At 45.1% G+C, this 144179-nt stretch overlaps 1 protein-coding gene across 1 annotated transcript; it reads right to left on the bottom strand.

The window, feature by feature from the left end:
• Window positions 1–38983: 38983 nt before the first annotated feature.
• Window positions 38984–123255, bottom strand: ADAMTS16 (ADAM metallopeptidase with thrombospondin type 1 motif 16). Its single transcript, XM_079983933.1, has 23 exons — window positions 122869–123255; window positions 122469–122565; window positions 116645–116970; window positions 110434–110710; window positions 108475–108674; window positions 106037–106120; window positions 103241–103400; window positions 101411–101516; window positions 100758–100895; window positions 93630–93783; window positions 92113–92208; window positions 80857–81005; window positions 76501–76673; window positions 75737–75867; window positions 72975–73098; window positions 71234–71478; window positions 68572–68710; window positions 60105–60231; window positions 52697–52898; window positions 51311–51505; window positions 47798–48016; window positions 44523–44670; window positions 38984–39357 (listed from the first exon to the last, which is right to left on the bottom strand). Exons 1-23 carry the CDS (start codon window positions 123028–123030, stop codon window positions 39242–39244), a joined length of 3768 nt encoding a protein of 1255 aa, XP_079840059.1. The 5' UTR covers window positions 123031–123255; the 3' UTR covers window positions 38984–39241.
• Window positions 123256–144179: the final 20924 nt, after the last annotated feature.

Below are 144179 nucleotides of genomic sequence, written 5' to 3'. Positions count from 1 at the left end.
TGATTTCTTTTCCTGTGAGGAAAAGCCTTCTGCTTAGACCGCCAAACCTTTCAGAGGAGCCTTTGCAAGTTTTTGGCATCATTTTTGCGTCAATTGCCGACAGTCATAGTTTTGATGAAATTGTGACCCCGGGGCTTAGGGATTTTTTCAAAAAAATATTTTTCTGCCGGTTAAGTTGTGGAGGGCTGATTTCTTTTCCTGTGATAAAAAGGCTTCTGTTTCGACCGCCAAACCTTTCAGGGGAGCATTGGCATCATTTTTGAGTCAATTGCCGAAAGTCAGAGTTTTGATGACATTGTGACCCTGGGGCTTAGGGATTTTTTCAAAAAAATCTTTTTCTGCCGGTTAAGTTGTGGAGGGAGATTTCTTTTCCCGTGAGGAAAAGCCTTCTGCTTAGACCGCCAAACCTTTCAGAGGAGCCTTTGCAAGTGTTTGGCACCATTTTTGAGTCAATTGCCGAAAGTCAGAGTTTTGATGAAATTGTGACCCCGGGGCTTAGGGATTTTTTCAAAAAAATCTTTTTTGGCCGGTGAAGTTGTCGAGGGCTGATTTCTTTTCCTGTGAGGAAAAGCCTTCTGCTTAGACCGCCAAACCTTTCAGGGGAGCCTTTGCAAGTGTTCGGCACCATTTTTGAGTCAATTGCCGAAAGTCAGAGTTTTGATGAAATTGTGACCCCGAGGCTTAGGGATTTTTTCAAAAAAATATTTTTCTGCCGGTTAAGTTGTGGAGGGCAGATTTCTTTTCCTGTGATAAAAAGGCTTCTGTTTCCACCGCAAAACCTTTCCGGGGAGCATTGGCATCATTTTTGAGTCAATTGCCGAAAGTCAGAATTTTGATGACATTGTGACCCCGGGGCTTAGGGATTTTTTCAAAAAAATATTTTTCTGCCGGTTAAGTTGTGGAGCGCTGATTTCTTTTCCTGTGATGAAAAGCATTCTGTTTCGACCGCCAAACCTTTCAGGGGAGCATTTGCAAAGGTTTGGCACCATTTTTGAGTCAATTGCCGAAAGTCAGAGTTTTGATGAAATTGTGACCCCGGGGCTTAGGGATTTTTTCAAAAAAATCTTTTTTTGCCGGTGAAGTTTTCGACGGCTGATTTCTTTTCCTGTGATAAAAAGCCTTCTCTTTCGACCGCCAAACCTTTCAGGGGAGCATTTGCAACCGTTTGGCACCATTTTTGAGTCAATTGGAGAAAGTAATATTTTTTATGAAACTGTGACCCCGGGGCTTAGGGATTTTTTCAAAAAAATCTTTTTTTGCCGGTGAAGTTGTCGAGGGCTGATTTCTTTTCCTGTGAGGAAAAGCCTTCTGCTTAGACCGCCAAACTTTTCAGAGGAGCCTTTGCAAGTGTTTGGCACTATTTTTGAGTCAATTGCCGAAAGTCAGAGTTTTGATGAAATTGTGACCCCGGGGCTTAGGCATTTTTTGAAAAAAATCTTTTTCTGCCGGTTAAGTTGTGGAGGTCTGATTTCTTTTCCTGTGATAAAAAGGCTTCTGTTTCGACCGCCAAACCTTTCAGGGGAGCATTGGCATCATTTTTGAGTCAACGGCCGAAAGTCAGAGTTTTGATGACATTGTGACCCTGGGGCTTACGGATTTTTTCAAAAAAATCTTTTTCTGCCGGTTAAGTTGTGGAGGGAGATTTCTTTTCCCGTGAGGAAAAGCCTTCTGCTTAGACCGTCAAACCTTTCAGAGGAGCCTTTGCAAGTGTTTGGCACCATTTTTGAGTCAATTGCCGAAAGTCAGAGTTTTGATGAAATTGTGAGGCCGGGGCTTAGGGATTTGTTTCAAAAAAATATTTTTCTGCCGGTTAAGTTGTGGAGCGCTGATTTCTTTTCCTGTGATGAAAAGCATTCTGTTTCGACCGCCAAACCTTTCAGGGGAGCATTTGCAAAGGTTTGGCACCATTTTTGAGTCAATTGCCGAAAGTCAGAGTTTTGATGAAATTGTGACCCCGGGGCTTAGGGATTTTTTCAAAAAAATCTTTTTTTGCCGGTGAAGTTTTCGACGGCTGATTTCTTTTCCTGTGATAAAAAGCCTTCTCTTTCGACCGCCAAACCTTTCAGGGGAGCATTTGCAACCGTTTGGCACCATTTTTGAGTCAATTGGAGAAAGTAATATTTTTTATGAAACTGTGACCCCGGGGCTTAGGGATTTTTTCAAAAAAATCTTTTTTTGCCGGTGAAGTTGTCGAGGGCTGATTTCTTTTCCTGTGAGGAAAAGCCTTCTGCTTAGACCGCCAAACTTTTCAGAGGAGCCTTTGCAAGTGTTTGGCACTATTTTTGAGTCAATTGCCGAAAGTCAGAGTTTTGATGAAATTGTGACCCCGGGGCTTAGGCATTTTTTGAAAAAAATCTTTTTCTGCCGGTTAAGTTGTGGAGGTCTGATTTCTTTTCCTGTGATAAAAAGGCTTCTGTTTCGACCGCCAAACCTTTCAGGGGAGCATTTGCAACCGTTTGGCACCATTTTTGAGTCAATTGTAGAAATTCATATTTTTGCTGAAATTGTGACCCCGGGGCTTAGGGATTTTTTCAAAAAAATATTTTTCTGCCGGTTAAGTTGTGGAGCGCTGATTTCTTTTCCTGTGATGAAAAGCATTCTGTTTCGACCGCCAAACCTTTCAGGGGAGCATTTGCAACGGTTTGGCACCATTTTTGAGTCACTTGCCGAAAGTCAGAGTTTTGATGAAATTGTGACCCCGGGGCTTAGGGATTTTTTCAAAAAAATCTTTTTTTGCCGGTGAAGTTGTCGAGGGCTGATTTCTTTTCCTGTGAGGAAAAGCCTTCTGCTTAGACCGCCAAACCTTTCAGAGGAGCCTTTGCAAGTGTTTGGCACTATTTTTGAGTCAATTGCCGAAAGTCAGAGTTTTGATGAAATTGTGACCCCGGGGCTTAGGCATTTTTTGAAAAAAATCTTTTTCTGCCGGTTAAGTTGTGGAGGTCTGATTTCTTTTCCTGTGATAAAAAGGCTTCTGTTTCGACCGCCAAACCTTTCAGGGGAGCATTGGCATCATTTTTGAGTCAACGGCCGAAAGTCAGAGTTTTGATGACATTGTGACCCTGGGGCTTACGGATTTTTTCAAAAAAATCTTTTTCTGCCGGTTAAGTTGTGGAGGGAGATTTCTTTTCCCGTGAGGAAAAGCCTTCTGCTTAGACCGTCAAACCTTTCAGAGGAGCCTTTGCAAGTGTTTGGCACCATTTTTGAGTCAATTGCCGAAAGTCAGAGTTTTGATGAAATTGTGAGGCCGGGGCTTAGGGATTTGTTTCAAAAAAATATTTTTCTGCCGGTTAAGTTGTGGAGCGCTGATTTCTTTTCCTGTGATGGAAAGCATTCTGTTTCGAGCGCCAAACCTTTCAGGGGAGCATTTGCAACCGTTTGGCACCATTTTTGAGTGAATTGCCGAAAGTCAGAGTTTTGATGAAATTGTGACCCCGGGGCTTAGGGATTTTTTCAAAAAAACATTTTTATACCAGTTAAGTTGTGGAGCGCTGATTTCTTTTCCTGTGATGAAAAGCATTCTGTTTCGACCGCCAAATCTTTCAGGGGAGCATTTGGAACCGTTTGGGACCATTTTTCAGTCAATTGCTGAAAGTCAGAGTTTAGATGAAATTGTGACCCCGGGGCTTAGGGATTTTATTTAAAAAACCTATTTCTGCCGGTTAAGTTGTTGAGGGCTGATTTTCTGTCCTGTGATAAAAAGCCTTCTGTTTCGACCGCTAAACCTTTCAGGGGAGCATTGGCATCATTTCTGAGTGAATTGCAGAAAGTCAGAGTTTTGATGAAATTGTGACCCCAGGGCTTCGGGATTTTTTCAAAAATTTTTTTTTCTGCCGGTTAAGTTTTCGAGGGCTGATTTCTTTTCCTGTGATGAAAAGCCTTCTGTTTCGACCGCCAAACCTTTCAGGGGAGCATTTGCAACCGTTTGGCACCATTTTTGAGTGAATTGCCGAAATTCAGAGTTTTGATGAAATTGTGACCCCGGGGCTTAGGGATTTTTTCAAAAAAACATTTTTATACGAGTTAAGTTGCTGAGGGCTGATTTCTTTTCCTGTGATGAAAAGCCTTCTCCTTCGGCCGCCAAACCTTTCAGGGGAGCATTTGAAACCGTTTGGGACCATTTTTCAGTCAATTGCCGAAAGTCAGATTTTTGAAGAAATTGTGACCCCGGGGCTTAGGCTTTTTTTCAAAAAAAATCTTTTTCTGCCGGTTAAGTTGTTGAGGGCTGATTTTCTGTCCTGTGATAAAAAGCCTTCTGTTTCGACCGCTAAACCTTTCAGGGGAGCATTGGCATCATTTTTGAGTGAATTGCAGAAAGTCAGAGTTTTGATGAAATTGTGACCCCGGGGCTTAGGGATTATTTCAAAAAAATATTTCTCTACAGGTTAAGTTGTTGAGGGCTGATTTCTTTTCCTGTGATGAAAAGCCTTCTGTTTCGACCGCCAAACCTTTCAGATGAGCATTTGCAACCGTTTGGCACCATTTTTGAATCAATTGCCGAAAGTCAGATTTATATGAAATTGTGACCCCGGGGCTTAGGGATTTTTTCAAAAAAATATTTTTCTGCCGGTTATGTTTTTGATGGCTGATTTCTTTTCCTGTGATGAAAAGTCTTCTGTTTCAACCGCCAAACCTTTCAGGTGAGTATTTGCAACCGTTTGGCACCATTTTTGAGTCAATTGCAGAAAGTCAGAGTTTTGATGAAATTGTGACCCCGGGGCTTAGGGGCTTTTTCAAAAAAATATTTTTCTCCCGGTTAAGTTGTCGAAGGCTGATTTCTTTTCCTGTGAGGAAAAGCCTTCTGCTTAGACCGCCAAACCTTTCAGAGGAGCCTTTGCAAGTTTTTGGCATCATTTTTGAGTCCATTGCCGAAAGTCAGAGTTTTGATGAAATTGTGACCCCGGGGCTTAGGGATTTTTTCAAAAAAATCTTTTTCTGCCAGTTAAGTTGTCGACGGCTTATTTCTTTTCCTGTGATAAAAAGCTTTCTCTTTCGGCCGCCAAACCTTTCAGGGGAGTATTTGCAACCATTTGGCAGCATTTTTGAGTGAATTTCCGAAAGTCAGAGTTTTGATGAAATTGTGACCCCGGGGCTTAGGCATTTTTTGAAAAAAATCTTTTTCTGCCGGTTAAGTTGTGGAGGTCTGATTTCTTTTCCTGTGAGGAAAAGCCTTCTCTTTCGACCGCCAAACCTTTCAGGGGAGCATTTGCAACCGTTTGGCACCATTTTTGAGTGAATTGCTGAAAGTCGGATTTTTGATGAAATTGTGACCCCGGGGCTTAGGGATTTTTTCAAAAAAATCTTTTTCTGCCAGTTAAGTTGTCGACGGCTTATTTCTTTTCCTGTGATAAAAAGCTTTCTCTTTCGGCCGCCAAACCTTTCAGGGGAGTATTTGCAACCATTTGGCAGCATTTTTGAGTGAATTTCCGAAAGTCAGAGTTTTGATGAAATTGTGACCCCGGGGCTTAGGCATTTTTTGAAAAAAATCTTTTTCTGCCGGTTAAGTTGTGGAGGTCTGATTTCTTTTCCTGTGAGGAAAAGCCTTCTCTTTCGACCGCCAAACCTTTCAGGGGAGCATTTGCAACCGTTTGGCACCATTTTTGAGTGAATTGCTGAAAGTCGGATTTTTGATGAAATTGTGACCCCGGGGCTTAGGGATTTTTCATATTCATGTGTTCCATGATCACTGCAGATGGTGACAGCAGTCACAAAATTAAAAGACACCTGCTTCTTGGAAGAAAAGCAATGACAAACCTAGACAGCATCTTAGAAAGCAGAGACATCTCCTTGCTGACAAAGGTCCGTATAGTTAAAGCTATGGTTTTCCCAGTAGTGATGTATGGAAGTGAAAGCTGGAGCATAAAGAAGGCTGATCACTGAAGAATTGATGCTTATGAATTATGGTGCTGGAGGAGACTCTTGAGAATCCCATGGACTGCAAGAAGATCAAACGTATCCATTCTGAAGAAAATCAGCCCTGAGTGCTCACTGGAAGGACAGATCCTGAAGCTGAGGCTCCAATACTTTGGCCACCTCATGAGAAGAGAAGACTCCCTGGAAAAGACCCTGCTTTGGGAAAAATTGAGGGCACAAGGAGAAGGGGACGACAGCGGACGAGATGGATGGGCAGTGTTCTTGAAGCTACCAGCCTGAGTCTGACCAAACTGCGGGAGGCAGTGGAAGGCAGGAGTGCCTGGCATGCTCTTTTCCATGGGGTCACGAAGAGTCAGACACGGCTAAACAACAACAACAAATCTGCAAGAAGTTGGACTGATGCCACGATGCTTGGCCCTTAAGAAAGGAAAGAAAAGGATGCACAAAGGCAATCAACTCAAAGGTGCCATTATTTTGAGAAACAGCATGTGAAAATCTCACAGTGCTGATTAAGGGTACAGAACTTTGCAAATACAAGGAGCGATCAATACAGCTTTGTTTTCTTTTTCTGTGGCAGCTGTTTTATAAAACCTGCCTTTCCAGCTAAAGTACTCCAGATGGCAGCAAAGATTACCCAGGAAAGATTTCTACTTCAGTACAATATTACATTTCAATAACAAATGTAGAGCAGCACAGTGAAGAAATACTTGAGACAAACTGATAAACCATACAAGGGAAATTTGATCCCAATATTCCCCATGTCACCTTTCACTTGTTTTGTTTTGTTTTTTTAAAGTCAAAAGGAATTTCCACCCAATGGCCATACAAATCAAATCCAACATTTGAAGCAGGGTGACTTAGTCCATTCCACCTTTTCTCATAAATACTTACTTAATGCCCATTATATCTCTACCAATTTTACCTTAATGCCTTGTAATTCTCCAGCATACACCTTTAAGACAAGGCAGCTCCGGAGTGTTGAGAACAACAAATTTGTCTATTTAAAATTAAATGGAAAAAGAAAGAAAGAACTTACTACACAGAGGGCATTTTTTTTAAAAAAAAAGAATTTTGGATTAAGAGGAAAGGCAAAGATATATTAACAAGACTGGCTAAACAGATTGGGTTATTAAATTGTAAGCTTGTCAATTACAGACACTTTATGAATAATAGTAAATGGTGACTTACCTGTAGTGGTGTTGCTCTATATGTCAGAGGGCTTAAGTGAAACAAACTAAAAACAGTAGGAATAATAATAACAACAATAACAATAACAATAACAACAATAATAATAATAATAATAATAATAATAATAATAATAATAATAATAATAATTTTATTATTTATACCCTGTCCATCTGGCTGGGTTTCCCCAACCACTCTGGGCAGCTCACAGCACATAAAAAATGGTAAAACATCCAACATTAAAAATTTCTCGATACAGGGTTGCCTTCAGATGTCTTCTAAAGTTGTGTAATTCTTTATTTCCTTGACATCTGACTGGAGGGCTTCCACAGGGTGGGTGCCACTACCGAGAAGGCCCTCTGCCTGGTTCCCTGTAACTTGGCCTCTGGCCGTGAGGGAACCGCCAGAAGGCCCTTGGAACTAGACCTCAGTGTGTGGACTGAATGATGGGGGTGGAGACACTCCGAGTGCAGCTATGGTACATAATAATTGTGGATAAAAATGTGGAGGCAAAAAAGCAATATGGTACTAGGGGCAGTAATGGTTGAGCAAGTGAGGTGTCCGGCTCTTGCACCTCCCAAATGCACCAAGCTATGACTGCTAACAAAGGGGTGATGGTAAGGCAATGGGAGCTCAGCGCAGTGCACACAGCATTGGCTTCGCCACCGCACCTGCACTGCGCTGACTTCCCACTGCCTTATGCTCTCACTAAGCAGCAGTGACCCAGTGAGTTTGGTAGACAGGGGAGCAGTAGAGCCCTGCTACTGACTAGAGGTGTCCCAGCATCCTCAGGACCAAAGGAGATCCATGCGATGGGCACCTCCAGGCTTGACTACTGTAATTCGCTCTACGCGGGGCTGCCCTTGAAGCTATCCCAGAAACTCCAGCGGGTGCAGAATGCTGCAGCGAGGCTCCTCACGGGGTCTCTGCAATGGGAGCATATTCACCCAGTGCTTTTCCAGCTGCACTGGCTCCCGGTAGAGTACAGGGTCAGATTTAAGGTGCTGCTTTTGACCTTTAAAGCCCTTCACGGCCAAGGACCCTCGTACCTACGGGACCGCCTCTCCTGGTCTGCCCCACGGAGAGCCTCAAGGTCCATAAATAGCAACACCCTAGAGGTCCCGGGCCCTAAGGAAGTCAGATTAGCTTCAACCAGAGCCAGGGCCTTTTCAACACTGACTTCTGCCTGGTGGAACGCTCTGCCTCATGAGATCCTGCAGGATCTGATTTCTTTCCGCAGGGCCTGTATGACAGAGTTGTTCTGCCTGGCCTTTGGCTTAGAATCAACTTGATCCCCTCCCCCTCCCCCTCTTTCCTTTTTCCTTTCTCCTTCTGTGATGAGGCTGCATTTTAATGTTGCAATGTTTTAATGTTGTATTTTAATCTTGTTTTTAAGTTGTATTCATTCAATTTGTTTTTATTATTGCTTGTTAGCCGCCCTGAGCACGGCCTTGGCTGGGGAGGGTGGGGTATAAATAAAAATTATTATTATTATTATTATTATTATTATTATTATTATTATTGGTCAACGCAGCTTGAGGTGGAGAATGAAATTAAGGGGTGGTCCAAAGAAGAAGTGTGATGAGAGGAAACACCAACAACTCCTAATACTAATTGGATAAAAGTGCATTCAAGTCATGGCAAAGGGGTGGGAGGAATCTAGATAAGATACTCTGCCCTGGAAAAATCATGGAGGTGACGAGAGAAGAAGTAGACTGATTGAATGTTAAATGGTGCCCAGGAACTGCTAAGAGTAACTGCTGCCATAGCGGCTGAAACACTGATCACAATCTTATCAAATCCAACATAAACGTGAGTCAAAAATTGCATGGAACACCCAGTGCTAACACATAAGAGGAAATTTCAGAAGAGGAGATCTCTCAGATATTAGGACATTGATGAAAAGGAAGTTTGGGGAAGGAGAAGGAAAAGCCAACTTATCAGAGCTCAGATAAAATGTACACCGCAGATTAGAAAGGACATGAAAAAAAGGAGGATGCCAGCATGGTTAAATACATAGCTAGAAGGCTTCTTTTCAGCAGAGAATGTCAGATTCAAAGGAGAAAATAAAAAAGCACAACTCTGACAAAAGCAAATGTAGGTTCATGATAAAATGAGCAAAGGGGGGGGGATTGACAAAGCAAATGGCTAAAGGCATTAAAGCAGCGAACAACCTTTTATTTAAATACATGAGGAGATGAAATCATTCTAAAAGGTTAAACAAATTCGTGAAGGGCAGTTCCACCAATGGTTATTGGCTATAATAGCTAAATGGAACCTCCACGTTCAGTGGCAGCATATTTCTGAATACCAAATGCCAGGGACATGCAATGAGAGAAGGCTGTTTTCCGTTTTTGTTCCCCGAGGCACTTGGCTGGTGACAGTTGGCAATAGGAGGTTTCAGGAGAGGGGCTCTTAGCTTGACCCAGGAAGCTCTTAGGTTGTCATGCAATAAATAATAACAAGTTAATCTGAACTGCACCCCTTTGGCAAAACGATGCTTCTCACACTATTGCTCTGCAAACTCCCATCCATCTTGAACCCATCCGACAAGTAACTCAGTAATCCCCCATGAATGATACAAAAGAGTCTTTTCCTAGCCTCCAAACTATGACTCATGACCAGTGCAAATCACTTTTATTCCTTCAGGACATTCCACGGAAAAAATCCCTTCATCAGGAGATATGGAAAACCGTTTTCGCCTCTGTGTGGCTCCGTGAGAGTAACCCAATGCCCACTGCAAGCTCAGAAGGCTGTCATTTGGCAAGGACAGTGTGTGTGTGTGTGTGTGTGTCTGCCCTCCGTGTGTGTTTCTTTCAAGAACCTGTACACTTCCGGCCAACAGACTGGTTCAGTAAATTTGCTCGTTATCTTAACTATTGCATAGAGCCAGTCTGTATGCAATAGCACAAACCAGCAGTAGGTGTGCTTGGTGAATGTGTATTCATGCCATTGCCAAAGCTCAGGGATAGGGAGACTGGGGGTCTGCACATGCGATCGGACTCCCAACTTCCATCAATCACTGCCAGCATGGCCAATGTTTGGGAAACATTCTTTGGCAATCACTCGTAGCCGAGTAAGATTGTCTTCCATAAACACGGTTTTAACAATGAGTCTGTAAGTGACTGTGGAGGCCAATTCTGGATCCACACGTCCTTCCACTGTGGGGACATTGGTTTCCGGGTGGGAGTTGATCACGGTGTAGATTTGCCAAGTGTGCCTTCCTCTTAGCATGTTTCTCCCTTGCGTCCTGAGTTTTAGTGTCTTCAAAGTCCATGACACCTTTGGCAAAGGCTGTTCTCCAACTGGAGCGCTCTCAGGCAAGTGTTTCCCAGTTGTCAGTGTTTATACTACATTTTTAAAGACTTGCCTTGAGACAGTCTTTAAACATCTTTGTTGACCACCAGCATTACGCTTTCTATTTTAAAGTTCAGAATAGAGTAGTTGCTTTGGAAGATGATCATCAGGCATCTGCACAACATGACCAGTCCAACGAACTTGATGTTGAAGAATCATTGCTTCAACATTGGTGATCTTTGCTTCTTCCAGTACACTGATACTAGTTTGCCTGTCTTCCCAAGTGGTGTGTAAAATTTTTTGGAGACACTGTTGATGGAATCTTTCGAGGAGTTGGAGATGGCATTTATAAGTGGTCCATGTTTCACAAGTATGTAGTAAGGTTGGTAGTACAATAGCTTTGTAAACAAGCATTTTTGTTTCCCTGCGAATGTCCCTGTCCTCAAACACTCTGCATTTGTGTGTTTTTTTGAATAATATTTATTCAGGTTTTAAAACATTACCAAATGAAAAACAGAAAACACAATACAAAAAAACCCAAGATATTTCCAAGAAAAAAGGCAAAAAATAAAAAAGCAAAAAAACCCAAATACAGATAGAAAGGAAAAAAATAATAATTAGAAAATACATACAATCAAAACAGAAAAAAAACAAGTTAAACCTTTACATAATTTTTTTTCTATGACTTATTTCCTTGATCTCCTCACACCTCCCCTCTTTGTTTTCTAGTTCAAATAGATATTTCAGCAAATCCTTCATCTTTATTTTTATCCTAATAATTTATCTTAATATACTGTAATTTTCCATTCTCTCTTTCACCAATTAGCCATCCACTTTTACTTTATTTAATCTTATTTCTCATTAAAACTGATATATTTAAACCTATTCTCTTAAGACATTTCCCCTAGGGTCATAAAAATTCCATTCCACGATTTCTCCATCTCTCATTAAAAGCAATTAAAAAAAAATTCTCAATATATACACTTTAAATTCCCAATTTTCTTTCACCGTCTCCCCTCCCCGGTCTCGGCCCCTGCCAACAGTTCCATTGGCTTACAACAGTCCATCAACCTGGAGATCTCAAATCCGAGGCTCTTAAGTCTTTTTCATGTCCCATCTGCCAATCTTCTTGATAATCTTTAATATTAAGAAACAGTTCTCGGGGGAGCTCCAACCCAACGATGGTCATATTCCTTCTTATCAAGTCTGCCAGATTTCCATAATTAAAGATATGGCCCATAAAGTATTCCCGATCTTGTTTCACACTTCTTCCAAGTCCAAAGGCCCCAGAAACTTCGGTCCCCTCCTGGCTAAAATTCATATCCCAAAAGTCATTTGATCCCCACATAGGGTGATCTCTCCACTTTTCATTTTCCAAATCAAGCCAGGCTCCCATCTCCAAAAACTGGCTTCTCCTAATTGCAGTCATGTAAGGCCTCAACTTGTAATCCTCCAATTGTCTCTGTAGGGTTAAAGCTCCCCCTTGCATCACTTTAACAACAACTTTCTCCTCTGATTCTTGAATTTGTTCAATTGAGAAAAATTCTTGTGCCGGATTCTTGTCCACCTCCTTTACTGATGCCTACTTTTGTTCCCAAAATATCAACGTTGGTAGCCATGGCATCTATCTGTTCATGTAGCTTTCCCAACAGATAAAATGTTCTATTCAATTCAAGCGTAACCTTTTTCTCCGCCAACATCCTTGAAGTGTTCAAGGTCAAAGCTAATTTCTCAGAGTTTTTATCTTTAGGCTAATTTCCCAGCTGCATTCTTATGACCATGTCCCAAAACTCCCTCTAGCGGAAAGCAGTCTATCAATCCTTCCAGCACAGTCCCAAAAGTCTCAAAAGTAAATTAATAACAATTCCAGTTACCTTTCCTTCTTTTTAGATGCAAAAATGGACAATGGAAACAAAGTCTTTCTTTGTATCTTAGCAGCTAGCAGTCAAATTTGACAGCTGTCAAATTTGACAGCTGTCAAACCTTTCTATTCACCGTCGATGAGCTCCTCGCGGACCTCTCCCGGGTTTGGAGACGTGACGCTTCAGTTCCTAAATTTACCTTCTCCAGCAGGCTTCCCCTGCTTCCAAAGGGAGTGTAGGTAATAGTTTCAATCAGTGAAGTTTTAGTCCTTTACGTAGAGCTTTCCAAGACCTTAGTTAACAAACTCTTTGCTTCAGTCTATTTACAAATGGGGGAGGTGGACTTCCTGTTTAGACCTTCCCCCGTTCTTTGCCAAATTAAATTGTTTTAAAAACCTAATTTCCCGTTCTACTCACGGGTTGTTGTTTGAAATCCAATTGTCCACAAGAAAAAGTCAGCGCTCTCCAGCAACCGCTGTGTGGCTTCACTCCGTAAAAATAGCGGTTGATTCAAAACACCGCGCCGCTCACCCCATGTTGTTTCGAAGCCCCAAAAAAGGGGTTTCCCTGCGGGTAGGGGGGCGCTCCTGGTGTCAGCCGAATCCCACGTTCCCAGGCTTCCTCTGCCTGGGATTTTTGAAGGGTCTCCGCCTTCGCCGCGGCGGCAAGACCCGATTTTCGCGGAGCGGGTTCCTCTAAGTCAGAGGAGCTCCGCCATTGCCGATGGCGCTAACCCGGAAGTCCTCCAAACACTCTGCATTTGAATTGGGAGAAAGCTGCACTTGCAGAGCTTGGGCAATGCTGGATTTTGGCATCAGTGTTGGCCCTTGTGGAAAGATAACTGCCTAGGTAGGAGAAGTGATCAACATTTTCCAATGTTACACCACTGAGTTGGATTTGTAGTGCTGCGGGGGGGGGGGGTTATTTTGTACTTGTTGGTGCAGAACTTTGGTTTTTTGGATGTTGAGTGATAGGCCAAGCTTTTCATAAGCTTCTGCAAAGATATTTAGGATGGTTTGGAGGTTATCCTCTGAGGGTGCACACACTACGTTGTCATCAGCATATTGAAGCTCTATGACGGAAGTTACAGTAACCTTACACTTTGCTTTCAGCCTGCTCAGATTGAGCAGGGAAACATGGGAGGTGCATGAAATGTTATATGTCCCCCACCATTGCTGCAGCTCTTACGGTGTGCAAAACAGTCCTCAAAACCATGGAACTGTAGAGTTGAGCAGGACCTTGAGGGTCATCGAGTCCTACCCACTGCAATGCAAGAAACTCAGCTAAAGCAAATGACAAATGGCTATCCAACTTCTGCTTAAAAACCACCAAGTGTGCTGGTCCCGGGGGGAGGTTACCGTGAGGCGTGGTCAGAGTCCGGTCCTGGGTCAAGGGTCTGGAGACTGTCCACCAAGGGCAAAGTGGGGTCCAAAGCGAGGAGCCGGGCAAGGTCGGGAACTCTGGAAGAACAGGTCTGGGTGCTGGCAGAAACAGGTTTCCAACGACGTTGCTCCCGCAACCTGGGACCGGGCTGACTGTGTTACGATATGGATGCAATGCGACCGCGAGCAGCAGGTGGCTTGGAAGCAAAACATAATGGGAATGTTGGTTCTGTTCGGTGGGAACAGAGGGAGGGTCTATTTTCAGTGCAAAGCACCGGAATTAGCTCAGAGTGTAATATGACCTGTACAGGAAGTACAGGAGGTGGAGTTTCACTCTCTTCTGATGGACTCTGATGAGAGCAGACGTGTTTTCTCTGTAATGCTGCAAAGACAGAAATAAAGGCATGTAAATACATTTCTGTCTCTCTCTCTTTCCCCCTACCTGGGAGGGGGGGGGAAGAGCGGTGTGTTCTTCTCACGTGGAAGAGGATCGCCGATCGCGACCTAGCCTGCATCTGTCGGGGAATGCAGACAGGGAGGTCACCAGGAGATCGTGCCAGGTGCCTGGAGAGTGGCCAGTTTCTCCTGATATGGCAGATTTCCTAACAGACTGGCCTTTATCTTCTCTGAGGCCAGGGGCGGTCCCGGCCCACAGGTGACCTGCCTCTCCTGGCCTTAAGGCGAGCACTCCTCCTGAGAGAACCTAGTTCCCTCCGCCTCTCTGCCCTGAGCCTCTGCAGCTCAGGAGAGGCTGGAGGGTTACTGGACCCAGGGGGAGACTCACCTTCCCCTGACAGGGCTGGGAGAGGAGCACCTGCAGGCAATGGGTCCTCAATCACCTCTGGAGCCAGAGTGGATTCATCTGGTGTCTGCTCCTGAGGATCCGGCACAGGTGCAGGCGCTTCAGATTCAAGGCCCTGCCCCGGCTCAGCCGGCCCTGGAGGCGGGGACTCCTGTGCAGGCTGGGATTCCTCTGGCTCAGCCTCTGAATCAGATTCCCAGGCCATCACACTGGTTATTTTGCTGCTCTCCTTCCCTACCTAATAACTGTAAGCCATTGGTTAAATACATGCCTTTGAAATACGTTCCCTTTATTTGTTATCTAATCTTGAACATTGTGCTAAATTACAGAAGCAGCAAAGGAGCCCTGCTTGCCTTAGGGCTCATCCATATTTACCATGGCCCCATACTTTCTAGGCACAATATGGGTTTTCTGTGGATTACTATTTGCTCGGATTAAGCGGAAGAGAGTGGGTTCTTGCAGGGAAAGTGGTAGGGCAAAACAACCCCTCCCAAAACCAAAGAAGTGCTCAGACAGAGCACTTAAAGCCTGGACCTGTGCCAACAAACATGGCACAAAAGGAAGATGTCCCTCTTAGCTACTGTTTTTAGGAGGCTATGATGTGGGTTTTTTGGGGGAGGGAGAGACTGGTGAATTAAGAGCTTCCTTTTCTCCTTCCTGCATGATTCAAGCACTTCTTGAATAAATCCAAGCTCATGAGTTTTAACACCTGGCTGACAATTGTGCCTTTATTTTAATTGCGTTTTAAACCCAGGCTGTAAATTGTTCTCCGCCATTCCTGTCGCAAGGAAGCTTCTGTGGACTTTTATTGTTTATTGTTTGTTTTAGTCATGACAGATTTTATTTTTCCTCGATGAAATTGAATAAATAAATAATTTTGCCCCCATATCAAGAAATCTGAAGTGGCATCCCTGGGCATCCTATTGCTTTAAAGCATTGTGTTTATGTATTACAAATATGTATATATCCTCATTTTTTATCTGTATGCTGCCTTGAGTCCCTGTCAGGGAAGAAGGTGTCGTAGTAGTAGTAGTAGTAGTAGTAATAATAATAATAATAATAATAATATAATGAGGATGATAATGATGATGATGATGATGATGATGATGATGATAATAATAATAATAATAATAATTATAATTATAATTATAATTCATGCACAGGGCAACTTTTATATTGCGTGGACAGGCGGAGTCCCCAGATCCCGAGTGGTCCCCCCCGTCATGTGGAATAACGACTCTAGACAACGTGCTATGGGATTAAATTGGCCACAACTTTATTAAATTTCAAATGTGGGTAGACCTTGGCTCAGGCATTGGGCGTTCTCCCTCCCCAGCCCCCAGCCGGGGACCTAGGGAGCATCAGGGTTATCCAGTGTGTGTGGGGGGGATGGGCCGGCTCTGGAGAACATATGTTCAAGCAGAGATAGCCGCCCCCGTTACGCCGCCACCGCAGGGAAGAGCAATGACGACCTTTCGGCGTACGGCCAAAGCCTCCCTTCAAAAACCCCTTTAACGGGGAACCCTGGTATCGCCGCCGCAAAGAGGAAGATGGACTAAAGGATTCCGCCCAAGGCCTGATACCGCCAAAGTTGTGACGTTTTGCTACGGGAAAGGCGAAACCTGCCAATGCAGGGAAATTCCTTTCCGGCCCTTTAACAGCGACCTTATCGTAGCAGCGCCCGCATACCTGTGGAGAAAGGTTAACCTGCAAAATCTATGAAGGAAAGTTAACCTGCAAAAGAAGACATTAACTGAGGGTGGGTAGGGTGGGAGAAGCTCTGGAGCCAAGTGAGGATTACCAGGTAAGATCCACCCTCTATTGTGTGGGCAGGTAATCCCTCCCCCTACCTGGCCTGGTTTCCCTGGCAACGCTTCCCCCAGGTGGGATTGGACAACTCACTGGGGTAGGCGGGGACCTCCAGGTATCCCACCTGAGGGAAGGCAAAGCCTATGCTGATGGGGCCACTCCAGATCCAGGGCTGCACGCGTCCACGCAAAAGGCACCCCCCGTTTTAAGTGGGGAGCGGTCATTGGCAAAACTGGAGAGTCATTTTTGGTGTTGTAGTCTTCAGCTTTGCTAATATGCAAAATGGCCAAGTTTTCTCTTCAATTTTCTACCTATTAAGTCCATTTAAGACTCAGATCTGCATTGGCAAAGGCTGGAATTTATATTTTCAGATATGGAGAAACTAGCCACCGTGTGTTCCTTTGTCACAGCACCCCCAGGTGTAACCTGAAACCCACATCACATCTAAGGCAGCCAAATTGCAATGCAGTCTGCCACTTCTTCAATCTTAAAACCATGACCGACGCTTTGCCCCCAACCCAATTTGATGAACATCCAGTCTGATGCCGAAAGCTTGCACTCAGCTTTGTGGCCTTTTGGCTTTGCCCAACTGTGGATTTCGGAATTCGTATATTCCAGTAACGGTTTTCAGCTAAACGTGCACTAAATAAATCCTACAGAAGAATACTTCATTTCCTACACTTCACCCAAGAGCCCTTCAAAGTTGAAAAACCAACCCTAGTAAAATGGATCCCAACTGCACCGGAAGATGCCTTATTAGCCTGGTATGGGCTAGTTTATTTATCAGAGTATTCCCTTTGGCAAGCCTTCTGCTAATGATATCACCAACGGAGAGCTGGTGCTGAGTGAATGCTGGCACTGGAAGCAGCTTTTCTTTAAATTGAGATTAATGGCAACCCTGGATCTGCACAAGTTTCCAGGTACCTGAAAGCAGAGTCTTTGTTAGGAACATTTGTAATTTAGTTATGGCACGGTGTGTGTTTTTCTTGGGTTTTATAGCATCCTATGAGATTGCCCTCGACTGTAGCAAAATATCATCCGTAATCAAGCTAAACAAACAAAAAGAAAGAAACAAATGTCAGCCGTTGGTGTACATTCTGCAGTTGAGAAGAATTAACTCTACATCTGGGTCAACACTTGTGGAACTGCAGACAGAGAAACCATTAATAACATCTAGCTTTTATATAGCACTTTTTTAAAGGGTCTGAAGTCCTTCATGTACAATACAGGAGTAACCCTTAGAAACAACTCCATAAGGTACATCATGGGTGGGCAGAAATCAGACCCTGCAAGTGTCTCTATTTTCCAGGAATGTCCCTGATTTAGAGAAGCTGCCCCACTTTCAGATTTGATCCTGGAATGTCCCACTTTTCCTTAGGATGTCCCTTTTTTCATTGGAGAGATGTTGGAGGGTATGGAGTTATCTGACCGCCGAACTATCTGAAGGCAAACTTCCTGTATAGGGAAGTTTTTAAATGTTTTATTATGTCTTTATATATGTTGGAAGCTGCCCAGAGTGACTGGGGGCGACCCAGTAAGATGCGTGGGGTATAAATAGTAAAATTCTCATTATGGAATGGGATGTCTCTATTTTCATCAGAGAAACGTTGGAGGGTATGAGACGTCACACATGTGATTTACTTTGTTTTTCAGCAGAACCCCAACATCTATCAACCAGAGCCAGGTGCAAAAGACATACAGGGCTGGCCCAAGACATTTTGGCACCTGAAGCAAACCACAAAATGCTTTTTCCCCCAGCCAGGAAAGAGGGGGTGAGTGAAGATCTACATTGGGAACAAGGGTGGCAGACCAGCAGTGCTGTCTATTTGCCAAGAGGCCGCTGTAGATTCAACATGGGAGATCTGGTCTCCAAAGAGCTTGCCACAGCTGTTGCTGCCACTGTAGAGCCTGCCACCTGAGGCGGTCACCTCACCTTCCCTCATGGGTGGGCTGGCCCTGGTTATAATTAAAGAACAGGATGCCTCTGCACATATCAGCCTCAGAATTCATTTTCAGGGACTATATGGAATCAGCGGAAATGACTGGCAGAATCCGAGACCTGGGAGAAGAGTTGGTGGAAGAAGATTGGAAGAAATTTAAAGACTAACTGCAGAAACACTGTAAAATTAATGAATGTTAAAATGATGTTGGATTGAAAATAAGTGGTATTAGTAACAAAGTTAAAAAGAGTATGCAAAAGTGAACTGATAATGGGTGAAAACATAGAATTTTAACATGTTAAGATATAGAGTTAAGATAAATGAAAGAGGATAAGGATTTGCTGATCTGATTATATTAATGGGAATACAAAAATGGGAGGTGTGAGGAGGTCAAAGAAACAAGCTTATGAATTTAAAGTTATATAAAAAAAAGCGGATTTCTTTTAACCTTTTTTTTGTTCATTTTTTTTGTCTTTTGTATTTGGTATTTTTTTCTTTTCTGTTTTATTATGTATTTTTGGTATTTATGATTTTGTAAAATCTTAATAAATATTCTCAGAATTCATTTTCAGTATCAGAAATGAACTGAGCTCAAAGTTAGGTAAAGGTAAAGGTAAAGGTACCCCTGCCCGTACGGGCCAGTCTTGACAGACTCTGGGGTTGTGCGCCCATCTCACTTAAGAGGCCAGGGGCCAGCGCTGTCCGGAGACACTTCCGGGTCACGTGGCCAGCGTGACATCGCTGCTCTGGCCAGAGCCAGAGCCAGAGCCAGAGCCAGAGTCGCACACGGAAACGCCGTTTACCTTCCCGCTGGTAAGCGGTCCCTATTTATCTACTTGCACCCGGAGGTGCTTTCGAACTGCTAGGTTGGCAGGCGCTGGGACCGAGCAGCGGGAGCGTACCCCGCCGCAGGGATTCGAACCGCCGACCTTTCGATCGGCAAGTCCTAGGCGCTGAGGCTTTAACCCACAGCGCCACCTGCGTCAAAGTTACTTTGCATTAAGTCCACTCCTTAGCACTCTTCATTTCAGCAACCTAATCTAGACGGAATAAATAGCTTTGCTTGAGCTATTGTTGAAGCACCGGGAGTCAGAAATCCTCTCTGATCCACTGCAAATCATCAAGAGCTCTCCCAGCAGATCCCAATCTACCAAATTGGGTGAATATGTCAGATTTAGTTTCTCATTTCCCCCCACAGGGCTGAGAAAGTGGCTTGTCTATGTTCATTTAGGAGGTTCATGGCTGAAGTGAACTAGATTTGAACTGCAGGTTTCCTAGTTTACAGATTGCACCCAGAGGACTCTTCTGTATGTTCAGCAGGAAATACGGGTCTCAAAACTCCACCTGTTGCATCTCCACTGTAATGTGGTTTTGGGGCATGCATGCGCTGGAGGTGCAGCCGCAGAGTGGTGGCTGAGAAAGTGTTTTGCAGGACAACTGCCAAAACCAGCCTCAAATGCAGCACTCTCCTCCATCCCTTCATCATCATTCTTTAAATGATCACTGGGACTAAAACATCTAAAGCTCACAAATTTCTTTCTTTTTTTTTTAAATGAATTTTTATTAAGATTTTAAAGATTACAGAAAAAAAAGAAATAATAACAATCAAGGAAAAAAAGAAAAAACAATACATATATAAAAAAACCATCACCAAAAACCATAAAGCAGAAGAAAAAAGATAAAAAACAAGTCTAACCTGTACATCACTTGCTTACATTCACTTATTTCCTTGACCTCCTCACACCTCCCATTTTTGTATTCTAATTCAATTTGTTATTTCAGCAAATCCTTCCAACCTTATTTTTATCTTAATAATTTGTCTTAATATACTATAATTTTACATTCTCTCTTTCACCAACTCATTTTTACTTAATCCTTTATGTCATTTCTACTAAAACCACATAATTTTCTTTTCCCAACATCTTTCTAGCAATCCTTAATTTTGCAATATTTTTGAAGAGAAACTTTGATTTTTTTTCCAATCTTCTTCCACCGACTCTTCTCCTTGGTCCCGGATTCTGCCAGTCATCTCAGCCAGTTCCATGTACTCCATCACCTTCATCTGCCATTCTTCCCGGGTGGGTGATGGAGTACATGGCCCAAGACATTTTGGCACCTGAAGCAAACCACAAAATGGTTTTCCCCCAGCCAGGAAAGAGGGCCCCCATGGACCCCATGGACCCCATGGACCAGAGCACGCCAGGCACTCCTGTCTTCTACTGCCTACTCATGCTGGTAGCTTCGATAACACTGTCCCACCATCTTGTCCTCTGTTGTCCCCTTCTCCTTGTGCCCTCAATCTTTCCCAACATCAGGGTCTTTTCCAGGGAGTCTTCTCTTCTCATGAGGTGGCCAAAGTATTGAAGCCTCAGCTCCAGGATCTGTCCTTCCAGTGAGCACTCAGAGCTGATTTCCTTCAGAATGGATAGGTTTGATCTTCTTGCAGTCCATGGGACTCTCAAGAGTCTCCTCCAGCACCATAATTCAAAAGCATCAATTCTTCGGCAATCAGCCTTCTTTACGGTCCAGCTCTCACTTCCATACATCACTACTGGGAAAACCATAGCTTTAACTATACGGACCTTTGCCGGCAAGGTGATGTCTCTGCTTTTTAAGATGCTGTCTAGGTTTGTCATTGCTTTTCTCCCAAGAAGCAGGCCAAGAAAACTCCATGGACAAAGACAACAGGCTTCCAGCTCTACAATTCTAAAATTCTATAATCTATGTGGTGGTGTAATAAGCCCTATTACCTTGTCTTTACCAAAGGCCTTGGCACGGAGAGAATCACATATATTAGCAAAGTGACCATCCTTGGGACTGAAATCCCTTTGTTTCTGTTTAAAACATTTTATTAACAGTGTTGATTGTGAGGAAAGTCTCAGGAGAAGCTGGGGTCTGAGAAGTAGTACATTCACTTGCAAAAAAAGAAAAGAGAAGAAAGAGAGGGGGAGAAGAAAGAGGGAGTCAAGCTAAATCTAATAATTAAAGTGAATAAAAAGATACTTACATTGTTCAAGGCTCTGGTGAGAATCCTCGGGAACTATGTTTTATCTTTACAAGTTTCCTTTCAGAATAAACAAGCCTCGGTTGCAATGATTTTCCCAGTAGTAAAATGCATGGGAAACATTTATTCCACTCAAAATAACTCTTTGGGGGTAGAGAACTTGGATTTAAATCCAAGGACTTCAATTAAACTAACTTTTGAACCAGGCTGCCTCTGATAACACAATAGCAACATTACCTTCTCCAGCCCTGGCTTTTGCAGGTGTGCTGCACTCATTGTATAGACACCCACCCACACCCACACACCATTTATCAAGGGGCTAGGTCTTTGAAACGGGTCATTCCACCCCCTCAAAATAAGACAGTGATTTTCTAGGCTGTTTAGCTTTGATAACCTCCGACATCCGAGCGTAAGAAAGATGGGAAGGGGGAAGAAGCAGTTATGTTTACCAAATACACTTGGTTTCTATAGTGAAGACATCTCCGGCATGATGAAAGGCTAAGAGATCCATGGGGGGGGGGGAGACTCTCAGATATACAAAACAAATCACTCTTCCTAGCTTACTTCGGATAAAGTGGTTTTTCCCCACCCTAAAACAGTGTGAACTACCATTCTTGATAGATATATATAAAAGGTCAGGTATGATGTATTTGTTATGCACACCATTGCAGTGGTGACTTGCAGTGCTTCCGCACAACCCTTTCCCTCGCTATAGGCACTTTTCCATCGGCAAGCCACAAACCATTGCATTCCTGTGTTTTCCCTGTTATTGTGCTTCTTCCCCCTCATCCTTACCCCACAGGGCTGATTTATTGTGTGTGTGGTTTTTTTTTTTTTAATCAGAAAGAGTATCTTTGGGTGTGAGCTGACAGTAGTGTAATTATCTCACCCAAGATGACATGGTCCATGTCATTGTTGGAGAATGTGCAGAATCCCACCTCTCCATCGCAAGTAACACCTACCCATCTGCTGCTGAAATTTTATTTACATGGTTTTGTATGTTTTGTGGTATTTTATGCATTGTGATATGCTGCTACTTTTATTGATTAAAGGTAAAGGTAAAAGTCCCAGGGACGCGGGGGGCGCTGTGGGTTAAACCACAGAACCTAGGGCTTGCCGATCGGAAGGTCGGCGGTTCGAATCCCCGCGACGGGGTGAGCTCCCGTTGCTCGGTCCCTGCTCCTGCCAACCTAGCATTTCAAAAACACGTCAAAGTGCAAGTAGATAAATAGGTACCACTCCGGTGAAAAGGTAAACAGCATTTCCGTGCGCTGCTCTGGCTTCGCCAGAAGTGGCTTAGTCATGCTGGCCACATGACCTGGAAACTGTACGGCGGCTCCCTCGGCCAATAAAGCGAGATGAGCGCCGCAATCCCAGAGTCGGTCACGACTGGACCTAATGGTCAGGGGTCCCTTTACCTTTACCTTAAAGGTAAAGGGACCCCTGACCATTAGGTCCAGTCGTGGACAAGTCTGGGGTTGCGTGCTCATCTCGTTCTATAGGCCGAGGGAGCCGGTGTACGTCTGCAGACAGCGCTTGGGTCATGTGGCCAGCATGACTAAGCTGCTTCTGGCAAACCAGAGCAGCGCACGGAAATGTCGTTTACCTCCCTGCCGGAGCAGTACCTATTTATCTACTTGCACTTTGATGTGCTTTAGAACTGCTAGGTGGGCAGAAGCTGGGACTGAACAATGGGAGCTCACCCCATTGCAGGGATTTGAACCACCAACCTTCTGATTGCCAAGCCCTAGGCTCTGTGGTTTAGACCACAGCGCCACCCATGCCCCCACTTTTATTGATTATAGATTGGTATTTCTTTATTGCGGTTGAACTGTTTAATTAATATTTGCTGATATTTACCGTACTTTTCCTAGTAGAAGACGAGTTTTTTTTCTGTTATAATAATGTGAAAAATTTGGGGTCGTCTTATACATAGGTAGTGCAGAGTAGGGATGGGTGATTGGCAGCTGCCGTGAGTAGGAGATTGTCAGCAGTGATTGTTTGGGTGATTGGTGGCTGAGGCAAGGGCTGCTTTCGATTGGCTGTTGTTGCGGCAATTGGGTGTGCGATTGGCGGCTGCTGGTGGAGAACAGGTAGAAAGACGTATGTTGGCTTCTGCAACGTGTGATATTGGCAGCCTTGGCCAGGTGGTTGAATGACCCCCCCCCCAAAAAAAACACTCAACAACTCTGGGCCATTTTCTTAATTTTGAGTCCCCAAAAATAGGGGGCGTGTTATACATGGGGGAATATGGTAATTTTACTGCTTACTATTAGATTGTTGAATGTTGCTGTGTTTGATATACGGTAAGTTGTTTATTTTAAAATTATTGTGACTTTTATATTGGATCAGATTGTTACTATTAATGTTTGATGTTTTGTTATGCTTTTATGCCTTGGAAGCTGCCCAAAGTGGCTTGGGCAACCCAGCCAGATGAGCGGGCCATACATGAATTATTATTATTATTATTGATTGATTCTAAAGCAGTGGTGAAACTGCAACCGTTTCCCCTCCATGTGTGCAGCAAATCAGGACGTTTATCCTGCTTGCTGGGCAGGGGAACACAACAGGCCAGAGTGTTTGGCAACCGAGTGCGGAGAAATCAAGCAACGCTGCAGCCATGCGTGAGGCAACCAGCCCTTGCCAATGGTGCAAACTAACGTCATGGAAAACATCCATTGGTTTCAAAGTTCTGTGATGGATCATTCACACTTTTGAGTCATATACTGAGTACAGTGGTGCCCTGCAAGACGAATGCCTCGCAAGACGGAAAACTCGCTAGACGAAAGAGTTTTCTGTTTTGGAGGTGCTTCGCAAAACGAATTTCCTATGGGCTTGCTTTGCAAGACGAAAATGTCTTGCGAGTTCCTGCGGGTTTTTTCCCCTTTCCCCCCCTTTTTCTAAGCCGCTAAGCCGCTTATCCACTTATCCGCTAAGCCGCTAAGCCGCTAAAAGCCACTAAACAGCTAATAGCGCTAAGCCGCTAAGCCGTCAATGGGCTTGCTTCGCAAGACGAAAAAACCACTAGACGAAGAGACTCGCAGAACGGATTCTTTTCGTCTTGCGAGGCACCACTGTATACATGTGCAGGCCAGCCCTTTGATTATTCCTCCTCTCCTTTCCTGTCAATTAACGAAGAACTGGTATCAATAACCTCTGAAGTATCTTAACATATATGCAGATATGAGTGGCGTGAGTCCTGTGGGTTCAGCCTTCAAGATGGTCTGGCTAATTTTGCTGACTATGCCTTCTCCTGTGATGAGTGCTTAAACCCCCAGCAGTGTTTAGACTGGATCCCTGCCAGTCTCCCAGGGAACATCCTATGTAATCTAGGCCACAAGCGCAGAGCAGGTGCACTGCAGAAGGTTGCCTGCAGGTCACTCCAGATAAGCCAAGAAACTGAGCCAAGATGCACCCTGCAGAAAGCAAGAATGTTGCCTTTCCTCAAATTCTAACAAGAACAATGAGGTTGATAACTGTGTGAGCAAAAGCAGCAAAAGAGTTTTGTGGATCCTTAAAGACTAATACATTTTCTATTAGCTGATCAGTGTTATTTTCTTCCTGCTGCGCTTCAGCAAGAAGAAGAAGAAGAAGAAGAAGAAGAAGAAGAAGAAGAGGAGGAGGATTTTGGATTTGATATCCCGCTTTATCACTGGCCTAAGTGATCACGGCTAACATTCTCCTTTCCCTTCCTCCCCCACAACAAACACTCTGTGAGGTGAGTGAGGCTGAGAGACTTCAGAGAAGTGTGACTGGCCCAAGGTCACCCAGCAGCTGCATGTGGAGGAGCGGGGACGCGAACCCGGTTCCCCAGATTACGAGTCCACCGCTCTTAACCACCACACCACACTACTGTTGTTGTTGTTGTATTTATACATACATACATACATACATACATACATACATACCCTGCCCATCTGGCTGGGTTTCCCCAGCCACCCTGGGTGACCTACAGTACACATAAAAACATAGTAAAACGTCAAAGATTAAAAACTCTCTTAAACAGGGCTGCCTTCAGATGTCTTCTAAAAGTTAGATAGTTGGTTTCTTTCCTTGATATCTGATGGGAGGGCATTCCACAGGGTGGGCGCCACTACTGAGAAGACCCTTTGCCTGGTTCCCTGTAACTTGGCTTCTCGCAGTGAGGGAACCGCCAGAAGGCCCTCGGAGCTGGACCTCAGTGTCCAGGCTGAGTGCGATCTGAGAGCAGTGCCAGAGAAGAAGAAGAAGAGTTTGGATTTGATATCCCGCTTTATCACTACCCGGAGGAGTCTCAAAGCGGCTAACATTCTCCTTTCCCTTCCTCCCCCACAACAAACACTCTGTGAGGTGAGTGGGGCTGAGAGACTTCAAAGAAGTGTGACTGGCCCAAGGTCACCCAGCAGCTGCATGTGGAGGAGCAGGGAAGCGAACCCGGTTCACCAGATTACGAGTCCACCGCTCTTAACCACTACACCACACTGGCTCCTTCCAGAGCGCCAGCTTTGAGTATCACAATGACAAACACTCACCTATACATACCTGGTGTAGCAAGGTGTGGCATCTTGAAGACTCGCCACTTTACTGTGGTAGAAACTTTCATGGATAGCTGCCACTTAATATTTAAAGAGTTGCAAGATTCTTCTTTATATTCCTACTCTCTTTCTTCCCACTGCTTCCACCCTCTTACTGAGCACACTGCAAGCCTAAATGATTAATAAGTGGAAGCAACATCACAGAAGTGATGATTAAGATATCTTGAAAAGGTAATAGATTGGCTTTTAATAACCCACCACATTTTACTCCTGCTGAGAAGTGGAATGTCTGCAGCTGAATTTATGAGTCTGGATGTATAATAAAATGCCTTGATTGAAGCAAATAAATTACAGGACGTTTCATTTACTGCTGGGCAAAGAATAACAGTTGAGCTCTGTGTTGTAAAGTTTATTCTTTTTGTGGCCAAAGCTCTAAAGTGAAGAGGTGACAGTAGAATTCGCAAAATTTTGCTGAAGCTAAGAGGTGGCTGCTTTTGTTGTTTTTGCAGAATTCCTTGCTGTATTTTTTCCCCCTTTGGAGCAAAACAGTTTCCTATCCAAGACAAATAAAAAGTTGGCAATTGTGCGATTGTGTATGTAAAGTTGCACTAAACCAGTACCCTAACTGATAACACAGTTCTGCGAACTGAAAGCATAACCTTCCTTTTGACAATGAATTTTAGCCAGGCATACAGTTATCGGGGTGGGCCCTTGATAGCTGTATGGCACCCCTGTGAAGCTCCCTCCCTGGTCCTTCGATCTGTTCAGCCTATGGTGAGATCACATTTTGCTACAGCAGGCAGAAAGAAGCGAAGCAGTTGGGCAGATCTTCATCTCCCATTGCATTTAGGGATTTAAAAAATGTAACAGATTTCCGGGTTGCAGCATGACAAAACTGGCCAAACAAGAATGCAGATTTAGAAGCATATGGCTAAATTATTGAGGTCAGTAGTGACCAGCAGTGCAGTGCAGATGAGTCTGGATTGCTCTTCCACCTTCTTAACAGCATGGATCACTGCCCCTTACCAAGTGGCCATTTTTGAATCTAAGCTGCATTGCCTGTCTTTTCTTGCTGCTGCATGGAAATGCACATGAATCTGACCTTTGAAGAGTATGGCTCTGCCCCCTTTATATTCACCTCGAGCAGACCAGAGTGAGGCCTGCTCACTCAGTGTCCGCTTGACTGGACTCGCCCCCACCAAAGCCACTGATTGGATTATTTGAACTGGGGTTTGGCAGGAACCCCCAATGACTGTGACCTACAGGACCAGGGCCTTGCCATGCAAGGGAGTGTGAATACTGGTGGGAGGGTTTAGAGTTGAATTTGGATGTTTTTGGGTAGTGGTAGGGTTAGCGTGATAGAATAGGGTTGGCATCATTGCGTGGACAGGCAGAGTCCCCAGATCCCGCGCGGTCCCCCCCCCCCCGTCATGTGGAATAACGACTCAAGACAACGTGCTATGGGATTAAATTGGCCACAACTTTATTAAATTTCAAATGTGGGTAGACCTTGGCTCAGGCATTGGGCGTTCTCCCTCCCCAGTCCCCAGCCGGGGACCTAGGGAGCATCAGGGTTATCCAGTGTGTGTGTGTGGGGGGGATGGGCTGGCTTTGGAGAACATATGTTCAAGCAGAGATAGCCGCCCCCGTTACGCCGCCACCGCAGGGGAGAGCAATGACGACCTTTCGGCGTACGGTCAAAGCCTCCCTTCAGAAACCCCTTTAACGGGGAACCCTGGTATCGCCGCCGCAAAGAGGAAGATGGACTAAAGGATTCCGCCCAAGGCCTGATACCGCCAAAGTTGTGACGTTTTGCTACGGGAAAGGCGAAACCTGCCAATGCAGGGAAATTCCTTTCTGGCCCTTTAACAGCGACCTTAACGTAGCAGCGCCCGCATACCTGTGAAGAAAAGTTAACCTGCAAAACCTGTGAAGAAAAGTTAACCTGCAAAATAAGACATTAACTGAGGGTGGGTAGGGTGGGAGAAGCTCTGGAGCCAAGTGAGGATTCCCAGGTAAGATCCTCCCTCTATTGTGTGGGCAGGTAATCCCTCCCCCTACCTGGCCTGGTCTCCTTGGCAACGCTTCCCCCCAGGTGGGATTGGACAACTGACTAAGGTAGGCGGAGACCTCCAGGTATCCCACCTGGGGGAAGGCAAAGCCAAGCCTATGCTGTTGGAGCCGCTCCAGATCTAGGGGCTGCACACGCCCACGCAAAGGGCGCCCCCCGTTTTAGGCGGGGAGCGGTCATTATTAGTCACTGTTTTATAGAAACCAAAGTAACAACTAAGCTAGGACGTAACTGAAACCATGTGCTTCTATGTGCTGAGTGCCTTTGGTTACTTCTGTTAATATTTCAAAATTGTCCCAGCCATGCATGCCTACAGTAGAGGTTAGGAATCATTCAGTAACGCAGTATCTGTGGTGGCAGCAGAAATAAGGAGAGTTTCAAACACCAGGCAAAAACCCACCTCAGAGCTGTGTGCTGTGCCCTACAGTGAAAGAAAAGTGGTGGCACAGGGGAGTTGATGTAGATAAGAAGAAGAGGAAGAAGAAGAGTTTGGATTTGATATCCCGCTTTATCACTGCCCTAAGCAGTCTCAAAGCAGCTAACATTCTCCTTTCCCTTCCTCGCCCCCAACAAACACTCTGTGAGGTGAGTGGGGCTGAGAGACTTCAGAGAAGTGTGACTGGCCCAAGGTCACCCAGCAGCTGCATGTGGAGGAGCAGAGACCTGAACCCGGTTCACCAGATTACGAATCTATCGCTCTTAACCACTACACCACACTGGCTCTCAGTGTGAGCGTTCATTTCAAACTTATCAAACGTGTGGTCTCTTTCTGTGCTAAGGGGAAGTGGGAAACTTTGGAGGAAACTTAGAAGGGCATATTTTAAATGTGCTACAGCCTGTATATCCACGCTTTACTTTGCTGCATAGTTTGTGATTTTTAAATCTCTGCTGGGGCTCTCTCACCAAAGAATACCTGACCCAAGCTTGGATTTTGTCATCCAGGGAATCCTTCTTCTATTCTTCTTCAACCAAACTACGAAAAATCTACAGTAAGCTGCAGCAGCCCTTCTACACGGCTTTCAACCTTCAAAGGGACAATTTGCATCTTTTCGCCACAGCATTTCCCACAATGCATGCCAAATACCCTTCTCATACAGGGGGGCCGGCACATATGATAGAGGGGCACAAGGTATCTAGAGACTGGCTACTGCAGGGGTCAGCAAACTAAGGTCCGCGGGCCGGATTAGGCCCAATTGCCTTCTAGATCTGGCCTGCGGATGGTCTGGGAATTACCACGTGTATCGCCAGCATGCATGTTCTTTCCCTTTCCCTCTGTAATGTATTGGGTTTATGTTACAAGGCGTGGTCTACCCAATCGTACAAGCATTGGTAGACGAACCTTCTAATGGCAAGTAAGTGCATGCACTTTCAACTGTCAAATGTCAACAGTCAGTTCTTGCTCGGCATTATTATTGTGTTGTCCAGTCAGTTCGGTTCTTGTTTTTCTATGAGTGAGCTGTTGTTACATATTAAATAAATGTTAAATGTTAAATTAAGTGTGTGTTTTTTTAAAAAAATAATATTTATTAAAGTTTTGAAAGTTACAGAAAGAAAAAAGAAAAAGAATTAAACATAACAAAACCATACAATACAATACAAAGACAAAAATATTACATATACATAACAGAAATAAAACAAAAACAATTTAAAAAAAGAAAAAGAAAAAAAACAATCCAATGTTAACAATCCAATGTTATTAACTTTCTTTTACTTGTTTCAGCGACCTCCTCACACATCCCTTTTTTTTTGTATTCCACTTCAATTAATTGTTTCAGCAAATCCTTTCCATCTTCCTCAATTTTCTGTCCTATCATTTAACTTAACAAATTCTCACATTATTTTTCCCCCCTTTAATCCATTTACAATCTATTGTACTTAATTCTTTATAACATTTCTGCTAAAGCCATGTAGCTTCATTCCAACATCTTTCTAACATGCCTTAATTTTACAAAATTTCTGTAGATAATCTTTAAATTTCTTCCAATCTTCTTCCACCGACTCTTCTCTTCTTGCCTGCCTCCTTCCTTCATTCCTCCCACGGCGTTCAGGTGTTGCTGCTTGCGGGTTGGTGGGTTGCTCTGTCTTCTTCTCCGTGGCGCCTCTCAGGAAGCAGCAGCAGCAGCAGGTGGTGGGTAAAACTCTGGCAACACCCCAGTTCCCCTACCTCCATCCTCGACTCCTCTGCCGGGGCTGCTGCTTCTGTCTTGGCCAGCCAGTGCAGCCTGCCACAGCGCATGCCTGGCTATTGGGACGACAACAGGGACAGGTAAAGTGAAGCATCTGCAGGCCGCTTTGTGGGCAGGCAAAAATTGTTCATCCCCCCATATAGTCCAGCCCCCCACAAGGTCTGAGGGACAGTGGACTGGCTGAAAAAGTTTGCTGACCCCCGGGCTACTGGGTCAGAATCCAGATTCAGCAGTACAGTGGTACCCTGGGTTAAGTACAGTGGTGCCCCGCAAGACGAACGCCTCGCAAGACGGAAAACCCGCTAGACGAAAGGGTTTTCCGTTTTGGAGGTGCTTCGCAAAACAAATTTCCTATGGGCTTGCTTCGCAAGACGAAATGTCTTGCGAGTTCCTGCGGGGTTTTTTCCCTCCCCCCCCTTTTTCTAAGCCGCTAAGCCGCTTATCAGCTGATCCGCTAAGCCGCTAATAGCGCTAAGCCGCTAATCCGCTAATGGGCTTGCCTCGCAAGACGAAAAAACCGCAAGACGAAGAGACTCGCGGAACGGATTAATTTCGTCTTGCGAGGCACCACTGTACTTAATTCATTCCAGAGGTCCGTTCTGAACTGTTCTTAACCTGAGATACCACTTTAGCTAATGGGGCCTCCCGCTGCCACTGGGCTGCAGCCACACGATTTCTGTTCTCGTCCTGAAGTAAAGTTCTTAACCTGAGGTATTATTTCTGGCTTAGCGGAGTCTGTAACCTGAAGCGTCTGTAACCCGTGGTACCACTGTATTAGAGTTTGTTGGTGGGAATGGGGGAAGGCTGCCCTGTTGCTTGCCTCTTGGCTGGAGGGAGGGGTGGCTCACAGAGCTAGGAGGAGGAGAATGTTCCAGGTAAAACAGTGAGTAGTAACTCTGAGAGGTATGGGGCTTGCAGGTCAGAACAGTTTCTAGTTGCTACTAAGGACCTGAGTGCTTCACATTGGTCAACAAACAGCTTTACTATTCCCAGAGGCAACTTAGACCTATTAGACCTCCCAAACATATGTCAATTGGTTTGGGTGCTTCCTAGGAACGGGTAGCTTTTTTACAAGGACTTGATGGGGCCCTTCTATGACTTGGAGATGGCACTATATCAGTGTCATGGGGCAGGGGTCCTCACTGCACCTGCAGATATTTCCCAGAACGATACAGGATAGCACCTGACTACAGGCGGAGTTCAGACATTAGGTAAAATCAAGCTGATGGCATGTGGGGCGATTCTTGTGCCAGCCTGCTATTTGTGTTGGCCTTTTACGGAGTTGGATTTGATTAATTCCATGATTTTCTCCAACCCCCAAGTTCTTTGAAACGAGGTCTACCGTTTCACATGACGTGTCTTTGTAACCTGACAAGGGCCCAATGGCAATATAAAATATATATCTAGGAGGATGAAGAGTGAGGGATTAGAAGCAATTTAATGGAAACACAAACCTGTTTGTGAGATAGAAGACAGCTTATTATTGTTCGAAATCTGGAATTCAAGCCGCCTGACTGTCAGGAGCTGGAAGAAAATGCTGTTCCTACAGAGAATAGCACCAGGCCTGTTCTCCTTCATGTGTCAGCTTTTACCACCTGGAATGATCTAAAGCAATCACTATTCACAAAGCAAAGAAACAGGTGTGGGGCTAGGGGAAAAAAAAGAGAGAAAGAACATTTCAGAACCTCTAGCTACAAGTAACTAGCTATAATTCCAACAATGAGTGTCACTCATCTCTTATTTTATCAGTGGCATGGTATTGCAGAGCAGTCCTAGACCTATATTAGGCCAGAACTAGACCATAAAGAAGGCTGATCGCCAAAGAATTGATGCTTTTGAATTATGGTGCTGGAGGAGACTCTTGAGAGTCCCATGGACTGCAAGAAGATCAAACTTATCCATTCTGAAGGAAATCAGCCCTGAGTGCTCACTGGAAGGACAGATCCTGAAGCTGAGGCTCCAATACTTTGGCCACCTCATGAGAAGAGAAGACTCCCTGGAAAAGACCCTGATGTTGGGAAAGATGGAGGGCACAAGGAGAAGGGGACGACAGAGGACGAGATGGTGGGACAGTGTCTCGAAGCTACAAACATGAGTTTGACCAAACTGTGGGAGGCAGTGGAAGACAGGAGTGCCTGGCGTGCTCTGGTCCATGGGGTCACGAAGAGGCGGACACGACTAAACAACTAAACAACAACAACAACAACAGATACATTGCTGCCATGCTGGTGGAACATCATATACAATGTGTGCTCAGCTGGGGTGTGGTGTGGTGGGAGAGAAAACACACAATTGGATTATACAAAAACTGCAGGAAAATGATAGACAATGCCCCCCCCCCATTTATAAGAAGTGGATGTAAAAGGAGCAGGGAGGAAGAATAAAAGAAACTGACAGGGACGGGGAAGGTACAAGTACCGTGTGAAAGGAGAAGTGGAGAAGAAATGTCAGGAGATGAGTAAAAATACTTTGAGAGGCACAAGGAAGCAAAATTTGCAATAAAAAAACCATAGAATGAGACCAAGGACCCAGCTATACAGCTGCAAATATAACGTTATAAGTGTGTTTTAACTGCATTATATTATTAAAGTGCATTATATTAAGTGCAATACAGTGGTACCTCAGGTTACATACGCTTCAAGTTACAGACTCCGCTAACCCAGAAATAATGCTTCAGGTTAAGAACTTTGCTTCAGGATGAGAACAGAAATCGTGCTCCGGCGGCGCGGCAGCAGCAGGAGGCCCCATTAGCTAAAGTGGTGCTTCAGGTTAAGAACAGTTTCAAGTTAAGTACAGACCTCCGGAACGAATTAAGTACTTAACCCGAGATACCACTGTACTCCAACTAATCAGAATCCTACTGTTTATTCATTTCTAGGGTTTTGGGTGTGTGCGCCCCCAAATCTATAACAATACTGACCTTCCTAAAGATCTGTTGTAATGATTCATGAGTAAGTGAAGTGATTTGAACCTGTATAGAGGTTTACAACCTATATAAGATATATCATAAGCTTCATATTTATTCTACCTCAGTGGGTTAGTAAATTGCAAGATTCTCTGTGTGTGCATGTGTGTTGGAGGAATCTGAGGAAAGGAATGCATGTGCTGGAAATCAGACTTTCTGTTCCGAAGCAGAATTTACCTTGACTGCAAAAGAGTGAATGTTTCCAGGCTGACTCACGCTTAATATTTGCTTCTGCATTAAAGATAGTACTAAATGGACTGTGAACAAAATGACAGGGCATAATTTCTGTCTGGCTGTGGCCTGGAATTAAATTCTAGCTTGGAGCAGTTGGGGGCGGAGAGAGAGTGACTGTGATGGCATTCATGGCTATCATATAGTTACAACTGGAGTCAGAGTCCCTGCTGGATGTTTGTCAGACAGAGAGAAGTATGTGCCCCCAGGCTCACTAAGCACCCCGTGTGTGTGTGTGTGTGTGTGTGTGTAATGCTATATATCTTGAATGGTGTGGAGGAAGACCAAGAGGGTCCGTCTGAATGTCTTCCAGGACGAAAGAAGATCTTCTGTGAGCTCAAGTCTGACAGAAGTCATGTGGTCTGTCTCACGTAACCGTCTGGGAGAGGGAAAAAAGAAAGTGAGATGGCTAGGGTTTCTACTGCAAAATAGGCCAAAGCTACACTAATAATGGGACGCGGGTGGCGCTGTGGTCTAAACTGCAGAGCCTAGGGCTTGCTGATCAGAAGGTTGGCGGTTCGAATCCCCACGATGGGGTGAGCTCCCGTTGTCCTGCCAACCTAGCAGTTCAAAAGCACATCAGTGCAAGTAGATAAATAGGTACCGCTCCGGCGGGAAGGTAAACAGTGTTTCCATGCACTGCTCTGGTTTCAGTGTTCCATTGTGCCAGAAGCAGCTTAGTCATGCTGGCCACATGACCTAGAAGCTATCTGCGGACAAACGCCGGCTCCCTCGGCCAATAAAGCGAGATGAGCGCCGCAACCCCAGAGTCGGCCATGACTGGACCTAATGGTCAGGGGTCCCTTTACCTTTACCTTTACCCTGATGCTTAAAATGTTGAGGCACCGTATTTTTCGTCCCATAAGACACATCTGACCATAAGACGCACCTAGTTTTCAGAGGAGGAAAACAGGGGGAAAAAAATATTCTGAATCAAATGTTGTACTAAACTATTTAATAAACTACTGGTATACTGAGACGGACAGGAGCTGTATGTTTGTTTAGTGTGCGCACTCAAGGATCCAGCAGATCAGCTGAGACACTGGGGGATTGGCATAATTTTTCCTCTCCCTCATCCCGTGCCCTCCCATCCCCAGCTGCCTTCCTATTTTACTTCCTGGTTTTTACTGTGCTTGTGGCTCAGAGCTCGAGCTTGGGGTTTTTTTGCTGCTGGTTGCTTAAATTTTATCCTTCCCGATAAATTTTTTTCATTGTTTTATCTTTTTGTAAACAGCTTTGAGGCAATTTTTGCTCCTCTCCCCCAATCAAGCAGTGTATTAAAGTTATATTAGTATCAACATTCCCACTTCAGATAAATTCATGAGTGTAGGTAATTTTTTCAGAGCAAAAGGTGAGACTAGCTGCAATCTGCCTCTTTCAGTGGCCTCATAGTCCTACCAGAATTGGCTATCAGTCAGTGAAAATGCGGGTGGGACGCGGGTGGCGCTGTGGGTTAAACCACAGAGTCTAGGACTTGCCGATCAGAAGGTCGGCGGTTCGAATCCCCGCGACGGGGTGAGCTCCCGTTGCTCGGTCCCTGCTCCTGCCAACCTAGCAGTTTGAAAGCACGTCAAAGTGTAAGTAGATAAATAGGTACCGCTCCGGCAGGAAGGTAAACAGCATTTCCGTGCACTGCTCTGGTTTGCCAGAAGCGACTTAGTCATGCTGGCTACATGATCCAGAAGCTGTACAGCGGCTCCCTCGGCCAATAAAGTGAGATGAGTGCTGCAACCCCAGAGTCGGTCACGACTGGACCTAATGGTCAGGGGTCCCTTTACATTTACCTTACAGTGAAGAAAACATTCAAACATTTGGAAAGTGAGCCACCCTCATGATAGGTTTGTATGATAGATCTGGCCTGCCTTCAAATGTTTCTTCATGGTCTCTTTAACTCAACACCAGACCCCATGTGCATCCTGACTACAGCAAAATATTTTTATTCTTTGATTGCAAAGAAACCAGATTCATGGAAATGGGTAATGTTTTGTCTCTGTGTTTGGAAACAAGTGGAAATATTTGTTCAGCACAGACAATGGGACGAGTAAGTTGATGCTTTCTTCTTTTCCCTCTGAACCCAGTCATCACCAGCATGGCTATTTCGCAATGGCAACATTTCCAAAAGTTAATAATTTGGGACGGGACCTGAAGTGACCACAAAACGATGAGAACAGCAGAATTCTTCAGCTGCGGAAAGGTCGACGCTGCCAAGCCCTGACACTTGGAGTGGATGAGTCAGAGGTTTACATAGGAACAAATTCAGAATCTTGCTTCCAATAAATTACCTGTGACTGTGTCTGCATTAGCTGGGACTAAGTCTGAGTCTTTACCGTTAAGTCAATTTGAATGTCAGAGCACCTGCTGCTGCAGTAGTACCCAAAGCCTTTCCCAAAAGATGTCCAGCAGGCAGCATTCTTCTGAATTTATCCAAAATACACACTGGGGCATGCAAGCTCTGTTAAGCTTGGCTTGGCTTGCAGATCAACAGACAGAAGAATGGCGTTGAAAGAATTATTTGGTAAATATAAAGCAGAGGAAGCTGCAAAATCAGAAATGACTTCTACTTAAAGATGTATGTTCCCTATCAGTTCTTTGGCTGGATTTTAGCCTCCCCACAATAACTGTGGAAACATTTCATTGCCATGGTTGAACCAGCATAAAAACCAGGTATTATATATAGTTTTTAGCATGTCCGTGTGGCAAAAGAGATACATGGGACTTCCATGATATGGTCTTTAACTCCCTCTACACTAGGGACACGGGTGGCACTATGGGTTAAACCACAGAGCCTAGGACTTGCTGATCAGAAGGTCGGCGGTTCGAATCCCCGTGAAGGGGTGAGCTCCCGTTCCGTTGCTCAGTCCCTGCTCCTGCCAACTTAGCAGTTTGAAAGCACCTCAAAGTGCAAGTAGATAAATAGGTACCACTCCGGCGGGAAGGTAAACGGCTTTTCCGTGCACTGCTCTGGTTTGCCAGAAGTGGCTTAGTCATGCTGGCCACATGACCCGGAAGCTGTACGCCGGCTCCCTTGGCCAATAAAGTGAGATGAGCGCCGCAACCCCAGAGTCGGTCACGACTGGACCTAATGGTCAGGGGTCCCTTTACCTTTACCTTTACACTATAAAGTGGGATGAGTTTGATCAGAGCAACTGCTTTAGAGAGAGGTCCATGGTAAGCTAAATTCTGCATTAAGGTTTGCTGGATTCTGCCACCTATGTGCATTATGCCGGGACCATATAACACCAGTCCTAAAGGATCTTCACTGGCTGGTTCCCTTACTGCAAGAAGTGAAGTTACAGGGAAACCAGGCAGAAGGCTTTCTTGGTAGTGCTGCCCTCCCTGTGGAACACCTTCCTTCAGATGTCAAGGAGATAAAGAATTACACAACTTTTAGAAGGCATCTGAATGCAGCCCTGTATCGGGAAGTTCTTAATGTTTGATGTTTTAAGATATACTGTAAGCTGGCCAGAGTGATTGGGGAAACCCAGCCAGTTGGGCAGGGTATAAATAAAGTTGTTGTTGTTGTTGTTGTTGTTGTTGTTGTTGTTGTTGTTGTTGTTGTTGTTCTTCTTCTTCTTCTTCTTCTTCTTCTTCTTCTTCTTCTTCTTCTTCTTCTTCTTCTTCTTGATTTATTTTGGGGTTTTCTCTGTAAGATTTATTCTGTTTCTGTTGGTTATGGGGCAGGGCAAGTGTTGAAGTTCGGCTCTCTGGAAATTCTATTTATTATATTTGCAACCATTAGGCCTTAGAGACCTGCTCTTCTTATTATTGAATCCAATTTGAGATCCTTGAAAAGTTAAATCCTGCAGCCAGTAACACAGGCTGGAGTTATTTCCCATTCAGTAGGAGGAGAAAAGCACAGGAAAGGATCACTAAGCCTTCCTATTCAAAAGGAAGAACTTCTGTAATACGGATAATATGAGAGACGTCCAACCAGTCTGAAGCAAAGTCATTCAGACACTCTCTAAATAATGTTGAGGTTTGATGTAACATGTGGTCAGACTTGGAAGATTTATGTTGTTTTTGTTGTTGCTTTAATAAAGGAGATTTTCACATCCATTCTTGAAATGTTTGGCAAACTTAGTCATATATAATGCTCACCACAATCTGTGCATTGGTCTAACGGGAGCTGCCAAGAGATATTTATAAAATGTCATTGCTAGCTCATCATCTCAGTAAATGCTTCTTAAAGCATATGCATGTTTTTTTTGCTGAGTCTGAAAACAGGTTTGAAAAACTCATGCCCAAATTTTCCTTTTTTAAAAAAACTTCTTGGCTGTGGGACTGCTAGCTGCTAACTGATTTAATAAACGCAGCAAGAAATGGATACAATAAAAGTTTACAATGGACTGGACATCGGAAGCAGGATCTGAAATTACTTTTGAGACGAGACATTAAAGAAACAAATATTTTTTTTATTAAACTTCAGATAACATAAATATTCAGATTTCCATTTGGAGTGACAGCACCAGAAAATCTTGAGGAAGCAACAATGCTGTAATTGCAGTTTGCATTTTACTCAGGGCTGTGCACACCCCACATTTCCAACAGTGAAAAATTCAGCACCAAAAAAAAAGTCAAATTCTGTGTTCTCCATCAATTTTGCAAACAATACAAACATGTGCATCTTTCTGTATTTTGCAAAATTTATTCTGCTTTTGCAACTGAAGCCCTATCACAAAAGCAGAAATGTTGTTGAGCAATTGTTCTGAAATCTGAGGCTTTGGCAAGCATTGCCCTCACACATCTAAGGCTGCAATCTTATATAAACCTACCTAGGCATAAGCCTCATTGAGCTCATTAGAATTTGATTTCAAGTAGACATACAAATGATTGCACTGCAATGTATCTTGGCAGCCAAGAGAGCTAGAAACTCGTTTAATGAAATCAAAGATACTCTGGAATTGTCATTCCATGCTCAGTAACATATATATATGCATTTCTGATCTGTGGAATTGCAGAATATACACAGCTCTGATGTCAGCATTCCGTGCAGCTTCTAAACTTGCAAAACATGTTCCAGTTGCCCTGAATAGTATTACATTGCAAAAAAGAAAAACATTTTCCTAGGCTTAATATGTTACTATGGTGCTGGAATCTAACATGGTAGTAGTACCTTATGTTTAAATGCAAACATAGTTTTGGTATAATCAGCCATTTAAGTAACACTGATGGCAGAACACTCTTTTTACACTTAGCAGTACAGCATAAAAGAAGGACATTTAAATAAGATCGCTCATTTGAAAACAACAAATATAAAGGACCTTATTGTCTGGCAAATGTCGAGGGAAAGGGCAACCCTGAGGCTTGTCCTTGCCTGCCCTCCCCCTGAGATTTTCTCATCCATTAAAAGCTACAGATCTAACTAAAGCAGTTCAGGTTTATTTATTGGCCAAAGAGCCTCAAGTATGTTTCAACTGCTAGAATCAGTTACAGTCTTCATTTAAATAGGGCGTTTATAGATTCTGCCACTAGGGCATGAGGCACAAAGCTGCAGGTGAACAGCGACACGCACCTGGGAGTTCTCCTACACAAGGTCCCGTGGAGTTGGCCGGGAGCTGTGCAAGAACACTGGTAAAATGCAATAAATATCTTGGACGCAATCCAGTGCAAAGCTGTCTCCTCACAATAAGCTTCTGGGCTCTTTGAACAGCCGCCACAGATTTTGGTGGGGTTCGTGCAAGAGAACTCCCTGGTAGATGGTGCCCAAAGGGGTGTTCAAAAGAACAAAAGTCCTCCCTTAGGCCGGACTTCTCTGTTGCCGGCTTCAGATGTCCATGCTCCAGGCGACTCTTCGGTGTCGTCTCAGAAGAAGATGCCAGCTTCTGAAGGTCCAATTCAAATGCAGAAAACGTCCCTGTTCATTAAAAGCCAAACAGTAGTGGGGTGGGGGGGGGGGGGTCACTTCAGAATACAGTACTGAAAAATATTTGAGACACCTCACTCATCCAGGTAGCTATTGACTACATTTTGTCTCCAGGCTCATTGAATAATTGAAGTAGGCTTCAGAGCAAATTGAAGTCACTCTTGAGAATCATGTGTTCGACAATCACAGTTCCGGGTTTGAAAGCGCAGCAAGGTTTGAACTCAAAAGCTGCGCTTTTTGCCTGAAGAGCAAGTCTCCCTTACAAATTAGAGTTTACACAAGACCTGCAGCATTGCTTCCCGTAGAAGCTATGGTTACAAACACCGTGCTGGGGAACCAAGTGGCACCAGTTAAAGTAATCCTTACAGAAGGTATCTGAAACGAGAAGAGTCAAAAGAGAGAGAGAAGACTTTAGACAATATGGCACTACTAATGGTTGAAAGAAACAGGGTGAACCCAGACATATACAGTGGTACCTTGGGTTACATAAGCTTCAGGTTACATATGCTTCAAGTTACAGACTCCGCTAACCCAGAAATATTACCTCAGGTTAAGAACTTTGCTTCAGGAAGAGAACAGAAATCGTGCAGCGGCGGCACAGCAGCAGCGGGAGGCCCCATTAGCTAAAGTGGTGCTTCAGGTTAAGAACATTTTCAGGTTAAGAACGGACCTCCAGAACGAATTAAGTTCTTAACCCGAGGTACCAGTGTACAGTATACTATTGGCGGTGAGCCTGCTGTAAAGGACCCCTGACCATTAGGTCCAGTCATGGCCGACTCTGGGGTTGCGGCGCTCATCTCAGTTTATTGGCCGAGGGAGCTGGCATACAGCTTCTGGGTCATGTGGCCAGCATGACTAAGCTGCTTCTGGAAAACCAGAGCAGCGCACGGAAATGCCGTTTAACCTTCCCACTGGAGCGGTACCTATTTATCTACTTGCACTGCATGCTTTCGAACCACTAGGTTGGCAGGAGAACACAAGATTAGTGTGATTCTACAGCAGGGTGGCGCTGTGGGTTAAACCAGAGAGCCTAGGACTTGCCGATCAGAAGGTCGGCGGTTCGAACCCTGGGACGGGGTGAGCTCCCGTTGCTCGGTCCCTGCTCCTGCCAACCTAGCAGTTTGAAAGCACGTCAAAGTGCAAGTAGATAAATAGGTACCGCTCTGGCGGGAAGGTTAATGGCTTTCTGTGCACTGCTCTGGTTTCGCCAGAAGCAGCTTAGGCATGCTGGCCATGTGACGGAAGCAGACAAACGCCGGCTCCCTTGGCCTATAAAGCGAGATGAGAGCCGCAACCCCAGAGTCGTTCGCGACTGGACTTAATTGTCAGGGGTCCCTTTACCTTTAATCTTGTATTACTGTGACATGACATCATTTTCTTTCTTCTTCACAGCTGTTGCTCTGCACAGCACTGCATAGTTCAGAAATAGTGACATCACCACGTGCGCTGCCTTGCCCCCCTGCATGCACGCCATGGGGCATGCTGATGTGTCGTGTGAAAGCACTGCAGCTCAGTGGCGTAGCGTGGGGGGTGCAGGGGGGGCCGGCCGCACCGGGCGCAACATCTGGGGGTTAGGGTTAGGGGGCACAAATCCACGGGTTAGGGGGTGCAAATTACTTGCCTTGCCCCGGGTGCTGACAACCCACGCTACGCCACTTCTGCAGCTTGCATGCATGACGTGTGCACACCCTGCAGCAAGCATGCACATCTGCTGCAGAACTTTGAGGGGCCCGGCCCCTTTATTGAAAAATGTTCTGGGGGCCCTGACCCTCCGGCCACCTTACTTGGCACACCTGGATATAACTAACCGACTTCTCCCCTCCCCCCCAAAGCATTTTTTTAAAAATTTAAAAGATGCTTTTAACAATCACCTTTCCTTTTTCTTTAAAAGGATGAGTGCAAATTTAATGGAGCAAACGTGCAAGTAAAATAAGGGATAACAGTTTGCCTGAAGCAGCAAGATGAAGCTGAATCACCATTTGATTCATGGGATGGTACATTTGTAAAATAAGGACGCAGGTGGCGCTGTGGGTTAAACCACAGAGCCTAAGACCTGCTGATCAGAAGGTCGGCGGTTCGAGTCCCCGGGACGGGGTGAGCTCCCGTTGCTCCGTCCCTGCTCCTGCCAACCTAGCAGTTCGAAAGCACGTCAAAGTGCAAGTAGATAAATAGGTACCACTCCGGCGGGAAGGTAAACGGCGTTTCCGCGCGCCGCTCTGGTTCACCAGAAGCGGCTTAGTCATGCTGGCCACATGACCCCGGAAGCTATACGCCGGCTCCCTTGGCCAATAAAGCGAGATGAGCGCCGCAACCCCAGAGTCGTCCATGACTGGACCTAATGGTCAGGGGTCCCTTTACCTATATCTTACATTCGTAAAATGGGTTGTGGAAGCAGAAGGAGGCTGGGTCCAAGCTGCGGGAAACCTAATTGCAGTGGGTCAGTGTTCACATGTGCTTTTATATGTAACCCCAGTGCGTTTCCTAAGTGTCCCAACTCATGACGCCACTGATGAAGAAAATGTCAATAAGATGTTAGAAGGATGTTGGAATGAAGTTATGTGGTTTTAGCAGAAATGATATAAAGGATTAAGTAAAAATGGGTAGTTAATTGGTGAAAGAAGAGAGTGTAAAATTACAGTATGTTAAGATAAATCATTAGGATAAAAACAAAGATGGAAAGGATTTGCTGAAATACCTAATTGAACTAGAATACAAAAAAGGGAGGTGTGAGGAGGTCAAGGAAACAAGTAAATGAAAAATAAGTTATGGGAAGGTTTGACTTGTTTTTTTCTTTTTTTCTTAATTGTTTGTATTTTTCTGGGTTTTTTATTTTTTTATTTTCTGCTTGTCTGTATTTATGTGATGTATTGTTTTGTTTTTTCTTGCTTAAATTAGTGTTTTCTTTTTGTAATCTTTAAAATTGGAATAAATGTTTTTTTTTTTTTAAAAAAAGAAAATGTCAATAAGACTGCTCACTTTTTATAATGGGCGGTATTGTGGCCCGGGCATCCAGGCTCTCGCGGTCATCTCCCCTTGATGCTCCTTTTGCGCCAACCCCTGGGTGCGTTATGGCTGCGGGAGTTTTAAACTGTGGCACGGCCAGGGGGCTTCCCTCTCTCGCCTCCTCACCAGATCTCCCAACCCACCCACCCTCTTTTTCAGCTTTTGTTTTTATTTATTTTATTTTTTAATTTCAGTGCAAAATTACAACTAAAATTTTGTGAATATATAAATCTGGCAAGACTCACAGCATTCATAAGGGGACAATCAGACCAAAAATTATTAAAAGAATGGGGATGTGCTAAAGAGTATATGAAAAAAACATTGTTCTGGAGTAAACATATCTGTATGTAATGAATGAAGCTTTGCAGGGTTAAAGAAAGAGAAAAATGGTATAAAAAGTATAAAGATAGAGGTAATCTACATTAGACACAACAACTTAGAAAGAGTAAAAATTTTGAGGTCTTAGAAAAAAGGAAGGAAGTCAATATGTGTATATGTATTTAATGATTATATTAGAATGATGATATGGTTTTATTTGTAGATGTGTTTTTTTCCCCCTCTTCTGTTTTCTTTTCTTGTTTGTACTGTTTTATTTTGGATTCGATGTTTGTAATTTTTGTTGTAATTTTGCTCTTTTCCAGCTTTTGTATGACAAGACCTTGCCATGGACAAATGTCAGCCGCCTTACGGTTGGGGCTGGGTAGGAATTTTCCCACTTGGCGAATTGGCACCTGCCACTGGGTTTTCACCTACCTCGTAGCAATCACTGCAACTTTGTAAGGTTAAGCATTGGGTAAGACTTTGTTTAATGGAGAGTAGGTTGTAGCTTCTGCCTGCCCCTCCCCAATAAGGGTATCCGGGGGTGCGGATCCTGTCCGAAGCCCGGATGTGGGCTAGGGCCATGTCACGACCCCAACTGGGACCTCTTGGGGTGCCCCTATAAGAGGTAAGTCATAGAGCTCCCTCTTTTGGTGGTTTACCCTTAGTTTGACTCCCTGTAGATGGGTGGGAGTCAAGATATACAGTGGTGCCTCGCAAGACGAAATTAATTCGTTCCGCAAGTTTTTTCTTCTTGCGAGTTTTTCGTCTTGCGAAGCACCGTTTCCCATAGGAATGCATTGAAAATCAATTAATGTGTTCCTATGGAGACCGCTTGCCAGGCTGGCGGTGCGGAGAAGGGCTTTTCTCCCCACCGCAAGCCTTCAGGACAGGTACGGGAATAGAGGGGAAGGCGCGCAGCGCTTCTCCTCTGTTCTTGGGGCTTGCGGTGGGAGGAGGGTTTTTCCTCCCCACGCCAACGTTCAGAACAGCATTCTGAAAGTTGGCGGTGGGAAGGAAAACCCTCCTCCCACTGCAAGTCTTCAGGACAGCCATCCAAAGGCTGGCAGTGTGAGGAGGTCTCTCCGCCCCACCGCCAGCCTTCGGAGCAGCCATCCCAAGGCTGGCGGCGGGAGGAGGGCTGTCCGCCCACCGCCAGCCTTCGGAGGAGGTCCGAGGACAGTGGGGAAGACGCGCTGCGCTTCCCAGCTGTCCCGGAGATTTCCCTATGGGCTTTCGTCTTGCGAAGCAAGCCCATAGGGAAATTCGTTTTGCGAAGCGCCTCCAAAACAGAAAACCCTTTCGTCTAGCGGGTTTTCCGTCTTGCGAGGCGTTCGTCTTGCGGGGCACCACTGTAGTTTGGCTTCACCCAATGCCTAAGCCAAACCGCTCACATCTGTAACCAATAAAGTTGTGGCCTGTTTTAGCCCATATACCTAAATACTTGCGTCTGTGTGTTTATTAATCAGTAGGGAACTGGGGGGCCTGGGGCCATGAGGCCTTAGCACCCAAGAAAGCCATGCTGAGAGCAGCGCCTCTCTTCAGCCAGAATGCCCCATTGCCTAGACTGCTGCAGCCAAACCTTTACAGGTGGAGAGGCTGTTCTGACAGGGGCAAGTCCCACCTGAGAAAGCTTGGCTGATGGAGGTTTGGATGGCACAGATCAGCACTGTGCAAAGCTCTCCTTCTCAGGTGAGGCTGTTGTCCTAAGCAGGTTTGCCACCTTGCCAGAGAAGACTTGGCTGCAGGATGTAGGAAAGGTGTGGATTTGTCAGTCCCTCTGTGGGTTAAATCACAGAGCCTAGGACTTGCCAATCAGAAGGTTGGCGGTTCAAATCCCCGCGACGGGGTGAGCTCCCGTTGCTCAGTCCCTGCTCCTGCCAACGTAGCAGTTTGAAAGCACGTCAAAGTGCAAGTAGATAAATAGGTACCGCTCCGGCGGGAAGGTAAACGGTGTTTCTGTGTGCTGCTCTGGTTCACCAGAAGTGGCTTAGTCATGCTGGGCACATGACCCAGAAGCTGTACACCGGCTCCCTTGGCCAATAAAGTGAAATGAGTGCCACAACCCCAGAGTCGGCCATGACTGGACCTAATGGTCAGGGGTCCCCTTTACCTTTACCTTACAACCCCTTAACCTCAGTTGGTCTGTTCAGCGAGTCCAAACCTTAAATGCAAAAGTGGAAGTTGGGACAAACAGCAACAAAAGAAACAGAATTTACCTTTCTTTTCAGGAAGAGGGCAGAAGTTGGTGTTACAGGCCTGCGAGGCGACCGGCTTCTGGTGTAGCAGACATCCAGTGGCTGACCTCCCGTTGGCTAGACACTGAACTGACCTGACTTGCATGCCTCCTCCACAGGTTGTTGTGCACTGTAAGGGAAAGCCGCACGTTTAATAGAATGCAAACCTTTTGAAAATGTCAATGTGTAAACAGAGTAGTAAAGACAAGAGCGTAATCGCTGCAAATTTTAGCAATGCTGCTCCAGTAAGAGATCTCTGCAGTATTCCTGCTACCTGTTTACTTTGGATTATTACTGTCAAATATGCAGATAGGCCCTTTCACTTGCTGCCCAACCCTATACCTGTTAATATAGACATAAAGCAAAGGGCATAAGATTGAATGTTCAGCTGCTTTATCTGGTCCCTTGTGATTTATCTCCTCATTGGGCTACAGTTCCCACCATCCCTGAACCTGGAGGGCCAGAGCTACAGTTTGGAAATCACAGGGAACTCTGGGAAGGAGGGTTGACTGTTAAATCGTTCTGGGAATAGTAGCTCTGGGAGGGGAACAGGGGTCTGCTAACAACTCTCAGCCCCCGTAGCAAATTACAGCTCCCAGGTTTTTTTGAGGGGGAAGCCATGCCTGTTTAAAGTGGAATAAGAGTGTTTTAAATGTATGCAAGGAACGTGTTGCCAAATCAAATGAAGATTCCCTCTTTTTTTAAAAAAAGATTAAAAACCAAAAACGGGTTTTAATTGATTTGTCTAACTAACCAATGATCCCCAAAACACTTATTTGGGTGTAGATCATTGAGCTCAGTGGGGCTTAGGTTAAGATGAATAGGGTTTCAAGATGTGCAATAGTTCATAGTTTCCCCTAAAGCCAATTTCCAGTCGGAACTTGGAAATTCATTCATTGGCCTCAAAAAGTGCAAGTTTCCCAGGAAGCTACAAGCTTTCCCTTCCATTTTCTCAGCAACACCATGGGCTTATCCACATCTCTGTTTGCCCCACTGCTTTCCTCCAGGGAACCTGCTCTTTAGCACTGAATTGGAACAAACTGCAATTGGGTTTTCTGTGGATTGCTGTTTGTTCTGATTCAGTGCTAAAGAGTGGGTTTTCCAGAGGAAAGTGGCAGGGAAAAGGCAAAACCGCTCAGATGGTTTCAGCAAGTTATTTGCAGTTTCCAATCTTAAGTTTGGATCTCTCTATTTCTGAATCAGTTTGTGATTCCCCCCTCCCCCCCAAAAAAGTATGTATGAAAAAATTGAACATAGTACATGTTCCTCAATATATGCACTTTTGTCTAATGTATGCATTTTTCCAATTTTATTTAACACAATGCAATTTTATGCCATTTTCACTAATGTGCACATTTTTATGTGCACTTTCCCTTTAAAACTTTGTCTGAGGGGTATGGTCTGAAAGCACATGAGGCTACCACCTTCCTGATGGCGGTCAGTGCCTGGATGGATGACTGCCTGGAAACTAGATAAATACTGCCTTAAGTTCCATGAAAGAAGAAAGGAAAGATATAAATGTAATAAAACAACGACAACAACAGTAGTTAGCATCAGCAGCAGCAGCAACAACAACAACAGTAAGCTTCTTTAGTCAATTATTTGGACAGCAGCCTGCAAAAATCTTAAGGCTAGCTGCATTTCAGTTTGCATATTGGTTCAAGAAGTGTGAATGAGTTCAATCTGCATTAAAATGTGAATGGGGTTATTTCCTTTCTCTTCCTCTGCTTGTTTTGCTCCAGAGAGCTAAGTGGAAGTCCACAAATCTATGTGCTGGTTCCTATACAACGCCCCTGCTGGACTTCATTTCATGGTCATTCTAGAATGCAATAAAGAGATAGAACCCAGGAGCAAAATATGATATATTTTGCAATGTTATAGTCATTTCCTCCAAACCAAATGTTTATTTTTTTGGTACCATCCTTCCGATGAAAGGTAACTTCCATAAACTTAAACTGCCAGCTCAAAAACGGATGTCCAAATGGTGCAGCCAATCCAAGAATAAACCTCCATGGGCATCAAGCCATTGTATCTTTACAGTACTCTCAAGTGCTTAGCATGGCTTATGGCGTGAAAATGCTTACAAGCAACTGAGCACCAGCAAGCCATTAATAGGTAACCTAAAACTGTGCTAAGTGCAGGGGACTTGCTGGTTTCTATGTCATAAACACATAGACGCTTCCCTGATAACTGATAGGTATAATGATCTGCAACAATATGGTACTTATTTCTACAGGACATGGACTTACCCAAACCTTTAGATTTGAATAAAGGTGGCCCCACTTCAATGTTCTTTTCTGAATATGTCACTAAAATAATTGGACACCTTAATAAGCGGCTGGTGTGAGAAAGCCCAAAGTGCTTCGTAAAGCAAATAAAATGCATTGTCTTCCATAATTTACCGATGAATATATTTTCCCTTCAGAATTACGGTTTTCGTGTTTACTGTCCACATATCTTAGATGTCTGCTAAAACATTTTTGTTTTGGTGAGCCTTTTTGGACATGTGAACAAGGGATACATACAGATTTTAAACTTTGCAGATTTTATTTGTATATTGATAATTTGTTTTAAATTGTTCGGGTGGTGCTGTGGGTTAAGCCACAGAGCCTAGGACTTGCCGATCAGAAGGTCGGCGGTTCGAATCCCCACGACGGGGTGAGCTCCCGTTGCTCGGTCCCTGCTCCTGCCAACCTAGCAGTTCGAAAGCACGTCAAAGTGCAAGTAGATAAATAGGTACTGCTCCGGTGGGAAGGTAAACGGCGTTTCCGTGCGTTGCTCTGGTTCGCCAGAAGCGGCTTAGTCATGCTGACCACATGACCCAGAAGCTGTACGCCAGCTCCCTCGGCCAATAAAGTGAGATGAGCACCGCAACCCGAGAGTCGGCCACGACTGGACCTAATGGTCAGGGGTCCCTTTACCTTTACCTTACTCTATATAGCTTCTAAATAAATAAGGGGTACAAAACATTCACACATTAGAATGAACAACATTTATATTGCACTTGAGGGAGGGGTTCAAAGCCCTTTTGCTATGTGCCCTTTCTTTCATCTGCCTTGACTGCCAATCAATCAATTTCCCGCACATTTGTAGCCTCTATACTACACAAGCCAGCTCTCTCCATAGACCAGACCTGGAAGTAAAAGACCATGCCAGCAGCATAAACACAGGGCAAAAGAGACACTGTCTGAAAGAAACATGATGGATGAGGTCTAATGTGAAATATAAAATGGGTTCAAAGTTAGCGGCATCCTTACCTGAGACCAAGAAGAGGAAAACCAGCTGCCTTGACTTACTGGTGAATAAGCAGAGTGCCTGGGACATGGGTTTAAGATGCAGGCTTTTTCCAGGTCTATGTTGGGTTTCTGAAGGTGGGAACACTTCTTAGGAGCAAGTTCTCTGTATTTTCCAGAAACATATTTTTCTGCACAGTTCAGTGTCCTCCTCTGTACTCCCTTTCCACATGTCACAGAGCACTAGAAAAGGAGGTGCAGGGAAGAGAATACAGTGACAATGCATTAGTATTAAATCGTTTAGGTCCCCTATCGCTCTTACTTCTCTCTCTTGAGAGTCCCATGGACTGCAAGAAGATCAAACCTCTCCATTCTGAAGGAAATCAGCCCTGAGTGCTCACTGGAAGATCCTGAAGCTGAGGCTCCAATACTTTGGCCACCTCATGAGAAGAGAAGACTCCCTGGAAAAGACCCTGATGTTGGGAAAGATGGAGGGCACAAGGAGAAGGGGACGACAGAGGACGAGATGGTTGGACAGTGTTCTCGAAGCTACCAGCATGAGTTTGACCAAACTGTGGGAGGCAGTGGAAGACAGGAGTGCCTGGCGTGCTCTGGTCCATGGGGTCACGAAGAGTTGGACACGACTAAACGACTAAACAACAACAACAACATCTCTCTTACACCTTCGCCAGAACAATATAAATATGGCTTAACTGTGCTTTTGGTCTGATCAGCATCTCTGCAGTCAGCACAAGAATATTTCCACATTGGGTGCTCAATAATTATTAATTCTTCTGATCAGCCTTCAAGCAAGTTATCTTCTATTCCTCCCCCTCCCCAGTTTTTTTAATTTTTATTTTTCAAACTGACACTCCACATTCTATGGCATAATCAGGGGCGGCCAAGACACTGGCACCTGGCAGGGCGGTGGGGATCTGCAAGGATTTCTCCTTAAGGTGAAAGACTCCTTAAGGAGCCTTGGCAAAGACTCACCACCCTCTGGGGTGAGACGCTGTGCATCGGAATGCGTCACTTTCGCCAAGATTCATTCCATCATTTGTATGCCACTTTTACACACACACACACACACACACACACACACACACCAGACTCAGTGACTCACAGCAAAGAAGCAGGGATGCATTTCAAACACACATTACAAAAACCATTTTGTGATATTATATACTGTATTTTTCCGTGTATAAGACCAGGTTGTTGTTTTTTAACCAAAAGATAGGTTTGAAATTGGGGCTCGTCTTATACATGGGTAGTGCTGAGGGGTGTTTTCTTAATTTGGAGGCCCCCCAAATAGGGGGTGTCTTATACATGGGGCATAGCTGTCAACCTTTCCCTTTTCTTGTGAGGAATCCTATTTGGAATAAGGGAATTTCCCTTAAAAAAAGGGAAACGTTGACAGCTATGACATGGGGGCGTCTTATACACGGAAAAATACGATAGCAAATAAGATAGCAAAACAAAAATAACAGCATAACACAACAGCATGCCAAAACCCACTTTTCAATACAGTGGTACCTTGGGTAAAGAACTTAATTTGTTCTGGAGGTCCGTGCTTAACCTGAAACTGTCCTTAACCTGAAGCACCACTTTAGCTAATGGGGCCTCCTGCTGTCACTGCGCTGTTCTTATCCTGAAGCAAAGTTCTTAACCCGAGGTACTATTTCTGGGTTAGCAGAGTCTGTAACCTGAAGTGTATGTAACCTGAAGCGTATGTAACCTGAAGCGTATGTAACCTGAGGTACCACTGTACTATAAACCTACAAGATAACAACATGCAGCACCCAATAGCAAAAAACTGACAAGGGAGCTTCAAAGACTCGGGGAGAAGGGGGGAATTCCATAGGCTTTGGTGTGGGTCTCTCTTTGCCCCAGTGGTGGGGGAGAGCAGCAAGCAGTGCTGCATCACTCTGCCACCTCCCTTACCTGGTTTGCATCTCTGGTGGGGGCGGAATCAGTGGGGTGGGCAGGGGCACCGCCTCTTGCGCTTCTGCTGCCTGAGGTGGTTGCTTCACCCCACCTCATGGGTGGGCCGGTTCTGGGCATAACTAACTGCCTGCACTCACCGCTTTTGGTCACTGCTGGAGGGAGTGACAATGTACAGTGCACTGCTGCCGCTACATGGATTATAATGACGTATTTATTTATATCCCGCCTTTTCCCCTGAAAGGGACTCAAGGCAACTTACAGATAAAACAGTAATTTGCCTTTGCGACTTGCTTCTGGTTGGCTACAGTGGGAAACCAGCTAATGGACCTTGGGTCTGATCCAGCTTCACATTGTTTACATCGTAATCCTGTTGATCGCAGGGGTGTGAATGGCAGGTGTATATCCTTAAACAAACCAATTTGTGGAAGGGCATGCACCTGCCATGACAGTTTGGGTATTTGCTGAAGGAGACAAACGATTGATACCGCAAGCATATCTTCGCTGTGTGGAACCACTACTCGATGAACAGTCAAAGCTTGGCTCTTCCACAGTGTTATGAGAGACAAGGTGTTATTTTTATTTCCAGTAGATCGGGTCCTCCCTTAAAGAGGGCACGTGTTGCGGTGGGACCTGGCAACCTGATCCTGTGTTGTGGGTGGGTACGTTTGGATAGCCACAACACCCGATTGGTAGGTCCCTTGATACAGGGTTCAATCAGGCCAATGGGACGCAGGCTAAACGGATCAAGGAACCTATATATACCTATGCATGTGACCCAGAGCTTCCTCTTTCAGATCATGCATCGGAACACCCGCCCACCTCTCCCTATATTAAGGGCTTGCGCGCTTGACCTTGCTATGCAGTTGTGTGTTGTGTGTCATTGGGACAGGGGCACGGCAGGAATTTCCCACTTGGATGATTGGCTGTTACCATTTGGGTTTCGCCTGCTGCGTAGCAAATCGTCACAACTTGTAAGGTTGCGGATAGGCTCTAGTTCAGGTGATAGGGATGGGAGAATGCTCTCACCATCCCTATGTGAAGGGTATTCTGTTCAAGGAATCCAAGGACTCAATGGTTTGGTCAACCCTGTGAGGGGGTTGTGCCTGTGCCTGAGTCCAGGGGGGGGGCATTTGGGTGGCTTTCCACTTATCCAGGTGTTAACCCTAGGCTCACCTATGCTGGTGCCCTGGGTCAGCGCTACCTGCAAGGGTGCAGGGAGCTAGTCGAACCAGAGCCTATGCAACCACTGACTTGCTGTAATCAATAAAGTTGTGGCCTAAATTCTGCCAAAAACCAAAACTAAAATTAGAGTCTTGTCTGAATTTATTTAAGGGGGAAGTTTAAAAGTCTAAACACGCAACAGCTTCTTCTTGGATAAGATCTGCAGAAATCCCATTGTGAAACCCTGACGAGATAGCATTTTTTAAAATCCCTTGTTTTCCGCATAAGTTATAATTGTGTGTGGGAGAGAATTGTGTGTGCTTAAAGATGTGCTCTATAGTGCGCATATTTAGAAATAAATTCTCTGCAGGTTTGAAATTCCGTTTAAGATAGAAGTTGTAATGAATAGAAATGCCCTTTCCATTTGCTCACCTCGGTCCATGTGGACACAAACCACTGGATCTTCTTATGTTTGTGGCATCGCTTCAAGAGGCAGGTTTCCTGCATCTTCGGTTTCAGTTCTGAGGCACAGGCAGCATCGGACAGAACCTGAGCCCAGGGAGTAGAAATGGAGCTTTTGCACAAAACCACTCTTTTCCTCCAGCCTTTCCCACATGTTCGAGAGCACTGAGAAAATGGAACGTGATACAAACATTTAGGGGTTGATGCTTTCCAGAAGTTGCAGGTGGGTGGGAGGGAATCAAGACATAATGAAAGATGTTAGTAGGATACTTTTTTTATTTTTACAAATCCGGGGCATTAATCAGTTCAATAAAAAAACACCCACCGCTAAATTTACTGCATGTTAGAAAAATATTTTAAGAAAAATTATTCTTACAAATGTCTCAGATTTAGAACATTAGGACCACCATGTGAATGAAGTCAAAGGTCTACAAGCAAATCATCAGGGCAGCTGCCATTCTGCATACTCCACCCTGACTAATTTATACTTGGAGGCATATTACTGGACTGCAAGGTGGTGCTGTGGTCTAAACCACTGAGCCTCTTGGGCTTGTCAACCGGAAGGTCGGTGGTTCGAATCCCCGCGATGGGGTGAGCGCCCATTGCTCTGTCCCAGCTCTTGCCAACCTAGCAGTTCGAAAGCACACCAGTGCAAGTAGATAAATAGGTACTGCTGTGATGGGAAGGTAAACGGCGTTTCCGTGTGCTCAGGCTTCCGTCATGGTGTTCTGTTGTGTCAGAAGCAGTTTAGTCATGCTGGCCACGTGACCTGGAAAGCTGTCTGTGGACAAACGCCACCTCCCTCAGCCTGAAAGCGAGATGAGCGCTGCAACCCCATAGTTGCCTTTGACTGGACTTAACTGTCCAGGGATCCTTTACCTTACCTACCAGACTGCACATGGAAACAGGAAGTCTGGAGCACATGAGTGAATAGTGGGAGCTTTTTGTGCTGGGGCTCGGCCAGGGCACCTTAAATATCCTAGGAGTGGACCTGAGGGGAGCCTACCTGCCCATTCAAGCCCACCCACTAGGAGGGTCCTGCCTCCAAACCTGCCTGCCATTGGTCATTTTGTAGGCAGGCTTGGATCCAAATACCCAGCTGGTAAAGGGGAGCTCTAAGCTTCTTCCAGCCAGCAGGGGAGCCTCCACCATCTGTAGCCCCCATGCCGGATCCCGTGATACAAGGCATTGCTGGCCCGCAACGCCGCCAGGGGAGCCTCCACCATCTGTAGCCCCCATGCCGGATCCCGTGATACAAGGCATTGCTGGCCCGCAACGCCGCCAGGCCTAAAAGGGTAAGCGGACTTGTCGGAACAGCTCCAATATTTGACGAAAACTCCTGTGAATTTTGTTTACCTCAGACCAGGACCCAGCACTCCAGGTCGGTGGGCAGTTTTGTTTGTTGCAGAGTTCCCTGTTGGCTGGGGCCGGGAATCGACAAAGAGAATCCGACACCCATTCTGGCTTGTAGTGAATTCTCTGCATGCAACGAACATAGCGGTACCTCTCGCCTGCTCCACACGTCAAGCTGCACTCGCTCCAGTTGCCGACAGACCAGCTAGACGAGGAGGAAGAAGGAAAGGTTCAAAGAAAGGCATTTAGCGTTGGGGGCAAGGAATCTATTTGCACCCATGTTCCCCCACGGGCAAACTTTTGAGACACACGCCAATGGTGGATGCAGCCAAAGTGGTGTTGGAAAAATGGGTGGCCCTCTTATATCTAGAAAGCACAGTGCAACCACCCAAAAGTCAGGCATTTCCACACACACACACTCATCTTTCGATCCTCAAATCCAGGCATCGCCACAGTTCAAAGGTACAATGCAGACAGGCAAATGAGCTCAAGATGGATGTGGAGCAGCAGTAGAGCAGCCCAGGGAGCATCCTGAGGGCCAGAGAGAGAACTGGAGGTCCACATTCACTACCCAGGCCTGAGATTCTCCACCCCTGGCCTAAGCCAATGGGAATGACATTCGACTCATTTCTATGCACCGTATTTCCATTCAGGATCTCCTCCAAAGATCTCAAAGCTATTTAATGTTATCCTCATCACAGGAGGGTAAGCAGAACTCAGACAAGAGTCCCCTAGGAAATTCATTGGGTAGAGGAAATTTTTGGAGCATCAGAATTCCATAAATTCTGTTTGGAATTTGCTTGTATAATACTTACACCAGATATATTTGGTGATGGGGTGGGGAACGGTTCAGTAAGCAATCTGGGGGGGGGGGGGCGGACACAGCCCCAAAACGGTTCTGCACTATCAATCAAGCCTCAGTACTGAAAAATACTGTTTCCCACACCTGTTATTCTGACAATCTTAACTACTGAAGTGTATGTTGTAAATTAAAATTTCCTTCCAGTTCTTGAGATACTTGATCCCTTAGAAAAGTTGGATACAAATATTTTAATAAAACAACCACATTAAAAATAGCGGGAGTGCTATCTTTTATCAAGGGAGACATACCAGCTGAGGAAGGTCCAGTTTGAGAGAGAAATTGTATGTACAGTTAAGAGTATAAGCTGTGAGCCAAGGCATTCCTGCTTCACTTTAAGTAACCAGACAATTAAACCCCTGTGTTGCAAATAATTATCAGTAATATCCAAGGCAACACGATGACCAAGTACAACAATGCGATGTCAATATAAACTCTTTATATAATCTATACAGAACATTGAACTGTATGAAATATGCACTCTCTGCAAAACCAAATAAACAGAAATCTTATAAATCTCTGAAAATCACAAAAAATGCACTCTTGATGGATTCTCTTGAAAACATAGAACCAAATAAACTTATAAGTCTCAGAAGGTCTTTGTAGACTATGCGAGTCTCTGAAAGAAGCAATGGGTCAGATTCTTATCTGGTGAAGACAAGCCATAAATCTTTCTTTTATGACGTCCAACGCTGTCAAAGTGGTCCGCAAACAGACGTCGTGAACAGTGATTCCGGATATACACTGTGTTATGAAATTTTTCTTCAGCACAGCAGAAGGGTGCAGAAATACTTCACAAACTACAAATGAATCATTGAAACAATGACCTGTATATGCATGGTAACTGACAATAATTCAAATTATTATAAACTGTACGCATGAATAATTTGAGTTATTGTCAAATGTTGTTCATTTGCAGTTTACGAAGCATTTCTGCATCAGGCTCACTTTAGTCATGAATTTGCTGAATGGCTCTTTGCAAATCAGTAGCTTCCTGCCTGATTCATGATATGCTTTTGGGGGGAAAAACTGTCAAATGTTGTTTTGTTTTTTATTGCACATTTCAAAATACAACATTCTAGAAGAAAGGTGCAGATTACATCATGCACCCTCCCGCATCTCAGCGCTGCTAAGAGAGAAATAATTCAGTGTGATGGGGACTCCCCCTCAATCCATCATCGCATATTGGTAAGTGTTAAATGTTCGGAAGAAGTCAGACGCCCAAGGCAGTATACGTTCCTCAACTACGTTTATTTAACATTTGTCAGTGACAACAGCTCACTCATAGGAAAACAAGAACCGAACTGACTGGACAACATAATAATAATGCCGAACAAGAAATGACTGTTGACAGTTGACAGTTGAAAGTGCATGCGCTTACTTGCCGTTAGAACATTCATCTACCAATGCTTATATGATTGGTTAGAACACGCCTTGTAACATAAAGGTAAAGGTAAAGGGACCCCTGACCATTAGGTCCAGTCGTGGCCGACCCTGGGGTTGCAGCGCTCATCTCGCTTTATTGGCCAAGGGAGTCGGCGTACAGCTTCTGGGTCATGTGACCAGCATGACTAAGCTGCTTCTGGAGAACCAGAGCAGCGCATGGAAACACCGTTTACCTTCCCGCTGGAGCGGTACCTATTTATCTACTTGCACTTTGACGTGCTTTTGAACTGCTAGGTTGGCAGGAGCAGGAAACGAACAATGGGGGCTCACCCCATCACGGGGATTCGAACCGCCGACCTTCTGATCGGCTAGTCCTAGGCTCTGTGGTTTAACCCACAGTGCCACCCGTGTCCCTGCCTTGTAACATAAAATGTGTTAAACCCAATATATCAGTAAGCACAGCTTGTTTAGACTCCTCCAGCCTTGTTTTCTGCTGTATTTAGCAGCCACATATATATTCCACTTCTGCCACTGTATCTAGGAACCAGTAATGAAATGCAGACAGAAATCATAGGACACTCTGCGCTCACAATTTCCCTTGTTCGGCTGTTTGAACAGATGTTCTAGTCATTGACCTTAGGAGCGGACTTCAGGCAGCCTCGGGAATCTGCCCATGGTTTTCTCTCTTCCCCCAAGATTACTGCCCGATATCAGAACTTGGCATGGAAAAGGCCGGCAGATGATGACAGCTGATTGGCAAAGAGTGCGGAAAGAGAGAAACCTGGAGCAGTAACCCAAGTCCTCTGCAAGTGACCTAAAACATTCCCGTCAACACGTCTGGGATGTTCTACTTCACAGCTATCTCTTCCCCTCTCTCTCCCCCCTCTCTTCAAAACTTGTTGCCTAAACCATGAATGCACAACACTTCACTCCAAGGTGAAACTGTGTGTGTACTACGCTTGTGAATATTTTGTGCTGGGCAACACAGTCAGATGGGTGGGGAACAAATAAGAATATTTATTATTATTATTATTATTATTATTATTATTATTATTTCCTGTAAACACATATTATTCCATGAAACATGTAACACCAAACTTACTGGACACAAATCCTGAACTAGGACTTAGTTTCAGGGCTGCTAATCTCACCAAGTCAAAGTCAAGAGATCTTTTTTCTCTGTCTTCTGTCCTCAAACCCTACCTCGAATGGATGGCTTTGGTTCTGCTGATATTTATGAAAACAGGAGCAAGAAATCAATTGAAAGAGGGGATGAGCACAGAAATCACTTTTACAGCTATCTCAGTGGCCTCCTCTCCACGTTTATGAGAAAATTCTGTTTTTCTATATGGGGGGCGCCTTCAAAAGTGTGACCCCCCCAACTACCCACAGCTTCATTGGTGTAGCCTATAAACTCTGCAACCACTTGGTTCTACTTGGAGAGTCGTCCAGTCCCTTTTTTGCACTGTGCAAACCACCGTAGCTTTGCTCCTTCCTGTACCGCTCAGAGAACATTGCATATGTTGGCGGTTCCCTCTCTGCGAGAAGTGAGGTTGCAGGAAACCAGGCAGAGGGCCTTCTTGGTGGTGGCACCCACCCTGTGGAACATCCTCCCATCAGATGTCAAGGAAATAAACAACTACAATCATACCTTGGGTTATGAACGCTGCGGGTTGTGAATCGCGCCAAACCCGGAAGTACCACAATGGGTTACTTCCGGGTTTTGGCGCTTGCACAGAAACACAAAATGATGTCACTCGCGTGTGGAGAAGCACCAAAATCATGTCATGTGCGTGTGCAGATGCAGCACTTCAGGCTGCGAACATGCCTCCTGCATGGATCACATTTGCAACCAGAGGTATGGCTGTACCTGACTTTTAGAAGACATCTGAAGGCAGCCCTGTTTAGGGAAGTTTTTAATATTTGATGTTTTCTCGTGTTTTTAATATTCTGTTGGGAGCCGCCCAGAGTGGCTGGGGAAACCCAGCCAGATGGGCAGGGTAGTTGTTGTTGTTGTTGTTGTTGTTGTTGTTGTTGTTGTTATTATTATTATTATTATTATTACCTGCAGCCCTTGAGCTGGTAAAGATGCCCGGCCCTGCTGTACGCACTTACTTGGGAGTAAGTCCCCCGGACTCAGTAGAACTAGCTGCTGAATAAGCACGCATAGTATGACTTGACCTGCAATTTCCAAAATGGGCAACAGCAGCTTGGAGAAGAGTTGCAGGATGAGCTCCTTCTATATGGTGCAGCATGTTCTTTCTTTTTTTCAAGATTACTTTTGTTGCATGGGAAAGAACCATGCCATAAAGGGCTCTCACGCCGAAAAGGTCACATAAGAAAGGGTCCCTGTCAATCATTTCCTGTTAAAAATTCCCTCTCATTCACTGCTATCAACTACGCCAGCTCAGGCCTAATTAATGGTCATGTCAGGGGGGATGATGGGTCATCTCTGTCACACAACCACAGAACACCTTGTTTCAATCCATACCTAACATTGCTGTTAGTGGCCTGGTTTGAATATCACTGTAAGGGCTTATCCACAGGTACCTTTAAGCACAGGGTGGTGCTTAAAAGCTCTCTATCCAGGCATTTATTTTTTATTGTTTGCTCCACGCTTTCCTCACGAAAGCCCACTCTTTAGCTCTCAGTTGAAGCAAATGTCCATTCAGCTTTTTCACGGATTGCCATTTGCTCCAGTTAAGCTTTAAAGAACAGGTTTTCACAGGAAAACCTACCAAGCAGAAGAAGGAAGAAGAAAGAAAGGAAGAAAAGGTATTTGAACACTGGGTTTTAACATGTGGGCTGTGCTTGGAAGGAGCAGAGGAAAGCTAAGTGTGGATAAGCCTATGGTCAAATGATAGCTTACTGGTACTGTGTACATGTGTGAATTGCTCATGCAAGTTCCATCAGCCCCCAAACCTGGGGTTAGCCACCCCCTGCTCTACAGTTTGCCATCACTTCCTGTTAGACCAAATGAAGTGAGTGCGTTTCCTTAGGCCTGAGAAATCAAATCAATAAATAATAATGATAAATAAGGATTAAACTGGAATTAACCGGAATTGTATCATCATCTTCTATTACCCATGAGAAGAACGTTACATAAATGTTTTACGCTGCACAAGTTTTGATTATGCTCAGCAATTTAACAACCAGCTTAAGCTTTGCTCTGGTGTAAGCCTAATATTTATAGACTTCATGAGCTAGCTAAACTGGCTTAAATGCTCAAATCTGGGACTGCAGCCAAACCCCTTCAGGGCTTGCAGCCATGAATTCTAAAATATCCCATGTAGAACCCAGAAATGATGTCTGGAAGGTTCAGATGGCAACGCGATGTCTCTTTTAACTCGAGAGAGTGCACATAAATGATGTAAGGCACTATATGTGCACACAGAGCCATGATATAACTGCTTGCCCATTTTAACATGTGCTGTGATTAAATAACTATTTCACTACGATGATTCAGGATCAATGAAATTAGAAGTGTCCTCAAAGTGCTGGAGTGCCTAAAAATTAAAAACAGTATGCTTCTTTCTGAAACTGCAATTCTAGGTAGGCAGTTTTTTTCTGCAGGATATTTTATTCTCGACTGTATTACTTTTTCTTGCAGGATCCCAAATGAGAGTTTGGTTGTTATATTTAATAAGAGGCATGCAAACCTGAATGTGATATCTCTCTATTTCCATTATTCAATGTTTTTCCCCTCCTTCATACGCTAACACAACTAAGATCCTGATGAGAAGTCATATTTGTCATGTGAAAAATGACCCCTGAGCATCAAAAGACACAGAGAGCAGAAAGCACAGCCCTTTGGCAACCGCTCTCTGTCAAAAGTATAGCCAGCATGGTGCTCTCCAGATATTATAGACTACAACTCCCATGATGCCCCATGTTTCCCGGGGCTGATGGTACCTAAAGTCGGCAACACCTGGAGGGCTTATTTTATTGCTCCATAGCAGGTAATTGCATACCCCTAAGTGTCCCGATTTAACTGGGACATCCTGGATGGACAGAAGTCACCCCAGCTTCTGATCCCATCCCAGATGTCCCATTTTAGCTCCTGTGCTCTGGTGCTTTTTTTTGGTTCTGTGCTGTGGCTTGAGTCAGTTGGCTCACACCAGAGCGCAGGGTCAGAAATTGGAAGGAAACTTACTGGGACCCTGCACATCACTATTCCTCTTCACCCTTCTGCTGCAGCACTTCTGGAAATATGTCTACAGCGTCGTAGGAGGTGGAGGCTGGTCTGTGCAACATCTTGTGATGCTGCGCAGGCCAGGGCAACCTTCCCCAGGCCAGTCTGGTCTGTACAGCATCTCCTGATGCTGAAGAACAGGAGCAGAAGACAGCAGACAAAGGTATTATTATTAACCAATAATAGTAATAATACTCAGCATTTCACTCTTCAGTATATCAAGTCTTCGTAACTTAAGAACCATCAAGCCAGGCATGGCTGACGATCCAAATATTCAGTTTAAACGGTTTTGAGAACAGGTAAGGTAGTTTACTGTGGGACGCGGGTGGGGCTGTGGTCTAAACCACAGAGCCTAGGGCTTGGTGATCAGAAGGTTGGCGGTTCGAATCCCCGTGACGGGGTGAGCTCCTGTTGCTCGGTCCCTGCTCCTGCCAACCTAGCAGTTCAAAAGCATGTCAAAGTGCAAGTTGATAAATAGGTACTGCTCTGGCGGGAAGGTAAACGGCGTTTCCGTGCGCTGCTCTGGTTCGCCAGAAGCAGCTTAGTCATGCTGGCCACATGACCTGGAAACTGTATACCAGCTCCCTCGGCCAATAAAGCGAGATGAGCGCCACAACCCCAGAGTCTTCCGCGACTGGACCTAGTAGTCGGGGTCCCTTTACCTTTAAGGTAGTTTACTACTACAGTGGTATCTTGGTTTTTGAAGTTAATCCGTTCCAGAAGTCCGTTTTTAAACCAAAACTGTTCTTAAACCGAGGCACGCTTTCCCTAATGAGGCCTCGCGCCGCCTGTGCCCTTCCACCATCGGATTTTTATCCAGAAACAAACTGGTAGCCAGTGCAGATTGAACAAAACCTCAATAACTTTCCCTGGGAAAGCCTCGGAAACTTTTCCTCAAAAAGTTGTGTTGCAAGCATTTCTAAATAAATGCATGCACCAAGAGGAAACACACAATTTGCGATGGGTTTTATTACCTGGGAGGGCAAGCTGCCATTTTGCAAGGAACAATTCCAGGAGCTGGTTGAGTCTTGGGGTTACAGAAAGAAGGATCCACCTGTACCTGTCCGTCTTTGTAGCAACTTGCTTTTGTGACCATTTGACCTGCATACAAAAGAACACAGGTGGCTAGTACCAAGTTGCAAACAGCTGCATGCATCCGAAACCCAATCTCTTGGTTATCTCAACTCCACCATGTACGTCTTACATAACCCAATGTAAACAGCAACCTCGTTTTTCTGATTGCCTCCTGTGGTTCGGGTGCCCAGCTCAAATAAACAAGTCTGGTGTTTTCCTTAGGTATTTGCTAATTACATGACTGTTTATTTCAGAGCAGCTCTGGTAATCATATATAAGATTTCCCTCTAATGCTTATTCCACAGTTGTCCTCTTCCCCTTCTGCAGTCCCTCTTTCTTTCCCTCTCGTTCCAACCCATGGCTCTTCTCTTACGGACATAACCTGGATCTAAACCTAAACGGTGGTTATTTTAGTGAAGAGTTTAAGAGATTTTGTGACGTATAGCTGCATAAAACTAAGCTTTGGGGGAGAGGGTTCCAGAACACCTGGCTTCCTTTCCATTCACAGGGATGTACGTGAGCAAATTTCAATGACCAAATCAGGGAAATGCTTCAGATTTTTGTAGAAGAGAACAAGTGTTCTCTTAGAGTAGTCTATTTAGGAATATTTACAAAATTCTCCTCATCCAAATTGGTCTCTGGATTTGGGGGTTCTGAAGTAGCTAATCATGCAGCAAGGTTGTTTTCTTCTGCTATGGAGGGTAGGACCTGAATCAATGGTTTCAAGTTACAAGAAAGGAGATTCCAACTAAGCCTCAGGAAGAACTTTCTGAGGGTAAGAGCTGTTCAAGAGTGGAACAGACTCCCTCAGAAGGTGGTGGACTCTCCATCATTGGAGCTTTTTAAGGAAAGACTAGGTGGCTACCTGTCACTGATGCTTTAGTTGAGATTCCTGCATTGCAGGGAGCTGGGTTAGATGATCCTAGAGAATCATTCCAAATCTACAGTTCTGTGATTCTATGATTCAGTCCACCAATCTTTCTTTTAAATTTTCAGACCATGTACGCGGTTTGCTGGAGCTCAGGAGTTCATATGGGCATTGATTAAATCGCATGACAACAATGAATCTTCATGTAATTGCATGATCACATCAACAATACTTCTTGCACAGAGTTTTAAAATCAAAGCACATATGTGCGCTGTCAACAAAATGTCAACAGAAAACTGTAGCAAACTAAGCATGCACCGATTCCTAAATGAATTTTAAAAATTCTCCAAGCAGAGTGCAACAAGAGGCAAAATCAATCCACACAGAGGGACGACGGAACAGGACAGGGGGCATCTGATCACACTTCAGTCTTATTTGCTTACACAGAAATAGAGCTACAGAGATCAAGAGTGCTGGGATGGTGCCTTTATAATGGGAACGGTCTAGTTCACACAAATAGTTGTGTGGAGGCTGCTTAGATTGCAAGCGTGTTCCACGCAGTGTGTTTGATAGTCATTGCATGCCTTTTGTGTTATGGCATCATTCCCAGAAGGCTTACTTTAGACAAAGCTCTAAGTGTGCAGAAAGGCCTTCCTTAACCTTGATGCGGTAGGACTACAATCCCCATCATGGCCAGCCCACATGGCCAGTGGTCAGGGATGATGGGGTTTGTAGTCCAACATCGTATGGAGGTCAGGTTTGAGGAAGGGCCATGTGGTCATGTATGATGGCAGAGCAGCACTGCACCCAAGCCTTCCAACGGGTACAGCTGTCCATCTCAAAGCTCAACAGTCTTACATGTGGTGGATGTAACAGGACCCATGCAAGCAACGCCTTACATTCACAGGGCTACACGGTGCAGTCATGGACATATAGTATCTGCAAAAGGAACATGCAGTTTGGCCCTGTGCGCACTGGACTTAAATATTTGCTCCATCCCCCCAATTGTTCTTCATAAGGAGACCTTGCCCTAGATCAATTTCAGGCCACTATAGAGGGTGGGGAGAACATCCTGCTAACCTATGGGTGATGCTTTCCCCAATAACTCCCTTTTGCCTTGCACCTTCTTTCTCCTCTGCTGTCACAGACACTTATCTGTGGGGGGTTGGCAAGGTGGCAGTGCCTTTCAAAGTTTATTTAATAACTCAAGAACATGCCACGCATTGCTCGCTCAGACACACTATGGGGAATCCTCTACGAAAGGCAAAGTCCCATGAACACAGTGAAGGAAATGTTTCAAAGAGTCACCTGTAGACAAGCAGAGACCAACTCCTTTCCTACTGTATCTTTCCTCCACTTCCCCTCACAGATCTGCTTGCCAGCATACTTTTGTTACCTCACAACACTTTGCATGGACTTGCTTTCTCCTGACACAAAGAAAACAGAACGTAAATTCCTTTCAAAACTACCAATAAAAGGCGGCGTGTGAGGCGACTTAACCCTTCACCCAGTGTTGGAAGGATTCTACCCCACAATTTATTCCCCTTCTATTATCAGGCCTCCCTGCCTCCGCAGTCTGCCTCATGTGCTGAGCTCGGCTATTTTTGTTTGTTACACAATGTGTGGCTTGCTGCGCCTCCAGACAAACTGGTCATGCATTTTATAGACTTGCCCGTCACATGCTGTCTGCACAATTAATGAGCAAGAAGTTCAGAGGCTTAAATGATAACAGTGACAGCACAGGATAGTTCCAGCAAGAGGGAATTACTCCGAATTGTTTTGAGAAGCAAGCGTTGGGAGGGAAGGCAACCACAGCCTTTTCATCTGCACAGATAAAGCAGATGTCTGTCTTCCCGACATTTCCTTACTCGTTAATTCTCATGTTTTATGCGATCTTTCACATGATGTACAATTCACTCCTTGAAATTTAGTGGCACCAAGCAGAAACTTACAACTCATTTCCATGTTGTTTCCAGGAAAAAGAAAACCCATTTGCAACTCAATTGACTTAGAAAATCACAGGAATTTTGCATTTTCATTTGTCATGACCATGCCACCGCCGTTCACTTTATGGAATCTGGGGTGGAATCTCTCCTCTAAAACACTTCAGAACACCAGCTTCAAGCATTAGCATATAAACATTTATACATGGCATTTCTCTCCAAATTGCCAGACATGTTTTTTTGGCCTCTTTGTATTGCTCTCATAGCACCATCCTCTTAGCTCAGGGGTCAGCAAACTTTTTCAGCAGGGGGCTGGTCCACTGTCCCTCAGACCTTGTGGGGGACTGGACTATACAGACATACCTCGGGTTACAGACGCTTCAAGTTGCGCGTTTTCGAGTTGTGCACCACGCCGAACCCGGAAGTACCGGAATGGGTTACTTCTGGGTTTTGGTGCGTGTGCATGCTCAGAAGCACTAAATCATGCTTTGTGCATGTGCAGAAGTGCCAAATCGCGACCCATGCATGCGCAGACGTGGCGCTGCAGGTTGTGAACGTGCCTCCCGCATGGATCACGTTCGCAACCCGAGTGTCCACTGTCTTTTGAAAAAATATTCCTATGCCCCACAAATAACCCAGAGATGCATTTTAAATAAAAGGACACATTCTACTCTTGTAAAAACATGCTGATTCCCGGACCGTCAGCAGGCCAGATTGAGAAAGTGTTTGGGCCGGATCCGGCCCCTGGGCCTTAGTTTGCCTACCCATGCCTTAGCTCTTCCTGTCCAGCTGGCACGGGGACAGTTAGCATTTCAGAGAAAGTTACCTTGAAGGTCCTGGGTAACCTCCTACGTAGTGACCTAAATTTAGTTTCCAGGGCCACACAACTACATTTCCTCAGGCCACAGGTGCCAGCATGTTCCAAGATGACCATGGACTCCTCTCCATTTCTATTTAGATTATTTGTGTGACATCCACAAACTTTACACCAGGCAGGCGAGTCACCCAGTGGTTTATGCCCATATAATGATCACACCCTTGTATTACCAGGATCCCTCCTGCTGCTGGGGGGGTCCTTCATAGAAGATATCAGGTTTCTCCCATAAGGAATGGGTCTCTTCTAAAATATCGTTTCCCTTTTCCCCAGAGTGGCCCTGACCTACTCCAAGATCCTCATTTTATATGACAGCGGGGAAGCTGTCGCGTTGCGAGTGGGATGCTGCTAGCGTATCTCCAAAGGCCTTGCCAACCGACCTCTCTGGCTCTCATCTTCTCCTAAGCAGCTACCTCGGCCTGAAGGGATTGAGTTTGTTCCCTGAGGGCTAGCAGCTCACTGCACCAATATGGCCTGAGAGGAGTTTTGCAAACTGAAACAGACACCCCTCGCAACACGCCCCCCCCCCAGCAGAAGAAATACAGTGGTACCTCTGGATGCGAACGGGATCCGTTCCGGAGCCCCCATGCAACCCATGTCTGCGTGTGCCACAATTCGCCACTTCTGCGCATGCGTGTGATGTCATTTTGAGCGTCTGTGCGTGCGTGAGTGGCGAAACCCAGAAGTGACCCATTCTGTTACTTCCGGGTCGCTGTGGAATGCAACCTGAAAATGCTCAAACCTGAAGCATATTTAACCCAAGGTATGACTATAAACCTTCAATCGCTGCTGTCAACAGCAAAGTGACCCATGGGAAATTAGATGACAACTAAATATCTGGCAACCTATAAATGTCTCACCATGGATGTGTGCACTGGCGGAGGAATGGGGGGGGCAGGCACCATTGGGGACGGGGGTACCATCGCGGCCCTCACCCCGACACGTGCCACGCACCCCCAACCCTGCCGGGGACCATGCCCCCAGGACGTGGACCACGCCCCTGCGGGATGGCAAGCCACACCCCCAGGATGCATGCCACACCCCCTGGTTTGCATGCCAGCCATGCCCCCGCCTGCTCTCCACTCCCGGTACCAGAGCATGCTGCTCAGCCAGTGGATGTGTGTAAAGTGCAGTGAATGGTTTCCACTCTTTCCCCTCTGCAACCTCCCACTCCAGCTGCCTTTCTGTTCTGTATTATTTTGGCTCTTTAATATCCAGAGCTCCGGCGATAAGAATAGTGGAGAATGGGCAAAGGCTTAAGTGGCTTCTTTCCCAACCTTGGCTTCTCCCCTGGAAATTCCCCTTCCTTTTCTAACAGAGAAGCCTGGCTGCTTACTTTTGAAAAACACGCAGGCTGCCGAGCGTTTAGTTCCAGTTTTAGCCATGTGAAATTCAGTAATGTATCAGTAACTAATCCTAACGATCCAGGAGATTGTAACACATATACTGTAAATGAAAAGTCAAAAAGATGAAAGGAAGGTGTGTTTTTTTTCCTGGGGAACAAACTGATCACTTAAAAATACTGTTACAGTTTGACAAGCATAGCAGCCTTAGATCAAAGGGAAAAGTATTTGCATTAGAGCTGCTGAAACAAGAACCAGCTTCAGCTTCTGATGGATCACAGTCACTTTGACCTTTACCTTCTTGATGACATCAGCTCTTCTTTTCCCAGTGTTTTGGTCTTTTGAACCAGGTGGCAGATGTTCACAGAGAACAAGCAACAGGATTATCACCCCATATGGAGGATGCTCAAACTCTGGCATCTTACAATTTACTCTTTGTCTGAAATTGAGCCTTGGTGTCCAGGTATCTTCTCAGAATACAAGGCAGTGTAGCTGAGAGCATCCATATCCGAGGGCAAGTGTGTATGTCTGGGTGTGTTTGCTACACATTCACACACACAAAATGTTCATGGGGTCAGCTTAGAGATAGGCAACTGGAAGCCCAAGATCCATCAGTTTTGACCCCCCCCCCCCCCCCCAGTTTCACCATCCAGTCCTCAGGCCTGATCCTGTTTATATATAATATAATAATAATTTATTATTTATACCCCACCCATCTGGCTGAGTTTCCCCAGCCACTCTGGGCGGCTTCCAATCAAGTGTTAAAAACAATACAGCATTAAATATTAAGAACTCCCCTAAACAGGGCTGCCTTCAGATGTCTTTTAAAAAGAAGATAGCTGCTTATTTTCTTCACATCTGAAGGGCGGGTGCCACTACCGAGAAGGCCCTCTGCCTGGTTCCCTGTAACCTCACTTCTCGCAATGAGGGAACCGCCAGAAGGCCCTAAGTGCTGGACCTCAGTGTCCAGGCTGAATGATGGGGGTGGAGACGCTCCTTCAGGTATACAGGACCGAGGCTGTTTAGGGCTTTAAAGGTCAGCACCAACACTCTGAATTGTGCTCGGAAACGTACTGAGAGCCAATGTAGATCTCTCAGGACCAGGGTTATATGGTCCCGGCGGCCACTCCCAGTCACCAGTCTAGCTGCCGCATTCTGGATTAATTACAGTTTCCGGGTCACCTTCAAAGGCAGCCCCACGTAGAGCGCATTGCAGTAGTCCAAGCAGGAGATAACTAGAGCATGCACCACTCTGGCAAGACAGTCTGCAGGCAGGTAGGGTCTCAGCCTGCGTACCAGATGCAGCTGGTAGACAGCTGCCCTGGACACAGAATTAACCTGTGCCTCCATGGACAGCTGTGAGTCCAAAATGACTCCCAGGCTGCGCACCTGGTCCTTCAGGGGCACAGTTACCCCTTTCAGGACCAGGGAGTCCCCCACACCCGCCCGCCCCCTGTCCCCCAAAAACTCTACTTCAGTCTTGTCAGGATTCAACCTCAATCTGTAAGCTGCCATCCATCTTCCAACTGCCTCCAGGCACTCACACAGGACCTTCACCGCCTTCACTGGTTCTGATTTAAAAAAGAGGTAGAGCTGTTTACCTCTACCACCATGCTTTTTATGAAGCATAGCCAGGAAACAAGGAACCCCTCCTTCTTCACAGAGCAATCCAAAGCCCCAGTCTACTCTGATGGAGATGTTTCGAATGAAGCAGAGGGACCTCTTTGCTCAGCTCTGCCAGCAGGGAAGCCCCACCATTGGCATGGAAGCAAGGAGGAGCCAGGAAGCAGAGAATGGTGGAAGCAAAGCCACTTCCGCCCTTCACAGCCCTAGCCCCCACGCAATTGGGGGGATTCCCGGCCACGTCACCTCCTGGCCAGCCAATCGGCTGGCTCTGGGCATGTGGCCTGCCTTATTTAAAGCAGGACGTGGCCGGGGATCTCCCTCTTTGCCGCCTGCCAGCTGTTCCTGCTTTCCCCACCCTCCCTCCCTACAAGGTTTTCATTCCTGGACCTTGCTATGGACCTTGGTTGGTCGCCGTGGAGGGTCCTGGGAGGAATTTTTCCACTTGGCAAATTGGCACCAGCCACTTGGTTTTCGCCTACCTCATAGCAAAATCATCGCAACTTTCTTGGTATTGGTGGTTAGGCATTTCTGGTTAGGCATTTGAAGAGGTAGCGCCATCACCTGCCCCACATATTGAAGGGTAGTCCAATAAAGGATTCCAGGGGCGTGGCCCTGTCTGAAGCCTGGGGAGGTGAGGGCCTAAGGCATGTCCCCAAGCGGTGACCCCGGGGGAGTTCCTTGTTGACGTGCATCAGCAGGACTCCCCCTACTGGTGGTTAACCCTTCCCGGACTTCAAGCGGACAGGTTGAAGTTGGATATAGTCGGTTAGGACCAATGCCTAAGCCAATACCGCTCATCACCTGTAACCAATAAAGTTGTGGCCTTATTTAGCCCATTAACCGTAATAATTGTGTCATGTGTCATTATTTCCACTGGGGGGGGGGGGGCGGGAACTCGCCATGCAACACTGATATCTCCAGTGGAGGAGTAGGGAGGAAGGGACAGAGGAAAAGGGTCAGAGGTCTCCAGGATGGATAAATGGTAGAATGATGTTTGCTCCGATTCAGAGCTAAAGAGAAGGTTTTTGTGGGGAAAGTTCAGGGCAAAAGCAAAACAAAAAACCAACACACGGACAAGGGAGTGTTAAAGTACAGACCTCTTGCCTGGAAAGGGCAGAGCAAAAGGTAAGTGTGGATACGTTCTCCATCAAGGAAGGAAAAGCCAGAGTGGTAGTGGGAATGAAAAGGCTCTTCCATGGGAATCAGAGCACTTATCACCTGCAAATGACAGGTTCAAGTGTGTTGCCATTCCTGCCCATCAAGACGAACTGGGCCAGAAGTGCTACCATCCCACTAAAGCAGAAACAGTGGCTCTTAATTTCCAGAAAAGGAAGTCCTCTCTTTAATTGGTTACTGCTGCTCCTTCTACTTCCTGGTGTCCAGCTAATAATGTTCTTCAAAGTGACATGTGGAAATACTTGAAGTCTTAGAAGTACAATTGGTTGGTTTTGCTTCTTCTAGTGTCATGTTAAAGCAATACTTTCCTCTGCACAGCGAAGATCAGCCTAACAAAGTATTGGGCGCCCCCCATCACCATATTTAACATAACACATAGGAGCCAACCTAATTATATAGCCCATAAATGAGCTTTCTATTCCTACAGGTTACATTTTCGAGCAGCCTGGAAGTGCCTAGTGAGGGCTATTCCTGGACAGGAAAGAGTCTGTGGTCTGCAATAAAACTGTATTTTTGAACATTTCAGAGATACATTACCTCCTCCACACGAGACGGAGCATTCGGAATGGGTGACGGCCCATGTATAGTTAGGCTTCAGTGCTGTCATTTTTTCACTTTCTGCCTTGGGAAGGGAATATTCCCAGCCAATTCCTAGGTTTTTGCCTTGAGAGAGAAGCTAAGAAACAAAACAAAAGAGGGAAAAAATAGCAGCATAAGCTTAGCATTTGCTGAAATTTTGAATGTGGAGTTAGCAAGAGAGATTCCCTGAATGAGGAATCTCTGAAAAGAAAATATGACTTCTAATGATTTACTATTTATTTATATACTTACTGTTAAGCTATTATTTATATATTGCTTGATATAAAAAGCAAACTCTAAAGGTTTACTACAGGGGTTGGCAACGTGCGGCCCATGGGCTGGATGCGGCCCACGAAGACTGTTTTACCGGCCCACGAGCCGCGCCCGAACTGAGCCGCCCACTCGACGAGTCCCCCGCATGCTGCGCTAAACCGGCACAGCGCGGCACAGGGACTCGCCGAGCGGCACCAGAAATCACGCCTGTGCATGTCCAGATGCCAAAAATCGCTTCTGCGAAGGCACAATTTTTGGCATCTGGCCATGCGCAGAAGCAATTTCTGGCGTTGCAGACTTGCGCAGACGTGATTTCCGGTGTCGCGCTGCGCTGGCCCGGCCCACAGACGATCTCCATGGGAGTGATCTGGCCCATGGCCGGTAAACCTTGCTGATCCCTGGGTTTACTACAACAGCAACAATGGGTGGTGCTCAACTAATGCATAACACTGATGGAACATGTTGATTGGATATTACACAGTAATAGTAACTGAATTTGTCTTCATACATTTATTTATTACATCTATATGCCAGCTGGTCCTCCAAGGAGCTGAAGATAGTGTACCTAGTTCTCTCCCCCCCCCTCCCGATATTATCCTCACAACAACCAATTAAGGTTGTTAATTAAGGCAGAGAGTGAATGACTCTACAGTAACATGCTCTAATGTCAGGGACTGGTGGGGCAGAGGAGGCGGACCACTGGAATGACCCAAGAGAGGGGACTAGTTATTTATGGGGTGTCATCCCACCTGCAAGTCAGGAGCCAAGGGGGTAGGGGGAGTCAGGGCAGAATGAGGCGGAAGAAGGTGGAGCAGGGGTACTTGAGATGAGGGACGGGTCAGTAGATTCCCCATCTTCCCCAGCCCCCACTGTCTCCTAGAAGTAGGAGGGGCTTGAAGGGAAGAGCAGCCATGACTTCCATGCTGGAGAAGTCTCAGGTTAGGTATGAGAGGATAGCATATGTGATGGTAATGTAAAATTATTAAGAAAGCCTGGGAAGTGATATACAGTGGTACCTCTGGTTGCGAATGGGATCCGTTCTGGAGGCCCGTTCGCAACATGAGCAGAACACAACCCATGTCTGCGTGTGTGCAGGTCGCGATTTGCTGCTTCTGCGCATGACATCGTTTTGCGCGTCTGCGCATGGCGAGCGGTGAAACCCAGAAGTAACCCTTTCCGGTACTTCTGGGTTGCCACAGGACGCAACCTGAAAATGCTCAACCTGAAGCAAACGTAACATGAGGTATGACTGTATAAAGATTTGAAGAATATGTTGAAAATGACCTTTGTTAAAAAAAAGTTGAAGCTATTAATTTGGAAGGTACAGGACTTAATGGATTTATCACGCAAAAGACTTTGTCCCTACATCTGAGAACGGACACCAGGCCAAGACCAGCCCACCTCCATAGAAGGAAGAAGCCACCGTCAAAGAAGATGAAGGAGATTGGCAAAACAAATGAATGAACTATGGTGGACACGCTAGACAATTTGAAACCCTAGAAAGAAAAAGGACATTATTCTTTTTTATTTTCTCTTTAGAAAGGGAGAAATGTTCAGGCATAATTAGTAAGCTTTGTGTATTGGCTTCTACATTAGTTGATCTTTTAAAGGTCAAATGTAATAATATGCACAGGGTTTTAAAATCAGATAGTTAAGAGTATAAGACTCAATGGACGTGTATAAAGTAAAGGTAAAGGGACCCCTGACCATTAGGTCCAGTCGTGACCGACTCTGGGGTTGCGGTGCTCATCTCGCTTTACTAGCCGAGGGAGCCGACGTACAGGTTCCGGGTCATGTGGCCAGCAGGACTAAGCCACTTCTGGCGAACCAGAGCAGTGCACGGAAACGCCGTTTACCTTCCCGCCAAGCGGTACCTATTTATCTACTTGCACTTTGATGTGCTTTCGAACTGCTAGATTGGCAGGAGCAGGGACCGAGCAACGGGAGCTCACCCCGTTGCGGGGATTTGAACTGCCAACCTTCTGATCGGCAAGCCCTAGGCTCTGTGGTTTAACCCACAGTGCCACCCGTGTCCCTAATGGACGTGTATAAATAAGTACAAAAAATGGAACCAGGAGGGGGAGTTGGAGGGAAGTCAATTAATTAAGAAATCTGATTTTGATGTTTTTGTTATGTTTTGTTTTAGCTGTTTTTTGTTATCATAAAATTAATAAACTGTATATATAAAAAAAGATAAGTCTTGGGTTGTGGGCACACAACCTGTCAGAAGAGGGTCTATAACTATCAGACACATGCCTTCCTTATCTGGGACAGGCCATGTCATGTAACTGCACAATGTTCTCTCTACTTTTGGACCATGGAACTTAAGTATCACAACGTAACGTACCTCTATTACCACACTTTCATTTGTCGGCCCAGGAGCAGTTAATGTCTCTGGCTGGTTAGGTGGCCTTCGGTAGTCAAAAACAGATCCAGCAAACGTGTATCTCCCTGGCCAGTCAACGGTCCAGTAGCCATTGAGGTGGTATTTTTTACTGGAACTCCGAACAGCAATGTAGGAGCTGGAGGTGTTCATTTCATACACACGGATGCTTCGTGCTCCAGCAGGGATAGTAACTAAGTTGTAGTACTCTAGACAAAGGAGGAAGAGAGACTGAGTTCAGTATCCTACCCAACACCACATGAAGGTGGGGAGCCAGAAGGGAATTATTCACTCATCAAGTTCTTGTTTAATTTTAAGGCTCTGTTGCTGCTGAGACTTAAGTTGGAATCCTCATGGTGTGCAACATTAGTTTCTGTGACTGGCCGCCAGTATAAAGTTCCTGTATTAAATATTAGGAACCTGGTCTTCCGCTCCCTCACTGGTCAATTGTGCAGGTCACTCCAGCTCCGATTTTGCAGACCTTGGGCAGGAGAGAACACACTCCAGGTAGGGATGTAGAGTATGGTGGTCCATGGATCTTGCCTGAATTGTTTTCATGATTCCCAAGTGGCGTGGTTATCACTCCTGCTACTCCCTTCCTCTATCCTCTCCTACTTGGGTTAAAAGCAGGGTTTTCAAAGAGAGTTTTGGAATCTACCCAGCTCTATTTTAACATGTGTTGGTGGTGGGTGGATGTGATGGTGAACCTGTATAATTAGGGGACAAGGGGAATTAGTATACAAGGGGCAGAGTCGGAGCTATCCGCTCCGCACTGTGGGGCGATCCACCCATGGGGGTGGAGTGGTCCGCCCACAGGGACAGGGTGATCTGCCCACGGGAGCAATCATCGCATTGGCACAATCCGCTTGGGAGGTCCGATTGCGGTGTGGCAGTGTGATCCTCCTGGAAGGTGTCCGATTGTGGTGCAATCCTCCCGGCAGGGGGCTGATTGCGGTGCAGCGGGGCAATTTGCCCAGGGGGGATTTTCTTATCCCCCTCTGGGATGGCACCCGGGGCGGACCGCACCCCTCTTCCTATGCCTCTGACAAGGGGCACATCCATGCTTCACTTTGGCTGTACACAAGTCAGTGCTTTCCTGGTTGATGTCTGAGAACCGAAAACCCACTCCTTAACACTGATAAGGAACAAGCAGCAATTCAGAACAGATTCCGTTCAACTTCCAAGGTACTACTGTATTTTGGGAAATTGCTACTCTATTCCATATGCCTCTGGACACCTCTTAAGAGAGCCAGTTGGTGTAGTGGTTAAGAGCGGTAGTCTCGTAATCTGGGGAACCGGGTTCGAGTCTCCACTCCTCCACATGCAGCTGCTGGGTGACCTTGGGCCAGTCACACTTCTTTGAAGTCTCTCAGCCCCACTCACCTCACAGAGTGTTTGTTGTGGGCGAGGAAGGGAAAGGAGAATGTTAGCCGCTTTGAGACTCCTTAAAAGGGAGTGAAAGGCGGGATATCAAATCCAAACTCTTCTTCTTCTTCTTAAGTTATCATAACCAAATTTTGCATGGTGGTTCCTGAGATCAGGGAGCAGGTTTTAATCTGTCTTTAGATACACTTTAGCACCAGTTTGAATCGAGACAGCAGACTGAACCTTTCAAAACTGAACAGATTTCTTTGGTTTCTTTGAACTCTTGAGCAATGCCAGCTACGAGTCTGAAGTTACTCACGCTGTTTCAACGCACACTTACGATTAGTAGGGTGGTATTTGGTGTACTGCCCCTTATATATTCTACAGCTTGAATTGTCTCCTTTGCACACTCCACAAGCATCTTCCACAGAACTGGAGCCTAGGACGTGGTCACAGCCAACCACCTGCAAGGCAAGGTGAACATACGATCATCTGCAACGTCTGTGTTTAGATCACAGTGATAAGTCAGTTGCAAAAGTTAGAAGGAAACCGTCAGACTTTTAAAATTTTATTTCCTAGGCATGTTTCATTTCTCCAGACAAAAGGCTGAGTAAGCAGACATTTGGGGGAAAGAAAGCCTCATTCACCTTGGGTAATTGCCAGGGTATTATTGCTCATAATATGAAACTATGTTGACATGAGGAATCTCTCTTCCTCCCCCCTGCATTCTGTAACTCTCCACAATAGGCCCAATGGCCTCTTCATGTCCTCTGGGTGGAGTGGCAGAATAAAAGTGGAACAATAAAAAAATGAGAAGGGGTCAACACCTTACTGACAATTTAAAGCAGGGACAGCCAATTTCTGCTGCTTCTTTTTTTATTAGCTCACGCCACGGCTTCCCAAATCCACAGCTTCTCTTCTCAGCCCTGTTCCAACACTGAAAGTGGCTGGAGGAAAGGGATAAAAAACTAATTCCTTGAGGGAAAACTGTCGCTGAAGTTTTTGCTGGACCTGTCTGTAAAGGTAAAGGGACCCCTGACCATTAGGTCCAGTCGTGACCGACTCTGGGGTTGCGGCGCTCATCTCGCTTTATTGGCCGAAGGAGCCGCCGTACAGCTTCCGGGTCATGTGGCCAGCATGACTAAGCCGCTTCTGGCGAAACCAGAGCAGCGCATGGAAACGCCGTTTACCTTCCCGCCGGAGCGGTACCTATTTATCTACTTGCACTCTGATGTGCTTTCGAACTGCTAGGTTGGCAGGAGCAGGGACCAAACAATGGGAGCTCACCCCGTCATGGGATTCGAACCGCCAACTTTCTGATCAGCACGTTTTAGGCTTTGTGGTTTAATCCACAGCGCCACCCATGTCCCTGGACCTGTCTGTGGGTCACTGTAATTGTTTCCTTGTCCTGGACCATTTCTGATGTTATGCTGTATATTTTTTGGAAGCCAGCAATCTTAACCCCTTCTACTCAGAAGTGAGTCCTACCAAATTTAGTGGGGCATTCTCCCAGGTAAGTGGGGTTGGGATTGCAGACTTTTATTATTTCAATGGAAATAGAGTATCATTGCATTCTCAAAAAGGAACAAAGAATGAGCAACTACGTTCATCTTCAAGGCCATCTTTAATTTATTTTTAGAAGGAGAGGCCATATTTAATATTGTAATGAGAGCAGGGTTAGATCTGAATGGGTTTTTGTGGTTTCCTTTCAATCCTCTGCTTTTACAGATGTAAGACTGGATTCTGTACAGAAAGAGACTGCTAAAATGGCCAGACTAGTTTCTTTGTTAAGTAGATAGCCAGGTTTGTTAAATATCTGTTTTGTAATGTAAGCTAGGGCAATGAATCGTCACGGAAACTTGTAGTTGGAGACCCTTTTGAAAGGTGAACAGGCCTCCCCCTCCCCCCTGCCCTGGTGAAAGATGATGATAGCAAGGTGTCTATGTCTGAAAGAGAACAAAGGGCTGTCAGTTTGGGGACTGGAGCTGAAACTGAGAGAGGCCTGACTCGTTCCTTGCACAGAATCAAGTGGAATGGGGCTGACCACTCCCCCACCGCCAAACCTAATGTGAGAGCAGGATCTGTGGGAGCATTAACCTTATGAACTTTCCATCTTATGCTCAGTCTGTATAGGAGCATAAATAAACCTCTCATACAAAATGCCAGCAGCCTCTAGTAACTGTCATGCCACGGAAACCAAACCCAAGCGATGCGCTGGGAACCCTGAGATGTCTTACCGCTTGGAGATTAAGATGCACATAGCAATATTGCAATTCTATACTACATCAATACCCTAGAACCAAAATAGCTTCAAAAGACAAAAAAAGTGTGCCTGTATCAAAATTAGGCCTAACCAATTAATTCAACTAAAGCCAGGCCCTATGCCTGTTTACTTAGAAGTAAGCCCCACTGATTGGACCATAAAGGAGGTTTTAGAGAGCTAATCTTTGGTCTGATCTTTACACCAAAACTGGAACACAAGTGAGGGGGTAAAACCTTTCTCCTCTTCTACCTCACTTCCCCATATCTAGTTTCTTGTTCTAAAAATTAGAGCAACACTGCATCCCTGGCTATACATGATCAGGGTAGAACACCACACCTTACCATCTAAACCCTAAATGCACACAGGATTAAACAGTCATAGTTGACCAATCTATTGATTAGGACAACTGAAGCTTCCAAGCCATATTTCATTTCCTGAGACCACAACCAGGAGTTTTGGGAAAAACACAACTGTCACCAAAATAGCGACCCTGACTTGCCTCTTCCTTTCTCTCCAGATAGCATTTCGCAATACAACATGTATACCGTGTTGTCATTCACCCTCTTGACACTTTGCTTTGCTGCCTGCTGCCTGCATCCTTTTGTATTGCTAGATGTTGACCGGAGGGCAGAAGAGAGGAAGACGAGACGGTTGGCGATGTTTTTGGCATCAGCCACATGCAACTCCTGCAATGTCCAATTCCAGCCTGACATTTTACCCCTCCCTCTTGAACAACATAAAATGAAAGGTAATCAGACATCACACTTTGCCTTCATGGCTTATTACGGATAAGGAATGTTGAGTGAATGGCAAAATAGAGTACCTTATTTCATTATTACCTCACAAATCCCATCTATACAGACATTAGGGCTATCTTCCAAGCAGGGTGTCCCGTCTTTTACTTTGTTCGACAGAGAAAAGAAGAAATCAAAGCCTTCTGCAATACAGTACAGCTTGCACAAGTCTTGATCTGAAATGCAAACACAACCACAAACATATGTTTATTTTTGTCCATTGGACTGTTGCTTGGGATGGGGGTTGGGCACAGAGAGATTAGGGTAATATAACCCTCATGTTATCTTAAAACAAGGTATCTGATGAAGCAGACGTCATGTTTGCATGATTTATGAGAAAGGATCATCCACACTTCCATTTGCACTGCAAGTTCTTCCGTCAATCTTCACAAAACCCGATTGACATTTGTTCCAATTCAGTAGTAGTAGTAATAATAATAATAATATTTTTTATTTATACCCCGCCCTCCCCAGCCAAGGCCGGGCTCAGAGCGGTGGGTTTCCCTGGGGAAAGCTGCAGAACAAAAATGCAACCTCTCCGACCCATACCTAGAAATCGCAGGACAAAGGGAAGTGTGGATGAGCCCAAAGAGAAAATAATATGTAGTCTAAAAGCCCAGCTGAATTGGTCCTGCAGATACTGTGATCCTGGAGGTGAGTGGGAACCACCAAAGTCACATACGGAAGCCCCACATGTTCCTTCCATTACACGGAATGTCTAGGCATCTTCCATTGTGTTCCTGCTTTGGGTGGAGAATCATGCCCATATCTTTAAACAGCAGAATCTTAAATCCCAGATTTAAATTCACCTGCTACTTGAGTGTAAGGCTTCCACTTGTAGTTCCATCCTCTGAACCGCTTGCTGTTGAATTCTGCACACTGGGCTGCTCTGAAGCCAATGCTGTTCTTTGGGCACTTCTGACTGTTGCAGAGTTTCAACATCCGAGAGGAACCCTCGCAGAACTTTCCTCCATGCGACGGTCTGCAATGTTGAGGTGGGGGAGGAAGCTTACTTCAAATCAGGTGCTAACCATTCTAGCAACATATATTTGAATAAACCAACACAAAGCAGAGGATAAAGCAGCCATTCGCATAGCAATATTTTGATTCCAGCTTAGTTGAATCCATCAGGCTCAGTGCATTCAGTACAGGCTTCCTTGCAGTACAGTGGTGCCTTGCAAGACGAAAAGAATCCGTTCCGCGATTCTCTTCATCTAGTGGTTTTTTCGTCTTGCGAAGCAAGCCCATTGACGGCTTAGCGGATTAGCGCTATTAGCGGCTTAGCGGTTTTTAGAGGCTTATCAGCTTAGCAGATCAGCTGATAAGCAGCTTAGCAGCTTAGAAAAAGGGGGGGAGGGGAAAAAAGTCGGAAAAACTCGCAAGACATTTCGTCTTGCGAAGCAAGCCCATAGGGAAATTCGTTTTGCGAAGCACCTCCAAAACGGAAAACCCTTTTGTCTAGCGGGTTTTCCGTCTTGCGAGGCGTTCGTCTTGCGGGGCACCACTGTACTTAATTCATTCCGGAGGTCCGTTCTTAACTGAAACACCACTTTAGCTAATGGGGCCTCCTGCTGTCGCCGCACTGCCGGAGCATAATTTCTGTTCTCATCCTGAAGCAAAGCTCTTAACCTGAAGCACTATTTCTGGGTTAGCGGAGTCTGTAACCTGAAGCGTATGTAACCTGAGGTACCACTGTACTCTCAAGATGAGGTGCAGGTGAGCTAACAACAGAGGCCAAACTGCACCAGTAAGAACAGGATGTCCCCCTCTTCTCACTGTCATATGCTCAGATCTCACTGGATCCTTCTTCCAATTAAGCTAAAACCACACCAGCTCCTAATTTGCAGAAAGCTTTTGTTCCCAGGTTCATTCTCACTGTCCCCTTCAGTTGCTGAAGGCATTCTGGAAAAGCAGGCTGTTTACAAGATCAAACCCTAAACAAATTAACATTTAAAAAGTCATCTGTGTCAAGGTCTGAGGTCAATGTGGAAATCCCCCATAACTATTTTAATAAAGTTGAAGGATGTGTACATTCCAAAGCTAAATATGCTTCGTGGCTTGATGGAGACTGCATTAAGGCACTTAGAATATTCTTCTTTGTGCCAAGAGAAGGTCAAATGATAAGCCCAGGGAACTGCAATTATGCATATCATATTATATCCTAAGTTTACCCCCTAGTGAGAAGACATCCTCCAGCTACCAGGCAAATGTCTGGTAGCATATTTCTGCCACGATTACCAAGCATCTAGTTGGCACCAACAATACATTGCGTAGGTGGAACAGGTCAAGTGACACTGAGAAAGTTCCTATTCCAATCGAATACAGACGTTAGACAAGGGCTTCTAGTTTCAGTACAGATATTCTTGAGCGCTAGATCAGTGTTTCCCAACCTTGTGCCTCCAGCTGTTTTTGGACTACAATTCCCATCATCCCTTGCCACTGGTCTTGCTAGTCAGGGATGATGGGAGTTGTAGTTCAAAAACAGCTGGAGGCACAAGGTTGGGAAACACTGCACTAGATCACCCTTTTTGAATCCATCTCTCCAACTTTGTCTAAGACCTGGTCTACACATTTAGCAGACCGAGGAGGCAGAATAGACTCTACTACATGAGGTGTACTTGACTAAGTGAATACCAGGCTCCATAAAAACAAAACAAACTTGCAGCAAATACAAAATTAGCCTACACAGAGCAGTCTGGACCACAAACTTCACCCCTGACATGCTATTTTCTTTTCATTTGTAGGGTATGTTTTAAATCAGGGAGCAGTAAAAAGAAAATACGGCACCTCCCCTCATCTGAAGTTGGGAGGGGCACAGTCAATTCCACCATACCAGGCTTCTACTGCATTTAATTTTACACAATATAATAACCATATTTTACATCCTTAAAATTCAAGCAGACTGCAGTTTCAATATGGCCTTATATACCTTTATGTGCTCAATAACAAACATCTGTGCTTATTTTGATTGGTTAGCCAAGACTGGCAAGAGTGTTTCCCTCTGCATTTTCTGAAGGTGCCTTGGAACCTCTGTTACATTTTCTGGAAATCAGCCTGAACATGACCATGCCCGTTTTGCAGATACCGTGCAATGGAAATGCACTCTCAGCATCAGAATGCTAAAGGAAATTGTTAAGAAGTTGGTTTTGAACAAAGATAAGCCAAGAAAGCATCCTGAAAACATCTGGTTAAACTTTTGTGGAGCAGAAACAAATAACTACCTCCAGCGTGAAGTACTGGTTATGGCTGAACATAAGCCTAGGGAGACCCAGGTTCAAATTGGTGTGGTGCCACAAAGTCTAATGCTTGGGCAAGTTACTATCCCTCAGTTTAACCTGTACCTTAGTTTAACCTGTGAAGATAAAGTAGGAGGCTATGCATAGCTCCCCAGAGAAAGCGTGTGCTTTAAAACATTTCCTTAGCTGTTTAAATGTATTTGCTGAGATTTCATGTTACGGGAAACACCCTCCCCTCAAACGTTTTTTAAACAATTGATTATTTTTATGTCTCCATAGTGCTCTTCCTCCAAGGAGTACAGAAGTAAGTCCCACTGAATTTTGCTCCTTTCAAGGAGCATGTGACGCTGTCGGTGAGGTACATTAGCAGTCAGACCTTACAAATGCACGCTCTTGCTAGTTAGCATGAGAAGTGGCTAAGTCCGCAGAGCAGTATTGTTGGTAGGCAGATACTTAAACCATAGAAGTACAATTGGTAGAGAGGACTCTGTGTTATGTCATTTCCCTTCCTCTCCTGGAAAGGAAGGTGCATATAATACTTTCCTGTCGCTCTCCCTCTCTTCCTTTGACCAACTTTGGATGCAGACATGCCTCTGCTTGATGCCGTTTTAGGCACATGTCTGAAGCTGGTTAAACTGTAAATATAAGTATTTTGTTTTTGTTTTTTTTAAAATATTTATTAAAATTTTACATAATAGAAGAAATCACAATCAAACAAGACAAAACAAAGAAGAGAAACAATCATTAACAACACAATCTAACAATAGTCTAACAATAAAGCACAATAAAGAACATAAAACAAAAAAAACAAAAAAAGATGAAAATCTAGTTTTAACTTATTGTCTTTATAACCCTCTTTCCTGACTTCCTCACATCTCCCTTTTCTGTGTTCCCCTTTACAAATTCCAATTCAGCAGTTCCTTATGTAAATATAAGTATTTTGCCTGCATACTTTTTTCTGGCTACTGTTGCTGTGAACTAATGAATGATTATAAAGTAAGTAAATCTTATTTTTAAACTTGCTTTACTAGCTGTTGGCTGATTCTTTATTAAGCGGGGTAAGAAGGGACAGCCAGCTCAGAACAAGGTTTTAAAGCCTAATTCCTATGCTTTTGTTGCTAAGGATGGGATTTTGAAACTCTTCAACCCACATATGAGATAAATTATCCATTAAAACCCATCCCGCAGTCAGATCACTGGTCTACTTGGCACAGAGATGTCTGATTCAACTAGCAGTAGTTCTTCATGCTCTCAGGCAGATGCCTTTCCCAAACCTGTTTAAAACAAGATCCTTTTAACTAAAGATCCTGGAGACTGAAACTTAGGATCTTATGAATGCAAATTGTGTGCTGTGCTACTGAACTATGGAAAACTGTATTACAACACGTCTCAAATGAAGGTAAACACAAGGCTCATCCATACTTCCACTTGCCCCACTGCTTTCCCCCAGGAAAACCCACAGTTTGGTGCTAAATGGGAACAAAACCACTTGGACCTGTGCTTTCTGGGCACAGGAGAAGCAGAAGTGTGAACAAGCCCCAGTCTTGTGTTTTGCAATGTTTACTATAAACAAGGAGAGGCACCCAGTGCATGACATTGGTGAAGCACTCTACAGTGGTACCTCAGGTTACATACGCTTCAGGTTACATACGCTTCAGGTTACACACTCCGCTAACCCAGAAATAGTGCTTCGGGTTAAGAACTTTGGCCCCATTCGCTAAAGTGGTGCTTCAGGTTAAGAACAGTTTCAGGTTAAGAACGGACCTCTGGAACGAATTAAGTACTTAACCTGAGGTACCACTGTATTGTGCCCTTGCGCCTTAGCTGCTGATGCAAGCCATTACCCATAACTAAAGAAATGGTTATGGCTTTGCAACACCTGGCTTATTCCACCGCATTTAGACTTGAAGAAAAGAAACTCGCAATCACCTTGGATTCGTACAATTTCGCTCTCGGTGAGATATGCCTCCTCCGCAGGTTCTGGAACACGATGACCACCGGGACCACTCTGACCACTGTCCGTGGGTTGGCTTGGGCCCTTCATCGCCATACTTGACACACTGCCCTCCACGGCACCACTGCAACATATAACGTGTTTGCTCATTGCTCCATACTTTCAAGTGCAAATGATTTTGCATCAGGAGTTTGCAACACCGCATGTCTCACGAACAAAGAAGCCACCTCACTTATATTATCTATCCCACACAACCACACAGTTTTAAACTTTGTTTAATACTTTCTGACTTCTCGAGACTGCTTTTTAGAAGCTCCCTCCTGCTTCAGTTATGGACTGAGGAATCCTGACTCAATGAACTGGAGGGAAAAGGGTTAGTACTGAGTGGAGTTGTCAACCTGTTTGTAGACAAAAGCTCCACTGGGCGCAGAAAGGGAGCATTTGCCAGAGAGGCTCCTGCTACACTGTGCTAAACTCTACAAGCATAGATCTACCCCCAGCAATGGGCTGAGTGCATGTAGGGCAGCACCCTACCACCATTATATGTTTTCATTGGCAATATTCATAGGTATGCGACAGACACACACAAGTTGGGAGGTGGAGTCTAGTGCCACAATGTGCCCCCACTTTGTGCATTAATTGAAATGACACAGGACCCCCCAAAGAGGACATATGTGCAAATACAAGAGACCAACAGATAGGAACACAAATCTTAGCTGCTGAACCACAGCCCTGATATGCAAGATTTATACATGGGTTGTATAAATTGTGAGCATTTCTTAGCTTTCAGAAGTCCTGCTAAGACTGAGATACAAGTTAAACCACAAGAATTTGGGTGTTTTGGTGAACTCCCTTGAAGATTTATGCTTTCCTTTGAGACACCTGGACAATGTGATAAAGTACTGTATGTCCAAGGTCACACTGCTTTTCCAGGAGACAAAACAACCAAGTGTGTGTTCCATTTCAGTGTCTCCTAGCCTTCACTCGGGAAGTTAACAAACTTTTTGGTGTTTGACGATTTTGATGAGGGAAGTAAGCAAACCACACGGCACCAAACTATTTTTTCAGGATAAATAATGGCATTCTTTTTTTTTGTTTTTTTCAACAAATGGGATGTATATACACCAGCAATCTGTGGGTAGGGATGGGGGTAGAAATTAGATTTAAGTTCATATTCAAAGGTGGATCTACCCAATCCACACTTTCTGAAACAATCTGAGAACTGAAACTTTGCCATCCTTTAAAAGTCACATGAGAAGGGACCCGGGTGGCGCTATGGTCTAAACCACAGAGCCTAGGGCTTGCCGATCAGAAGGTCAGCGGATCGAATCCCCGCGACGGGGTGAGCTCCCGTTGCTCCGTCCCTGCTCCTGCCAACCTAGCAGTTCGAAAGCACATCAAAGTGCAAGTTGATAAATAGGTACCACTCTGGCAGGAAGGTAAACAGCATTTCCGTGTGCTGCTCTGGTTCGCCAGAAGTGGCTTAGTCATGCTGGCCACATGACCCAGAAGCTGTCTGCGGACAAACGCCAGCTCCCTTGGCCTATAGAGCAAGATGAGCGCCGCAACCCCAGAGTCATCCACAACTGGACCTAACGGTCAGGGGTACCTTTACCTTTAAAAGTCACATATCCCTGAATTTTGCAATGTAGTTCTCCAGGCAACTAATACACCCAAAAATGCACATATTGGGATAGGTAAAGGTAAAGGGATACTGGGATAAAGTGTCCACAAAAACACATAGTGAAAACAGTGTACAAAAATATATTATAATAGGGAGAATTGATCTGCAAAAATGTATAGATTAGGAAAAACTGCATATAAAGATGTGAATGTTCGGAGGTATTCATGCTAAAATGCTGATGGATTTTCTTGAGAGCTTTAGAAAGAAAATCAGAAGTTGATTCAGAAGTGAGGAGAACTGGGAAAATGAGAAATGAAACTGACACCCTGCCTAGGTTTTCAGGAGGATGTGTGTGGCTGCTGCTGCTCCTTACACATCACCCCTCAGGTAATGTTTTGTAAAGAAATGTGGGGTGAGGTGTGGTATTGCCACATTCAGCAAATCTGCCTGGTGGCCCAAGCAGAAGTTCTTCTTCTCATGTGATTAGAATTAGTGGAGATACACTAGAAAGGTCCACCACCTCTGCTACATGCCTTGGAAATAAGCAGCTATCCTATCTTTAAAAGACATCTGAAGGCAGCCCTGTTCAGGGAAGTTTTTAATATTTAATGCTGTACTGTTTTTAACATTTGATTGGGAGCCGCCCAGAGTGGCTGGGAAAACTCAACCAGATGGGTGGGATATAAATAATAAATTATTATTATTATTATTATTATTATTATTATTATTAGTGCCCAGGCTTCCTATTCTCCATGCGTTGAAGGTAGACGTCTGCATTGAAAAGCCCACTGAACTCCTTTCATGATTTAGAACTCAGATTATGCACAGTTCTGAAGTGTACACTGAGCTTCCCTCATTGCATGGAGAAAAGGGATTCTGTTTTCCCTGAGTTGGGAACTGTGCAACAAGGTTATTACTGACATTTTCTTTCTTTCTTTTTTTTTAAAAAAGCCAATACATGCATCCTGCCATTTTTCAATATAAAGAATTAGAAAGATCTACAAATGCACCCTTGTTTCCCTTTGGTGTTTTGTGCCCTTGTTAACCACCAATCAAGCTGAATATTCAAGTTACTCCTGCTAAAGTATTTCTGGCTTCAGATCATGGTCTTAAAAAGGGGCTTTGCTGTCACTGTCTTGCTTCGTTGACATCTCTAATTTACGACCCTTTTTAAAAAAAGCTTAGTCAGCAATGAATCAGAGTTCAAAAGGAAAGCTAAATCTTGGAAAGGGGGGGTGGGCTGTCTGCAGCATTCGACTAGACCATCCTGCTCAAATTCCAGGAATAAAATAGAAGGCAACACAGTGGCTGCTGATCTGAAAAAGCTCCAGGATTTGGGTGCCCTTTTCCCACTGCTCTTCAGGTCCTTTTGCCCAGCTGCAAATGTCTCTGCTGAGTTCTCTGGCCTCATTCATATGTTACCTGGAGTGGTGTGGCTGCTGCTATCTTTTGATTGCTCTCATGCTGCTCTTGGTAACTTCCAGTCCAGTGTGATAAGGGTGAATTGTGAGGTTTTGAATCATGCTAGCAACCTGGGTGGGACGGGGGTGGCGCTGTGGTTTAAACCACTGTGCCGCTTGGATTTGCCAATTGGAAGGTCGGCGGTTCGAGGCCCCACGAGGGGGTGAGCTCCAGTTGTTCGTCCCTGCTCCTGCCTACCTAGCAGTTCGAAAGCACGCAGTGCAAGTAGATAAATAGGTACTGCTCTGGCGGGAAGGTAAACAGTGTTTCCGTGCGCTGCTCTGGCTTCGCCAGAAGCGGCTTAGTCATGCTGGCCACATGACCCGGAAAATCTGTCTGTGGAAGCGGACAAATGCCGGCTCCCTCGGCCTGTAAAGCAAGATGAGCGCCGCAACCCCAGAGTCGTTCGCGACTGGATTTAACAGTCAGGGGTCCCTTTACCTTTAGCTAGCAACCTGGGCATTGCAGGCTACGACACAACCATGGGATTCCCCACAAACCACAAACCTGATAGAAGTTATCAGGAGTAATGTAGGCACAATCCTGCCTTGGCAGATAGTCATGTCTCTCCAGGAAAGGCAGAAATGGGGTCTGATTATCAGTAAACTTATGATTTAGCTTGTGTACCCTAAGAGAACATCTAGCAGAGGTGCACCAGGCTATAATCTGGTTCTGGGCTTAAGGCAGAAATAGAGAATCTGTGGCTCTCCAGATGTGGACGACTCCTCAGCCCTAGGCAACATGACCAATGGCCAAGGATTATGGGAGCTGTAGTCCAGTAACATTTAGAGGGCCACAGGTTCCCCATGATCAACCTTGGAAATCCCCAGAAGGGAAGCTGCCCTCACAAGTTGCTATCTAAGAAGGTTTACTTCTCCTTAAAATAGTTCTGGTAGATCCAAACTTAGGCCTCACCTCAACTTCCTTTGGCACTCTGCTTTCCAGGAACAGGTATGCACTTTAAAGTTCCCTGTACAAGTGTTTTTGTCATTTGTCCCAGAGCCTTCCCTGGGAAAACTTGCTCTTTAGTGCTGAAATGGAGCAAGTGTCAGAATACTGAAAACCTGTTTGCTCTGATTCGATCGTAAAATGTGAGTTTTCCTGGAGAAAGCGCCAGGAAACAAACACAAAAGAAAGTCTGGATGAACCCTGAATCAAGCTTAGAAAAGATTCATTATAAACAATAGGAAATAAGTTATTTGTGTTCATCTGTGTAGTATTATAAAATAAAATAAATATAAAAATAATATGAGGGGAAATATCCAAGATTATTTAACATACTACCATCACTATCTAAAAGAAGAAAGCAATAATTCTATACTATCTAACACTGCCCAAGATAGTATCGATTTAATCCACTTAGATAGAAATCTGCTATTGATTAGCCGGCTGACTCCAATTCTCACAATTTTTAATCATTCACTTAACCTGATTATTTCTCAACATCCCAGAATCCACTCATCAATCAGTGGTAGAACTGGAGATTTCTGTATCTTTGCCATTTCAGTTGCTAATGTTGGAGAAACTACTTCCATATGTGATTTCCTTAGAATATGATAAGGATAACTAAAAAAAGTAATCCTAAAGAAATCCATTGGCAGTTGATAAAGCCACACTTTTTTAAATTATCTGAATAGTTTGGTTCCGAAACTCCTATGCAATTGCACAACGCTAGGAGCAGCGAATCAAAGTCCAGGGAAGTTTGCCTCCAATTGCCTCTTCCTTCAGAAATACAATGAAAGCTATTTGCAATCCACTGCATGGAGATTCCCTCAAAACTAAGTTCATCCACAAAACTAAGGTCCTGGCACATGAAATCAAAAATACCCTTCCTTTCAAAGCCACAAAAGGGAACTCTCTATATCGACAAGCCAGTCTGCTACATTCCACATGGGAAGGCAAATGTGTTCCCACCAGAATTGAACTATTTGTCCCGGGGATAAATGTGGCTTTCCAGATGTTGTCGGACCATCCCTCATTACTGACTATGCTGGCTGGGGTTGGTGGGAGCTGGAGTCTGACAACATCTGAAGGGCCACAGGTCCCCCATCCCTGGCACAAAATGTACATGTCTGAGGCAAAGTGGGTGACACCAAGACACAACAAGGAGATAGGTCCAGGGCAAGTTGCTTCGCTTCCAGACATGGTTTGCCTTTGCTCATCAGTCATAATGTGTAACTCATGCATACACCCAAACAATCCTGTATGAAGATGTAGGCCTCTGACACTACAACTTTGACTTAGCCAAAATAGGAGTGAGGAATTCAGGAGATTTTGCATCAGTCAACGTTCAGTAGTGACACTGAATGTTCAGCCTGAACACTGAAGTCCAGCTCTGAGGGCCTTCTGGCGGTTCTTGCACTGCAAGAAGTGAGGTTACAGGGAACCAGGCAGAGGGCCTTCTTGGCAGTGGCGCTTGCCCTGTGGAATGCCCTCCTATCAGATGTCAAGGAAATAAACAACTACAGTGGGTGGTACCTCCAGTTGCGGACGGGATCGTTTCCGGAGCTCCGGTCAGATCCCGAGGTTTCTGCAACTGTAGCAACTGCTTCTGCGCATGTGCACGCAGCGGCAGACCGCTTCTGCGCATGTGTGTGGTGCAGTAAAGTGTTTCTGCGCATGTGCGTGGGGCAAAACACTTCCGGGTTTGCTGCTTTCGCAACCTGATGTGTATGTTACCTGGGGGTAACATAAGCCGATGTGCTACTGTACTTTTAGAAGACACCTGAAGGCAACCCTGTTTAGGGAAGTTTTTAATGGTTGATGTTTTATTGTGCTTTTAATATTCTGTTGAGAGCTGCCCAGAGTGGCTGGACAAACCCAGGCAGAAGGGTGGGGTATAAATAATAAAATGATATCATCATCATCATCATCATCATCATCATCATCATCATCACTATGAGCTGGCCTGGTAGAGAGTGTAGGGGAAGGCGAGCCATGAATGGGGAAACGAAATCCATTGGTTTTACTCACTGTACCCAACATGCAAAACGGCCTTTCTAAATTTCAGCAGGACTCGCACCCGTAACTGACTCTGTACTCTTCATATGTAAAATATAAGATGAAGAAAGACTGAGAAAGCTTGCTAATATAATTCTGCCGTGAATGCCTTCTGTGCAGCACATGCGCCCTGATCCAGAGATAGTAATCCATGCGTGGAAACAGGATTCTGTGCATGGATCAGAGATGGTGAGAATGTTTCATAGAATCATAGAATCATAGAGTTGGAAGAGACCACAAGGGCCATCGAGTCCAACCCCCTGCCAAGCAGGAAACATCATCAGAGCACTCCTGACATATGGTTGTCAAGCCTCTGCTTAAAGACCTCCAAAGAAGGAGACTCCACCACACTCCTTGGCAGCAAATTCCACTGTCAAACAGCTCTTACTGTCAGGAAGTTCTTCCTAATGTTTAGGTGGAATCTTTTTTCTTGTAGTTTGGAACCATTGCTCCGTGTCCGCTTCTCTGGAGCAGCAGAAAACAACCTTTCTCCCTCCTCTATGTGACATCCTTTTATATATTTGAACATGGCTATCATATCACCCCTTAACCTCCTCTTCTCCAGGCTAAACATGCCCAGCTCCCTTAGCCGTTCCTCATAAGGCATTGTTTCCAGGCCTTTGACCATTTTGGTTGCCCTCCTCTGGACACGTTCCAGTTTGTCAGTGTCCTTCTTGAACTGCGGTGCCCAGAACTGGACACAGTACTCCAGGTGAGGTCTGACCAGAGCAGAATACAGTGGCACTATTACTTCCCTTGATCTAGATGCTATACTCCTATTGATGCAGCCCAGAATTGCATTGGCTTTTTTAGCTGCCGCGTCACACTTGGCTCATGTCAAGTTTGTGGTCAACCAAGATTCCTAGATCCTTTTCACATGTACTGCTCTCAGTACATGTTTCAGGAGCACAGCTGTATGAAGGCATTTTCCGTTATGGCCAATGTGTGCATTCCGGTTAGGGAAGTACATTAGAATGTTCATCCGTTTGAAAGTACTGCAGTTCTGATATGTAACTTCTGTATTTGGATGAATTCACAAGCCTGCTTTTGTCTGTGAATTACCCTTACTGGACCAGGCACTGGTATTTAAAATCTTACATTTCAAAGTTAACTATCCACAGTCACCTCATTAGATTTCTCTGTTATTGTTATGGATTAATCTCAGGCATGACCCCCTTTTGCTTTGAGAATGAGTTACGATTTACGGCAAGTGAAACTTTAGAAACTGAAAGTAGGAGAATGGAGCAAGGGAAGCAAATGGACTGTACATAGTATACCATCTGATTTATAGGTGAAGTAATCTATTTGAGATTAATTGTCCCTGCCTGTTATTCTTGGACAAAAATAAAATAAAAACTGCACCCACCACTTCTCTTGGGACTGTCAGTCAGGATTACACCCAATTTAACCTAAAAGCACATGTTCACTTTGATGTGAAGATCTTAAACTGTGTCTGTCTGCATTCATCTTGACAAGTGCTTTGGGTATGATATCCTTAAAATCTAGTCTGGAGTCAAATGACTCAACAGTTCAGTTTGGAAAAGGAGAGTGATATGATATTTCTTCTTCTAGGAACTGGAGCTATCCCTCCTTCGAGTCATCGCTAAAGAGATCAACTACGTTAATCTGTTTGGATTAGTGGATTATCTGGAGCCCTTTCTCACCTCTTTATGGAAACATGTAAGCCACACAAAGCCCATCAAAAATGTGAAGAGGGGAGACAAAAAATCCTTGCATCACCAGGTTGCTCTTCCTCTCCATAGGGGTGTGTGGCAAGAGGTGGTGGCAGTTTTGCAGCAGGGCCAAATTAAATACGGCACCATTTGTGCAATTAGCACTGGCATGAATTTACACTAAAATTAGCAACTCTATGAATAGGGGCAAACCTAGACAGCATCTTAAAAAGCAGAGACATCACCTTGCCAACAAAGGTCCGTATAGTTAAAGCTATGGTTTTCCCAGTAGTGGTGCATGGAAGTGAGAGCTGGACCATAAAGAAGGCTGATCGCCGAAGAAGTGATGCTTTTGAATTATGGTGCTGGAGGAGACTCCCAAGAGTCCCATGGACTGCAAGAAGATCAAACCTCTCCATTCTGAAGGAAATCAGCCCTGAGTGCTCACTGGAAGGACAGATCCTGAAGCTGAGGCTCCAATACTTTGGCCACCTCATGAGAAGAGAAGACTCCCTGGAAAAGACCCTGATGTTGGGAAAGATTGAGGGCACAAGGAGAAGGGGACGACGAAGGATGAGATGGTTGGATAGTGTTCTCGAATCTACTAACATGAGTTTGACCAAACTGCGGGAGGCAGGGGAAGACAGGAGTGCCTGGTGTGCTCTGGTCCATGGGGTCTCGAAGAGTCGGACACGATTAAATGACTAAACAACAACAAATGAATAGTGGGGGTTTTTTAAGTGTCGATATTATGGTGAGGAAGGGAGGTGACCTTCAACCCTTTCCTCCCCACTATAGACCTAGACTGAATGGGGTCTCCCAGATTTCCTTGAATAAGAGTACAAATGGGGCACCCTTCTAGTGTAAACAGTAGTGTTTAAGTCCCCTTCCCTTCTCCATCAGGGTGCCAACCTGTATCTCACATTAACACTTAAAAAGCACAACACAATTGCTAATTAATACAGAATGAAGGGGGGGCTGGTTAATTTGGAAAGAAAAACACACCCTCGAAGTTAACAGCATGGCCACCTTGTGTTACTAAAATGTAAAAGTGGCCCTCAGATAATTTGAAGTTTGGACCCCTAGTGACTAAATGGTGTTACTAAATGTATAGCTTAGTAGATCTTACTCTCAGGAGATTGGGAGGGTAGAAAAGCAATGAGGAGGCAGAAACAGTATACGGTATGGAAGAGTGTTTTCCTTGTGGTGTGGCTGCCATCAAAATGGTGGTTGAATGGCTGAAGCTCCACCTGGGGTCAGGGGGATGGTCAAATGTCCCCCCCCCCAAAGTGAACCCATGCAATTATATGGGAGGTACCTACACTACTGCTTTATCTCTAGGGCCCAGTGATGCTAATGTGCTCCTCCCCCATAATCTATTGGATGCTTTTCAGAAGACAAATCATTTTCACAGTTGTGTGTGAAGACCCCCAAAACCACCCCCAAAATAAATCACAGAATATTAGTTTAAGGTTTTTGGCATTAATTTGGCCACAACTTTATAGATTACAGCATGTGAGTGGTTGCTTAGGCAGTTGGTTTGGACTACATGAACCCTGCACTCAGGCAGGAACAGGGCTGATAACTGGAACCTCCAGAGGTCAGTAAGGGGAAACATACTGGGGGAGCACAGAGGCGGATTTCTGCCTTTTAGTTCACCCTAGGTGCTCCCAGGGACTCAGGCATGGCCCTACCCCTGAGAGGGGATCAGACAGAGCAAATCGAGTCCCTGGGTTCCTTTAAGGGAATTCCCTTGCAGCAGCAGCAGCAAAATGAGGGGCAGGCACAGCCAATCCACAATCCCCTCCACCAAACAATGAACCAATGCCTAACCGCCAACCTTACAAAGTTGCGACGATTTGCTACACGGTAGGCAAAAACCAAGTGGCACCAGCCAATCAGCCAAGTGGCAAAATTCCTACTGGGTCCCTGCTCCAAAAACAGATGGCCCCTAGACAGGCATAGCAAGGTTAAAAACACTGCCCCAAAATAAAGGGAGGGAGGGAGGGTGGGAGATCCGCTGCACGATGCGAAAGAGAAAGCTCCTTTAAATAGCCCCCCTCTGTACCAATCAAAACCCAAAGAGCCAAATTTCTACCCCAGCAACAGAGGGGTGCAGAGGCCATCCAAACGGGCCCACCCCAGCAACAAGGAGGCAATTTAGGTGATCTCACCGCAACACATGGCTCTCCATGATTGAGGACATGATTTGTGGGGAATGTTGATCAGCAGCCAATTTTTAATGGCAGCGATATGGCAACAATGAATACAGTGGTGCCCCGCAAGACGAACGCCTCGCAAGACGGAAAACCCGCTAGACGAAAGGGTTTTCCGTTTTGGAGGCGCTTCACAAAACGAATTTCCCTATGGGCTTGCTTCGCAAGACGAAAATGTCTTGCGAGTTCCTGCTGGTTTTTTTCCCTCCCCCCCCCTTTTCTAAGCCGCTTATCAGCTGATCCGCTAAGCCGATAAGCCGCTAAAAGCCGATAAGCCGCTAATAGCGCTAATCCGCTAAGCCGTCAATGGGCTTGCTTCGCAAGACGAAAAAACCGCTAGACGAAGAGACTCGCGGAACGGATCAATTTCGTCTTGCGAGGCACCACTGTATTTTAATTGGGCCTTGAAATATTAGAATTACTATTAAGTTCAAACTTGCTTTCGATATGTTGCATGGAATATGAAATGTATAGGAATATGAACCAGCTCTGCAAGAAAACTAAGGATACCTTTGGTTTACATATGTGAAAACTGATAACCCTCTCGCTAAGATTAGTATTTCTGCAGAGGAAATGGGGGTTTCCTAGTAAATTGTGAATGGAAGTTTACTCATTTAAGGTACTGCATCTTGTGATGAAAAGGTATCTAAGGGCCCTTTATTTTCATTTATTGTTACAAGTTTTTTTTTAGCAGGTGTATTTTGCAACATGTTATTGATGCAATAACAGCACATTAGTGTTATACTCGACCACCCACCTACCATTCCCCTTTAGTAGCTGCTATGTGATGCTTTTGCACTAGAGGGGCACTCCTGCACAGCAAAAGCAAGGCAAAAAAATAATATAAACCAGAGCATTTCAGATATAAAATGTTACAGGATTTCAGCAGGCAGTTACCTGCACTGACTGGAAATGAAGCAGCATGTCTGGCCTGAAACAGAATACTGTTCTGGCACCAATGGTGCTGACAGCGGGACTGAGTAAAACCATCCCTGACACCACCATGAGCACAGATCGTTAGGAGCACGCTATAAAAGGGATGTCCTGAGAGGCCCACAGAGAGAACCCCCTTTACTCCAGGGATGAGGAGTCTGCGACCCTCCACCATCCCCAAGTAGCATGGCCAATGGTCAGCGAGGATGGAGGTCACCTGATTTCCCACTCCTGTTCTACTCCCACAGTCCCGTTCTCTTCTGTCACCATCCCCATTTCCACACCAAACCATTTCCAAACTAAAAACAAACAAATCTTCCTTACCATGTCATTTCCACATGTTGTACCTTCTGCAGCTGGCATGAATTTGGTTTCACATTTTCTGCCAATCCGATGGCACCACAATGCTTTGCAAATATCCTAAATGGGGGGAAATGGCAACAAACTGAAGTCGGCATTTAATTTCTGAATTCATCCACTGTTGCAACTAAAAAAGAGCAAACTCATGCAGTTGATCATGTCCAATGGTCAGTTGACGCACTATGTAATTTTCAGTGGTTAACACCTCCATGTGGAGGTACATTTGACCAAAATTAGGGGCTTCTGTCCACATAATCTCACATCAAAATATCAATCTACTAGATGGCTGAAGCTTGTGCAGTGTAATGGCTAAAGTGCTGCACTATGGTGCAGGGTTCAAACCAGGGTTCAAACCCCCACTAAACCATGAAGCTCACAAGGTGACCTTGGGATAGTCATGGTTGCTCAGCCTAAACTACTCACAGGGTTCTTTTGAGGATTATATCGGGAGGAGAGAACCATGCACATTACCATTTGAGCTCCTTAGAGTTTGGATCTGATATCCCGCTTTATCACTACCCTGAGGAGTCTCAGAGCGGCTAACATTCTCCTTTGCCTTCCTCCCCCACAACAAACACTCTGTGAGGTGAGTGAGGCTGAAAGACTTCAGAGAAGTGTGACTGGACCAAGGTCACCCAGCAGCTGCATGTGGAGGAGCGGGGAAGCGAACCCGGTTCACCAGATTACGAGTCCACTGCTCTTAACCGCTACACTACACTGGCTCTTAGAGGAAAAGGTGGCATATAAATGTAGGACACAACACAGGGCAAACCAAGAACTTCCTCGAGTTCCTCTGCCATTTGAGATCCAGTGGGTGGTTACTTGGGGGAAGACCTTTTCAGTTATGGCACTCCATAGCACAGGCACATTGTCCTGAGCTCCTTGGATTAAGGGTGGGATAAATCCTGCTTCTTGGGAGAAAAGCAATGACAAACCTAGACAGCATCATAAAAAGTAGAGACATCACTTTGCCAACAAAGGTCCGTATAGTTAAAGCTATGGTTTTCCCAGTAGTGATGTATGGAAGTGAAAGCTGGACCATAAAGAAGGCTCATCGCCAAAGAATTGATGCTTTTGAATTATGGTGCTGGAGGAGACTCTTGAGAGTCCCATGGACTGCAAGAAGATCAAACCTCTCCATTCTGAAAGAAATCAGCCCAGAGTGCTCGATGGAAGGACAGATCCTGAAGCTGAGGCTCCAATACTTTGGCCACCTCATGAGAAGAGAAGACTCCCTGGAAAAGACCCTGATGTTGGGAAAGATGGAGGGCACAAGGAGAAGGGGACAACAGAGGACGAGATGGTTGGATAGTGTTCTCGAAGCTACCAGCATGAGTTTGACCAAACTGCGGGAGGCAGTGGAAGACAGGAGTGCCTGGCGTGCTCTGGTCCATGGGGTCACGAAGAGTCGGACATGACTAAACAACTAAACAACAACAACAACAACAACAAATATGTGGTGAAACAAAACAGGTTCTTACTTTTTTGAAGTCCATCATGCACAGCTTGGCTTTCTCACCAAACTGCCACTTGCACTGCGTGGCAGCATCATACAGCTCTCCTGGAAGCTTCTCAGGATATTTGTACTCATGCACGGGCTTAGGCTGATCAGCAAGACACAAGGACTGAGCAGAGCTGCAAGAGACCCAAACAAGGTGTATTTGGATATGTCAAATGCAGTTTTAAAAGGGACCCGTCTTGCAGCTAGTCAGCTGTGAAACAAGGCAGTTCTAGGTCAGCTATGGACAAGGATATAGGAATATGGGAGTGTCATACTCTGCTTGAAATGACTAGGTTTGAGATAAAAGAGGTGCAAGGGAATTGTGAGCTGGTATTTGGGGTGTTAGAGAAGCTATTCCTTAAGCTTCCTTGGCTGGTCAGCTGCCTGCTCTGACTCTTGAAGGCAAAAGGATTAACGGTTGCCATCTTTTCATACTATTGTTTGAGCTAAGATACTTTGCTGCAGCCTCTGTTCCTCAGCTGAGACCATTTACTGGAGAGGACAGCTGTGTCCTAGGGCTACTGGAAAGCACTGAAGAGACAAACAACATCCTACCAATAACATGTTAGAATTCCTGCTCCATGATTGGAGTCATGATTGTTGTCTTTCACGTGATGGTGTATGTTTTGACTCCACAGAGTGGGAAGTGATGGAGACAAGATGTTTGTGTTACTTTGTTCCATGAAGTGGGACTATTGTCCTTTGTTCTTTCTCTCTTTGCTGTCTGATGCTAGAGAGAGACGGAGCCATGTTGCAGTGCTCCGTGTGTGTTTAGATGTAAATAAAGTAGATTAGCCAAAATGCTGAGTTGCTGAGGTCTGTCATGCGCATGCTGCACAAACTCTGCGGATCCCAAAGTGTGCTGATGTCTGTTGGCATTGGTCGCTGTGATGTTCGGGCTGAAGAAAGCTTTTGAAGCTCCTGAACAAACGGCCAGGAGGGAGAGAACATGCTAGTTGGGCATATGTCTCTACCAGGGTCCTACTCGAGTGTAGGATGAGCTTCTAACATAACAACCCTCTCCTCTTGGATTTCACCCTGATATAATAGGGTGCAGAGGACATCGGTAGCACCTTCAAAGACATGTATTTTCACCCTAGATTTTGGCGTAAAACTTCCTTGGACTACTACTGCTGGTGGCAATAAAAGCGGAAAGTTTTGATGTGGTCCTTTCCTTTATCAAAGTAAATGTGTTTTTGTTACATCACAGGAAGTATTTATTTTCATTTATTTAAAAGCATTTCTAAACCACTTTTTATTTATTTATATTTTTTTAAAGAACAAGGTATGTAAGTGAGGAAGAATTTAGGCACGGGCAGAAACTGGAGTCCCAGTCCGGGGTTTAAGGGAATTGTAGTCTAGGAACATTCAGAAGGTATCATTTTGGCTACCCCTCCTTAGACCTTTGAACTGGATGTTCTGGTTCTAGATTAATGCAAGGACTACAAAACCTGGAATAGAGCTATGTTCTATTATCAGGAACAACAAATAAAACCATTCACAAATCATTCTCAAGGTTTCGAGAACACATCAAGTCTGCCGGACCTGGGTGTGTACATTGTATCTCCCCATTGTAATCAGCACTCAGATGAGCATGTTTGATATTGGGGCCAGCCCAAGACACTTTGGTACCTGAGGCAAACCACAAAATGGTGCCCCACCCCTGTCCCGGCCAAGGAAAAAGGGGGAGTGAAGAACAACATTAGGAACAAAGAGGGAATAGAGCTCCACATTGGGACCCACTGCCCCTGTGGATCCTGCCACCTGAGGTGGTTGCCTCACCTTGCCTAATAGGTGGGCCGGCCCCATTTGATATCTTTTATCATCAGAGCCTCAGCATATCTAATGTTACCAGCTGAGAATGTGCAGAGGGATAAACTGTGACTGGAACAGCAATGAAGTTAGCTCTCAACTCTCTGGTGTTTGACAACTTTCTGGTTCAAATCAGACCAGTAGTTTGCCTTGCATCTAGTTGTCTTCAATTCTGTGCTGTTGAAAAACAAGATGAGCACACCCTGGGGATATCAGACGCGTGAGTGGCTGAGTCTAACATTAACCCATTCTCCTAAAATAAGTTCCACCATACAAGCATCACTAAATGGGATGAGATCTTCTGCTATTAATAGTGGAAGCACGACAGGACAACGTGGTCAACGCTATTAGCGTGACGGAGAGAAATTTAGCACAGCAGGATTCTGCATGGAACTTCTTAGCATTGCAACACAGCATCCATCTAACAAATGACAGAAAAGCAAGTCAATTCAAAAACTTACTGCAAGCTCATTCACTGAATGCTTGCGGTTTTCAGAAAGCTGAGCAGATCCCTGTTACGGGTGCATCTGTTAAGAAACGCAGTCATCTACCAGTGCTTCACTCACATGGAAGTTGATTCCATTTTCACATTTCCCGATCTGTTTTCCTATTTTCCTATTCCCCACATTGTCTTTGAGCATTCACACGATGTAAAAGCCACCTTTGGAACCACAGCAGAATCTAACACAAGTTTATCACTTATTTCCTTATTAATTGCAAAAGGGTTTTTTGCATGTTCAGACCCTGAAACCTCCCCCCAAATAAATTCACACACGAGTCAAATTTTTGGATTGGTTTTTGGCTGAATTTAGGCCACAACTTTATTGATTACAGAAAGTGAGTGGTTGCATAGGCTCTGGTTCAACCAGCTCCCTGCCATGCAGGGAGCGCTGACCCAGGGTTCCAGCATAGGACAGCCAAGGGTGAACACCTGGATAAGCGGAAAGCCGGGAACGGGCTAACTCCGCCACCCATATGTCCCCCTGGACTCAGGCATGGGCACAACCCCCTCTCAGGGGTTGACCAAACCATCGAGTCCCTGGATTCCTTTAATGGAATATCCTTCACATAGGGATTGTGAGAGCGTTCTCCCATCCCTATCACCTGAACCAGTGCCTATCTGCAACCTTGTAAGTTGTGACAATTTGCTACATGGCAGGCGAAACCCAAATGGCAACAGCCAATCTGCCAAGTGGGGAAAATTTCTGCCATGCCCCTGTCCCAACGACAGATGACACACGACGGCATAGCAAGGTCAAGCGCAAAGCCCTAAAAGTTGGGAGAGGTGGGTGGGTGTTCCGAATGCACGTGCCAAAAGAGGAAGCTCTGGGTCACGTGCATGGGCATAAATAGGTCCCTCGAACCATTTGGACTGCGTCCCATTGGCCAGATTGTACCCAGCTTCAAGGGAGCTACCAATTGGGTGTTGTGGCTGACCAATCGTACCCATCCACAACACAGGGTGTCGGTTTGCTGGGTCTCACAGCACTACGTGCCCTCTTTAAGGGAGGACCCGATTTACTCCCTGGAAGCAAATACAGTAAGCCCACAACTTGTGTGTGGGAGGGTTATGTTCTGGGGATCATAAGGTAAAGGTAAAGGTACCCCTGCCCGTACGGGCCAGTCTTGCCAGACTCTGGGGTTGGTGCGCCCATCTCACTCAAGAGGCCGGGGGCCAGCGCTTTCCGGAGACACTTCCGGGTCACGTGGCCAGCGTGACATCGCTGATCTGGCGAGCCAGAGCCGCACACGGAAACGCCGTTTACCTTCCCGCCGGTAAGCGGTCCCTATTTATCTACTTGCACCCGGAGGTGCTTTCGAACTGCTAGGTTGGCAGGCGCTGGGACTGAGCAGCGGGAGCGCACCCCGCCGCAGGGATTCGAACCGCCGACCTTTCGATCGGCAAGCCCTAGGCACTGAGGCTTTTACCCACATGCCTAAAGCCAAAATCACATATGGTCAAAACACACTGGGTTCAGTGCTGAATAGGATTGCGTAAGTATTTTTTTTCTGGACACCCGCCTCTTTCTGTCTTCCTTCCTTCCTTCCTTCCTTCCTTCCTTCCTTCCTTCCTTCCTTCCTTCCTTCCTTCTTTTTGCCAAGCACGTAAAGCTGAATGCGCACAAATTAAATGCATGTAAGTTGTGAGCTTTACTGTAACATGGAAATGAACACTAAATTTGCACCACATTCCACTATTGTTCCAGATGTAGGTTTTACATCATGTGACTGCTCAAATATAATGCAGAACGTAGCAATTAGGAAAACGGAATAAACTGTGATGTGAACGCAGCCCCAAGATAGTGAAATACTTTGTCAAGAGATACAGGTTCAAATCTCCACGTAGCCACGAAGCTCACTGGGTGACCTTGGGACAGACACATTCTCTTCAGCCTAACCTGCTTCACAGGGTTGCTGTGAGGGAAAAATAGCAGCATGAGGAGAGAACCATGTATGGTGCCTTGAGCTCAAACCCACAGCCCTGAGATTAAGAGCCTCATGTTTTGAGGAAATCCTTTATCAAGTGAAGTGTAAACCTTCTTGATTAAAATTGTTTGTGATAACCTTTCTGACTCTTATCTTACCTAAGCAAACACTACTTAGTAAAATGGAGCAGAAAAGTTGAGTGGACGCCCCTTGCCCCGAATCCTAGAGGAGGCAGAGCATTAAAACATATTCCTGTTCTTGGGGGACAGGGGGCGGGCAGGTGTGGAGGAATCCCTGGTCCTGAATGGGGTAACTGTGCCCCTGAAGGACCAGGTGTGCAGCCTGGGAATCATTTTGGATTCACAGCAGTCCATGGATGCGCAGGTCAATTTTGTGTCCCGGGCAGCTGTTTACCAGCTCCATCTGGTATGCAGGCTGAGACCCTATTTGCCCGCCGACTGTCTCACCAGAGTGCTGCATGCTCTAGTTATCTCCTCCCTGGACTACTGCAATGCTCTCTATGTGGGACTACCTTTGAAGGTGACCTGGAAACTACAAGTAATCAAGAATGTGGCAGCGGCCGCCGAGACCACATAACATTGGTCTTGAATGACCTACATTGGCTCCCAGTACATTTCCGAGCACAATTCAAAGTGTTGGTGCTGACCTTTAAAGCCCTAAACAGCCTCGGTCCTGTATACCTGAAGGAGGGTCTCCACCCCCATCGCTCAGTCCGGACACTGAGGTCCAGCGCCGAGGGCCTTCTGGCAGTTCCCTCTCTGCGAGAAGTGAGGTTACAGGGAACCAGGCAGAGGGCCTTCTCAGTAGTGGCGCCTGCCCTGTGGAACGCCCTCCCATCAGATGTCAAAGAGAAGAACAGCTACAAGACTTTTAGAAGACATCTGAAGGCAGCCCTGTTTAGGGAAGCTTTTAATGTTTAACAGACTACTGTATTTTAATACTTTGTTGGAAGCCACCCAGAGTGGGTGGAATATAAATAATAAATTTATTATTATTATTATTATTATTATTATTATTATTATTATTATTATTTTCTTCGTTATGCTCCATATAGTGAGAAAGGCAGCATTCTTTTTTTTTTCCATTTTTTTATTGAATTTCACTTAAATAACCAAAAGAGAAAACAAATCAACAATTTCAAAAGAGATATCCAAACATAACATAAAAATAACATCAGTTTCCGTTACAGTTCTTTGTCTTCCCACTTAAATCTTTATATCTTTAAATCTTTAAATATTTAAGTCTTTCCTCTACACACCTATTGACCTCCATCCCTCCCGATTTCGGGCTTCTTAATAAAAATACTTTCTTTTTCCTGCAGCTGATAATTGTTAATGGTTTACACATCGTAAGATCTATATCAAACCTGCTATAGTTTTTAAGTTTCTATAATTCCCTTCAATGTATACCATAAATTTATTGCAGTCACTAATAAACTTTGTATTTTTTTGGTTTCTGATTTTTTGTGTCATTTTTGCTAATTCAACAAATTCAAATGATTTTATTTGCCAATCTCGAATCACTGGGGTGTTTGGACTTTTCCAATTTTGTGCAATTAATATTCTAGCCGCAACTGTAGCATACTGGAATAATGTCTTATCTTCTTTTTTAATTTCATCCCCAATTATTCCTAGTAGGAAGGCCTCTGGTCTTTTGGGGAAAGTGTATTTAAATATTTTTTTTAACTCATTATAAATAAGTTCCCAAAATTTCTTCATTTCTTCGCATGTCCACCACATATGGTAGAAATTGCCTTCTTTGATTTTACACTTCCAGCAGGCCTTATTTCCTGTTTTATACATTTTCCCTAATTTTGCCGGTGTGATGTACCACCTATACATCATCTTTTCCAAATTTTCTCTGAGTGTGACACATGCCGTGAATTTCATTCCACTAGTCCATAATTTCAACCACTTATCATATTCTATATTGTATCCCAAATCCATTGCCCATTTTGTCATGACCTCCTTTATTTCTTCATCTTTGGTGTCCCATTCTAATAATATGTTATACATTTTGGATAATAACTTGGATTTACCTTCAATTACTTCTATCTGAAATTTAGATTTTTTTTCATTCATCCCTACTTTTTTATCTTCCTTCCATGCTGCATTTATTTGATGGAATTGCAGCCATCCTGTTAATTTGTCTTTCAACTCCTCATATGCTCTCATCTTCCATCTGCTTTCTGATCTTATCAATAGGTCTTCATAGGTCAATCTTTCTCCTTCCATATTTGCTTTTTGGTAGTTAAAATGTCGATTGGCAATAACCACCAGGGTGTTTTCCATTCTAAAAGTTTTTTTATTTTTCTCCCAAACTTCATAAAGTGGCCCTCTAATAATATGGTTTGAAAAACCTTTGTGTACCTTTTCTTTATTTAGCCACAAATAGGCATGCCAACCGAATCTTTTGTTGAAGCCTTCTAGGTCTAGCAGGTCAGTGTTTTCCAAATTAATCCAATCTTTGATCCAACAGAGGCAGGAGGCCTCGAAGTATAATTTCAGATTAGGTACCGAGAATCCCCCTCTTTCTTTCTGATCTGTAAGTAGTTTAAATCTAATTCTCGGTCTTTCCCCTTGCCATATAAATTTTGAAAGAGTTTTTTGCCAATCTGTAAACATTTTGGAAAGGCAACATTCTTGCGACAGTGGGCCCTTGGCTGATCTTGGGGCCTAGCGAATGCCCAGTCAATCCACTATCCCAAGAGATCTATGAATGTTATCTATCTGCTCTCGTATACTGAGCCACAGATAAGTTAAAACATCCAGATTTCCCTTTCTCAAAAGTGTGGGGGCGGGAAGCAAAGTTTTCAGTGACTCAACTCTCATTTCCACAACATGCATACCTTAGAAATTTGTAGAGATACTGACGGCTACAAGCTGACCAGGAGAAGACCCCATTGTGTCCTGCCAGCGTGGGTGACATGATGTTACCTTCAGACTTTTTGCAAATATTTCCCTCTCCGTCATGGATCATGCCAAAGCTGCAGGAGGAAAAATTGATTAACTTGCATTCTCCCTATATAAATACTGCCTAATAATACCAGCACTCTGAACTGCAACTTCGTAAGAGAGCTTTCTCTGTTGTGCACCATTTTTAATCCTGACCAGTTTTTAGGGAAAAAAAACTATCAATAATTTTTGAGGACTCTTTTGAAAATTCCTGCTGAATACTTTTACCCAATACTTCACATAGAGTGATAGTCCCAGCCATTGTTCCAGCCCCGAAAGCCATAAAATCTGAACTCTGAAATGCTGAGCAGATGAAACGCGAAGGCAAACAAGCAGGCCTAAATTACGATATGTTTGTTTGGAAGATCATATCAGTGTTTGAATTCTAACCACAGTTTGCTCAAACAGTCATTTGGCTTGTTACCAGATATTTAACTGAAGCACAACGAATTTCTACTTCACCTGTTAGAAAGGATGCTGTAAAAAACAAACAAACAAACAAACAAATATCTAGTATCTCTTTCCAAAGATATGCATACAAACTTACTTGTGTCCAGACTCATGAGCAATAGTAAATGCCAGACCAAGACCAGTATCTTCATTAACTGTGCAGCTGCGATATTTACTGCACATTCCATTTATTGGAGCAAATCCTGGTAAATTAAATGTAAAGGGAGGGGGGAAAGCATTCATTAGGAAATGGTCTTTGTGAATGTTAGTTTAATAAATACCAAAAAAGAAAATACAAAAGAACTTGGTCTGTTGGCTTCAAAATGCATATGCAATCCTTGGGTTTTTGCAAAGTAGACTGTTGCTGCCAGTGTCACACAGCTTCTGTGTTGTGATACAAATTAGAAAGGAACTGCTTTCTCTGCTTTTATGTATCTCAGTGCACAACTGGATCCCTGCGTGCGCACACACTCTCTCTCTCTCTCTCTCTCTCCCACACCTACACCACTAATTCCTGACCAGAGGTATTGGCAGAGCTATTACACTGGATAACAAAATAGAGGCATCTCTCTCCCATCACCTGAATATTGCAAAACCCATGGCAAACATCTGATAGCTTGTGATGGTCGTGTTTAATTCCAGCATTTATCAGACCGATGTCCTGCCCTGAGGAATCAAATGGGTATACACTGAGAGGTGGTATGGATTTGGACTGCAGAACCCCAATTTATTTATTTATTTATATATCCCATTGTTCTCTGAAAAGCTCCAGGAATACAGGGGTGGAGATGGGGGGTGGGACAGAAGATCCCTGTTCAACATCAACCCTCAAATTCTATTCCTACAGATGCCCGTTAGTTTGCAACTATTCCACCACTGTTGACATTTGTGGGTCATGGTGGGTAGCAATTCTCAGAGGGCAAGATTACCAGATTTTTTTCAAAGAATCCGGGGACACTTTTTTTTTCTATGAAAAGAGAAAAAAAGGTTATCTGTGGTCTCCTCGGTCCCACGGCCTTCTTCTTAGCCCCGGCCTCCTCTTTTGGAGTGCTAGCTACCGTGGAGTAGGCTAGGGTCGGGCCTCAACTTGGCCATGCGTCCTTGCCCTCCCAGTGCTCTCCTACCTCTCCTCCTCAGCTGTGGCAGCGGCAGTGGCGTGGCAATGTCGGAGCTCCCCCCTTTTTTCTCTTTCCTCTTTCTTTCTATTCCTTTTCCTCTCCCCTCCTTCTTCCTGTGTCGGCTCCAAGGTTTTGCTGGCCCCAGAGCACTGCTGGGCAGTCGGCCGGGTGGCCGGGCATTCTCACTCCCAGCTCAATTTGGGTCACGGTGTGTGTGTGTGTGTGTGTGTGTGTGTGGTTCCCCCAGTTGACGCGCCAGGCGTCCCTGGTTCCCCCTTGGCAATGGCAGCGGCAGTCTCAGCAGCCCAGAGCCAGCCTGGTAGTGCAGTTGGCTCTGACTGGCTTCAGGAGCTGCTCGCTGCCATGACACCGCCATTTTGCCTCGCCGGAAGTCTCCATATGACGTGTCCTGTGCCATTGAACCAATCACGCAATATTCATTCCCTACTAATAAATCTACAACACTTAAACTATAAACCCGGGGACATTAAAGAAATCTGGGGACATTCTGGGGACGGATTTTGTCCGGGGACAGATTTGTAAATCTGGGGACTGTCCCCGGGAAACGGGGATGTCTGGTAACCATAAGATAGTGTCTAGGACCCTTCAGTTGCTAGAGTGTAATCATGCCAGTCAGTTGTGAAATAATAGGGCCAATATGTGTTTAGCCGGTTAAGTGTCAAGCCAGACACTGGATTTTAGGTATTTAGCACCATCAGCAAAATACATTGATTTTTGCCAAGGCCTTTAAGAGCAGAGGTTAATGCTTCAGCAGCGATGACCACAGTAGGTTGCCAGCAAGGACTCACCTAACGTATCACATGGCTCGTTCTTCCAGGAACATATATCTAGGCCGGTAAGCAAAATGGCATGGTCATGGCGGCTTCCATCCTTCCCCATCAGCCCGGACTGCCACTGACAAAAACTACTCAGGGTATGGTCAGCGTGGTGATTGATCACGAGCCCAGGCTGAACGGAAGAGTCAAACAGAAGAAAAAGTCCAATGGGAAATGGGAATGAGATTTAGTTTTGTAGCTGTGGGCAGGTTGATAAAAACAAGCAGGTGTTTAAAGGGAAAGACACAGTCTCGGAGCCTGGCTTGGCCTTACCAACATGTCCCTGGCCCCCTCGCTGAATGGCCTCTTGGCCAGAGCTTGCTCATTCCTTGCACAGATGGTGAACAGACACAGAGGAAGGGAGGCGGGCAAGGGGTGACCCCAGTGTGGCCTGGCTTGGCACTCCTTTCTGCAGGTGTTAGGGGGAATCACCCTCCAATTCACCAGCTGGGCTTTTCCTTTGTGGGCTGGCAGGTGGCACAGTGTGGCCCCACTTGGCTCCAGTGGCAAGGGCTGGCGGAGCAGGCTCTGTTCACCCTCTGCACCCTGCCCAGAGTGTGTGCACACCCTGGGCACTGGCACTATGACGCTGCTCTTTATCTCTCAATCAGAGCAAACAGCAATTTGGGTTTTTCCCCAACTGCCATTTGCTCTGGCCTGTCAATCAGTGTTCTTCAGTTGTACCTTGGAAGTTGAACGGAATCCATTCCGGAAGTCCATTCGACTTCCAAAATGTTTGGAAACCAAAGCACAGCTTCTGATTGGCTGCAGGAAGTTCCTGCAGCCAATCGGAAGCTGCAGAAGCCCCATCGGATGTCTGGCTTCCAAAAATAGTTCACAAACCGGAACAGTCACTTCTGGATTTGTGGCGTTTGGGAGCCAAAACGTTCTGGAACTAAGCTGTCCGAAAACCCAAGTACGACTGTATATGCTATGTGAACTGCAGTATCCAAATTTGAAATATATTGTATGTCATCATTAAACATAAGCATTGGAGGATAGTATGAATCTTAGCTCTAGGTGCCTCTTTAGAAAAAAACAGCAAGGAAGAGGAACAAGGGTTCCAAAATATCAGAAACAGGTTGTAAATATCATTTAAAATAAATCAATATTGTATCCGAAGATATTATTATGTTTGTCCAATATTTCTTCCTCCTTTTTACAAAATCTGTTATCCGACATAATAACAGGAACAAAGGATAAAAGTAAAGAAAATCAGCAGAGCCTGATTGGACTAAGAGTACCCAATGGACAGGACTGGGTCCAAAGTGTTCACATAACCTCTACTGACCAAGAAGTAAACTCCATTTGAATTTAACAGAATTTACTTCTGAGCAGGCATGGTTAGAATTATGCTGTAACTAACTAAAAGCTGCCCTTATAAAATTAACAAGTACTAACTGTTCCTTTAACTCCCTTTGCTGCAAAAGAAAGAATTGTAAGCAGTGGCGCAGTAAGCAACAGATTTACAATTACAGAGCAGCAATTTTTAAGCATAAGATGTAAAGGAAAATTATATCACAGGTGTAAGATCAAAAGATTACTCTCCTTACTCTTTTCATGTTGGACGTGGTCCAAGCACGAAAAGCTAAACATTCAATGTAATTAACCTGTCACTTAAGGAGTCCTGATCGCTCAGCACATAAAATGAAGCAATACATTGCTAGCAGAGCGTTCTACTGCACAGGGGTTTGCAGACAACTCAAAAACAAAAAAGGAAAGAGGCAAGTAAATGAAGGGAGAGTAGGCTTTCATGTTCGTGTCAACACAGTTGTAACAGCTGGAATAGTGAGGACCGGGAGCTCTTTTTGCGGGGCTCAATGTAGGAACGATATAGGGTTCTGTATCTCCAAGTATGGAGTTTTTAAGTGCTTCCTTAAGTGGTCAGTTTAGAAGCGTGTTCCAAATCAAAGTGTGTCTAGTGGAGTTAGGTACACATGGTTGGGGACTGGGAGTGAGCTGAGAGTTCCTATTGAACCTCCATTCTTACACACAGCATTTCTCCACTATCTCTAACCATCAGTATGGGTCCTGTATACCTGAAGGAGCGTCTCCACCCCCATCGTTCAGCCCGGACACTGAGATTCAGCGCCGAGGGCCTTCTGGCGGTTCCCTCATTGCGAGAAGTGAGGTTACAGGGAACCAGACAGAGAGCCTTCTTGGTAGTGGTGCCCACCCTGTGGAACACCCTCCCTTCAGATGTGAAGGAAATAAGCAGCTATCCTATCTTTTTAAAAGACATCTGAAGGCAGCCCTGTTCAGGGAAGTTTTTAATATTTAACGCTGTACTGTTTTTAACACTTGATTGGAAGCCGCCCAGAGTGGCTGGGGAAACTCAGCCAGATGGGCGGGGTATAAATAATAAATTATTATTATTATTATTATTATTATTATTATTATTATTATTACATTGTGGTTAACCACGGTCCACACTAAGCATGGGTTGCTTAGAATTGAGCCAGTTAACAATGATCACTAAAAACCAACCCCTGATTAGAACTGAACATGGAGTCAGCACAACTCTCAGCCAGAGGGGAAAACACAGGGAAATCTGTGCTTGAAAATGAGACGGTTGGTGGAAGATGGGGTCATGGCGGCTTGAGTCAGGGCTTCCACCAGCCAGAGTTTAGTTGATTCACTCTTGCGAAACCATTTCTGCCATAAGTCTGACAGACTGAACTTTGACAGTAATGAGTGGGGGTCTCTAATAGTAAAACGATGTTTAATTATTCAGCTTCAAAGAAAACAGTGCGATATTTGCAGTTTTACCTGTTCTTCTTCCAAAAGTATCAAGCCAACAACTGCGATATTGATATTTCCTCCAATGGTTCCATCTCTGAACAAAGCAGAGACCTAAGAGGAAATACCAAAAATGAAAGCTGATGAAGCTAATGCAGTACCCTCATCTGCCGTGAAAAATTAATTATCTTTATTATTTGATTTATATACCGCTTACATGCCAAAATGGGGCCTAAGCAGTTTACAACTATAAAATCAACACGTAATCAAAATATACAATGACAAATCCATTGGGCATTAAAACATGCTTAATTAAAATATATAATAAGGCAAAAATTTAAAAGGTTTAACGCTTAAAACAGTTAAAACACCAAAACCAGAAGCTCTCTTCAGGGAACCTAAACAGGTATGTCTTCAGGATATGGTGGGATGCCAACACTGAGGGGCCCCCTCATATTTCAGAATTAGGGCTAGAATACAATCTATTGGTTTCATACAAATGCCATGTTGCTGTCTCCTGCTTATGGAAAAGTGCTTGGAAATGTGCCCATTAAACAATGAATATATATATATATATATATATATATATATATATATATATATATATTCTCTTTTCTCTTGTAACTTTGCTTATGCATCTGGCCTATCAATGTTTATGCCACAATATGTTTACGTTTAATATGCCATAGGACTCTTTCTTTTTGTTGTTGTTACACGTAACAACAGATTGTTGCAATTCTTTTGGTTTTTTTTTTAATGCAGTGTAATTTAACCAAGGGACGCGGGTGGCACTGTGAGTTAAACCACAGAGCCTAGGGCTTGCCGATCAGAAGGTCGGCGGTTCGAATCCCTGTGACGGGTTAAGCTCCCATTGCTCAGTCCCTGCTCCTGCCAACCTAGCGGTTCGAAAGCACGTCAAAGTGCAAGTAGATAAATAGGTACGGCTCCGGCAAGAAGGTAAACGGCGTTTCCGTGAGCTGCTCTGGTTTGCCAGAAGTGGCTTAGTCATGCTGGCCACATGATCCGGAAGCTGTACGCCGGCTCCCTTGGCCAATAAAGCGAGATCAGCACCGCAACACCAGAGTCGTCTGCAACTGGACCTAACAGTCAGGGATCCCTTAACCTTAAATTTAACCAAAGTCAGGTACTTAAACCCTACTGATTTCAAAGGGGGAGTTATGCACAAGATTGCTCCCTGAGCAACAGAACAAAAAGGCACATTAATGGTCAAGGGTGGCCTGGGGCCATTATTTTCTTGTTTTCATTTATAATGTCTGCCACTTCTTTACTTCCTCCTTTTTACAACTATGTCTACATCCTGGATGCCCACACCCTGATAGCGATCAGAAAGCTCTTGATCTTGTTCCCTGGATGCATGGATTGTCTGTCAGCCTAGCTGATGAGCCTCCTCCAACTACTAGAGGCTGTGGCTCTTTCTCCAAGACATTTACACAGCCAAGGGAGGTGGTCCCCTAGAAGTTTGGCAGCCCATGTAGCTGCTTAAGCAGTGGCGTAGCGTGGGGGGTGCAGGGGGGGCCGGCCGCACCGGGCGCAACATCTGGGGGTTAGGGTTAGGGTGTGCAAATCCACGGGTTAGGGGGCGCAAATTACCTGCCTTGTCCCGGGTGCTGACAACCCACGCTACGCCACTGTGCTTAAGCTTGCTTCTATAATTGTGCTGGCCCCAAAAGACATGCTCAGCACTTTCGCTGGAATCAATGAGTCTGAAACGTGCTCAATTTTTGCCAGATCATACCCATACTTCAAAGGAGAAAGAAACCAATACAACATGCCTCAAAGTAACCTCCCTCCTGCAAAATCGGTACGTGATTTCAGGGTTGCAGGGCACAAAACAATGTGCAACAAGGGCAACATTTGTGGTTCATTAACTTTTACTTCCATGTTGCACAGATCTCATCGCTCCACTCTCAGGAAAACTAAAGATTAACTAAATCAGACATGCCACAAAGCATTAAGGCTATATACACTTTAGTGGCTTGAAACATAGTGAGGTCATTTCCCCGCAACATGTGTTTGAAGCAGCTGTAAGGGCCAGGGAGAGGGGTGGGAATACTCTCAGTCTCACTCCAGAAAGTATCTGGAGGGGTGAGGAGAGTACACACTAGTGGCTAAACATGCTTATAAAGTGACAATATTACTGTATTTTTTGCTCTATAAGACTCACTTTTTCCCTCCCAAAAAGTAAGGGGAAATGTGTGTGCGTCTTATGGAGCGAATGCAGGCTGCGCAGCTATCCCAGAAGCCAGAACAGCAAGAGGGATTGCTGCTTTCACTGTGCAGCGATCCCTCTTGCTGTTCTGGCTTCTGACATTCAGAATTTTTTTTTTCTTGTTTTCCTCCTCCAAAAACTAGGTGCGTCTTGTGGTCTGGTGCGTCTTATAGAGCGAAAAATACGGTAATTTTGAATCTGTATTCATCACCCAACGTGTCTCAAGAAAATATCATACCATATTGAGTATAGTCAGGACGTACGTAGTAATATTGTCATGGCCATGGTTTTGCATCATCTTTTTGTCAACCACCACCAAGGTCTCAACATTCAGCTCTTTGCTCTTGTGAGCCTTCATAAGAGATCGCTTGCTTCGCAGTAGATATCTATATTCATCTGGCAGGATGTAAGTGTCTCCATTTGGAGGCTGGGGCATATCTGCAAGAAGCAAGACAGGAGATGTCCAAGTAAAACTAAAGCTGTGTTTTTCACAGTGTAACGTCAAATCAAAGAGCTAAACACGTGAACAGGATTATACTAGGCTCCCCAAAAGTAACTTCCATGTACAGTGGTACCTCTGGATACGAACGGGATCTGTTCCGGAGCCCCGTTCACATCCTGAAGTGAACGCAACCCATTTCTGCGCGTCTGCGTGTGTGCAGGTCACGATTCGCCGCTTCCATGCATGCGTGTGACATCATTTTGACTGTCTGTGCATGCACAAGCGGCGAAACCCGGAAGTAATGTGTTCCGTTACTTCCGGGTCACCGCGGAGCACAACCCAAAAGCGCTCAACCTGAAGTAACTTCAACCCGAGGTATGGCTGTACTGGGAAAGAATTATAGCAGAGCATGGCATCCATTTATAAGGCAGGACACCTTGGTGTCTCCAGTTAAAGCAGGGGTAGCTAAGTTGTGGTACTTTAGATGGGCTACAATATCCCAAAACTATTGGCCATGCTGGTGGAGACCAAAGGAAGTCTAGCATCGTCCTGATGGCCACACCATAGCTACCTACCAGTTAATGGATCTCCTGTAGCAATGAAAGCCTTGTACTGAGATCTCAGAGACCCACAGCCCTGGGAAGGGTCAAGTACGTGTGGCAAGAACTTAATACATTTCCAGAGGGCAGTGTTTACTGATATTTTAAAGCAACTTAACACCACTAAGTTTCTTAACATTCTGCTCCATCCCTTTCTTTCCCATCTAGTGTTTCATGTACACTGTACAGAACATTATTAATCATGCCTGTTTGATTTGCCATATACAGGTGTCCCTGGAGAAATAGATGATGGAGACAGGAACCACACTGCTCCACTCAGGTGCAGGGAACCTTTGGCTCTCCAGATGTTGTAGAACTACAGCTTCCATCATCTCTGACCATTGGCCATGCTTGTAGTTCAGCAACAGTTAGAGGGCGAAAGGTTCTTTTCATCCGACTCCAGTGTTAGTACCAAACCTGTTAGCTTAGGCAATGTTGCCAGAGGCTGCTGTGCACTACTTCACAGCCCCTAACTTTGAAAATTGTACAAAAACATTTACTTTTTAAGTCCTATTGATTTCAAACTGGTCCATTAAGCACACCTACGTCTCTCCTGTTTAAATAAATTTATTTATTAAAAAATATACTGCTTAATATAATACAAATCTCTAAGCAGCTTACCTTAAAGAATCAAAAACAATGAGACCTAAGGCATACTTTACATTGGCTGAATTGTGCCAAAGAAGTTTAAGAAGATACTGGCAAATATTTTGATTTGCACCTAACTAAATGTAACCGTTTTGAAAGACCTTACTAAAAGTTGAAGGACAGAACAAAGAACACAGTGATATGTTCATCCAAATCACCGCTCACACAGTTAGGGAACAAACACCATGGTAAAGCTCAGTACCAGTCTTCTGTGTGCTGACTTTAGGAACAAAAAAAGTCAGAAGTGAAACCAAAACATGGCAACAGGCTGGGACTACAGGAGTGATCAGAGCTGACTGCTTGATGTCAAAGTTGATTGAGGCAGCCATGCAAAACCAACATCCAACGCCTGGGTCCAAAGTGTTCACATAACCGCACTTCCTACCTCTTCCTTGCAAAGGTATTTGTTTACTGGAAGGGAACAACTGAACTGCAAATGAACAATCTTAACAACAGCTATACAGACAGTGGAATTAACTCAGGTGGGGGAAACTGTGTCCTTACATACATTTCTTGCGCCTCCCACAAAAGTGCCGTTTTTGCCGCCGCTCAGAATTGCGATGATGGTGGGTCTCTTGAAAAACATGATTGTGAGTATCCACTTCCCTTTGCCTCTCATCATTCACAGTTACCTCATTATCAAATGCCAGCTGAGGCTCAGTAGATCTCTTATACAGTACATGAGGGCGGTGACCGTGAGGAGCAGAGAAGTTGTGTTTAAGTGCAATATTTGGAGGTAGTGGTTTCAGCAAGTAATCAGCTTCCTGCGTCCTTATCAAGCCAGACTAGAAAGACAAAACACAATTAAAAGAGAGAACAGTGGCTTCAGATTGTCCTTCAGAAGATACTCCTTCCTTTTAGATATTTTCCTTTCCCACACTAAGCTCCTAAACAAATCTTAATTTGTACAGCAGGTTTTTTAGACAACAGAGGTCCTTTGTAAACTTAACAATCAGGATCTGAAAACCAAAAAATCATTCTAGGGAGATGCACATTCCTTTCTCCGGATCAAATCCATCCTCTCCCCTCTCTTCCAAATTTCCTTCAGAATTTTAATAATAATTTAATTAAATCTTAACATTACATATACACTGATGCTAACTGTGCTTGGCAATGCTGGAGTTTTTTTTTGTGTGTGTGTGTGTGTAAACCAGAAACTAGAAACAGCCTCTGGGATCGATTCTCAAATCTTAGTTAAGTGGGGACATTAGCCTGGAGTAAACATAATGTTGCAGGACACCTGGAGTACCCACAGACTAATACAGACCTCCCTCTTCCCCTGTTGTGCAAATATTCACCCCCCAGTTTTAGGGCTAACTATGGGAATTGTTTACATGGGTGGTGCTGTGGTCTAAACCACTGAGCCTAGGGCTTGCCGATTGGAAGGTTGGTGGTTCGAATCCCCGCAACAGGGTGAGCTCCCGTTGCTCGGTCCCAGCTCCTGCCAACCTAGCAGTTCGAAAGTATGTCAAAGTGCAAGCAGATAAATAGATACCACTCTGGCGGGAAGGTAAACGGCGTTTCCGTGTGCTGCTCTGGTTCGCCAGAAGTGGCTTAGTCATGCTGGCCACATGACCCGGAAGCTGTCTGCAGACAAACACTGGCTCCCTCGGCCAGTAAAGCGAGATGAGCGCTGCAACCCCAGAGTCGTTCGCGACTGGACTTAATGGTCAGGGGGTCCCTTTACCTTTACCAGGGAAATTGTAGCAACCAATTCATACAGAGATTCTAAAATGGAATTCGTCACAGCACTAGAAACCCTACCAAAGGGAACAATTTTAATTTGGCAAAGCCAGAGGCTGGGTGAGCTAATAGTCTTTCCCACCGCTATGATTTTATATTTCCTACTATAAGGCCAAGGGCTCATTTGCCCTCTGGGTCAAGCATGTAGTAGATCTCTGGGTCTCCAAAGGCTACCTCTGAAGGAACACCTCCTATGTGTTATTGTGTTGTCATATCAACTTACAAAACACAGCACAAAGGAGTGCCGTACTTTCTAGCGTTTTTTTAAAAAACTTCCCAGAGCATGGTAGCATGGAGGAAATCAGGGTAAAAGTAGAAAGTTTCATATGGGGGAGGGGCAGAGAACTAAATCAGGAACACCCAACTGGTGTTTGGGCCTGAAACCCATACTTCATCGGGAACAATTTTGAGAATGGGCACAGGGCTTCCTATATGCCCAGTGGTTCTGGAAATGACACAGCAGATGAGTAGCTGCAGACAAGGTCTTATCCACACTTTCTAGGCACACTCAATGCTTTAAAGCTTTGTGCATTTGTGCTCTCTCTTTCTCTCCCCCCCTCCCCAAAGCCTTCCCTGCCGAAACCTGCTCTTTACTGCTGAATTGGAGCAAATGGCAATTTGCAGAAAACTCGACTTGCCGTTTGTTGCACTTCAGCTTCAAAAAGCAGGTTTTTGTGGGGAAAGTTCTTATATTTTTTTTATTTATGATTTTCAGTTTTATACATTTCAATAACTTTACCATCATTTTAACATTTCAAAACTTGACTTCCTTGCTCCTCTTTCTGCAGTACCTTAAATTTATTTTTAAAAATATTTTCTGCATATCTAAATTAACTTAATTTGCTCATCTACTTTAAATATATACTCTTATAAATCTGCACGTTATTACAATAAACCTGCCAATGCTCTTTGTGGGGAAAGTTCTGGGGTGAAAAAAACCAGCACAGACCTGTGCCCAGAAAGAGTGGGGCAAAGGTAAGTTTGAGTGAAATGGAACAAATTTACTACTGGTTTCGTCAAAGCTTTTCAGAGTGGAACCAAAGGGTTCAGCTCATCCTTACTCACAGCAAGATGAGAGAAAATCATGGATGACTGTTGGAAGCAAATTAACCCAGATATGCAAGATAAAAAAAGATAGGTTATAGTTTGGGGAGTTGGGCATAAAGGCGGATGCCATAGCCACCAGGCCAATGGAGTGCTTCGTGAGCATAATAAACTACACAACAGTATATAATTACTGCTTCTTAGAGGTCTAAATGCTAAGTGCTGAATACATCAAGGAAGTGTGTGTTTTGCTCAGTGTTAGAGAAGATCCAAATAATTTCTAAAAGAGAACAGCCTTCATTGCTAACAATTAATTTCCCAACTTCTCAATGCAACATTTTCTTTTCTTTTCTCTGTGCAATTTGCAATTTGAAAACTTGCTTAATACTAGGTAATTTTTGGAAAGTGTTACCCTAGTGCTGCTGTTCATTTTTTTTCTCTTATGCCCCTGCACAGCTACCTATATTTTTAGGTGGTGTGCAAAATGTGTTGACTCAAATATCAAGCGATGACTTGCACATATGGCTGTGCCATCAAAGGTTAAGGTAAAGGGACCCCTGACCATTAGGTCCAGTCGTGGACGACTCTGGGGTTGCGGCGCTCATCTCGCTTTATTGGCTTCCGGGCCATGTGGCCAGCATGACTAAGCTGCCTCTGGCGAACCAGAGCAGCGCACGGAAACGCTGTTTACCTTCCCGCCAGAGCGGTACCTGTTTATCTACTTGCACTTTGACGTGCTTTCGAACTGCTAGGTTGGCAGGAGCAGGGACCGAGCAACGGGAGCTCACCCCGTCGTGGGGATTCGAACTGCCAACCTTCTGATCGGCAAGCCCTAGGTTCTGTGGTTTAACCCACCCGCGTCATCAAAGGTTAGCTACCGCCAAACAGTCCTATTACTCAGACTAGGAGAAGCTCATCAACCTAGTGGCAGGAATGGCAGGAAAGAAGACAAACTTTGCTGACTCCATTGCATGCTCCTTGTGCAGAGTCTTTTACAGTCTGGCCCAGAACCAACAGCAGCTCACTGTGACTTGTTCACAAAACATTTTGAGGGGAAAAAATTGCTTGCATCCACCAGGATCTTGACTCTGCTGTTACAGCAGCTGAATCTTAAGGGGTGTCCAGAGGTCTACCCATAAGATGGCAGAGGTCAAGCAGTATCCTTCTCAAGGATTGCTTGACCCACAAAACCAGTGGCCTCCACTCTTTCTGCAGCCACTGCTTCCCCATCTTCTGCCATCCAAGGATGCTCCCAACTTACCTCAGGGAGGAAGGAGACAGGAGTGGCTGCGAGTGCAGCAGAAATTAGAACTGGATCCAGCTCTTGGGCAGAGCTTTATTTTCCCCCTGAGGAGAGCATGGAGACTACATGTCACATCATCCCTAAGGGAAAGTGATGCTGTTCATATCAGTTACCGCAGAAGGAGGACTGGGCTGGTTGAAATAGACAGGAATAGCATCATCTTCCCACCAGGGATGCTGTGATGTGTAGCCTGAGTGCACTCTTTGGTGGGAAAGGAAGCTCTGCAGGGGAGCTGAGACAACCTCAGTCATCAATGGGGCCCCCTTCTACTCTGGGTAAGTTGGGAGGATAGCTTGGCTGGGGGGGGTGGGGGAAGGTGGCAGTGACAACAAGCAGGAGGTCCACTGACCATGGCTGATTTATTTATTTAGCTAGTTAATTAGTTTATTTTTTATATCCTCTCCTTCCTCCATTCCTGAGCATAGGCCAGTTAACAGCACAAGATCACTAAATCAAACATAGAAATATAGTAAAACAGCAGCGAGAAATATCTACAGGTCCACACTCTGAACGCAATGCAGTTCCGGATCCAAGTGCCTGGACAAATAGGAACGCCTTCAGCCTGGGTTTTAAGATGTCAAGCACAGGGGCAGGCCAAGTGTCACCTGGAAGGGTTTTGCATTTGCTCGGTTAAAGGTTCACAAAGGATCCCTTTGAGGAAGCTCCTTCAAAGTAAACGAAGGGATGCTTGTGCATCCCTAAATCCCTCTTAGTAATTCAGTGTTATGCACTCAACTCAAGCAAGAGTAGTTTTCAGCTGACTGTTTTGAAGCTCCCAGTGACTGGGAAGCAGTGGCTGACAAACAAACTTTGTCCATGAGTATGTGGAGATACTTTAGTCGTCCCAACCAAATTATTTGATGGTTACCTCCAAGACTGCACATCCCAACATGATGTCGGCAGGCTTTAATGTAAGCTTTGCAAAATGAATTATCTCCTTTAAGATAGGACCAAGGGCTGATTCCCACATGACACTATCACACGTTTTGATGATTTGCATGTGTGAATGAACCATAAGGAACTGCTTTATACAGAGTCAGGTAAACAGTCCACCTGACTTAGAATTCTGACCAACATCAATTCTCCACATGTGTATTCACATGAACATGTGATAGAGGACATGTAATGGGATCTGACTAAGTGCACCACTTCAGTAAGTTTTTATCTAAAACCTGAACATCTAAAACAGATTTATGAAGTTACAGAAACTGCCTTTGGGTGGGGATGCGCCTTTAGGTCAAACAAGAGAAGATAACATCATCCCTGGCACTCTTGATGAACATCAAATTATTCAGCAGCAAAATATATTCAGTGAAATCATCTCTGCAGAAAATTAATGCCAGCTTCACTGAACTTTCAGTGTTTATGTACAGATCTCCATCCCACGCAGGGTGGGATTCACCCAACAAGGCATATGCAAGGACTTTTGCTTGAGAAATGGGGCTTTCCCCCATGCGCCCCCTGCATTTGGAGAACCCCCAGAACAGTGTATGGGAGGAGGGGGTTGTTCCATCCTTAGCCAATATCCTACTCTAAGGGGCACTTCCAACATGATGGAGCAGCAAGCTTGTGTTTAAAACTGTCTGAAGACAAAGGGAGATACAACCAATAATGGCTTCCTGGATTACCTGTTTTGATGTGCATGCATATACCACATTTGCACAACTTGTGACACACCAGGCTGAGTGCAGCTCACAATGGCAGAATGAGTGAAGCAGGGATGGAAAGAAACTGAGAGGAAAATGGCAGTTTTAAACAACAGCAGAGGTTTGAGTGAAGAAGGGATGGAAGGCTACTGGGGAGCTGTGTTTTTTTAAGCACCTGTTTTAACGAAAAGAAATAGCTTTTCACTGTTCTCAAACCTTGTTTTAAATTGCCACATCCCCGCCTCAGTGTCACCGCCTGCTCGCTCTACTCAAAATCTACTGTTTATAATCCCAATTTTCACCCTCTCAGTGGTTCTCCCTTCTTGCTCCAGTTCTGCGGCCACTGCCATTTTAAAACCTGCCTTCACTTTTGCTCTCCTTCATTATGCAAATCCAGGTTTGTGATGAGACACTACATATCGCCCACTGGGAGCTGCACTCTGACATTCTTACAATAAACGCTCCCCATGAACCAGTGGCGTAGTGTGGGGGGTGCAGGGGGGCCCGGCCGCACCAGGCGCAACATCTGGGGTTAGGGTTAGGGGGCGCAAATCCACGGGTTAGGGGGCGCAAATCCATGGGTTAGGGGGTGCAAATTACTTGCCTTGCCCCGGGTGCTGACAACCCACGCTACGCCACTGCCATGAACAGAGGTGGGTGGGTGGAATTATAGCTTCCGCAAAATTATGCACAATATTATGATATATACTGTTTATGCTGATATGCTTGTTTTATGTATTTCTCACACACTCAACCACATACCTATGCAGTACATGTGGCAGTAAAATGTATGTTTGCCGGTACATTCTTCTTGTGAAATGTTTCATGCATAAAAACGTATTTTAAAAAACAACACAAAGTCTCCTCCTTTTGAAGCTTCCACAGATGTTTTACCTGCACATCCATCCTGAATTTCATTGTAACAATAGCTACAACATTTTGCATTTAATTTCCCCCCTCAGCTTGTTGGCATCTTTACTCACCAATCCTCCACATGTTGAAAGTGCTACAGATGAGTTTTTGTGTAATCGCAAGACACCTTGATAAAAGCAAAAGTCTTCTGCTGGGTATGTGTGTATTGACTTGGTTCTCCCCTTGCCCAGGGTCTGTATTGTAAATCCAGGTGCCACGAGAAAATCTGAAGTCTTCAGGTCAAGCTGGAAGTCATGGCCAAATCCATGGAAATGGAGGTGCAGCGAGTCAGTTTCTCCCTCAGATGCTTCTCTCTTCCTCCTTTCATGGTGTGCAACTCCATGACTTACATAAGCCCCATTTTGGTCTACTTCATATGCTGTCACAATAACATATTCTGTAAGCAATCAATGCATAGAGTCAGAACTTTCAGCAGCATGGATGGCGGCAGGTGCAAATGCAAGTGTCTGCATGCATTTGTACCCACAGATTTCCTGTTGCAACCTGGCTACTGAAAAGGTCCCCTGGGAGGAGGGCTTGGTTGTTAAATTGCTCTGGGTAGCTCTATGAAAGGAAATAGGAAATAGAACTCTCAGAAGGGACGTGGGTGGCATTGTGGGTTAAACCACAGAGCCTAAGGCTTGTCGATCAGAAGGTTGGCGGTTCGAATCCCTGCAATGGGGTGAGCTCCCGTTGCTCAGTCCCTGCTCCTGCCAACCTAGCAGTTCGAAAGCACGTCAAAGTGCAAGTAGATAAATAGGTACCGCTCCAGTGGGAAGGTAAACGGCGTTTCCGTGCACTGCTCTGGTTCGCCAGAAGCGGCTTAGTCATGCTAGGAAGCTGTACGCCGGCTCCCTTGGCCAATAAAGTGAGATGAGCGCTGTAACCCCAGAGTCATCCGCGACTGGACCTAATGGTCAGGGGTCCCTTTACCTTTACAAACTCTCAGCACCCACCACAAACTACAGTTAGGATTCTCTGAGGTGAGACTTGACTGCTGGTATGTTGCTGATTTAAATGTAGAGTGCAGAAGGGGCCAGAGAGACCTCAAATCAGGGGTGGGAAAACTTCTGATCAATGGGTTTCATTAAATCCATCATGAGTCCAAATTTGGCCCTTAAGGCCATCCCCCCAAAAACCATGACCAGCTGCCTCCACACCTGACATCACACGCTATGGGCAGGTAAGGACGTTGCTCCAAAGGAACAATAGGAAGGCAGTTTCTTAACAAGGAGGCTTGCTGACTGCCCTGACGGTGCTGCTGGGTTGGGCTCCACTAGAGAGCTGCTCATTGGGAATGCAGAGTGCTTTACAATCAGCTGCTCATCCTTTGCCTGCAGTGGTTTGATTTCACTGTGACATCAAGTGATTGACGGGTGGACCTATCAAAACTGGCCCAGGGCGTTGTGGGCTGGATCCAGTGTCCCACCCCTGCAGTAAATTGGTAGTTTTGTGGACATAGCCTTTTTGCATTCCTGCATAACAGGATCCATTAATCCATTATCACAATTTTTTTTAAGCAGATTCATTTTCCTAGCGATTATAGACCTAGCATTTACGCTGCATTTCAAGGGTAGATGATGCAAACACATAACTTATTCTAATAGCAGTGAGGATGTGAGTAATCTTGTTGTGTTTAGGGCCCAGATAATCCTTACTAGATGCAACAGAGGGGAAGGGGAGAATTACCATATTTTTCGCTCTATAACACGCACCAGACCATAACACGCATGTAGTTTTTAGAGGAGGAAAACAAGAAAAAAATTATTCTAAACGAAACAGTGGATGTATGATTTTTGTGGTTCATGCAGTGGCCACAGACATGTGATCTGACAGTGAGTTTGAAGTAGCCCAATGCAAAAATCCTGAGGATCCATGTGGATCCATGCTTTGTAACCACGTTTTTGCACCACTGCGACTCCAGGCAACAGTGGGTGCGTGATTTTTTTGGTGCAAGATGTAGCCATGGACATGCTATGTGATCTGATGGTGAATTTGGGGTGACCCGGTGCAAAAATCCTGAGGATCCATGTGGATCCGTGCTTTGTGACCACGTTTTAAGTGGGGAGGGAAGGAAAAGCACTCAAGGGACAAGGAGCATGCATGGGGTGTGTGGAGAAGGATGCTGCTAATAATGCTATTTAGCGAGCTGAGTGGGGAGGAGAGAGGGACAGAGAGCCTGCTTGCTTTAAAGGAGCCAACCAGACAGGAGCCACTTACACTCGTGTAAGCGGCTCCTCTCCTCTCCCACTTTGCTCCTTTAAAGCAGCAGGCTCTCTGTCCCTCTCTCCTCCCCACAGCAGCTCTTCTCCCGCTTTGCTGTTTCAAAGCGAGCCACGGAGAAGGGAAGGAAGGGGAACCATGGATCCTCTGCTCACAACTGCAGCAGATCCCCCCGCCATCCATAGGCATTCGCTCCATAACACGCAGAGACATTTCCCCTTACTTTCTAGGAGGAAAAAAGTGAGTGTTATGGTGCAAAAAATACAGTATATACACGACGGCTCCATCTTTGCCAGAAGCCATGTGTTTAATCCATCTAGTTGCAACCTACAAAGGATAGCAGTTTCCCCAAAGCTGTTTAAATGCTATCTTGAGAACATCTCAAATAAAAGTCCTGATAAACTTAACGAGAAAGTTCCACTTGAATTCCAGGGAGACCTTCACTGAATGTTTCAGGCTATTAATGTTCACTATTCAGCACCCCCTGGTGTTTTCCTTCTTATCTCCACGAGCACAACTTCTTTTAAAACAGACTTGTAAATAGGCTCTCAAAAGTCACAGCCCTGCAACATTTTTCAAAAAAGACTTGCTCCCTCGCAGTGTTTGGTGGTGGCAGTGTGCTGGATGGCAGGCTCCCTGCCTCCTCGCCAATTGCTGAGACTGCAAGAAGAGGGTTTGCTCCTCATGCATCCAGCTTCTGAGCTTAGTAGGCTGGTGATAAAGCCCCTTTGCTGCCAACCAGCTACAGTCATACCTCGGGTTACAGCTGCATCAGGTTGCGTTTTTTCGGGTTATGGACCCGCCAAAACCCAGAAGTACTGGAACAGGTGACTTCCGGGTTTCGGCGGTCGCGCATGCACAAAAGCGCTAAATCACACTTTGTGCATGTCCAGAAGCGCCAAATCGCAACCCGCGCATGCGCAGACGTGCCGCTGTGGGTTGCGAACGCTGCGGGTTGTGAACATGCATCCCACAAGGATCATGTTCGCAACCCGAATGTCCACTGTACAGTGGTGCCCCGCAAGACGAACGCCTCGCAAGACGGAAAACCCGCTAGACAAAAGGGTTTTCCATTTTGGAGGCGCTTCGCAAAACGAATTTCCCTATGGGCTTGCGAGTTCCTGCGGGTTTTTTTTCCTTTCCCCCCCTTTTTCGAAGCCGCTAAGCCGCTTATCAGCTGATCCGCTAAGCCGCTAAAAGCCGCTAAGCCGCTAATAGCGTTAATCCACTAAGCCGTCAATGGGCTTGCTTCGCAAGACGAAAAAACCGCTAGACGATGAGAATCGTGGAACGGATTCTTTTCGTCTTGCGAGGCACCACTGTATATTTATGCATGGTTACCTGGGGGTAAGTCCCATTCAACTCAGTGGGACTTACATAGACAAAGGGCTGTGCTGTCATTGTATGAATATAATTAGAAGCATGGTGCGTGTGAATAAGCCCAAGTACCCAATTAACACCCTGATCCAGATAGCTCAGTTGGTAGAGCATGAGACTCTAAATCTCAGGGCCATGGGGGTTCGAGCCCCATGTTGGGCAAAAAGAAGAAGAAGAAGAAGTAGTAGTAGTAGTTTGGATTTGATATCCCGCTTTATCACTACCCGAAGGAGTCTCAAAGCGGCTAACATTCTCCTTTCCCTTCCTCCCCCACAACAAACACTCTGTGAGGTGAGTGGGGCCGAGAGACTTCAGAGAAGTGTGACTAGCCCAAGGTCACCCAGCAGCTGCATGTGGAGGAGCGGAGACGCGAACCCAGTTCACCAGATTACGAGACTACCGCTCTGCAGGGGATTGGACTAGATGACCCTCAGGGTCCCTTCCAATTCTATGATTCCACGTTAGGCAGGCATGAGGCCCATTTGCTCGATGTCTAGCAACAGAAAGACACCAGTCTGGCAGCTCTTTCCATCTGTTGCTCGTCCTTTTTGGTGTCTCTGCTGGATGGGAGGGAACAACCTTTGCTTCGTGAGCATCAACCAGTATGGAAAATCCACGAGGCTGCCAGAGAATGGTAGAGGCAATCAGTGCCTTTCCTGGGATCCTGCATGACTCCTCCATGGCGGCGGGGGGACGGGGGGGGGGGAGTCTCCCAGCAGAGGAACTTCTCAGAGGAAGGGACAAACACTCCACCCATCTTCAGACAGCCTGCTCACTCCCTCACCTGGGTGACCTTCCTAATCACCTATGGCAACCAGGTGAGTAGTTAAAAACAATTATGCTTTACTCATCATGTTGCTTTCTGACACTGTTACAGAACAGGGTAGTTCCAGTAGGGCATTTTGCATCTGAAAGTTTTGTAAGCCTAATAAAAACAAAGGCTGAACTTCCACCAGTCACAATCATGAGGAAAGGGTACAGATTCTGCACCCCACAATATTTGGATTGTTAAAGGTAAAGGTAAAGGTACCCCTGCCGGTACGGGCCAGTCTTGACAGACTCTGGGGTTGTGCGCCCATTTCACTTAAGAGGCCAGGGGCCAGCGCTGTCCGGAGACACTTCCGGGTCACGTGGCCAGCGTGACATCGCTGCTCTGGCCAGAGCCAGAGCCGCACACGGAAACGCCGTTTACCTTCCCGCTGGTAAGCGGTCCCTATTTATCTACTTGCACCCGGAGGTGCTTTCGAACTGCTAGGTTGGCAGGCGCTGGGACTGAGCAGCGGGAGCGCACCCCGCCGCAGGGATTCGAACCGCCGACCTTTCGATCGGCAAGTCCTAGGCGCTGAGGCTTTAACCCACAGCGCCACCTGCGTCCCATTTGGATTGTTAATGAGGCTCAATTCTAAGTGGAGCAACTCAGCAATTGGGCAAACCTTTCCTTCTGGGCTCCTCTCACCATGTAGTAAAAGACCTCACTGAGGGGAACAGTTACTCATTAGCTTGAATGTGTGTGGATGTGATTTCCTCACCCATTAAGTTATTATTCTTAGGTCTTATGTTGCAGGGCAACAGCCACTCCAGACGGGAAGAAAGCCAGATACAAATATATCAGTTTAATTTAAGAAAGCCACGCTAAAATAGCATATACATTTATGTGCCTGTGGAAATCCGTTAACGCCGATCAAAGCCAATGCATCAAGTATAGCTCATATTTCACAATCTCTGCTATTCCAGATATCAACATATTAATCAAAGAGTTTTCACTATTCATTTATAAAAGCAGCAGGTTTTGTTTACAGCCCAGTCGTATGTTTTTGGAATTAAGATGCAATTGGGAGAAAGCCCTATTGGGCTCAGTGGGGCTTATTTCTCAATAGACCTGCATTGGACATGTAGGCTAGAACAGCCACAGAATCTAAACATTAGCAACACCTATTTCAAAACACTTTGTGATCCCAGGTGCATGAGTTATCAATCCTATTAATATGGGCAGAACCTCAATCAACCACTCCAAATAAAACCCTATGCACATCCACCTAGAGAAAGGTCCCATTGAACTCAATGGAGCTTACTTCATGGGAGGCATGCACAGGATTTCACCATGTGACTGCAATTCTATGCGCCCTTATTCGGAAGCAAGTCTCCCTAAATACATGGAAACTCATTGACCTATTTCAGAAGAGCTCCTGAGCATACACAGAGAGCATTTCCATTAGACACCAGCCAACTCCCTTACAGGCTAATATAACCAATCAGAAGGGTTAATACAATATAGAATCTACTCTACTCACTTACCACTGTTGTCTGTGAACTCCAACAACTCAGAGTGCAAAGAGGAAAGGAGATCTGGGCTCCCAGCAGCTGCTTGACCTGCACATGTCACTGGTGCACCCTGGAAAAGCGAGGGGGTGACAATAATAATAATAATAATAACAACAATAACAATAATGCTATTATTTATACCCCACCCTTCTGGATGGATATATACAAAGATTTAAGAAATATAGGCAAATGGGGAAAAGTTACAAGGAGCAGAATTTATTTATGGACTCTCTGTATTGCAAAGTCCTTCTTAACGCCATCAGCATTATTTGGGGTGGTCCTGCCGCGGAGATCACCGAATACTGGCTTTACTGCAGTTTGCAAGAGAGAAAGAGAGAGGCGGCTTTCGCACAGCTGTTCTGGGAGAAGCTACCTGGAGCTGCGCTTGGAAGAGCAGCCAAAGCCACAGCCCCGCCAGGCTGCCGGACGGCATCCTCTCCCGCCAACCACCCCTAGCGACGGAGCAGCCCGGGCGCCTGGCTCCTGTTTTGGAGAGGGAAGCGGAGCGCGCTGCCAGGGTGGCAGAGAGCCGCATGCCCCGGAGCGGCAGCCTAAAGCGCAGGCATGGCAGGAATGAGCGGAGCCCTCCTTCGCTTGGCTGCTGCGGGAGAGGGACGCCCAGCGGCTAAAAGGTGCCTGGTCGAGAGGGGCGGCGGGGGCGGCGGGCTGCGCGGGCGAGGCAGGAGGCGGCAGGTCGGGGCTGCGCGGCGCGCCAGGTGCGGCTCTCCATGGCCAGGCGCCCCAGCTGCGCTCCGGCGGCGGCAGCAGCAGCAGCCTCCGTTGCGCAGGGCGGGGGCAGCCGGCCGGCTTCGGCCGGGGGGGGGGAGCAGCTCTCCCTGTCCCGCCCAGCACCTGCTGCCTCTGCCGCCCCCTACTCCTCCCACGTAGAGGCGAAGGACGCCCCTCGGCAAAGGAGAGAGGGGAGGGGCGTGGGACTTTGCGCGCAAGCTCGCCGACTCTGCCTTTGTCCTCGCGGAGCAAGAGGGGCGGGGGCCGGCCAAATTATGCAGACGAGTGAGAGTGAGAGTGAGAGTGAGAGTGAGAGAGAGAGAGAGAGAGAGAGAGAGAGAGAGAGAGAGAGCGAGCGCATAGGGAACCAGGGATTATTCCATGCCCATTTGCCCTGGAAAGATCAGCTTTGCTGCCAGGGTTTAACTTTGCAATACAGTACTGTCAATAGGTGAAAGTGCTCCTGAGCAGCTTAAGAGTGTGCTTCTTTGCCCATCTCTCAGAGAGAGGGAGAGAACGAAGTGGTAAATTTCAACAGTGAAAGAATGAAGTTACCATTTCTGTTTGGTTTTTTTTTAAAGATATTTATTGAAGTTTCAAAAAAAGGTTACAGGCATAAAAAGAATAAACAAAAAGCAAACAAAAAGAAAAAATACAAAAACATAGAGAAAAACAAAAACAATTAAAAATAGATCCATCTTTCCATGTTTATCCTTCATTCCCTTATTTCCCTGACCTCCTCACACCTCCCTTTTTTTGTAATCCAATTCAGTTGGTTAATTCAGCAAATCCTTTCCCTCTTTGTTTTTATCTTAATCCTTCATCTTAATATATTATAACTTTACTTTCTCAACTGTTTACAAACCGTTTTCACATACTCCTTAATAGCATTACTGCTAAAAACCACTTAATTTCATTCCAACACCATTCTAACATTCATTAATTTTACAATATTTCTGCAAGTAGTCTTTAAATTTCTTCCAATCTTCTTCCGCCGACTCTTCTCCCTGGTCTCGGATTCTGCCAGTCATTTCTGCCAATTCCATATAGTCCATCACCTTCATCTGCCATTCTTCCCAGGTGGGTGAAGTTACCATTTCTAGATGCAGGTGGAGAATGTCACTGTTTTCATTTGGTTTTTTAAATTAATTTTCCTCATTAAAAAAAACAAAAAACGAGCAGTAAAACTAGGACAGAGGCAGATTTAGGGGAGCACAATTGATTCAGTTGCCTGGGAGCGTGTGTGTGTGTGTGCCACCGGGGCACAACTTTGATTTACAGTGGAGTGCGAGAGGCAGGGCACTGCTGAAATTTGACACCAGAGGACACAGCCAAAATAGTTTTTTTTCTTTCTGATATGCTTTTCTACTTAAAGAATCCTTTAAAAAAACAAACCCAAAAACATATAGATTGGAAATCTCCAGAGAGGTCATCTTCTGCCGGCAGGCAATTATCATGTCTGCCATCTGCCTGTCTCAGGAGTCTGTCATGTTATTCTTCTGCTGTGGTCTAAACCACAGAGCCTAGGGCTTGCCAATCAGAAGGTCGGCGGTTCAAATCCCCATGATGGGGTGAGCTCCTGTTGCTTGGTCCCAGCTCCTGCCCACCTAGCAGTTCGAAAGCATGTCATAGTGCAAGTAGATAAATAGGTACCACTCTGGCGGGAAGGTAAACGGTGTTTCCGTGTAATGCTCTGGTTCGCCAGAAGCGGCTTAGTCATGCTGGCCACATGACCTGGAAGCTGTCTGTGGACAAACCTCAGCTCCCTTGGCCAATAAAGCAAGATGAGCGCCACAACCCCAGAGTCGTTTGCGACTGGCCCTAACGATCAGGGGTCCCTTTACCCATTACATTTAGAGGTAGACCAAGCCTAGCTACAGTGACGCTACATAGTGGGGACATGGTTTCTGTAACAGGTAGACTTGGGCCCCATTTCTAAATCTACCCTAATTTCTAGGATCATGAGTAGAATTTATCTGCTCCACAGGTGAGCAAGCAGAGATTCCCTGCATGCTGCCTGTGGACTGGAGAAGGACATCCCATGGTTGCCTTGGAGAGGGGCTAAGCAGGATCTCTATGGACCCCCCCCACGTGCCTTAAGTCACACACAATGAAATATAAGAGCAAAGCAGCAGTTATCTTTTGAGATGATGATGGGACAGGAGGGAGAATTCACCTCCACAGATCCCATGTGCAGTGGTGTAGCGTGGGTTGTCAGCACCTGGGGCAAGGCAAGTAATTTGCGCCCCCTAACCCATGGATTTTAGCACTCGAGTGTGAGCGCACACCCCCCCCAGATGTTGTGCCCGGTGCGTCCGGCCCCCCTGCACCCCCACGCTACGCCACTGCCCATGTGCATCAGCAGGCGTCCTTTGCCAGCATGGGCGTAGCCACAGGGGGAAGCTGATGCCCCCCTCCCAATCCACAAAAAGTATTTAAAAGCATTGAAAATACTCAACTGAGTTCCGGCCCACCCAGCAGAAACCTGCCCCCCTGTAATGTCCTTTTTTTGGGGGGGTTATCTGTGATCTCTCTCCCCCCCAAAGCCCAACAACAAAATTCCTGCCTATGCCCATGTTTGCCGGGAAGGTTGTTCTATCTATAGGGTTTGACTGGTGCAATAAAACCTCAAACATTAAAAACTTCCCTAAACAGGGCTGCCTTCAGATGTCTTCTAAAAGTCAGATAGTTGTTTATTACCTTGACATCTGATGGGAGGGCGCCACCACCGAGAAAGCCCTCTGCCTGGTCCCCTGTAGCTTCACTTCTTGCAGGGAGGGAACCACCAGAAGGCCCTCGGAGCTGGACCTCAGTGCAAAAAGCAGGCAGAGCAATGAATGAAAAGTGTGCCTTTCTACAGAATGCTAGTTTCTTCACACAGTCACAAAACCCTTCTCTCTTTTTTTTTCCCATCCAGGCCATCGACCAAAGTTATCAGAGCTCAAGGGTGTGGGAATGTTCAGGGGTGCAGGAGAGGATATATTGACTAATTATATCCTTATCCAACTTGTGCTAAGAAGTTCCCAAAATATCAGCAGAGTTTATAGACATTCCCCTTTAAGTTCGCAACGGTAACGTCTGCACAGGTTCTCTAGAACCTCTATAATAATTACTCTGGTAATTTCCCCTTTTGTTCCCTCTTAAAATACAAGACACGACACAGTCTTTATAAAAGAGTTTACTCACGTTCTGTTCACAATATGATCCCAGAAGGCAGACAGCTTAAAAAGGGTAAAATACACTCAGAATCTATCTTATAGGAAGATAGTACTGTCCTCTCTTGGCGGAGAGCCAAGAGGGCATGTTGCTCCTTCAGAAGATGAAGATGAGAGAGAGAGAGATGGCTGCCTGCCCTGTGCTTTTATCATTTACCTGCACAGGTGAGGCCACACCCACCTCTGGTCACATGCGGAGGAAGTCCGTCCCCAGGAAGTTTACCTACTTGCTAGACAGACATCCCTCCCCATGTTCTAACATGTACACTCGAGGAATGTTGTCATTGACTGCTCCTGTGTTTACATCCCACAAAGGGCACATTTCAGATGAGTAAACTACTCAAGGAGGGTGTGGAAGAAGGTGAGAAATGTGGTCCAGGAGGAGATATAGCCAGGAGAGAATCCCAAGAACCAGGCAGAATGGCCTGGAGGGCTGATTTGGGTCTGGCCCTATATCTCCCACCTCTGGTGTACAGGATTGCAGCCATAAGATGATAAATTTTTTAAAAAGTCAAAACAATTCATGTATTCCGCCCCCCTCCCTAGAGAGAAATAATGTGCCTGATTACCCAAATTTGATGCAGGCACCTAAGAATTTGATTCCCCCACTGCCAGTTCCCACTATTGCGACTGGTTCTGACTCTGTGCAGGCATGAATAAAGTGAGTCTAGGTGCAGAAAGGCCTGGATGCTTACATGAAAATGCATACTATGAAACTCTCTGCTTGCCAGCTGGCCAAACCAAATGTATTAGCAAAATTGGCAAGCGGAGGAGAATGACACAACTTTCAGTGCTGTGACAAATTGCATGGCATTTTGCTGCCTTGTTGGGGGGGTGGGGGGAGAGCTCATCCGGAAGAGGGAGCTGGGAGTTGTTCAGGCACAAATGCTTAACTCGGTGTTTGCAGCTGTTCCCGCAGCCTGCGTTTTTGCCATGCCCACACCAAAGCATCGGCGCCATGTTCTGCGTATAGGTGGAGAAATCTGAATCATTTACTCCCAGCCTTCAGGCCGAAGTGACAGAACAGAGGCAGAACCAGTTCTAAGGATGGAAGCCAAGTGAATAAGAGTAGAGGTGTTGAGGAAAAAACATAAACCTTTGGGAGGATTATTAGATTATATTTTAAATGAATGGGATATAAGAATGTAAACAAGATGATAAATTGCGGGTTAGAATTGACAATGATGCAAGTGGGAGCGGGAGACGTGAGGGAGTCCAATGAAGTTAAGAAAATATGTTATGATATATGTTTCATTGTTTTTATTTCTGCATTTATGTTTAAAAATTTTAATATATATATATATATATATATATATATATATATATATATATATAAAGAGTAAGAGTAGAGGTGAACCTTTCATAGTTGTTCGGAAAGGGTAATTTTATTTAGGTTCAGTTTTTCTGTCTCTGAGGCTGTTTGAATTGACACCTGCCAAAAACCCTCTCTTCTGAACAGCTGTTTCCATGCAGGAAACATTTCCCTTAATATCACTTTGTTTTATTTTTTTCCAAGTGAAATGTTGGGTGTACACAGAATTTATATATATTTTTGGTTGTTTTCAAGTTGATTTTGTATTGGAAATTGCAAAGGCCCTGTAGGCTAGACAATAAAACATCTCCCCCTCTTGCTTTCTTACATAAAATATGAAATTGTGATCCATCTAGTGAGTCACAAATTATGCTAGCCTGGACCACTAGGTATACTGTGAATCACAGCCTTCTCCCTGACATGCTAAGTTTTATATGTATGGAAATTTTTTAAACAATGAGGCAGGATTTCATCACATGAGATCCCACCTGCAGTCTGAAATGATACAACCCAGATACAGATTAAGCACCTCAGTGGGAGCTAAGCCACAGCTGGTTCTCGAGGCTAGGATCCAGCCTTCAAGACTGATGTTCTTGGGCAAAGCTCCAACACCCTTGGCATCCTTAACGGTTCAAGGTCTGCAGTGACACTCACAGCTACATTAGAAACGATGGATATTTTTACGATGAAGAGGAGAATGAAACATTTTCCTCCAAACCAATGGAATTCTAGAACTCAAAAGACATCAGACAGCAGGACAAGGATGGCAGCTGAGTCCGAAGTATATTTCCTTGGAAGTAAATCCCACTCGTCTTAATGGGAATCAACTATCATTGCTGCATCGTCCCTAGTCATCCATCTAACCAAGCAGCTAGGGTGACTGTCAAGCATATTTTACACGTTGAGTTGGCTGCTTTGGGCTTCGTGGGCCACCATTTATACAGACCTGGACAACTGGGCATGATTAGATTTGAAGCCAATACAGTGGTGCCCCGCAAGACGAATGCCTCGCAAGACGGAAAACCCGCTAGACGAAAGGGTTTTCCGTTTTGGAGGTGCTTCGCAAAACGAATTTCCTATGGGCTTGCTTTGCAAGACGAAAATGTCTTGCGAGTTCCTGCGGGTTTTTTCCCTCCCCCCCTTTTTCTAAGCCGCTTATCTGCTTATCTGCTAAGCCGCTAAAAGCCGCTAATAGCGCTAATCCGCTAAGCCGTCAATGGGCTTGCTTCGCAAGACGAAAAAACCGCTAGACGAAGAGACTCGTGGAACGGATTAATTTCGTCTTGCGAGGCACCACTGTATAATATTTTAAAGAAGATTATATCTGGCGATGGGCCAATATATACTGTCTCACAAACGTATGTCTTCACCTTGGTTAAACATCAAGGTCAATTTTTCACCTGTTAAGGAGAAATAGATCATAATAAATCACTGAGTGGAAACTGAGTAACTTCCTTGTCTTTACATTGGCAGAAACCACAGATAATAATAATAATAATAATAATAATAATAATAATAATAATAATAATTATTATTATTATTATTATTATTATTATTATTTATTATTTGTACCCCGCCCATCTGGCCACAGACTAAAATGACCTTCAAACTTTACCTCATTAAAAGCTAGCATTTATAAGTGGTGCTAGACCCACAGAGCCACGTGTGGACTCTTCAGTCATGTGCAAGGAGATTTGCTTGTTCTTTGCAAATGTCGACAAGGCAACTAGGCGGCTGCTACAGGATGCTTTGAAGACACATTCTGTACCAGGATTTAGATTATAAATAGGATCAAGAATGCATCTTCTATCTCAAAGAGCAGTCACTGAGATTACATGAGGGAGATTGGAATATCTGGGTGCTTTATGCCAGGCAGTGGCTGGTGTTTCATAGTACAGTCGTACGTTGGAAGTCAAACGGAATCATTTCCAGAAGTCAGTTTGATTTCCAAAATGTTCGAAAACCAAATTGTGGCTTCTCATTGGCTGCAGGAAGCTCCTGCAGCCAGTCAGAAGCCATGGAAGCCCCCTCGGACATTCGGGTTCCAAAAGAACGTTCGCAAACCAGAACAATCACTTTTAGGTTTGCAGCATTCAGGAGCCAAGATTTCTGAGTTTCAGGCATTCGGGATCCAAGGTACGACTGTACTCGATTAGCAGGACCTTGAGGACAAACCTTGGTTACCAATTACGATTTTCTCTCCAGAGAGAGAAACCACAAGCCCAGGTTTATGCAGTAGCACCACCACCAAAGGAGGAGTGAATCAGTTGTGATTTTTCCCCACGAATAGCAACAAGCTCACTCACTGACAAATAGCCTTGGCTTGGCTTAGCGTTAATTGTGAGCCAGGCCAGAGCATTCTATGAAGGCCCTACCTGGATAGAAAGCATCCCTGAACTCTATTGTGACAGGAGATTCAGGTGCGTCTTCTCACTTGGTGTGAGCCATATTTGAAGCAAAAGCAAAATGGCAGCATTGGGTTTTGATGGGCCCTTAACAGGTCTTGACTCTGGAAAGATCCCAACCTTGCCAACTGCAGGCATCAGCGATGCCTGCTTTACACTTTCAATCTCCACTTTCCTGTGTTTGCTCAAAAAGAACAGCCCTGGAGGACTCCTCATCTTTCATCACTAAATGGTGCACAGAAATGACCTAGGTTGAAGCCATGTTGCCAATTTCTGACCTCAGTTACACATTTACTCTACTGAACTCATCTAGCAGCTGCTTTGTCTCTCTTTCTGCATGCTCCCCCTCTCATTCTCTCTCTGCAGTTGGTCAAATTCTTTTAATCCTTAGATAAGGAACAAGTTCTACCAACAGCAGAACTGATCGCCATCTCCCAGGACCTCTGCAAAGGCCAGGTGTAGCAGACTGTGTGCGATAGCCATGGGAAATTTATAGCCTTATCCTTCTTCGTAACTGATCTCACCACTCCCAACCATCTGTGTGGTCCTGTGCTTAAATCATTGGGAGTTTCCTCGTTCATCTCCAAGGAAAGGCTGATCATTTGATAACATTTGCAGTCTGTATGTGCTTGCTTTCTTCAGCAAATTGCTTCATGGAAGAAGTTTCTGGTGATAGTGTTGGTTGACTGATTGAAGAAGGCAAAATAAGTTTCTTTCTCACTTTGCTGTTGCCTTATACAGAAGAGGGCTATAACACAAGCTTGCTTAGCTGAAAAAGGGGAAAATACTAGAATGTACAGACCTCTTATTGACAAGGTTGTTGAATTGAGACAACCATTAACTTAGAGCTTCTTCCAACGTCACCATATTAGTGGCAAGAGAGCTGGTTCAGCATAGCTCCTTCCAGTGACCTTTCAGAAGTCTTAGATCACATGCAAGCATCTCACACAATGTGAGAAGAAACCACAGTGCTCGGAAATGATTGGCAGAATCCGAGACCAGGGAGAAGAGTTGGTGGAAGAAGATTGGAAGAAATTTAAAGACTATTTGCAGAAACACTGTAAAATTAATGAATGTTAAAATGATGTTGGATTGAAATGAAACGGCTTTAGCAACAAGGCTGAAAAGAGTATGTAAAAAATGGATTGATAATCAGATGAAAATATGAAGCTATAATATGTTAAGATATAGAATTAAGATAAAAACAAAGAGGGAAAGGATTTGCTGAATTAACCATGTGAACTGGAATACAAAAAAGGGAGGTGTGAGGAGGTCAGGAAACAAGTAAACAAAATATAAGATATGAAAAGATTGATTTTTTCCCCCTTTTTTCTTTTTTTCTAATTGTTTTTTATTTTCCAGGTATTGTGTATTTTTTTCGTATTTTCGTATTTGTAATTTTTCCCCTTTTATTCTGTAATTACTTTCTTTTTTCTGTTTGGAAAACCCCAATAATAATAAAAAAGAAACCACAGTGCTACAGGGCCTCACACATCTGGCACGACTGTGGTGTGCAGTAGGTCTCACACTTCTCAAGGTCGCTTTGGGATGCAGACCAAGTGATAGATTGGATTGCCACTTACACATTGCTAGAAAAGATGAATTGCATAGCCTAAAAAAGATGACATAAAGGGGGCACAGATTTTGCAAAAACATATAATCAATGTACTAATTTATATGCACATGGGCAAATTTAGAAATGGCTGCTATGCTTTAAATATAAATACAGTATATCTTCTTACCATAGTGGGGAGGACTGTGACCCAGTTACCTGTGTGTCTGTTGTGCAGGTACTAACTGGATGGGCAACTTTCTTTTTTCTTTTATTTTCAATGCAAAATTACAACAAAAATTGCAAACACTGAATCCAAAATAAACAAGAAACAAGAAAAAAAAAATCACAAGAGAAAAAAAGAACACAAAACACCCCAAAACACACATCTACAAATAAAACCATATTCTAATCTAATCATTACATACATATGCACATATTGACTTCCTTTGTTCTAAGACCTCGAAATTTTTACTCTTTATAAGTTGTTGTGTCTAATGTAGATTAAAGGTAAAGGTAAAGGTACCCCTGCCCGTACGGGCCAGTCTTAACAGACTCTGGGGTTGTGCGCCCATCTCACTCAAGAGGCCAGGGGCCAGCGCTGTCCGGAGACACTTCCGGGTCACGTGGCCAGCGTGACATCGCTGCTCTGGCGAGCCAGAGCCGCACACGGAAACGCCGTTTACCTTCCCGCTGGTAAGCGGTCCCTATTTATCTACTTGCACCCGGAGGTGCTTTCGAACTGCTAGGTTGGCAGGCGCTGGGACCCAGCAGCGGGAGCGCACCCCGCCGCAGGGATTCGAACCGCCGACCTTTCGATTGGCAAGCCCTAGGCGCTGAGGCTTTAACCCACAGCGCCACCTGCGTCCCCTAATGTAGATTACCTCTATCTTTATACTTTTTACACCATTTTTCTATTTCTTTAACCCTGCAAAGCTTCATTCATTACGTACTGATATGCTTACTCCAGAACAATGTTTTTTCATATACTCTTTAGCACACTGGATGGGCAGCTTTCAAGGCCCCTGTTCGTCCTTCTTAGGATACTTTATCTTTAAACCAGACTTCAACTGGGCAGCCCTTCAAATAAAGGCCACCTTCAAGCAGATGTCTATTCTCTCTGACTTCCCTTCAAATGCCAAGTCTGTGAAGTAGGCATCATGGGTACCTTCCCATGCTGTGTGCATAACCTCTTGATAAGATATCTCTCTGTGTCACTTCCCTCATCCCCAAGATTTTGGTTAGGCATGCACGAGCCCAATCTTTTAAAAAGTTAGAGATGTTTAAACCCAGTGAAGTAAACAGGCTTAGGTGTGCCTGAGCCGAACTCTGCGTAGAGTTGGAAAGATGTTGAGGAATTCTCCTGACCCTTTCCTGGCCTTGCACCCTTACAAGCCTCTCAATCATGCTTCAGTCCCCAGCATGTTTCAGCAAAAGGGCGGTCATATGCCTTTGCATTTACACATGAATGATATCGTAAAACAAGTAAGATCTATTTGTTTGGACTGCAGCATGTAAGCAAAGTGCCACAATGCTCATGTTCCCTCACCTGTTAAAACAAAACCCCTTGGGATGGTTAACTAGTTTTTACTACCGTGTCAAAGGTGAAAGAGCAGTTAAGAGCAGTTCAGTGAGTTGCATGGATTGAAAGGAGGGGAGGGGGAGAAACCCAGCGTAAATGTTCCTCCTGACGAGACAGAAAAGTCTGGAAACCATAGTGCTGTGTAGGGTTTTCTAGCACCCAAATAGCCATAACATATTCTTCTTTTTGGGGACGCAGGTGGCGCTGTGGGTTAAAGCCTCAGTGCATAGGGCTTGCCGATCGAAAGGTCGGCGGTTCGAATCCCTGCGGTGGGGTGCGCTCCCGCTGCTCGGTCCCAGCGCCTGCCAACCTAGCAGTTCGAAAGCACCTCCGGGTGCAAGTAGATAAATAGGGACCGCTTACCAGTGGGAAGGTAAACGGCGTTTCCGTGTGCGGCTCTGGCTCGCCAGAGCAGCGATGTCACGCTGGCCACGTGACCCGGAAGTGTCTCCGGACAGCGCTGGCCCCTGGCCTCTTAAGTGAGATGGGCGCACAACCCCAGAGTCTGTCAAGACTGGCCCGTACGGGCAGGGGTACCTTTACCTTTTATTCTTCTTTTTATCTACCTAGGACTACAGTGTGTGTGTGTGTGTGTGTGGTCAGTCTTCATCTTACAGATGGTAAAAAATGTACTGGCTACAGTGGTGCCCCGCAAGACGAACGCCTCGCAAGATGGAAAACCCGCTAGACAAAAGGGTTTTCCGTTTTGGAGGCGCTTCGCAAAACGAATTTCCCTATGGGCTTGCTTCGCAAGACGAAATGTCTTGCAAGTTTTTCTGACTTTTTTTCCCTTCCCCCCCCTTTTTCTAAGCCACTAAGCCATTTAACAGCTGATCTGCTAAGCCGCTAAGCCGCTAAAAGCCGCTAAGCCGCTAATAGCGCTAATCCGCTAAGCCGTCAATGGGCTTGCTTCGCAAGACGAAAAAACCGCTAGACGAAGAGAATCACGGAACGGATTCTTTTCGTCTTGCGAGGCACCACTGTACTTAGAATCCAGTCCCCTACCCCCTGGTGATAAACTCCCTCCAAACACCTAATTCCTCAAGTTGACATTGCTACAGTCAGGGCCGCCTTATGCATATCCAGCACCGTGGTGCAGAGATCCCTCCGGTGCCCCCCTCTCAGAGTCGACCTTTTTTTAGGGCTGGAGGAGGCGGGCAGTGGCTGGAGGGCGGCTCCTCCGGTGGGGAAGAGGCGGAGGCTGGACGCGGTGTCTCCTGGCTCAGCTGGCCGCTTCGTGCCACAGTGGCCACGGCAGGCAGCACACCAAGCAAGCGGGCCTGCGCTGAGCGAGCGAGGGTGTGTGCACCGCTCCCGCCGAGCGTCGGCTCGGTTTTTTCCCTTTTAGGCTTCTGGCGCCCCGCAGAATTCGGTGCCTGCAGGCTAAAAGGGAAAAAACTGAGCTGATGCTCGGCGGGAGTGGCGCATGCACCCTCATTTACTCAGCGCACTTGTTCGGTGTTCCCTGGACTCTTGCGTGGTGCCCTCCAGAACTTGGCACCCTGGCACCCTGTGCCACTAGCCTCAGTGGGTAAGACGGGCCTGGCTACAGTGTCCTTCATATGGACTAGTGCTGTGGTCAGTGGTGCCATTTAGGAAAGGCCAGGGAGCATCACCTCCTGCAAGGACTGTGTCCCATGTGGAGAACCACTGAAGAACACATGGCAGGCTTCCATGTGAAGTAGCTACAGATCCTGGCCTAGCTCCACTTTCCTTCTGGAAAGACGTACTCCAGATTCCTGTTCCTGGTCAGCTTTTCTTGAGCAGGATGGTCTTCCTCAACTACGTTGTTTTACTCTCTGGTTCAATTTTGACTTCTGGTTGGCTCCTCCAGCTTGCCTCCTGCTTTGTGCTTCAGTTCTGGCTAATGGTTTGTCCCCAGGTTCACCTCAGACTGAGCCCTGCCAACCTCCTCCCCTCCAACTATTTCTGACCAAGTCCCTGAGGGACACATTTCACATTGAGTAGACTCTTCAGGGACCCCTCCACACCTCTCATTGAACCTCTGCCCATTGCTAAGGATTTGGGGACATGCTGTGGTGTGGATACCCACTGGACACCCACAAGTCACCCGCAAGTCATGTTGCAACTCTTGGTGTGCACACTCTCAACACAACCAGAGAAAGATTCGTAGAGGTAGGACATAAAATTTGCCTATGCCTGAAAGAGATGGGACATCCAATGGAATAAGTTTTCATTGTCTACGGGACCAATGAAACTTTCTTTACTTTCCAGTCCCCTAATAAATGTTTTAAATTTCGGTCTGAAATAAACTAATATACAGGGTTTTTGTCTTCTACTGGCGGGAATGAATTCTGAAAGCCACAGTATTTCCTTAGGGACTTCCTTCTCAGGACCCTGTTTGGAACCCTTTCAAGAAAATTAAACAGTCTGATTCTAAACTTTTCCTCTGAAAATAAAATAATGGGTTTAACAGGGAATCTGTGGGATAAAGTTATGCAGTACAAGTCAGTGATTTTTAATATATATATTAAAAGTGCTTTCCCACTTACAAGGAATTTGTCACTATTTTGAGTATGTAATTCAAAACTGAATCCTTTGCAGCAACAATCATGTTGACAGGAAATGCTTTAAATAATAAATGGGGCCTAACAATATATTAGGGGCACAACCCCCAAAAATGTCAGTGGGATAGTTTAGCAAATGCTCCAGTTGCTTGTATGGAAATCATTTGTGCTGGGTTATACCCTAAAACCACAATCTCCTGCAGGAATATGGTCTATATAGGGTTATCATGATGTACAACGCTATATTCCACTTTAGAAGAGTTGATTTTATACACCAAATTTGTTACCCACCTATTAATGCAGGTCATGTGGTATGAATAACACTTTTCTTGTGTGACTCTTTGAAAGCTGACTTGAGAGGGCAGTTTATAAGTGAATCCAATGCACTGTGGAAATGCACCGAATTGCAATGAGCTCCTTTAGGAGATTGGTCTTCTATAAAGTAGATACAAAGAAATAGGAATGCCAATGTGTTTTGTGTATTTTGAGTAAAACAAATGAGCTGAAGGCTCATTTGAGGGTAGGGGGTGGGAATTAATGTTCAAATGACATGTATCAATAGATACTATGAGTTCAAAACTGCTTGTGAGGGCTGTGAGAAAGGAAGCTGAAAGGAACATTACCCTTAGTATAAAGTACAAGAGAAGAAAGATGGAGTCTGACATATAAAGCAACACCAATAATCTTTTTGAATTCTTTTACAAGAAGCTATACACCTCGAGGGATGTACAAAGCATCTTCTTTTGGAAGGCCATAGAAATTATTGGAACAAGCTTGTGTCAGATGAGGAAATAAAACTGGTAGGTGGACTGAAAAGACGGGAAGCAGAGTATGTAACCTGAAGCGTATGTAACCTGAAGCGTATGTAACCCGAGGTACCACTGTAGATTGACCATAGTCCCTACACTAGGTAAAGATCCAGTAGAGATGGGATCCTACTCATCCATAGCACAGGTAAATCAGGACGCAAAGTTCCTTACTGACATAATAGCTAAGTGCTTTCATTATATTAGAAAACCTTAAACTTTGCCAGGTAGACATGTTGTAGATTCACTATTTGTGGCACAGCACCCCTTTTGCTTGTATTTATTTTTGATTCAGATTTGTCATGGCCAATGGCTAGTACAATAAAGTTGTTTACATTGGGTAGGATCTTGTAGATTCAATCAGATGGATCCTAAAGGTCCATTAAGGACACGTCAACAAGAGCCCATGGCTCAACTATCTCTTGATACTTTCAAGGCATTTGACAGCTTTGAGTGGCTGTTCCTGCTGAGGCTACTCAGGAGACTTCAATTTGGAGAGAAATTCATGGCCCTGGATTCACAACTCGATTCAAATTTGGAGACGTGTGTGTGTGTGTGTGTGTGTGAATGCTAGACATTCTGATCTAATAGCAGGGTTGCCCTCTGTTGGGGATTCTGTTTGCTATTGCAATCAAAGTCTTGGCTGATAAAATCAGAAGGATTATTAAAACAATGTGTAAGAAATTGAAAGCCAAGCACATGTCATCAATCTATTTGTAGAACCCCTCCTCATTCTTCCTGACCCTTGGGAGGGAATCCTAGAATTCAAAGTGACACCAGCAGATTTTTTTTAGCATGTAGAAGGCTTGTAGATTAATTATACTCAGTCCCAGTTTATGTGTCTTAACTTGTCATGGAAACAGCAATTAGCAACATGGAAACTGTCTAATCTAACATTGTGAGCTGCCTGATCTAACATTACAAGCAAACTGTTTTAATTATCCAGGGATAATCATTACAAAAGATATACATCGGCTCAAAAAGTAAAATTATGAACCTCTCATAATGTGCCTGAAAGAGGAAATTTGTTCCTGAAGGACTTTCATGGCTGGGAAACATTTCGGCAATAAAGATGATATTCCTCCCAAAGCAATCATGTTGGTTTCAGGCCCTGCCAGATGATCTGCAGCCCACGCAGTTAAAACACTGGAAGAAATTCACTGAGGGATTTCGTCGTAGAGGAAAAAAGCTAGACTTGGAAGATATTTGCTTTACATGTGAACCCAGGGTAGGGGGTTGGGCATTCCTAACATGAACCTGTATTGTGATACCTTCCCGATAAGTTAAAGGTAAAGGTAAAGGTACCCCTGCCCGTACGGGCCAGTCTTGACAGACTCTGGGGTTGTGCGCCCATCTCACTCAAGAGGCCGGGGGCCAGTGCTGTCCGGAGACACTTCCGGGTCACGTGGCCAGCGTGACAAAGCTGCATCTGGCGAGCCAGCGCAGCACATGGAAACGCCGTTTACCTTCCCACCAGTAAGTGGTCCCTATTTATCTACTTGCACCCGGGGGTGCTTTCGAACTGCTAGGTTGGCAGGCGCTGGGACCGAGCAGCGGGAGCGCACCCCACCGCGGGGATTCGAACCGCGACCTTTCGATCGGCAAGCCCTAGTCGCTGAGGCTTTTACCCACAGCGCCACCCGCATCCCTTTCCCGATAAGTTAGGTAATGCCTTTTCTGGTATTTTAGGACACCTGGACCTAGTCATGCTGTCGCACTGTGGCTTCCAGCTAGTCAGAACTGGCCTAGAACTGACCAGCCTTCCTTCCATTTTGAAAAAGGTTTTTTTCTCAGTCAATTCCACTCATATAGAGTGGAATTCAGCACTGCCCCAACAGAAGAAGTATTTTAGATGGAGGCCAGCCTATTGTATCTATGTTGGAAGATATATAAAATATACTCAGCAAAACACAGAATTCTAGGAGAAAAACTAAGCAGTGATTCATACTGTGTTTATACCACATGGGAGCTGGCAACCATTGGAACAGGCCCTCTGCTAGCAGACTGGAACTAAATTCTTAGACGTTTGCCTTGCTGCCAAGGGCTTGCATCATGGGGTTTTCCAACAGAAACATAAAGGATAAGAATGATGTCGTACATCTGAAATGATATTTGGTGTCAGAGCCCAGTGAAATTGCCAGGCCCCTTCATCTAATTAAAAATATTACCACAGTTAACAAAGGACACTCGTGAATCACAGCCATGACACCGAAATAATTTACTTGGAGCATGACCTGCCATGTTTTGATTTATTTTGTTGGATCAGCCACTTACTATGAAGCAGAGATGTGGCCATGTTATGATTTATTAAATTTATATGTTGAAAATAGTTTGCTATTATTAATCTATTATTTGTTGTTCTTAGACTGGAGAGGTCTGGATCTGCTCGCCATGAGGCTCACTAGGTGAACTATTAGGCCAATCGCCATCTAGGTGAGACGTGGGTGGTGCTGTGGTCTAAACCACAGAGCCTAGGGCTTGCTGATCAGAAGGTCGGTGGTTCAAATCCCCATGATGGGGTGAGCTCCCATTGCCTGGTCCCTGCTCCTGCCAACCTAGCAGTTCAAAAGCACGTCAAAGTGTAAGTAGATAAATAGGTACCACTCCGGTGGGAAGGTAAACGGCGTTTCCGTGCGCTGCTCTGGTTTGCCAGAAGTGGCTTAGTCATGCCAGCCACATGACCCAGAAGCTGTACACAGGCTCCCTTGGCCAATAAAGCGAGATGAGCGCTGCAACCCCAGAGTCATTTGCGACTGGACCTAACGGTCAGGGGTCCCTTTACCTTTACCTTTACTCCCTAGGTATCTAGAGTATCTAAAGAAGTGTGCATGCACACGAAAGCTCATACCTATAACAAACTTAGTTGGTCTCTAAGGTGCTACTGGAAGGACTTTTTTTATTTTGTTTCGACTATGGCAGACCAACATGGCTACCTACCTGTAACTATTTCCTAGGATTGTTGTGAAGATAAAATCTGTGTGGCTGATCTGAGCTTCCTAGGGGAACAGATATATTTAAATTCTCTCTCTCTCTCTCTCTCTCTCTCTCTCTCTCTCTCTCTGTGTGTGTGTGTGTGTGTGTGTAACAGTTAAATGAGAATAAACCTGGAGTATCTGTCTTTGGAGCTTCTTACCATTCAAAGAGATGAACAGCACCTAACAACATTCTGAGCTACTTTCCCCCCCATGCTGCTGAGGAGCTATAACAAGAGGGTGGCATGTAGGGTTTTAATTCCTTTGGTACAGAGCACCTGTAAGTCAGCAGGAGACTGCAGAAGCCACCAGTTCCGAATGACTGATGGATGCTTGAGCAGCCTCCAAAGCCAACAGCAAAAGAAAAAAAAAAATGCTTCATGGCTGACAGTTAAAGATACGTTAGAATGTGTTTGGTAGATGAGGTGCCAAGGATAGCAACGTCATACATTAATATGCATATATGGAAACAAGCGTTCATGACAATTCTTTCAAACAGAGTGTGTGACATTCTGGAAAGGGGCCACCCAACAACATGCCCAAAGACCTGCCACTATTAAGCTTCAAACTGTCAGACGTCCTTGAAAAGCATCTCTGGAAGCGGGGGGTTTGCCGTCTGCTTCTGCGGTTTCACCGGGCTAGATTTGCTAACAAAAGCCCAGTTCATACACTTATTGGGCCAATGGTCCTCTTTGTGCAGTAGAGGAGCAGCCACATACCAGTGTGCTCTGCTATGTGCATAATGGATTGTAAGAGGAGGAAACTCCATGTGGCTGCTGGTACGCACAGAAGCCTCAGTTGTACCATCCTCACCTCCAAAAAAAAAGTGTGCAGTGGGGCGAAAGTCTGCAAATTTGGGTTCTGTGCCTGTGTGCTTTGGCACAGAGCATCCGCCTCACATGTTTTGTCTGTGGTAGAGGGAAGGAAGGAGGACGTTGTGACAAAATGACAGAAAACCAATTTAGGTTTGCAGCACATCCCAGGTATACAACAAGGACCTGACCACCTCACCTGTGACTCTCATCTGCAACTCACCTGGCTGCCAGAGAGGGAGAGAAGAGAAGCAGGGCCAGTCCATCTGCTCTGCTAAGAGGCCAACTCTCTCTGGCTCCTCTGCTCTTTGACCTGTTTTCATTAAAACAACTTGAAAACTTTAAGAGCTGGTGCTTGATTTTGCTTATTTTCCTCTCCTCTCCTCATCCTTTCTCCCTTTTGTGCCATGTCTTTTAGGTTGTAAGCCTAGGTGGTTTGTCATTAATCTTTTGTCAGCTGGTCTGGGATCCTTTTCAGCTGAAGAGTTGGGTAATACATATCCAAGTCCCCAAGCCACACATTACAAGCATTTGCTTATTCTCCATTACTCAGCACATTTCTCAGTTAAATTAGGGCTGAGCCAATACTCATTGTATTTCAAGAAAATCTTTGAAAGTGCTCTCGATCAGCAATGCCTGCAGAAAGGTTTGTGCAGTTATTTCCCTTTCCCCTCTCTTACTTTCTCTTGCAATTGGTTTTGTTTGCCCTCAGTGAAATTGACACCTGGCAGGCATAAGCCCCATGTTTGGTCACTTTTCCTACCTGAGTTTCAAACCATTTCCCTCAATTATGGGGTGGCGGGGTGACTATCATGCTATGCCATGTTTCATTTGAGCTGGAGTATATACCATAACATTCCTTTAGAGATATAACTCAACTTTGGGGTTTAGTCAGGAACAGGTGTGGAAATCTGAACTTATTTGGTTGGGTTTGCTGTGTTGGGATGGGTTAACACTAGAGTTGGGATGCCTAATCCAAACAAACATAATCCATTGAATTCCCCTCCACTCTTTTCAGATTGAACCCTATTTATTTATTTACATACTACCTTTTGGCCAATGCAGTGTTAAAACACCAGAACAAATACATTATATAAAATGTAGAGTAAGAGTCCTCTCAGGCTAACAGGGAGCTGATGGTATTTATACTCCCTGGTCTGGGTTCCCTCACGTCTGCCTTCCCTCAGGGTTCAGAAGTCTTTAGCTTCCCCATGGAAGTGGGGAGGAACCCAAACAGTTGTATTTTGGGTCTGCTATGAGCAGGCATACATAACCAGAATCTTACCCAAGGGATAGCTCAGTTGGTAGAACATAAGATTTTTAATTTCAGGGTCAAATATTCCAGCATTGCAGGGACTTGGACTAGGTGACCCTCATGGTCCCTTCCATCTCTATGATTCTAAGATTCAGTGAATACTGTTCTAAATCTCATTTTTGCCAGTGAAATCTGCATGCATGGAAAACACATGCAATTTATTCGTTTGTTAGTTCAATTTACAAGCCAGCCTTCAGTATCAGGTCTTTTAAGGCAACATACAAGTTAAAATAGGCATGCGGGTGGCGCTGTGGGTTAAACCACAGAGCCTAGGACTTGCTGATCAGATGGTCGGCGGTTCGAATCCCTGCGATGGGGTGAGCTCCCGTTGTTCGGTCCCTGCTCCTGCCAACCTAGCAGTTCGAAAGCACACCAAAAGTGCAAGTAGATAAATAGGTACCACTCCAGTGGGAAGGTGAACGGCATTTCGGTGCACTGCTCTGGTTTGCCAGAAGCAGCTTAGTCATGCTGGCCACATGACCCGGAAGCTGTATGCTGGACCCCTCGGCCAATAAAGCGAGATGAGCACCGCAACCCCGGAGTCATCCGCGACTGGACCTAATGGTCAGGGGTCCCTTTACCTTTACCTTTACAAGTTAAAAACAAAAACCTCTGTAGCTTCAGCAAAGTCAACTGAAATCTGGCAAAGCTAAAACACAGGGATGTGCAACCATTTTTGTTTTCTGCCAGATGCCACATTCCTTTAGAGGTAACTTGTCAGTGGTGGATGGAGCCGAATGTTATCATGGTTTCTTGTTGCTTGTAGGAGAAAAATAAAAATAAAATCCCATTCGGAACGGTAAAGATAAAAGAATAAGCTAAATAACCGACAATTTGCTGCTGTTTAATGATATGCCAAACTTCATCCTACCTTAAAGTTATTATTAGCAGAAACCATTCAACCTAAGAGCCAGCAAACCTGCATTTTGCAAAGCCTTTAGCCCAGCGATGGACCGCAGGCAACATTAGGAAGCTTGACTTCAGCAGAACAGCAGGAAGTTGCTATAACAGAAGTTATAAAGGAAGATACTTCCATCAGGAAAAGGAAGAAATGGACAGCACATCCTAAGCAACTAACAAAATAGCTTACAATTTCACTTACTGTTGAAGTAAGTCACCAGCACCCTTAGTCAGTAGGTACTGATCTAGTCTGTCCACTCGTTGTGGTCTCTTCAGCAAAGGCAGGTAGATGGGTGTGGAAGAATCCAGAAGATATCATATTTTATTACTATTATGTTGAATTTCCTCCCAGGGTGGCAAACACTTCCATAACAGAAGAAAGCCTCACCTGTCAATCATAGGGTCTGGTGCATTGGCAGAGATGCTTTTCAAGGTACAGTGGTACCTTGTGTTAAGTACTTAATTCGTAGGTCCGTACTTAACCTGAAACTGTTCTTAACCTGAAGCACCACTTTAGCTAATGGGGTCTCCTGCTGCTGCTGCGCCATTGGAGCACAATTTCTGTTCTCCTCCTGAGGCAAAGTTCTTAACCTGAAGCACTATTTCTGGGTTAGTGGAGTCTGTAACCTGAAGCATATGTAACCCGAGGTACCACTGTATATTCTAATCCATCTAATCAAAGATTCGACTTCCAGGGTTTCCTTTCCTCTGAGAAAACCTGGGGTTCACTGCTGAATTGGAACGCACATCCATAGGGTTTTTTGAGAAAGCGTGTTCTCCTTCATGGAGAGCACGTGTTGCGGTGGGGGCCTCCAGGACACTCCAAAGTTGGAGGGCGGGCTAATTGATCGTTGGCCACTGATGCAATTGGGGCTTCCCTTGTTTTTGGAAGAAGTTAATGTTGCCATTTATTGATTGACAGCCAGAAATAGTAAAACTCCTTGCACGAGGCTAGGGCTTCCTCTTTTCGCCCGTGCATTGGATTGCCCGTCCCTCCCTCCCTAGAATAGGGTTGTTTGCTTTGACCTTGCTATGCCTGTCATGGGGTCGTCTGCTTTGGAGCGGGGGCCTGGTAGGAATTTTGTCCATCTGGCTGATTGGCTGGGGCCATTTGGTTTTTGCCTACTGCATAGCAAATCGTCACAACTTGTAAGGTTCACGGTTAGGCATTGGTTTATGATTTGGTTGGTTGAGGGGCATGGATTGGCTGTGCCTGCCCCTCTAATGCTGCTGCTGCAAGGGATTCTGTTAAAGGAATTGGGAGCTAACTATTGCTTGTCCACTCTGTCAAGGGGGCTCGGGCCATAGCAATGAGCTCCGGGTTGCATTTGGGGTGAGGGCAGGTTCCCTGCTCTGTCGCTACCCCCAAGTGTATTCCTCTTTTCTGACTTTCGCAGGCGTGTGGAATGTCAGTCTGTCCCCCATGGGGGGCAGATAGTCGCAACCAATGCCTAAGCAACCACTCACAAATTTGTATTTTAATAAAGTTGTGGCCAAAATTATGCCAAAAATCTTAAACAAAAATTTCTGTGTGATGTGTGAGTTATTGGGGTGGA

Source organism: Podarcis cretensis (assembly GCF_951804945.1).
Source record: "Podarcis cretensis genome assembly, chromosome: 7".
Taxonomy (NCBI): domain Eukaryota; kingdom Metazoa; phylum Chordata; class Lepidosauria; order Squamata; family Lacertidae; genus Podarcis; species Podarcis cretensis.
The sequence above is the reverse complement of the archived record's forward strand: the minus strand, read 5'-3'. Positions and strand labels throughout refer to the sequence as shown.

What these genes read in the sequence shown, in the direction of transcription:
- ADAMTS16 (XM_079983933.1), bottom strand. Translation starts at nt 123,030, where the DNA reads ATGCGGCTCTCTGCCACCCTGGCAGCGCGCTCCGCTTCCCTCTCCAAA. An exon ending in CAACATGTGGAAATGACATG is followed by an intron (nt 81,006 to 92,112) that starts GTAAGGAAGATT and finishes TATATGTTGCAG; the next exon opens with TGGTGCCGTGGAGGGCAGTG. An exon ending in CGAAATTGTACGAATCCAAG is followed by an intron (nt 76,674 to 80,856) that starts GTGATTGCGAGT and finishes TCAACATTGCAG; the next exon opens with ACCGTCGCATGGAGGAAAGT.